Below are 144,179 nucleotides of genomic sequence, written 5' to 3' on the forward strand. Positions count from 1 at the left end.
TATTCATTTTAGCTGCTCTTTGAACTGTCTCCAATTTGTTTATTCTTTTTCAGTAATAAGCTGCCCAGAACTGAATGTTGTATTTAAGGTTAGCTGAAACTAAAGTTTTAGAAGCAAGATGAATTCTACTACCCGCTGTTTGATACAAAACATAATGTGAATGCAATCAAAGGAAAAGGGTAGTCTTAAAATGTTACAGTGCTGAAGCATCCATGATCTCTTGTCTCTGCAATTCCGTCTGTATACAGGCAGTCCTCGACTTATGTTTTGAGTTACAACGTTTCACACTTACAACATTTATAAATTGATACTCTGTTTCAACTTTCTGACATCAGTTTTGACTTAACAACGCTTGATCCGACGCGACGCCATACCAGCAAACAAGTTTGCTGCATTGCCTGTCTCCCTGGAGAACATCTGTCCAAACTTCCTTGGACACTTTCTTTAAGAAAGCAGACAAGACTCCAGAAAAACCTGCAGCCAAGACTCCTGAGAAGACTCCAGCCAAGAACCCTTCAAGAAGTCCAACCACAAGCCCTTCAACAAGTCCAGCAAAGTGACCTCAAAGAAGTCCTTCCAAATCAATATGATTTCTATTTACAATATAAATATATTAATGTAACTATGTTACTCATCTATAATTGACTGAGTACAAAATTCTGGGTTATTTTTGGTGAAAATAGGATATTGAACCTTGGTTCAGGAACCAATCCCCCATTTATAACATTGTTTCCTATGAGAAAATTGGTTCCGAGTTACAACATTTCGACTTAAGACGCGGTTTTCAGGAACCAAATGTGTTGTAAGTCCAAGGACTGCCTATAAATAGAGTACTGATAGAGTTGCACATATTTTTGTGGTTTGCTGCAGTATTCCTTAGCTTGGTGTTATCAGGGCTAAACCCTAGCTGAATTGTCCTGTTTCATTATTCATAAGCCAATGTGTCAAGGAACAATAGGTTTATAGCCCGGTTCTTCTTTGGTGTCGATCATCTGTAGTTCCCACAGGCTTCAGCTGGAGTTGTTACTGCTCAGTACCTCTGAAAATTAGGCTTTGAATCTGTCATCAGAAATAGTTATTTTTATGACATGGATTATAAAGCCAGGAGAGAACAATGTGATCATCTAGTTTTGCCTTGCATAATGGAGACTAGATGACTTCCCTAGATTACTTCCTGTTTGAAACAGGGCCCTTCTTTTTAGAAAAACACCTCTTCCTATTGAGAAATTTCCAGTGACAGAAATTTCCAAGGAGACCAAAGATTACTTGTCCATATTGTTAAAAATAGGCAATGTCTTCCTTGAGTGAATTTGCCTAACTTCATCTTCCAACTATTAGATGTTGTTCTACATTTGTTTAAGAGGCTGAAAATCCCTCTGGTACCAAACCGAGTTGCCCATGTGTGACCTTACTGATTGTGATCAAGTTGCCCCTTAGCCTTCAATAGGTCATGATAACCAACTTGAGCTCCATGTGTTTCCCCCTGTAAGGCATGTTGGCTTATTCCTGAGTCATTCTCATGTCTCTTTTCTGAATTCTCTCCACTTTATCAATGTTCTTCTTGAATCATGGATTGTGATAGTCCTAGGCTTTATATAGATATCTCATTGGAGGCAGTCCGGATTGTCCCAGGATTTAACTCAGATCAAAACACCAGCCATTTACCAATGTAGCCCTTTCAAGCAATGTTGTTGCCCCTCTCCTAGCAAAAGCACACAGCATGAAAGGCTTGTCCTTGGTATGACTCACAATTACCATATTTTCTCACATACAACATGCCCTAGAATATAATACACACCTTGTTTCTGAAAGGCAGAATAAAGAAATAAAAGATCTTTCCAGACCTGACCACAGGCTCCTCTACACATGCAGGGAGCCTGCTCTGATGCGCTGGAAATCCAGCATGTCAGAGCAGATTCAGTTAATTGAGTCTGTTGGAGTGCGGAAATTAATGTGCTCCAGTGGATTCTAGCATTATGTGCTACTAAATGCTCTTTAGATTAATTCTACCATACATTAGTGCATCATGTAAAAACTGTGCTAATGTGCAGTAGGTTTAGTTTAATAGGCATTAAGCGTCACAAAAAAAGTGTTCATCAAGCACATTAAGTTAGTACCTGATATCATGAATGATGCAGCCAGGAGTAGTCCAGACCGCGTCACGAGTGACCGCAGGGCCAGGCTTAGTAAGTCAGGGGCGCAGGTGGCCTTCTCATCCTTCCCTCCAATCAGCAGTCACTGTCAGTATCAGGATGCTTGCATCAGGGAAGTCAACCTGTGGCTCCGGAGTTGGTGCCATCATGTGGGTTTTGGCTTCTACACAAACAATCTGCACTTCCATGAGAGAGGCATCCTGGGATGAGATGGTCATTTCTCTTCTAAAGATAAGAGTCTGTTCTCATGCAGGTTGGCTGATCTCCTCTGAAGGGCTTTAAACTAGGTTCATAGGGGGATGGGTAAGCAGAGGATAAGGAGAACCTAGGATCAGCAAGCCATGAGCAATGCACTGGATCAGCCCAAGTAATCACTAGGGCTGTGAGAAATTTCACTGGCCATTTCATTCTGACACTGTTTTGACCAGTTTCAAGGTCGAAACAGCAAAATCGGAATGAAACAAAGGCCATTGAAATAGCCTTGAAACAAAACAAGGCTGGTTGAAACATTTCAAAAGTTGAAATGTTTTGACCATAGACTGGGGATGGGAAGTCAGTCCAGCTGGGCTGACTTCCCATCTCCAATGCAAGATCTGGCAGGGGGTGGCAGGGCAGCCTAGCTGGGCTGCTTCCCTATCCCCCCTGCTACATCGCGCCAGAGGTCGAAGGCAGCCCACCTAGGCTGCCTCCCGCCCCCGGCACGATGTAGCACGGGGGCCAGGAAACTGCCCAGCTGGGCTGACTTCCCATCCCCAGCAAAACTCAAAACAGTGTCAAAACAGCCTTTCTGTTTCAATGGAATGGAACAGCTGTTTTGACTCAAAATGGAATTTGATACAAAACACTGTTCCATTGAACCGTAGAAACTGAAGGCGAAATGGAACAGTGCCATTTCACACAGCCCTAGTAAGCACTAAGGTAAGTACTAAGGGGCTCGATAGACATCAAGACAGGAGGGTATCAAGGGCACCCATCTACACTAATGCTAGGAGCATGGGGAACAAGTAGGAGGAACTTGCACTCCTGCTTGCAAGCAACAAGTTTGACCTGGTTGGACTAACTGAAACCTGGTGGGACCCTACTTACAATTGGGCAGTAGGCATTGAGGATTACAGGCTGTACAGATGGGATAGAGTGGAGAAAAAAGGTGGGGGGTGTTGCTCTCTATGCTAAGGAATAATATACATCCTCTATAATCAAGATGGGATCAGAGGAGGGCCAAATTGAGGTACTGTGGGTCAGGATACAAGGAGTCGAAGGGAAAGGGACTTGATAGGGGTGGTCTACTACAGACCACCACACCAGGAAAATGAGCTAGACCTGGAATTCTCCAGACAGCTCTCAGAGGCCGTATGGTCAAGAGATCTGGTTGTCACAGGTGACCTAAACTACTCTGACTAGGGGAAACGCCTTGCTGGACTTGTTGTTAACTACAGGGGATGACCTGGTAGGGAATCTGCAGATACAAAGTAACCTAGGGGATAGTGACCACCGATTGATTGAATTCACTATCTGGCGAAGGGTAGGTAAACTAACCAGCAGGGCTGAAGTGCTAGACTTCAGAAAGGCTAACTTCAGTGTGCCCAGGAGATTAGTTAATGAGGTGTTAAAGCTCAAGATCATTGGCAAAAGGTGGACTGGGGCAATCTAACACAGTGGAGGCCCACAAGAGCAAATTAGGGCCTTGCTACACATTAATTTTAGGTGGCTTCTGGAGCTCTAAACCCCTGGATTGTCCATACATTAACACCTGCAACTAGTTTTAAGCACACTTTAGATAGCTTAAAATTAGGCCATTCCAGGGTAGGTTTATCTCTGATCCATGCTACCCAGTTTGTGTTCCATTAATGTGTGGCCACACCCAACAGATGAGCTGCCCAAACTGTAGTCCTCCAATTGCATCCCAGGATGCAGTCTCCCCTCCCCCACCCTCCTGGTCTGTGTAGACAAACTTTCCATTCCCTAGTCTCTACTGCCCAGGGTGCAGTTCTGGTACCAAGCCACCTCCCCCTCCCACCTCTGGGATGCAACCCCATGCAAACAGCCTGTAAAGCACATCCCAGCTAGCCAGGTCCCAGGGCATGGATGGGCCTAGAAGTGGGATCTAGTGTGGGTGGAGGGAACAAGATAGGAGACTGAATCAGGCCCCCATGAGCCAGATCTTACTTCCAAGGGCAGGAGCAGTAGCTTCTCCAACAGCACTTTCCCTCATCACTCACCTCCCAGCCACCCTGTGAAGCATGAGCAACACCCCCCACAGCCCTATCTCAAATCCCAATTTATTAAAACATGAAACCTTCTTTAATTTACTTCCTCTTTATTTCTTTTTTAAATTTTTATTTTTTTCTTCTTATTTCATCCTTCAGTGACTGACTTCCTTCATTTGAGCACCCTTCCCCCATCCGCCTTTCCTTTGCACCTCCCATTTCATTACCCACCCACATCCCATTCATCATCTATGTCTCAGCTTCATGTTCCCACTCCCCAACCCAACCCCATCTATCGCACACCCCTGCCTAGAGCAAGGATAGGAGCCTGTCCTGGCTCACCAGCCCTATAGTGGCAACTCATGGCTGGAACTGCTAGTCAGGTCCCTGTTTGCCAGCTCTCCAGTGGGCAAGTCACAGCTGTGCAGGTGGGGGACAGTATAGAAGGTTTTTAGCCTAAAGGTGTGGCTGCTCCAAACTTGAGCTAGCCCTAACGCTGATCAACATCTGAGCAGCTCAAAGTGCAATGTGTAACAAGACATTCTTTCTTGGCACTATAAAGATACAAGGGACAGCATAGTCTATGGGCCACATGGGTAGAGCCACTGCCTGCTATGGATTTGCACCAGTGCTGATCTGTCCCAAGTTTTCACTTCTGTTGTGTTACTGAATGTCAGGTTCTGTGAAGCCACAAAAGGATCCTTGGTTTTGGGGAGGAGACATAGCTAATGGGTAAGTCAATGATCTGGGAATCAGGGTCAGGTACTACTTTTATTGGTATAAGTGGTTGGAAACTAGTCTATACCCATAACAGAGTGGAAGTTTGGCACACACAAACTGGCTTAGAAAAGGTGGAATTCAGTCTAAGATTTGCCCCCTGCCCCCCCACCAAAGGGCAAATGTGTATTCTGTTTGTTACTGATTCAAACTACACCACTTATAGAAATCTGTGTAATTTTGATTGATTCTGCCTCAGGCATTTTGAATGTCTGTACCTAGCCCAGGAGATTCCTGGCTCTGCCACTGACACATATGGGCTGTTAGGAAAATCACTTGACCTCCATGAGCTTCTTTCAAGTCATGTGCAGAGAAGTATTGAAGGCTGAAGGCTAGATCCTGCTGCCAACAAGTGTAAGGGTGCCCTGAAATAATAAGACTAGGTACTTCACAAAGCCAAGCCCCATTTTGTGGCTGTGTGTTGTCAATTTATTTTAGGAACAAAAATAAAGATCCCTGCTAAGCAGGATTACAAACCCTCCAAAGTTTGGTGTTCAGGTCTGGTCCCTTTAAGAGGACGAGCCTCCTGCTGAAAGCAGCTCCAGGTCTGGCTTTGGATTCAACTATCCTGTAGTTCCTGGGCTCTGTTTCAACCACACATACAGCCAGAGGCCACCTGGAAATGTGGATCTGAATTCTCACTTAGTTTCCAAGCTCTTCAACCCCCCTTCCCTCTCCAAGTGCAGTTGTCTGGTCTCAGGGTTTTGCGCAAGACTAGCTCTCCCAAAGCAGTGATTCTCAACCATGGCACACTGGGGGGTCTTGAGATCCTTTCAAGAATGACATGAGTTACCCCACGATTTGAGCACTGTCAGGAGTGCAAACATGATTCACAAGATAAACCCAGAGTGTTAAAAACATTCCAACCTGTTGTGGCTGTTCTGAGTTGTTTGCAATGGAAGAATCACTCTATTATTTTTCTGTAGTCAAAAATCCAAGTGAACACTAAGAGCTGACATTTCCCAAGAGGTGCCTTGAGTCTAGAGAGGGATGGCTCGAGTCTAGCAGGGGGTGCCTTGAGTCTGAAAAGGTTGAGAACCAGTGACTTAAAGAATGTGTTTATCCATTTTTATGATGCAGCCATCACATAAATATAGCACCAAGTTATCCTTATGACCATCTGGGGAGTTGGTAGCCAGCCTAACAGCCTTGTTATTTCGTTGTTAAATAGAGCAGTAAGAGTAGAGCGAAAACAAAATCAAAATACAAACAAAACAAAGATCCCTCCCCCAATAACAAGATTTCTGGAAATCATTTCCTTCCATTAGCCAATTGTTTTGCAATGTGCCACCGAGCCGAAGACAAAGGCTTAATGCATCTTGCCCTTCCTCACAGTAGTAACTTGGAGACCAGAAATAGATATTAGCAAAGCTGGATCAATACAAATAAATGGCAGGTTTATTTTAAAAGATTTGGCAGGGTGGATATTAAAAATGATACCATATGTGGTATTTCTCCACATCAACAGTATGTGCTGTGGATAATACCAGTCCCACATCAATAACATCTGCTAATTCCACTTTCCGAGCAGAGTAATCAATCCTTCCCAGCAGGCTGCAGGGTACAAAAGTAAGCTTGCAAGCGGAGACTACCATCTGTATTCCACATGCCCCCAACCCCAAATCTGGCAGCGCTTACCCGAAGTGCCAAATCAGCTCATTCCTTAAGGCTCCACGTCTTAGGTGTTCAATACAAAGAACATGCAACAGCATGATCAATAAGCGCAAGCCGTGATGCTAAAATGCCCATTTACATTTTGCAGCCTTTCCATAAGGAATGTAAATATCACATTTGTGTGTGCCGCTTTGTAATTCACTGCTTGATAGATTTGCCTTGCATGTCATTGCAAACTCAAAACACTACTGTGAGTGGGGATGCCAGGAAAGAGTGAAGAATACCAATGACATATGAAGGGGATGTATGATGTGCAGATGATGTTTTGGAAATGCAGTCAGGTCTGGGTAATCCTGCTCTGGTTTGTTTGCAGATCGGAAACAATTAAACAGGTTGTTTGTTAATCCATCTGGGCATTTTAAAACACAGTTTGTTCTAAGAGCCAAATCTTTCAATGATTGCTTGGTTTTTATATGGGTCTTACCCCAACTAAGAAATGGTGCAGGTTTGATAATATCTGATCCGAGAGGAGTAGAAATCAGTGGCTATTTTGCTTCTGCACTGTTTATTAAAAATCAGGGAGACTGTAGGAATAAGCAAAGTATTGGATTCATCTGCACCTGAAAACATATTTTGCTATATACCAATTAGAGCTAGCCTGGCGCAGCTATCTTCTGTGTTGTCATGATACAGTATCTGCATTACAACAGCAGTTGGCAACCTTTTCAGGATGCAGGCTGGAATGACCCAGCTTGGCTCAGAGGTGGGTGGGAGCTATAAACCCCATCACCACCACTGCTTCTCCTCACCAGAACACAGGGGAAGCACCCACTGCCCTGGCTTCTCTCTGCTGCAGCACAAAAGAAAGCCCCACCTCCAAAACCCAATGATGCCTCATATCTGCAAACTGGATCCCGTGACTCCACAAGCCAATTCTGGCCCATGAGCCACAGGCTGCTGACCCCTGCATTGTAATAATGCCCACAGCTCCAGTACATTATTCTTGACATTGTACATAAGACACAGCATAGCAGAAAACAGTCTTTTTCTCACCAAGCTGGCTTACAATCTAAGGCCCAGCCCCTCACACGCAACCATGTATAATTTCCCATGAGAGTCATGCCACTGAGTGCCAGTGATTTCTCACAGAAGCATTAGCAGCATCACAATCTAAACTTATCTTCACAGATGTTTGTGTAAAGTGATATGTTTAAAGAGAACTGGGTGATGTGTGAATTTGGCGCCGAATTTGTGGCAACTGTTTTGTATTCCCATTTCCACTGAGATGATTTACACTGACCTCTTAAAATATCAAATTACCTATTAAAATTCAGGCAGATTTGTAATTGCTAGGAAGGGATTGGAAAGTGAGACCAAAAAAAAAAAATGTAGAAATCGGGATTAAAAATGAAGGGTAGAGGAAATGTGTTTTCCTTTTGGCTCTGCTTGATTTTGCAGTGACTCCAGGTTTGCAAGCTGGGGGGAAATGAGAAAGAAGGCAGTTGCGCAAGTGGAAAGGGACTTTTCCACCCTGTTTAAAAGAAGTGGCCCTTCCTTCAGCCAACAGGCGTGTGAGAGACAAAAAGACGTATGTATTTCTTTTTCTTTTTTAAAGATCCTGAATAAATGGTTTGTCCTCCATTTCTTTGCCCAGCTCCAGAGAAAGCAACCATTCCTTTTCCAAAGCAGAATCCATCTCTTTCAGTGTAAGGGCCAAGCAGTTACTTTACGTGGAGTGTAACAGGGCATTTCTTAGTATTCTGTCCCACTTGAAGAAGTGAGCAGGAAGACGCAGGAAGCGAGGCTTTCTCAGTGCAGCATTGCTATGAGTCATTCCTAATCCCAACACTGACAATTACAGCCCAGCAACTACCGAAGTCCTAGAAACTGATACATGCTCAGGACCCAGAGACCAATTGCTCTATCACAACTGAGTATGCTGAGTGGCAGCAACATAAAATGGAAACTATTCCCATGGGAAGCAATAAATGCAGCAGACAGCAAACTGTTCAAAACATTACAGACTCCTTCTGCATATCTCTAGTAGCAGCTTCTCGGCAGTAATAGCAGTGCAGATTGGGGATTCGGACACACGACAACAATTTCAAAATACGCATGACCTTTAGTGGTCACACTGGACAAGGATGCCCCATTTCAGATTCAAAGGAAGTGGGTGGGGTGGGGGTGCATCCAACTAGATCTAGTATCATTTGTCAAAGAAATGTTGGGGGAAAAGCAGCCTGTGAGCTATGTATTCCACTTCTTTGTGTAGTATATTATAGAAGCAATCTATTTTTGTTCTGCCATTATGCCATGGATAATTCATCTCTCTGCAACACTAGAAGTGATAAAGAAAAGAATTGGACCTTTTCCTGTAAATCAACTCCAGTACTTTTGGGTAGGTGGCACCTACCTTCATCATAGCCTTCTGTTAGCTTATATTCTCCCCGACGAACCAGGCAGCAAGAGCCATGGTGCTGTTGAAGGCAAAATACTAAATGGAACAGACCAAAGACAAGAGAGCATGTCTTGAAAATAATCAGCCTGAACTGAACCACAATGTAAATCCAAGTAAGTTTGGAAAAGAAGCTTTTAAAAAAATATATCTATAAATCAGGTATTTTCCATCTTCTTCTTTGCCTCTTTCAATGTAAAACATTTCTACCTCCAACGTTTATTTTAATGAATTAAGAATATTCCAGGCATGGAATGGCACTATTTCATTCAGAAGAAAAGCCAAAATTCTGACTGCAAGAGGAAAGCATTGAACCCAAGGAGTAGAGGGAATGAGATCTGTGCTAATCAAAGGTGCCTACAATGAAAAGTGTTGTGTCATTGAGGCATCATTACTGATAGGAGAAGCACCATCATCTCCTGTTTACATTGTGATACATGACCTAGTGGTCAAATCAATCAGAGGATCAAAATCTATTCCCTACACTCAAATAACCATGATCTGTATTTTGCACAAGGTCACAAGAGTCAAACTCAGAGCTGAGAATCAAACCAAGATGTGTTGTGGACTTGAGGAATCAGGACTTGAAGAAGCTGATTTATTTGTATTGTGGCATCACTCCCAAGACCTGATCTTAGACTAGGAACTAGTCATACAGAACAAAAAAGGCATCCCTACCTGAGAACAAAATCATAGAATCAGTGAAAATGAGAGATGGAAGGGACCTCAGGAGGTCATCTAGTCCAACCCCCTACTTAAAGAAGGACCATCCCCAACTAGATCATCCCAGCCAAGACTTTGTCTAGCCAGGTCTTGATAACTTCCAAGGATGGAGCTTCCACCACCTCTCTGGGTAACCTGTTCCAGTGCTTCACTACCCTCCCGGTGAGAGAGTTTTTCCTCCATATCTAACCTAAGCTCTCCTTGCTGCAACTTGAGACCATTACTCCTTGTTCTGTCATCTGCCATCACTGACAATCTAGCTCCATCCTCTTTGTAAACCTCCTTCAGGTAGTTGAAGGCTACTATGAAATCCCCCCTCAGTCTTCTCTTCTCCAGGCTAAATAAGCTCAGCTCCCTCTGCCTTCCCCACCCCACCCAAGTCATGTGCCCCAGCTCTTTACTCATTTTTGTTACCCTCCACTGGACTCTCTCTAATTTTTTCCACATCTTTTCTGTAACAGGGGGCCCAAAATTGGACACAGGACTCCAGATGTGGCCTCACCAGTGCTGACTAGAAAGGAACAATCCCTTCCCTCAATCTGCTGGCAGTGTTCCTACTATTGCAGCCCAGTGTGCTGTTAGCCTTCTTTGCAACAAGGGCACGGTGAGCGTGTACACAAGATGCTAAGTTGCCGTAGCAGCTCCCTATGGCGATGTAGCATTGGCAATCACAAACCGTGATGCTGCAGCTATGTCGCCGTAGCAACATGCTCCCTCAGTATAGTGCGTTACTATGGCGATGTAGCAGGAAAAAAATAACTGTGCACCAGCACAGTGCAGCATGGCACAGTAACAAAGGTGCTGCAGGGACACATGTAAACGTGCCCAGAGTTGACTCATATCCAGTTCATTGTCCACTGTAACCCCCAGGTCCTTTTCTGCAGAGCTGCTGCTTAGCCAATGAGCAGCCAGCCTGTCCTGGTGCATGGGATTGTTCCATCTTAAGTGCAGGACTTTGCACTTCTCCTTATTGAACCTCATGAGATTCATTTTGGTCCAATCTGTTGAGGTCTCAAGCTAAGATAAGATACAAGTCAACTGAAGAGAGGGAAATGGAAAGGAACAGCGAGGCAGGATTGGTCAGCATGATATGCAGTGATCTCAGCATGCCAGCTTTTTAAGCTCTGTCAAGTTTTTTTTCTAGACATTACAAGACATTAATAGAACAATGAGAAAATTGCACCCTCAGCAAATCTACAAAAAACCTGCACTTGTGTGTTTTTTTTCGACTGAGAGCAATAATTCAGTGTCTGGCTAGGAAAGGTCTAGCAAAACCAGCATAAAACTCATTCTCACATTCCAACAGCAGAGATGGATCTGAGCCCAAGCCCAAGCAGCAGACAAAGCATCCCTGGATGAGAGGTTTGAAATCCAAGCCATGGCCTCCCCTCAGAGCTGGCCACAGCTATTTCACTGTCATGGGCAAAATAAATCTTGCCACCCTACTTGCCTAGATAAGTTCATGGACCAATCAGCAGCTGCTGACCACTAAGCAGTTGTAGAAATGCTGCCTCTCCAATTTTGGCATGCCAGGCAGAAGTCTGTTTTGTCCATAGGACACGTTGGTCCTGCCTACACCTTAATTCTTTAAATAACTCCCGTCTTCATGATGAGGCAAACAAAAACGTCAGAGGCATCCACACCATCAGGAATCAAAATCCAGATCCAGAGCAGTACCCAGAATTACGGTGATATACCCTGAAAAAGCTTCAGGACAGTTCTTGCTGCCATGCCATTTAGATGTGCTTTAGAACAGTCTCTGTACGGTCACTTTTCGCTCCCTGTGCAGTAGGGTGTCCCTGTCATGCCAAGGAGGATTGCAGAGGCATTCAAGTAAATTTGCCTAAAAAGACCTGCACTTAGTTACTTTGTGCTTCCTAATGTCCTTCTGCCTGGGCCGTTTTCCTGAACGTAGCTGTCCCTTTTGTTGCTAGAGGAGGGGAGATGGTTAGGAGATTGCAACCAAAGAGAGGAGAAATGAAAAGGAAAGATGGGGAAGGGACAATTGAAAATGAGAGGCCAAAATTAGCTAGATGGAGAGATGGAAAGTAAAGATATCCCCCCTCCCCTGCAAGTTCTCTGTGGAGAAGAAAGAACATGAGAAATCAAGTGAAGGGAATGGGAGCAGCAGAAGTAGTTTCTCTCGCTGCCGTGAACTCTCATATAAAGCCCTCAGGGGTTCTCTTCCTTCCTGAGTCAGCAGCAGAGATAAGCACTGCTCCAGGGAAAAAAGAACAAGGGCAGTAGCTGAGATGGGGAAAAGCAGAAAGGTGAGAGAACGAGGGCCCAACTTGGTAGCTGCTTTGGCAGGATGCGGGAAAAGACACACTCATCACAAGCCAGGTCTCTGGATGGCGCATACCAGCTTCCCATGGAGTAGGTCACAGAGACCGTCATCCGAGCCATATGTAGGTTACTGCTGTACAGAATGCAGGGAGCATGGAGTGTGAAAACAAATGGTGCTATTTACATGATTTATAATGAAATAAGACAATTATAATAATTAATGACTCTGAATGTTAACTGGAGCTGCCAGCATAAATTTCCCACAAATAATGGAAAGGTATCTCCTCCCCCACCCTCAGTCATTTGTTCTACAGCACTGCAGGATTGCATTGTATTACTTTGTTTTAATATGTATATAGCAGTAATATCCAGAAGCCCTCATAAGTCTGGAACACTGCTGCGCTTGCTGCTGTGGGTACATACGCCAGAGCTATATATGTGAGGATGTAATATGGCAACATATGATGTACTGTGTTCCCTTCTGGTTGATTGGCCATCACATGCTGCCTCTCCTGTATTCATTTTGCACGTCACACACACAATCTGGCAGTCCCCTTGCTAAGGCTTCTATTTATTGTGTGTTCACGATGTACTCAGCATTGTAGAGGACACACAGTGAGTGAGTTCTTGCTTCTAAGAATTGCTGATATTATCCATCAGATAGATACAGGAAAGCCAGGACATACCTGGAAAGTGGGTCTGGACTTGTCTCTTGATCTTGACCTGCTCCTTGGTCCTCCAAACAGACATCACAGCTGTCCCAGGCAGAAGAGACTGAAATGCTCCCATTGCTACATCCCCTGGCCCTTGCTGCAGACACAGCAGGTAGTTCCCCACCAGTTCGGGGACCCATAAATGAGGAAGTGTAGTGTTGTGAGACTGCCTACATAGGTCAGACCCATCTAGAGAAATGCAGATCATCTCGCTCTGGCACCATGGAAATTCCTCAGTAATGTTAGTATAAGCCTAGCAGATGCCTCATTTGAAGCCTCCTTTAACAGAGTGTTAGGGAATCCATATTGATAGTACTGGCGACCTGGCACAGTAGAAGCTGTTTTGATTTTCCTGCTAAGCTCCTGGGCACTAACTTTAAGTGAACAATTAGAAATCACCCTGGGAAAAACCCTATTCATTCATGAGTTGGTTGGTTTGTTTTTTTCAGCGTTGGATCAGGTCTCCTGGGTATTGCGGAAAAGGGTGAAGCCTTGAAAGGACTTGAACAAGGACAAGAAGGTGAATGGGGATGAGGAGAGCATCCTATCTACAACCCGTGTCTGCTAGAAGCCATTTGCACTTCTGTACCATTGCCAGCTCCTGAATGCATATGCTCCTGAAAGCCTGCGGGATGCTTTCAGTGGTATTTGGTTAACGTTTTGAGTATTTCTCAAGTCTCAGGAGAGAGCTTGCAGCACTTTACCTAATGGCCAAACGTAGGCATCTCCATTTGCAGCCGTGACATTTTCACTTCTTTCCTGCGTGTTCCAGTTTCACTTGCAAACATTTGGTGGAATCAAAATGGGCATTTTTGAGCAGGACTAATTTTAATCTAATTTCAGGCAGGTGGGTGAGGGAAGGTCAGCAGTTTGTCAATGACAAATTTAATGAAAATAAAGGTCCAGACACCAAAACGTTATGGAACTGGATAAGCCTCCTTGACTGCTGTCATTACAATTGATAGTTCTATTCAGTCACTTTAATTTTATTGATTTTTTTTTCCCAAGCACTCCACCTTAAACTTATTTTTCATTTCAGGAAATCAATAGTATGGATCCTTTGACGTAAGGCATACAACATTTTGCCATAATATGTATCGCATGATGGGAAAAGTTGAGATTTTTTTTTTCTACTCGGCTTCTTCCTTGTCAGGCATAAATTTGATGATCTCAGTTACTTAAAAAAAAAAAGAACAATCTGAGACAACTTTCTACACTCTTTGACTCTCTGCCACTATGTCACTTTTGTGGGCCTCTGCCAGTGAGTTTTTGTTCCCAAGGACCCATTTTTTTACAAAAGGCAGAATTATGAATGCACTACTCACTGCTAAATTCATCATGATCCTCTCTGGCAATTTTTTCCCCAGTTCAGCCTCTCTAACCCCAGAATGACAATCTAATTTAGAACGTTGTCAATGGGATGAAGCAACTGCTCTGTATAAGCAAAGGTTTAACGAGTAGAACTACACAAAATCCCAAATGCTATATTTAAAAACCGATCCGAGTCTGCAGAGCTGCTGCAAATACACAAATGTTTTAACACAGAGTGTTTTACATCATCAAAATTTTTGCTGCAAGCTTAGCAAGACATGTTCACTATCAAGACCTTTGTAAATGTTCTCACGAGGCTTCCTGTAGTGTACAGTGCGCTGGTAACGTGATTTGAGACAAATGACTGAAGCAATGAAGTGCTGTCAAAATAAGGTCATTGCCAAACTTGCAGGTGTGACCAGGTGTATACGAGATGAAGACATTTGCTGTTTGCACCTTTTTGGGAGCTCCATGGGTTTCAGTTGTTTGTCCAACCGTTTGCTTGGTTTTGTGCCCGCAGCTCAGGACCTTCTAAGGCACAGAGCTTTTGAGTTTGCTTTTTGTTGAACTCCTTGTTTAACCAGCAGGGGAAAACCAAAGGATATTCTTCAATAACCATGGCATCCACTGCCTTCAGTGAAATCAAACGTTTTGTGCTGATCGACAAACGGAAAGCCTGTAGCATCAAAACATTTCTGGGCTTTCAACTCCAGCGATCAAAGAAGGTGCTGTCCTTCATCACTAACATTTCCCGTCCTTGTAGCCCTGGACCTCAGTCCCTTATCTTTGTGTGGGTGGATGGGGATACAGGCACTGCATTTGGTCCTTCTCAAATCCAGTCAGGAAATCTGTAATCTTTTTAACATTATTTTCAGCAAGTGTACAATTTTTTAAGCTTGGTATTTGCTTGAGTAGTACCCCTTGGCTTCCTCAGTCAGGAAGGCTCAAGAGAATAGCAGCTGCAAAGTTAAATTCCCCTCTCTAACCCTAATGAAGATGATCCTTAAGGTCAGTTGAGGTCATTAGCAAGCACACTTGCACAGTGGTCTCTACAATATATCTGGCAGATAAATAATTTAGCTTCCAGCGCTATGAAATATGAATCCCCAGACCTTTATGACTACAGATATTCATACAAAATCTTGCCTTTATAAATAATTAAAGCTGGTTACACACAATGACTTTTGTGAATGATCTGAAATTTAAGTGATAAACTTGAGTATTTGTTTCTTCTGCTCTGAGGAAAGGAGAGAGAGGGAGAGAGATAACAACATAAGAACAAATATGAGAGGTCAGCAAACTACATTTGTCCTTTGTACATTTTCTTAGACCTAATAGATTAGTGGCTACAGATCTGTGATTTTTCTGGTAAGTGAATTGAATTCAGATAGAAACAGGAAGAAAAAATGTCTGTGTGGAGCATTTGTACAGGTGTAACCATTATAAAAAGACACTCTTCAGCATTCATCTCTTATTAAATCCATCGCTAAAACAGAATGCTATTAGCAGTCATGGCACAACAGAGGACTGTAGGGTAGATAAAAAAAAAAATCAGGATTGATGTTCTCTTCCTGTATTTGTTATCTTACAAAAAGCAGTAGCAGAATACAAATCAACACTTCCCATTTAGTGAAAGGGTGGGATTCTTTGAGACTGTTATTTTATTGATGAAATAAATACAGTCATCAGAAGCTGAAAGGCACTATGAATGTAAAGAAAATCTAACGTCACGTTAAACCCTTTTTTTCAATTAACTTCTTTAGGAACACAGCACTTAATACAAAGGTAAAGCTATTCAACTCTCTTTTCTAGGGAAAGTCATAGCTTTTGTTTGCCAGAAGAGACACTCATACTCATTTCTTGCACTTTTTATAGAAACCCAGCCCATGGCATATAGATACTGGCCAGTAAGAAATATGCTATTCAATATAAATTAAGCCAGCTAAGACTGGAAGGGAATGTATAATAAATGGGCAAAGATATAAAGAACAAATCTTAAAGTTAACTAAAATTTAAAGTTTGTATTGCAATAGAGACTAGAGGCACTGTGTGTGTATGTGTATTATATTATGGTATATTATTTTATTATTAATTAGTTTTATTTTTATCTAATGTATAAAATAAAAATGCCTCCCTTAACCCAATTTACTGAAGACTACTGGAAGAAGACCAGCCAGATCATAAGGGTAGCAAATCAAGGAGGAAAAGGAGTTCACAAAGAAGCCTTCATAAATTGCAGTTGTTAGAGACAGAGAAACCAAGAGGGAGTGACAGGACAACAGACTAAAAAGGATCAGTACTGAATGGCATTCACCCAAGAACTCTGAAGGAATTAGAGAGTGAAGGGGCTGAGCTAGGAACAAAAATATTTATTTCACTCTAACCATAGGTAGTGCACTGGGGTTACATAAGGATAGCCAACACCAAGCATCTTGAAAGCAGTTGTTTCTTGTCCCTTGTTTCATTATTAGTAAGGCCTTGCAAAGTGGGCCCTATTCGATTCGGATTCAGATTCAGCCTGAATCAGGGACAGCGATTCAAATAGTTGATTCAGATCACTGTCCCTGATTCACTTCAGCCGAATCCGAATCTGAAGATCCGATGCTGATTTGGAGAATCAGCGATTCAGCCATAGACACAGCTTTAAATGTTTTTTCTACATATCTTGAGATACCAGGCGGCTCATGAACACTGCAATGCTGGGCTGGATGGAGTGTCCCACAGCAGTATGGGGGGGCCCCCATATGCTTGGTTGCAAACCGGCTAATGGACTGGAAGTACTTCCAGTCCACTTCTAAGTCCACTGCTGAGCATGCAGGGGGCCCCCCTGTGTCCCCCCAGCTCAGCATTTGGCCATGGAGTGACTCTGGGTGCCCCCCCCAGACCCAGGAGGCACCAGTTGCTGAGCCAGGAGGATGTGGGGTGGGGGGGGCGCCCCAGTGCTCTCCCCAGTGGACTCATAAGTGGACCAGAAGTACTTCTGGTCCACTTCTGGGTCTGCTGCCAAGCACGCTGGGGAGCCCCCCAAGCTTCTGTGGGACACTCCATGAGCCCCAGCATCGCAGCATTCACAATCACCTGGTACCCTGAGTTATGAAAAAAAAACATTTAAAGCTGTGTCTATGTCTGAATCACTGAATCTTTCGAAATCTCTCCAAATTGATTCAGAAGGTTCCAATTTGATTCAGAGAGATTAAAGAGTCCTCTGATTCAATTTGGATTCAGAGATTCGGCCACCGAATCGGGCCGAATCTCCACGGAATCAAATCAGGGACTGAAGTTTCGCACTGCCTTAATTACTAGGAATGAGAGCCAGTGCAGACAGAGTTATATAATCCTTAGATACATGTATTGTGATGTGGAAGAGAAAGCATAACTTTTCCCTGAGTAGACTATGCTTCCTGAACCAATCATGCCTTATAATACAGTGGCTAATAAATTTAGCTCTTGAGATGTAACATTAGTTACATTTTCAGAAAAGCTTTTGATAGCCTGCCATAAAGGGGCAAGGTGGGTATGTGACAAATGTGTGGGCACGGTTCTCATAATCTGGGCCTTAATATCATTTTAACAAGAGGGCCACTTGATCTATGATAAAATTTCATGGAAGTCATCAAATAAATGATTACAGCTTAGTGTTTAAATTACTACTTATGGTTTTCAAAGTGTACAGAACACGGTATGTAAAACACCACTCCATTGGAGAAAAATAATCTTCAAGCTCACATATTTTATTATGAGACATGACACCCTATGCCTTATCCAGTTTTCATAAGTATCTGGGTGAAGGACAGCCTAGACTTTACTGTCATAGATGAGATCTGAATCTAGAACCTTGGTCCCAAGGTTATCAGGAGCTGATAATATAATACACATAGGACTTGAACTAAAGCCCAATGAAGTCAAGCTAAGTTTCTTCATTTGACTTCAGTGGGCTTTGTATCAGGCTCTTAAACTGAAGGGTCTGGTTGATACAATAGAAAGCTCTGCAGAAGATGCAGCCCCCTTAAAATGTGTTTTCATTTTGAACTGGAATGAAAATAAAACCTCTCAGACTTACACTACAACAGGATTATATTGAAAGGCCTGTTTTCTAATAAAAACCCTAAGGTTTTCAATTAGGAATGAGGTGATGAAATGTCCAAAAGAGAATGAGCATGCTTTTATTTCATAGTTCAGGATATGTAATTCATGATATTCAGCCCCTGGAGAAGTATAAACATGTAATTTTCAATATGCCAAAGAAATGTGAATCTATGCAGCCCAGCCAGCTATGTGCTTTCATTTTGAGTTCACTTGAACCAGAACTAAACTCTTTCTCTCATTCCAGCTCTGAAAGTAACACTCACAGAATGTGGATGCCTAGCAATAGCTAAGTATGTGACAGTGATGTTTCTCACGTTATAATACATGCCCACCTTGAAAAGCAAGAGATTTGGCATCTAAATATAGACTGAACTAATTAGCAAGAGCTAAAATTTGATTGCAAAGCTACCTAAAACATTCCCTCTTTCAGCATCAACTTGCCACATTAACATACTGTGTGGACAACTTGAATTCTTATGCTGTTTCTAGAGCTGCTTGATCTGTGAAGTGGAAGCAAAAAATAGGCCATTATGGAGGTATCAGTTTTATGACCGCAGTCCCTTCAATACCCAATGTAACAACCACTCCAAGGCAGCTCAGATTCACTATGTTCCCCAAAATGCTATATCTAGAAGATGGCATCTCTGTGAAATGTCATCATGACATATGCAAATAGACATTGTTGGTGATAACATTCTTAACACCAGTAACACAGCCTCAAGAATAGCAGGTCCAGGAAGGACCAGACCAACATACACATGTACAAGGATTAAAACCTTCTGTTTAAAAGATAGTTACCTAGTCTGCTCTGATTTATCTTCCCATCACTAACACGCTGCATCAGGTTATATTTCATAACTAAAATCCTTGTATTCTGAAATCCTTGTATTCTGATGTTACTATCTGTGCCATGCAAGAAACTGGCAAGCAAACTTTACGCTGGTAGATCTAACATTTTTGTGGAGGTGATAGATTGACAGGTGGGTGGAATATAATTTACAACCTCCTTCCCATGCTAACATATTATGGAGTGATAAGGATAGCCACCATGGAACTGGTATAATTTTGATCTCAGCAAAACATAATATGTTTCCAAAGCGCAAAATACAGGGCATGGGATAAGTGTCTGTCTTGGGGCAGTTGATTGTCTGTATTTATTATCTCCTCTCCTTAGTCTGTGGTTTATAGATTCATAGATTCATAGATGTTAGGGTCGGGAGGGACCTCAATAGATCAAAGGTCTAATAGATTTTGTAGGTATTAATCCGTACTTGTTATGTAGTAGCTAGGTATTGTGCATTGAGCTGGTCCCTGAGTGAATCATGATTAATTGGTAACTGGTAACAGTCAGTTGCACAAGCACCCATGTTATGAGTTTTGTCTGTCAGCAGCTAGGGGTGCAGGGCCCCAGAACCCCCCCTCCACCAATCTCCTCGACAGCTGGCAGACTTCGTGGCCTGAGCAGGAGCCACCATCCCTGCAGTTTTCAGCCCACTGCACCTTAACACACACAGGGTCACCTATGTCATGAGTTTTGCCTGTCAGCAGCTTGAGGTGCAGTTCCCCCCAAACCCATCACCAATCTTCTTGAAACTTGGCAGGCTTTGTGGACTCGCAACAATCTTCTTGAAACTTGGCAGGCTTTGTGGCCTCGCAACAATCTTCTTGAAACTTGGCAGGCTTCATGCTCTCAGAAGAGGCTACCACTCCTGCAGGTTTCATCCAAATCAGACAAAAAACAACAAAGTTATAGATATTTCATTGATACCCCTTTATACCCTATGTTCGGATCTCCGAAGCGACTCCGAAGCTTTTTCAAAGCGGTTCGGAAGCTCCAAACTGCTTTGGAAAGCCTAACAAAGCCAGTGCTTCGATCCAGACATGCTGCTTCAGGTGCCGAAGCATCCAAAGCTTCTCCGGATCTGAAGCATGATCCAAAGCCTCGCACAGCCCTACTATTTACATACAAGCCTAAAGGAAGGAAAGCAACACCTAGGAGAATTCTGCATAACGGCTGCTCATCCTTAATGAGGCTGATTCCATGAAGCAATCTATTAAGTTTTACCATGGTAAAGCCAGTGTAACAGACTTGCAGGATCAGGTCTTCTAATGTTTGTGGTTTAAATGAAGCTGAAATGTGAGGGAAGTCATGACTACCCTATAGATTTTGAAAAAGGGAGGAATGGCTTGCAGTAGCTTTAAGACTAAGAAAGAAATGGGTGTTTAAAAAGGAAAGTTATTCCTCAGGGGTCACTATACAAATTGGTTTCACTGTCTAGAACCAATGGAAATAAAGCCAGCATATCATAACATTCATACCACAGTGCTAGATCTAATTGAATCTTTTGCATCTATTTTTAATGAGCAGCTAGTTTGTTTAATGTGATGGCTAAATAATTATGAGTAGGAGTTTGTTCTCTATTTGGGACACATTGGTTCTAATGCAATGATATTTAATTACTCTCTTTCAAGGAATTATGAGAAACACCCAGCCAAGCATATTGAAAATGCAGTGATTTATTCTTTGCCAATTTGACTGAGCAGCCTACTAAGTGTTTTAGGCCTTATGTACCTCTGCAGGAACCAGTCTTTAGTTTTAGTTTATTTTCAGTCAATTGTGGCAGTAAGAAGGAAAACAACCCACCTGTCAGTACGCAGATACATGCAGAATTATTACTGACTGAACATAAAATATGCAACACTGAAATGTAAATCAGTTTAGGGTAACAATAGCTGAGCCATTACAAATAAAATGTAAGCCAGCTGTAGTGAAAGACACAAAAAGGCCCAACGGCAATATACATCTGTTTTCACTACATATGGATGCCACTTATTTCCAATATAACAATGGGCAGGAGAAGCTGTAGGCTCCAGAATGACCAGGAGGTAGATCAGGGTGGGCAAAATGCGGCCCAGGGGCCGGATCTGGCCCCTAAAAATTTTAGAAAATTAATATTTATCTGCCCTGGGCTGCCTGTCATGCAGCCCTCGATGGCTTGCCAAAACTCAGTAAGTGGCCCTCTGCCCAAAATAATTGCCCACCCTGAGGTAGTTTCACAGTTTCATAGTTGGTGGGGTCGGAAGGGACCTAAGCAGATCATCGAGTCTGACCCCCTGCCATGGGCAGGAAAGGATGCTGGGGTCAAACGACCCCAGCTAGGTGGTTATCTAGCCTCCTTTTGAAGACCCCCAGGGTAGAGCCGAGCACCACTTCCCTTAGAAGTTGGTTCCAGCTCCTATCTGCCCTGACTGTGAAGTAGTGCCTCCTGATATCTAGCCTGAATCTACTCTCAGTCAACTTATGGCCATTGTTCCTTGCTACTCCCAGTAGTGCTCGGGGGAACAGGGACTCTCCCATTGCCTGCTAGCCCCCCTTGGCAAGTTTATAGGTGGCCACCAGATCCCCTCTCAGCCTTCTCTTGTGGAGGCTGAACAAATTCAGGTTCCCTAGCCTCTCCTCATTGGGTCTGCCCTGCTGTCCCCAGATCATGTGAGTGGCCCTCCTCTGGACCCTCTCCATGTTGTCCACATCCCTCCTGAAGTGCAGCGCCCAGAACTGGACTGCACCCTGCACCCTGACCAATGTCACATAGAGGGGGAGGATCACCTCCTTGGCCCTGCTTGAGATGCATCTGTGGATGCACGACAAGGTCTAGTTGGCCTCCCTGACTGCGTCCCCACATTGGCGACCCATGTTCATCTTGGAATCAATAGTGATTCCAAGATCCTTTTCTGCCTCTGCTCTGACAAGAAGGGAGTTCCCCAGCCTGTAGGTCTGCTGCTGGTTATTCCTCCCCAGGTGCAGCACCTTGCACTTGTCAGTATTGAAACCCATCCTATTCTCATCCGCCCACCCCTGTAACCTGTCCAGATCTAGTTGTAGCCTGTCCCTCTCTTCTAGCATGCTCACTTCTCCCCACATCTTAGTGTCATCTGTGAACTTGAACAAGGTGCTTTTCACCCTCTAGTCCAAGTCGCCAATGAAGACATTGAACAGTGCGGGCCTGAGGACCGACCCCTGGGGAACCCCACTGCCCACGTCCCTCCATGTCGAAAATGACCCGTCCACCACTACTGTCTGGGTGTGGCCCTCCAGCCAATTTGCTACCTATCTGACTGTGTAGGCATCGACACCACAATTGCCTAATTTTTTAATGAGGATGGGGTGAGAGACAGTGTCTAAGGCCTTGCTAAAGTCCAGAAAGTCTACGTCTACCGTGACACCTGCATCCAAGGCTTTTGTGAGCTGGTCGTAGAAGGCCACCAGGTTGGTCTGACAGGATCTGCCTCTAATGAACCAATTTTGATTGCCCCTAAGCATAATCTTGCCTGCTGGCCCCTCGCAGATATGCTCCTAGATAATTTTCAGAGCAGATAGATGCTCTGGCTTGGGTATCTTGTCCTAGATTCTGCTTCTCAGGCCTGTGACCTGATGTGCTCTCTGCTACACATTGCTATAGTGCTTTTTTCTTAGTACATCTTCTCCTGCAGCTGATTATTAGGGAGAGGTGATAAGGGGTGAAGCTGGGGGAATTATCTGTTGTGACTGATATTTGTTGTGAATCTTGTCCTGTTCCTTCTTTGCATGCTACTTTAACTCATCCTGACTTTTGTAACATAATAATTATCCCTGAATATTCCTATAATAGTTACCACAAACATTTTTGAACCTATGGGTTATTAAAGAAGTATTTAGTTTTGCCCATCTGCAGTTATTCTTGGTCTCTGATCCAGCCACTGAATCATGTAATATTGTTTCTGCACCCGGATTAGATGAATAACAAATTTATGCTAAAGAATAACAAAGCCTCTCACACACAGGTCTTACATAACAAGCAGTAGCAAATAACACTCTTTCAGTGTGAAATTTTTGAGGGAATATATTTCTTTTGCTAAAATCTGCGCAATTTTCAGGATTTGCAATGACTGTGACAAATTCCAACAACCGGAAAGAACGTTCACGAATAACAAATAATATGACTTCATCAGTAATGGTGTGGTAAATAAAGAGCTTTGCTGTAAAAATATTCATGGATTACCATTTTTAATATTTGGCCAACTCTGCTTAACAGAATCAAGATCCTTCTCAAAGCAGAGAGAAATACTGGGGAGAGGGTACAAGGGATTCCCACTGGAAAATGCATTATTTTCGTTAGAGACACATCTGCCTACCCACACCCCCTTCCCTGGGATACTGCAGCGACACAAGCTAATTGCACAACGATCAGGGGAAAACATGATTCTGTTGACATGAGTTACTGTAAAATCACCATTATTTCCAACAGAGTCACCACAGAGTCATCACAAAAAACTATACAACTGACTTGTGTAAAACCCTGCTGTTGTTCTGTTTTGGGGTCTTATCAAACATTTTCCAGATCATGGGATTGCATCACCAGACAAGGTTTCAAAAATCCACCCAATTAAATTAGAGAGGCTATATAGCACAGTAAAACCAAGATCATTCGCATCCAGGTGGTTTGCAACCTGCTTAATTTGTAACAGGTGAAGGACAAACCATGAAGTGATTTGCTGTGGCTTAAATGATGCCATACTAGGAGTGATCCTGCACAGCTATGTTTGCTGAAGTTGTATATGATCCCTTGCTGGTTCACAAACCCTCATCTTCACACGGGCTACAGAACACAATGCTATGACCCATCCAGGTTCTACTACATAACCAAAGTGAGAAAAGTTTTCAACTAGCAATGATCACACCCCAGTTCAACCTCCCAGGCTATGATACTGCCACTGTACTACTAGCATTACAGGACCAAGCCTAACTACTTTATTTGCACAAGTGATCTCATTGAATTCAATGCAGTTGTCTGTGAGAATGCAGCAAGAAGGCTTTGGGCAATGATATAACATTTTTATGTATACAGCCTCCCTTTGCTTACAGGCTGGGCATGAATGTCGCTTTGAAGGAGATCCAAAATGATGCATGACTTTGGATCTGATGGGAGGGCTCATAATTTATTCCATGCAATGCAAAATATGTAGCAAATTATAATCCAGTTTCTAGGGGGATGTTGGATGGTCAACAACAGTTTTAATAGTTCCCATGCTGGCTCCTTTCTGAATGGGATCTTTAAAAATGGTGTATTTTCTATCCTTCCAAGTGCAAGAAAGGCACAGTAATGACAGTCAGTAAGAGGGGAGGGCTAGAGTAAAAGAAAGGAGATAAAACAGTAGCTGAGGCTGGCAGTGAAATATCACACTCAAATGCCTGAGTAACCCACCAGTGAAGAGAAGATTAGACAAATGAACAATAAAACTGACTATTCCATCTTGTCCTCAGTGGATAAGAAAGTAATGAAAATCTCATGAAAGATAAATGGTAAAGTTAGTTGAAAATGGATTTAATGAAAGTATAGGAGGACAAGTGTTCATTCTGGTCTGCTGATTTATACTTTCCATATTTTAGCCTTCATAACTGAGTTCTGTCTTGTTAGCCATTAGAAGTTTAATATAGGGTTACACATTCAGTCAAAATCTAAGCTGTGTTTAATACTTTAAAGGAATATAATGCTGCATTTTGAAAGATTAGCAAGGATGTCCTTGGCTGGGTTCTTGCATATTAAAAAGCGATCTTCAAAACAGTGTTTTTTGAGAGGAAAAAAAAGTAAGTCAAAACTGTTTCTTTTTGGTTTTTTTCCATTCAGTTCAGGATACAGCAAAACTGAAACAAAAATGGAATTGAGGCTTATGCAGAATTAGCTAGAAAACAAGTAGATCTTATAATATTATTCCAAAATTAGCTGTATTTTTTATTCCATATTCTTTGGCTCAGTCTTTCACAGACTCTTCAAAACCAATGGGCTGATTCATTTCCCATTTTCTCCTCTTAATCATTTATTGGTTACAAGTCAGGCTTGTTTGGAGCCAGTGCTTAAGCTCCTGTTTATAAGAATTTCCAGCAAGCTCGTACTTTGGGTAAATTATATAGAAATACTCTATACTGTACTTTACCTGTAACATACTTTTGAGTCTTTGGGAAAGGAGCCATCCTTTTGTTCCGTGCTTCTACAGAACTTAAGCAAAGATATCCTGACATCCAAAGTTGTCCTGGCCTTGTTGGTGCTGTTGTAATACAAGTAACCAATAATCATCAGTCTGGTTTCTGAGCACAAAATGGAACTCATCTGATTCAATATTTGAAAGGAAAGTTAATAATGTGGCTAAGGTCAGATGAAAATGTCTCAAATGTGCACAAATGAGCAAAACTCTTGTACAAAGCCATGGGCACATATAGGTTCAATACAAGCCTGCCCACACCTCACTGCCAGTGACTCAGCACTAAAATGAACTCCTGATACTAGAGCAGAGCAGGTCTCCCATGACTCATCTGACTATAAAATAATGAGGCTGGTTTTAATGACACGGATAACTGTGCGTCAGCAATTAGGCTGAGGCTGACCCACTGAAGTCCTATAAGGAAGGGTAGTTATGTAAAACCACTCCTTTTGATCTGGGCCACATTCACACCTGAAGATGTAAAACCTTTGACCAATGCCCTGAGTTGCCCTTCTCCACCCTGAAAGGAAGAGCCATAACTGGGGTCGGACAGTGTGAAGCTGCTGGAACGCTCAGCTGGGGAATCACTACAGGTGGGGGTAATTTAGAGTAGCCCTCAAGCTGAGACAGAACCTGAACTATCCTTCAGCTAGCTCCAGGAATCAAACGAGGGGCAAATAAGGTATAAAGTATGCAAATACAGCGGTAGCTCAGCCACAGCTAAGGGTTAAAATCAATGTCTCCAATCTATTAAACTGTAAAAAAAAAATTTTTTTTAATCTATTTTTCTTTGGAATCAAACATATTTTCAGACCCAGGGCAAGAAGCATCTTCCTCCTGTGTTTCATTTTCCTCAGATTCCTCTTACTTTTCCTGTTTTCCCAAGTTCACTGTGAAATATATATTCTACTCCTGCTCCAATCTCTACTGCTTTTCTCTAAATTTCCCCTTGTAGATTCTATGGACATTAAAGCAACCGTTCTTGCTAAGTGACTTTCTGCACCAACAATTTTTTGGTGATCAAAACTGATTTTTCTTTTCTTAGCATCTGAAAACGGAGGATCAATTTCAGACAATTGATTTTGATGGAGATTGCTTCCACTTATACAGGAATGAATCTGATGCATCTCTGTACCCAGTCCATGAATGTACCCTTGTACTTATAACCAAGGATGTGATGGCAGCAGATTTTAACCTATCCAAAGCAGCAGTGATAGCTGATTACCTGAAATGACATGATAAAGTAATTCTCCCATTCTGTGTTATAAACGCAGCTTATTCATAGTCACTATGGACTCAAATAAGCTATTTTTCTCTCAATAAAACTCAGTCTTTTGTATTGCCCATGGGAATATGTACCACAGTAACCTTGTATTTCATGGTCAAAAGAAGCTGTTGCTTTGACACACTGGCATTTTAAATCCATGCTTGTCCAGGGTCTCCAGATGCTAGTTCACTGCCTCATAATTTTCTTCAAATGTGTTTTTATTCATGGATCCTTGTAGTGCCCAGAACTCTCAAACAAGACCCTATTAGGGTAAGCACTTCACAAACATGGAATAAGACCATTACCCCAAAGAGCTTTCACAGAAGACCAGACCAGCAAAGGGTGGGACCATAAACAAAGGCAGGGCTGGGTGGGTACCAAATAGTTATGTATTTTTATACAGTCTGTTCCCATTTAAGCTCAAGCAGCTTGGGCCTGGGTGTTCTTTGCTCAGGCTTTTTCCAGTGCTAATGTCCACCAGGCACTGTCTCCAAAGGGAAGCCCTCATTGCTTGCCCGCCACATCTTGTTCTTAGGAGTAGATGCAAGAGGCTCCTGATGGCCTGGACTCACTTGGAGGCACTCCATACAGATATCCCTTGGGGCTCTGCTTCCCCTACACTCCTCCCATGTGCCAACATGATGATCACTGGCTGCAGAGCTGATGACCTAGACTGCTCTGGCATGCAACGTCACCCTGATCGGACTTCTTGTAGGTTCCAACTGGGATTGTCAGCCTGTGCAGTGGCCATGGACTCGCCGGTGAATGACTAATCACTCTCCATCGCACTTGGCTTGCAACACTCAAAGAATGCGGAGAATAGTCTTGCTCCCTGAGACTGTTTCCCTGGGTTGGACAGCCCAGCCAGCCCAGCCAAAATACAGTCTTCTACCCCGGAGTCCCCAACAGCTCCTGACCTCTTGGCTCTGGCATAGGCATCAAAGGAATACAGCCTCTATCCCAGGCCCCAGGAGTAAAAAAACAAACATAGAAAGCAAAAAGCAGGGAGGCAGTGGTTTTCCTCTCACTCGCACATCCCTGACATAGGCTGAGCTCTCAGACCCCCAGCCCCACTCTCTTCTTTGGTCCCGGGTGTCACTCCCCCAGGAGGCAGAATCCTCTTCCAGGCTGTCTCTGGCATCCCTGAGCTGTAACTCTGCTCGCCATCTCTCCCTCTATGGCTGGCTTTTGTAGCCGGTTCCCAGTGCGGGCTGATGATGTCATGCCCTGTCCCAGCTGCACTGAGAGTTTGCTAATGAAGTGCGTGGGCAGTACTGCTTGCAAATCCCCATTTCTTGCTGCTGCGCCTGGTGAGTTTTCCTGGGTCATGGCTTTTTCTGAGCCATCTCCCTGGGTCTTTGGGCTTCCCCTGATGCTTCTCCACCTCCAGGGCAGGGGTCTCTAGTCCCTTAGGCTTGTTGCCATGAGACACAGTCATAGAAAAGTATGGCTGAAAGGGATCTCAAAAGGTCATTTAGTCCAGCCCCCTGCTCATAGCAGGATCATCTCTTCTAAACTATTCTAGACAAGTGTTTGCCAACCAGCTCTTAAACCTATCGGTGATAGAGATTCCACAAATGACCTAGTGAACTGATACTCTGCATGACCACACTCCTCATGACAAAGTTCTTCATAATATTCACCTGAAATTTCCCCTGTTGCAATTTAAGATCATTACTCCTCATTCTGTCCACTGTGGCCACAGAGAATAGTCTATCACCATCCTCTTTATAACCACCATTAAGATATTTGAAGACTGTTATCAAATCCCCACTTAGTCTTCTGTACTCCAAACTGGATAGTTCCAGTTCTTCCAACCTTTCCTAGTAAGTCATGTTTCCCAGGCCTCTAATAATTTTAGTTGCTCTCCACTGGACTCTTTCCAATTTCTCCACATCTTTCTTAAAGAATGGTGCCCAGAACTGGACATAATACCCCGGTGAGGCCTCACCAGTTCTTCTGAAAAGAGCAGAAAAATTGGTTCCCTTTACTTCCCTAACTATCAACAAATGTGCAAAGCTTAATGGCCTAGTACAGCAGCTCTAACTGGCTTCTGGGAATTTTTAAGTCATGGGGTATTTTTAAATGAATCCCACTGCATCATTCTCAACCCACTTATAGATATACTACCCTATTGTTGCATATGGCAGTTAAACAATAGGTAACTGGATTAAATGGATTAAAACAAGACTTTCTGACCTCCAGTCCATTGCCATAACTATGCTATTTCACCAGACAGGAGTCTTCTGCACATATTTAATGACCATCATGGCAAATGCTTGATAAATAAAATTTCACAGATGTTTTCTTGATTCATTGAGAAGAGGATAGCCAATAGCACACTGCTTCCTGGAGAAATCACTGAAAAAATGGTATTATAACAGTGAAAGACAAACAGGAATAAAAAGGGGTGTTTCTAATGTAACAGCACCAGTGAATTATAATGTCTTTGGCCTATGGACTGTCAGTCTTTCCATTAAAGATTCACTATAATCCATAATCCATTTGAAGATTTGTAGACTTGCAGATTTATCTGTTAAACACTGACTTAACTGTTCTTATCTGTCATAGATTCGTAGATGTTAGGGTCGGAAGGGACCTCAATAGATCATCGAGTCCGACCCCCTGCATAGGCAGGAAGGAGTGCTGGGTTTAGATGACCCCAGCTGTCCTCCCTTTTTCCGTGTGTCCTCATGGACCCCTAGAAGACAGGACTCCATTGAAAAACCAGTTTCCGTGTATTGGAGAAGAATAAAGCATTAGTGACATGATAGCATTATAAATAGGACACCCACAACGGTAATAATGCTGATAAGGATTGCAAGGATGATAAGAGGATGGTGACAGGTGCAAAGAAGGAAGGATAAGAAAGGGAATGCTGAGGAACAAAACAAAATAGAAGAGCAGTAATCGAAGACTTAACTCATGTTTAGCAGTCTTTAACTCCATCATGCTCATAATAAATTGCTATTATGTTTATTCCTGTTTAATCATAATCTTATGTAGCATGCCCAAAATGTACAAGTCATTTTGTGCTATAAAGTGTGTTTCATGTCACTGTGTATCCTGTAAAGTATGATCATGTTTTCTGTGTGATTGCTGTAGATTATGCCTCCTCTAGGAGTGGAGAGGACCACCTCCCATCCCCCCTCAGACCATTACCTTAAGATTGCTCAGCAGAACCCGTAGAACCAGTTGAGTGACTGGCCAAATCCTGGGGTGCCGACCCCCTTTGCATTCACTGATCTGCATTAACAGTCTTCCAATGAGGCTCCTTCTTGGCTGGGGCTCTGGATGAGGTCAAAAACATTATTTAAGGTTGAAGCCACCTGAGCTGGGGAGCTCTTTCTTTGTTTTTTTCCCCTTGGTCCCCTGGAGAGGGGAGGGGGAATGCTGGAATCCTGGCTGGACCCTGAGGCCAGGTGGTACAGAGAGCCGGGGTTTTTCAAGTCCAGTAGTCTGGTAGGGTTTGGACTGGTGGTCCAGAGCCGGAGCTGGTAGCGCACCCAACAGCCACTCAGGAAGGAACTGAGATCGGTGCTTTGCAGCAACTCAGTGGAGTCGCATCAACAGGAATCCAGGGTGGGAGCAGAGATCAGCGCTCCTGGAGCTACATCAACTCACCGAAGGGCCCTTCGCAACGCAGAGGGAACCAGCACCTCCGATGGATGGTGACAGCGAGGGAGATGATGCACCCAAATTCCCAGGGACTAACCTCTTTTGGGTCGAGACTCGCCCACTCTCAGACTGCCGAGCCTGAGGTTGATGGCTTCCCAGAAGGTGTACGGGTGCTATAAGGTATACTTTGAACTGGCACAGTGTTTCTTTTTTTCCTTTGTTTTGCTTGATGTTGTGTGCAGGTGTTTGTCTCTCTAATAAATCAGGGGTTTGTGTTCATACTGCTTGCAAGGGAAGGGTTGTTGGTTTTACTGGACACCCTAGTGATTTAGCTAGTGTTTCCCAGGTAGACTGGGTGGAGGCTTGAGCCAAGTTAAAATATATTTAGTACCCCAAACTTGAACCCAGCCCTTGTTGCTGCTGACAGGTGCTCAGCAGAAGGGTTACACTTAAAAAGGAAGCAACAATATCTGTGATGATGGGTATGGACCTGATTCTAATCTACATTAAAGATATGCTACACTGCTCTCAGTAAAAAGAAGACTTAAAATGGAAATATATTTGTATTCACTCAGTTGTTGCCTTACACTGCTGGAGTGACCTCAGCATGATCAAGAAGCGAACCCATGCATATTTTTTTTTATTTTATCCTAACACAGTTGCACTGTGTGGTCCTGTTTTTGTTGGGTATGCACATATGCCAATTCTACCAGCTCAGAAGAGCTAAGGTTTTGCTCCTTAGAACTTGTCTGTCTTGTGCAAATAAGTTTTAGATGGAGAGGCACTGTTAAAAATGTACAATAGCCACAACAAGATAATGGACAACACTTTCAGAAACATTTAAGTCACTTGGGAAGTCAAGTCCTATTACAGTCTTTGAATAGCGCCCTAAAACCAAATAAGTGTTTTTTGCAAATTTTCCCTACTCACTTTCACCACGGTATTTATGGAGTTTGGTGTTGTGGCAAGTATACATACTCTGGGCTGTATACATCCAGCACAAGTCATTGTAAAGGGCAAAAGCACTCCAAAAGTACTCATGGCCAGTTGCCAGAGCAAAAATGCTCAAGCGGTTTCACTCGTGTTTTGCAGCTGCTGAATTCACAAGTACAAATCAGATATTGGCATTGACAAATTTGGTGATTTGCTCATGCAAAACAGGCTTTCAGCTGGCTGCATATTTTGAAAATCCAGTCCCTGTTCTGCAAAATCCTGTTTGTCTTCCCTTAAAAAAAATGGTTATTACATTTCCTATATTAAACCTTACCCAACTGTGATCATATTGTTAGTAATGTGCAAAGGATTAGAAAGTGTATTACATCTGAGAGAGGTATTTATGTTGTCTGTGGTGGAGCCTTTACTGCACTATGGTATTTATGGTACTGAGTACAGTAACAGTGGGAAATTAGCCAAGGACATTTAACCAATAATATTGAATATTGAGCAGAACTCCGTAGTGAAAAATCATTCTCAGTGGTCTAAAAGCTAATGGTACGATACAGCCCACTATTGCTATCATCCATTTGGGTAAGAGTTACTACAGACCAGACATTTCAGGCTGCTGCTTCCCTGGGCTTACAGCAAAGCTGTGAAATACAGGAAGGCTAGTTTCTCCATTTGGTTGTTGAAAATAAATGTAAATACAAGCTTAGTTTTCAATGCTGCCAACAGCTCAACATGTTCATCATCTACACACAGTCCAAGTTAAATAAATACTTAAGCGTTTGCAGACTCTGATCTGTACGCATAGCTCTGATTAGCTTTATTTCTTCAGGGTTTTGGTTTGGTACAGACCTAACAGAACTAAATAATAATAATAATAATAATCCAACCAACCAACCAACCACGTTATGTGATGGATTCCATCCAGGCCAGCATACAAAGTTTGAAATCAGGAGCTCATTATCTAAAAAAAAAAATCAGCTGAACTTCCCAGTTTGCTTGAAAAGGAGTGAGATCTCCAGACTTAGAGCCACAGGTTAGAAGGAATCTCCAGAGTCAGCTACTGCAACCCCCAGAACAGAAGTAGGATGCCCTATTCTCCATCCATTTCAATCCCTGTACGGTTATTTGCTTCTGGATCCTCTCCAGCTTCTTCACAACCACCTTTAATACAGACCTAAGAATTGCACACAACACTCGTACCAGAGCTAAGCAGAGTATTGCTGTCACCTTTCAGGTCCTGCATATAGTGTTCTGTGAAAGCAGCTCCAATGGGCACTTTTAGGGCATAAATCCAAAATTCAACATTATCTGTTAAAAAAAAAAAGGCTCTCTCCTCTATATAACATTTGGATGTTTTCCATCTAAAACCTTAAAAGAAATAGGATAAAATTTCTCAGGCAAACTTTAAAATGTCGAACATCTGATTGCACAGTCTTTAATACAATATTTGTCTGTCATGAGAGTCAAGAAAAAGATCTTTTGACTGTAAGGATATTTTTGTACTTTTAAAAAATGCTTTAACTAATTTTTGATGGATTTCTCAGTAGAATGTGTTAGTATAAATTGATATGGTGCAACAGCAATGGAAGTCCGTGGAGAACACTAGCCAGATACATAAAAAATGAGGCTCCATTCCCAATGCAAATTTTCTTTAAAGAAATGGACTGTAGGATCTGAATGCATAATGCATTCTAATTAGCTCCCTCTTAATCACAGCAATTACCACAGGCTATCGTAATATTGAAAGTTGTGTCCATGCTGATCCTTTATGATGTACTGATGCAAAGGCTGTCAAAATGATTATCAGCACCCATTTCACTTACTGTTCCTATTTTCTAGCTGCACAAGAATAGACGGAAACTTTGGTGGCGGGTTAATCTGCTGGCCTGGGAGGAGAGCAGAGGGAGAACAGAACCCATTTTAATGTTTTCCTGTCCAAAGTCCTCACTGAGTTGTGTTGTGACTTGTAAACTCCAACCACCTGCTTTCTATATTCATGTATTATAGGCAGGAAAGAAAATCACCAAATTGAATCTGTTTATATTCTTCTCCTTGAACTTATAGCTTCCTATGTATGTATCCAGGGCCCATTGCCCTTAATATGCCTTATGTGAAATGTCTTTAGTGCACTCTTACTCCTTTCAGCAGCACTGTTCAATTATAAACCAGGTTGTATATTGCGTAAAATGCTATACATAAAAAGTGTAACATGGCAGCCACTGTGGAAATAAAATTCAGCAAGGCAGAGCACTGTGTGATGGAGGTTTAGCATACACCCTGCCTCACTTAAGGGTTGAGTTGATGTGTATGGTTTTGCTGAAGTCCAGAGAGAGCCCAAAGAACAGCAATTGGGAGGCCTGCAGGGATTCAGGAGAGGCAATTTTTAATGCTTTTCCCCAGAGATTGCTGCAGCTGCTGTGATTTAGAGCAATATTAAGCACCAGACCCAGGGATTTGGCTATCTCTGAGATACTCCTTATGTAGTGGCAGGGGCTTCTGAGTGGCTGAGAACCCGGGATCCTGAGCCCTTTTCCAGTCTGACCGATTTTGAGGATTTGTGGGAAGGTGGGAGTTGCTCTCTATGTATGGGGGCTGGTGCTCCAGTTGTCCTCTCCTTGGAAGCTTAGCTTGGCTTTAGCACAAGTTTTTGGCCATACGAGGAGTCCTTATTCATCTTCTGTGTCCTGGAGAGGACCTAGAGGAGACATCAAAGAGCTCCCAGTTGTATTACTTCCCACTGGGATTTCTGCAGGGAAATGCAGAAAAGAATGGGAAAGTGCTTCTGAGACTGGGACCTCTCCTTCCGGACTCCCCCATGTCCAGATAGCAAGAATGGTTGCTTTAATGTCCCTTGTAAAACACATTTGCAAAGCCAACAACTGCTATTGCCATTTTACAGCCACTTCCCAGCAGCTGCCCTCTTGCTGGAAAGCCGTGCCATGATGTATCTCTGACACTGGCAGGGTGCAGAGTTCAACATTTTCCCTATCCTGCTTTAGTCGCAATCTAGCAATCAGAGGAAAGACTTCACTGTTTAAAGCAGCATGCTTCCTCGTTTGATGGCAGTGTTAAGCTTTGTGCCACCATTGTAGTCAAGCGGGGTGGAAACAAGCCTGCAATCAGACACATCCCCTGTCACAGATTATGGCACATCAGGCCCCCAGGTTCTAATTTTAGTCAAACACTTACTTTGCAATTTAATTTCCATTTATTTCCTACAACTTGCAAATGCCTTTTGTTCCTGCCGGCAGTGAGCAACACAGCCCTGGTGGCACCTGATTCACAGATGATGTGTGTCTGTGATAGCCCCCAGCAACAATGCTTGGCTCCTTACCTTGGTCTCTGGAAAGCCATTCTTTTAGCTCCCCAGGTTTCTGGTTCTATTCCTGGTGTTGGCTAAAATGGTTGCTGTCACGTAAGCAAGTAGCTGGGAGCTTTGACAGAGTCATTTCATTTCAGGAAGCAGGTCTGAGCAAAGCCTCAATTCCAGGCCTTTTCAGAGGCTGTGATCAGGGGATTGAAAAGTATTTCAACAATGAGGCTTTGATGCTGTTTTTGGAGGCAGATCGCCCAGCGGGGAATCTGTGGCAAAATCATTAAATGATTTCTCCAAGTCCACACTGTGAATCAGCAGCCATGACTGTGCAGAAAACCCAGGTCCCCTGCGCCCAGCCCTCTGCCGTAATACTAGCCTGAGCCTGAGGAAGCTTTCTTTAAAGCAAAAGAGTTGCATGCTTCCTCGTTACGTTTTGTCGCTATCCTCCTTTTCTATTCCGTTTCCTAGTAATACTGATCAGCATCAGAGTTGCACGGTGCATGCTGCTGCGCAGTCAGACAAGGTCAGTGCCCCAAAGAGCAAGTAAACCATTTTTAATTAATCAGATTAATAAACTGCTTTTCCTGTGGCAGGGACTTAGCTAACAATCCCCATAACAACAGGCTCCCATCTCCTTTACACATTTTTATTATCTTCATGCAATGGACACCCCTGCAGTTTCCTGGCTTTTAACCTCAGATTTTTGGATAACTTCCAGGCCCTTTCCCTTATTTGGTTCTTAATTTACTGTAACTACAGTATTCATACATTTACATTTCTTTTTATAAAGACAGATCTCCTTCCAGCCCATAAACTAACATCTCTACATGGAGAAAATGAAAATTGCAATCACTTTAGGCATCATAAGTCTCAAGGAAATAAACTTTTCTCTCCCCTAGTAAACTGCAGTAGTGCTTTATAACATTTGCAGAGATGAACATTCATTGTACAACTACAGGAGCAGTTTTGTATCTGTCTGGTAGGTACTTCCAGAAGACTGGGCACTATCTCATATCAGCTTTCCATCTTATGTTGGATTCCTTTAACAACTCCTGATACTTTTGCTATCATTGGCTTGACTCTTTTAAAACAGTCCATGGGTTCAGAGAATAACACCCACTTGAAACCACTGATCCTGCCCCTCATCCCTGGAGAAATGATGTACAGACCCTAAAGAAAAAATTGAAGCAGTAAAGAGCAAATACTCCTGCAGCCTCAGATGACAGTCAGCTTCATTTGCCAGAACCTCAGCGCCGCCTGATTGGACTACAGACTTCTAAAAATGTGATATCAGCTCTAAATCCCTGGAGAGACTAAATGCAGAACGGCTTCCTTGTCTGTTGTTATCATCTCTGCCTGCACTGTCACCTTAGCCACTGTGTTAGATGAGGTAGATGGTCTGCAGCTGCAGCAGGCCTCTGGCATGGAGAACAGGTTCCCACATCTTTCAGGGAGGAATAGAGAGAGTGATTTGTAAATTATGGCCCCAGGTCTGGGAAAACAAAGCCATGGTAGCTGATTAGCCAGATGGAAGGAATCGAGAGGTTGATGACCTTGTTCTCCATAGTCGTAGCATACCCAAAGTCTGTCATCGTTACCCTGTAATTGATTTATAACAGCTCCAAAATGATTTGTTTCTCAGACCAGACTTTCGAACAGGTTCTCATGTATTTTATGTTCAGAGACTCATCTGTTCTCCCTGTTACTGCTGTGTACAGCTATCCTACCAGGGTCTCGGTTGTTTGGTTTCATTCTCCATGGGTGCTGGGGTTTAGAAGCAGGGAATGCTTTCAGACCGCGCTGGGACCTTTTGTTGTTTGTTGCTATCTCTTTTAGTTGTTGATAAACTGGGCATGTCTACACATTCATTAATGTGCCGTAATTGGTGTACTGTGGGCGTGTCTACACGTTCATTAATGTGCCGTAATGACAGGTACTAAATGTGCCGTAACCGGTGCTACTGCACATTGGCACAAACGAATGGTCTTTCTGGGCATCGATACATGTGCTCTGGGGCGGAGGGGGGCGCGTTTTAATTAGAGCACTTGCAACATCACGTGTATTCAGTATCCCGCGCTTGAAAATAATAGCGGAGGCAATTTAACTAAAGCTTGTTCTAATAGCTTTAGTTAAAGCACCCCTGCCACCATTTTGAAACATGGGGACACTGAATACATGTGATGCAGAGGCTGCTGAAGCATACTAATTAGCATGTCCCAGCAGACTCTATTAATTGAGTCTGCTTCGACATGTGTCAATTAGTATGCTTTGGAGCAGAGGTTTGTCACGTGTACAGGTGCCCCTTGTGACGATAATGTGCAGTAGGCTAAATCTACTGTGCATTAGCACATTAGCACAGGTTTTGCCACCAAGCTAAGGTACGGTAGAATTAGTCTTCTGTGCATTGTCTCATGTAGATGCACCCTCTGAGAACACTTTGTTGTGAAATAATTCTTGACATGTGAGATCTGCCTTCGTATTAACAGTACATGGTGTGGATGGCACGGGAATCTGGGATAAAGCCTTTCAGCTTGAGGGGTTCTTTTTAATCCAGCCTCAGCTGTTAGTAACCAAAAATGACAATCTAACAGCTATTTGCAGGCCAGTGCGAGTGTCTCACTTCAGTTCCCAGAGGACAAGTGTGTCCACAAGACAAAGGCAAGACGTAAAGCTAGAAGTGGTTTGGCACTGTCAGCTGATGGAGCAAGGATTGCATTTATTATAGAAACAGGACTTGCATCTCATTTATTAACATTTATTTATCCACATTATCATAACATTGAAGCATGGACACAGACCAACCATGCTGTATACCCATGCGATCACAGTACAAAAGGAAAAGTCCTGATTTAAATAAGCTGACAACCTCTCCTCTTCAGTCATTCCTCTAATTCAGAGGTAAACTATGCCGAAGGCAGTGTGATCCAGTAGATAGGGCTTGGGACTGGAACGCAGAGATCTGGGTTCTGTTTGTGGCTCCGTCACTAACCTGCTGTAAAAGTTCATAGAGGGCACTGATCTGCATTCATCCTTGATGGCTGTAAGTGTCTATGCAGTTTGTAAGGTGTTGGAGAATCAGGCACATAATTTGCAGGGACTGTAGGGAAACTGCCATTGTGCTGTTGACAAAGAGACATGCAACTTCCCTCTATGCATGTACGTGGATATTATTAGGATTTGCTGAAATAGAAGCACTGTACCAAAAGAAAAAAGTGGTGTCATTTGGCCGAAGGAAGAATCTTGAAACTAGTTATAGAAGGCCCCAAAATGTAATTATCAGGGATCCAGGTTTTGTTTTCCATGGAAAAAGGGGAAAAAACACAGATTTTCCCTTTTGACCAAGAAAAATGCAGTTTTTTTTTTCATTTTTTACAGTGAAACACTCAGGTTTTCCATTTTTGCAAAGAGCTGTCTGCAGACCAGCAGAGTTCCAGCCTGCAAGGGTCTGGGGGAAGCAGGAGCAGGCAGTCAGGCAGGGAGCGCCTCACACATGTACATGACCACCAGGCAGCCGGAAGAGCAGCTCCTGCAGGTAAGTGTAGCGGAGGGGAGGGGGAATTGAGGCCCTCCTAGGGAGGGAGAGAGTTGGGCAGAGCTGGGGCTGGGGCTGCTGCCCAGCTGGGGTGGTGCATGGGGTTTGGGACCAGAATGTGCAGCCTCAGGGCCCAGGCAGGGAGCGGGATAGAGCCACAGGTGGCTCATCCTGGGGGGCAGGGGGGGCTGGCTACCCACCACTGTGCACACTTCCAGGAGGAGCAGAGGGGGCACATGCCCCCCAGATCTGTGCACAGAAAAGGTACAGCCTCAGGTTCCCTGCCCTGCTGCCCTACCCATGGGGCCTCTGTAGCCCAGTGGGCAGGACCTGGCATGACAGGGCAGAGCAGGGCTGGGTGGGGAAGCTCCTTGTCATTGCAAGAACCACACTGCCCCTCACTGCTGCTAGGGAGGCAGGGAATACCTCACCAGGCTGGCATGGGGCTCACAGTGGCAAGGAACTTCCCCACCCAGTCCCACCTGCTGGGTTGTGGAGGCCCCAGGAGAGGGCAGCAGGGCAGGGACCCCAAACCTGCAGTGGGCAGCCCGCCCCCGCCTCCACCCCACCCACAAGCTCTGCTCCAGCTGTGCTGCCCATGCAGAAGGGACTGCCAGGCTTTCTGCTCCAACCCAGCAGCCACCACCTCCCACAAGAGGCAGCTGGGGGCTCAGGCACTGTTGTGGGGGGTAAGGGCTGCAGACCTGGATCCCTGACCCCATAGCCTTGGCAGCTGGGGGCCCCCTCCAGCAGGTCTGGGGGGGCTGTGGGTGAAGAGTGAGGGGCACCAGCAGGGCCGTGGGGCTGTGGATGGGAAGTGAGGGACCTGGACCTGCATCCTGGCAAGTGAAGGGGGCAGGAGGAGCTCTGATTTTCAATGATAAACAACCCAGCATCAAATACCTAAATTTATAGGTACTTAAAATTAATTTTATTATAGTGATTGAGGCACTGGTAGGCTTCCAAATTGCTTTAAGATTGTAAATATATCAATAAAACACTGTGTCCAATTGATACCTATATATGTGTGTGTATGTGTAGGTGTTTCATTTTAATCATGGATTTGGGGGGTTTTAATCAGAGAACTTGTGATTTTTAAACAGAGAAAACTAGGATCCCTGGTAATTATATACAAGGAAACAATAAAGATTAAATAAAATCTATCTAAAATCTCCAAGGCCAGGTACACTGATATAAGTGATCGGAAATCAGTTTATACCCATAACAGAACAGAAATTACTTAGCTCAAGAGACAAAAACTCAAGGAAGTAGAAAGAGAATTAAGGAAAGAAGTCTGGTGTCATTTCTGGTGTAGTTTCTAGGCTAGTTGATCTGCAGTCCTTTCCCGGGGTCTCATCAAGTGCACCCCAAAGAAGTTCCTCATCCCTTTACCTTCAGTAATGGAAATTTGCAGTTCACTCATTCTCAGACCAGGGTTACAGTCTCCTGGATACCCAACCATGATCAATTCAACTCATATTTGGACTCCACAAGTTGTTTTTTTTCCCTCCTTTGGGAGCATGTAGCATTAAGTGTATAATGCAACAAAAAGAGTGTCTTCAAAAGAAAGCCTTTATTGTTTCTTTCTGAGCTACAAATTGTGCACAACTAAATTGTAAAACAAGTGTCCTACGTACATATTCTTTTTCTTAATCTACAGCTCTTGGCTTGTGCACCTCTGTGCTACTCAGCCATGCCATTTCTCTGGAAGTCTTGTTCTTCCCTTGCTTTATACTTAGTTCTTTTAGTTTGTGTTTCAAAAGATCTTCCGCACTTCCCTCTCCAACTTTCTGTCATGGTCCCTTTCTCTCCTCTGTCTCCAACATGCAGTTGGATAATATCCTCTCCAAACAAAAATTCAACATCTCACAAATTGACTGCTTTATTCCAGACATGTTTCCTTTTATGCAAATCAAAATCTCAAACTTTTCACCCTGACATCTCTTCTTAGAGGTTTTGCCATCATTTTGGTCTCAAGATGACAAAAGCTTACCCCCAGCCTGCCCTTCTACCTTCTTTTCTCAACCCAGTAAGGAATGCAACCATCTACCCTGTCACTCAGACCCATCACCTGGGTATTTCCTTCAACTCTGACCTCCCTATTTTCTTCAACTCTGACCTCTGAAATCCCTCATATGTGGGATTTCTCTTTCCTATCACATCAAACACTTGTCATGTGTTTGATGCTACCTGTCATCACTTTCAAGGATCATTAGCAACCTAGAATCAGTATCAAGCTTGCAATATCAACGGATTAAAGACCAGCCCATGACTCCAGCCTTCACCATTCACTCCTTAGATTTTCAAACAAGTACCTTTGTCGGGGGGGGTTGGTCAGGACTAGGTTCCCTGGGAACAACAATGGCACCTTCTTACAGGATTTTTCCATAAGAGTTAATATAGAGTTATCATTTATAATAATACAATCTCATGGTTTTCAGCTAGCAACATTCAAGCCACCTAATGCTGTCCATTAAAGATCTATTCTTTGCTTTATATTTGTGTTGTTTTCTCTTTCCCTTTGTCACTTTCCCATGGACGAGCTAAATCACAGAAACTTTGGAAGGTCTCTTTTTCCCTGAGGTGCTATTGAATGTGGTAGAATAAAATGTGAAATAAAATCTTGCAATCAAGGCTATTCTGAAGTTGTCAACATATTTTGTTCCCTAAACATACATCTGAGCCATCTCAGAGGTATTGTAGTCCTCTCCTGGAGTTGATAAGCCATTTAATGCATTGTTCTGGTGACAGACAAAATGGGATTTGCTTCCAGCATCATTCTTTTTATGTTTTGATAGTTTTCAGAGAGGCTGGAAAACAAAGCAGCAAATTTATCCCATCACAAAGTAAACCTAAAGAATTCCTCTGCCTGATGAATGGTTAAAGCAGCTCTCATCTGTGGGTGTTCAGCCAAGAGACGGGTCATTATCTTTGTTATTACAGTGATGCCTAGGGGCCTCGATAGCAACTGGCTTTGTGCGAGGTAGTGGACAAATACAGAGGAGAAGATGGACCCTGGCCCAAAGTGTCTATACTCTTTTTTTTTTATAGCTACAAGGAGGGGCAAGCAAATGCTTGAGGGGAGGGAAGGGCAGGAGAACAAGGATCAGAGTAATCAAATACTCCCTTGCAAAAGTTAATGAATAAGGTAAATATTGGCAGTTTTTACTGGCTGTCTGATCCAGGTGCCAAAGTTTCTTACACGCCTCACAGTGGAAATGGGTCCCAAGGAAGAATCTGAAGAACAGAGATGTGACTCTATTGTCAGCTCAGGAAAACCACTGTGTAGCACCACATGAACAGGCCAGTATTAGCAGCTACTTTGTCCTGAGACACACTGATGCGATATAGGTATTTCATCCTCCTATGCCAAACAGTGTGTCTGTCACTGGCTGAATTGAGTTCTGGTCTCTGAACTTCCCATTCTTCTCTAATCATTGCCTGCTGAACATCTGGGAGCAAATAGGTAAAAAAAGTGTGCTTTACAGAGGTGGGCAGAATACTCAAACATTATCCTTGCAAGAGAGATCAAGGCATCAGAAAGGAGTCTGTCCTTCTACTGGCACCCAACCTATACCCTTTATGTCAGTCTGCAATGACCCCACTGTAGGCAAATATCTACAAAGTCCCAGGGAAGCCAGTGGTGCTTCATGAAGAACCATGTAGAAAGCTCACTGTAAGTCTGGACCCCAAGGTTAGTGATCACGGAGCTCTATGGGAGCACGGAATCCAGCCCTGCATTTGTATAGCATGTATGTTGTTACGCTATCCCAATGGTTTTGAAGTCATAAACCACACAAGTCTTCAAGGATCTTGTCTGCCTGATGAACGGATTTGTTCCTACATTAGTATTTCATTCAAGAGTTTGCACCTTGCTTAGACGTGAATGTGATTTTAACAAAGCCATTTCCAACTTTTTAGTTACTTTGCCTCGTAAGCCTTTCTTTTCCAGAGTGTGTAATTAAACGAAAATAGCTTGGAAAAGCCCCTTACAATAAATAATTTACAAGTCTCGCCCTAGGGACATTTCTTAATTATAATTCCACTGGTCAGATCTTCCTGAATACTTTGAGATACCATTCCCTGCTGGGATACTGAAATGTAATTAACTTATTCCTTTGGTAATTATATTTTTCCTTAAATTATCCATCTCTTATGCAAGACTTGTATATAAACAAAATAGTACTTTAGATAACCTCCTACATGCATTGTGATAAGAATAGCAGTAATGACATTCACTGTATTTGGAAACTGCAACAGACCATGGCATATCCATTTGGGGAAAGACGAAATCATTTAGAGCACATTTTTATAAATCCTAACATGACATTCCAGCACGAATGGATACTATAGAGGAACCAGTCAATTCCAATTTCTTTCAATGTTGGCAGCTTGCCTTGGTCCCCAAGTGTCATTATATGCACCGCAAACTTAAATCATTCTGACCCAGTTACCAGTTCCCTAACCCTGTCTGCTGGAAAGATTGCTATAGATTATCAGGCGGGCAATGGTTTCATGGTATATGGCATAACATTTCGAGTGACAACAGAGAGTTTTGAATGTCAAAATTAAATCTGTTACTTTTATTTAGTGCTGCAATTGTCAAGACAAAACACATTCATGTGCTTTTCTATCACTGTTGATCAGTGGCTGGGTTTATCTCTTGAAGGCTCTGTGCAAATGTTTAGTATGGGGCTTCTACTCTCTATTAGGCCCCTTGCAGATGTTTCACTTAAAATGGGATTAACCAGTAGTAGTAACCTGGCCATACATTCATGCAATTAATGGCACAATAAAAAGGGAATAAGCCACAAAGTTATTGTACAAAATATGTGTAATAAATCTGCGGCTGGGTCCCATCACAGCTTAAATTGAACATGTGGCCAATGTTAATCAGCTGACTGGTGCTCCGAGCCATGGGTGCACTGGGCTTGCTACTTGCAGCATGACAGAAGGCACAATTGTTGGGATTGTGGATCAGAACGGGTTGTGCCTTTATCTGAAGGTCTGCCAGGGTCCGTAAGCTCTCGTACTAATAGCAGGCTTGAAATTGATGGTTGTTAGTCAGCTTCACAGCTGCTAGTGCCAAGGGAGCCTCTGACTGGCTTGGCACCGCATGCTATTGCATTGCTTGCACTGCTCTAACACATCAGCTCTGTCAATGATCCACAGAGAGCTGGCTAAGTGTGTGCTAGCTCCTCTCTGTGTTCCCAAGCTAAAAATACATACACAGCTCCCTAACACTTTCCCTTTCTCCTACAACTGCCACTATGGCTGCAGGGATCCTTTGGTGAGCTGTGAATGGGAGAAGTGTCCACAAGTAAATCTCTGTACTAAAATATGTTCCACAATACAAGAAGTCTGAGAACTCCCTGCTATTTTATGGCTCCAATCTTTCAAAGCCTTGTACATGTACTTAATTATATAGGCTTAATTATAACTATGTACTTATTATATGAGTAATTCATTTGACTCCAGTTACCCTGGATGCATAAAGTTCTGAATATGCTTAGACTTTGCATGATTGGAACCTAAAGTTTTAGTCCAAATTCTTAATTTTATTTCCCCCTCAAATTCCTATATGATAAAATCTCTAACAAAGCCCTCAGTTCCATCCCTGTATTTTATTCTTGTTCAGTAGCTGGTGCTGTCCTTGGATCCTGCAATTCAAATAATAGCCTTTTTGTACATGGCTGCTCACCTATTATCATCTATAGTAGAATCTGGCAGTCAATCCCATCATTATTAATTCATTAAAGTTAACAAATAAAATTTAGGGCTGGCTAGATAAAAATTTATTAGAAAGAAGGGATAGGAGTGATGTGAATTATTGCACTAATTGGCTGAAGTGCAACAATACATCTGTTGTATATAGACTGCTTCAGGACAGCAAAAATATATATGGAAACTATAATTCCACTAGGGCAACAGATATCAGATAAAGTGTTTAGTTCTATAGCAGTCATCTGGCTTCAATGAAATAACTCATTCTAACAGAACAGTGGTTGTCAACATTTTTAGACACAAAGCACCCTTTGTTAGACTCAAGGCACCCCTTGGAAAATGCTAACTCTTAGTTTGTTTTTTGACCACAGAAAAATCATAGAGCAATTTTTCTGTTGCAAAGAGCTCAGAAAGACCACAGCAGGGCAAAATGGTTTTAACAGCTTGGATTCCTATTTGAAATGTCTGGGTTTATCTTGTGAATCATGTTGGCACACCTGATAGTGCTAACATTGTGTGACACCCTACGGCACCCTTGAAAGGATCCCAAGGCACCCCTGGGTGCCTCATTACCCTAGCTGAGAATCACTGTAATACAACATGGTCAAAAAAATCAATCTATCCCACCTTGGAAATATGCCTCCACCTCGATGTAGCAGCAGGATAGTGTTAATCTCTGAAAATGTTCTATTCCACTCATATGATCTCTTTGTTTTATGCATAATATGAAGGAGCAATAGAATCTGTGGGGCTAACAGAGGATGCTCGTCATAGGCGACTCCATCCTGAGAGGTATGGAAGGGCCCATCTGTCGCCAGGACCCCTCAGCATGAGAGGTATACTGCCTCCCTGGAGCAAAGGTTCAGGATGTGACGGAGGTAATCCAGGCCAGGATCAAGCCCACCGATTACTACCCCATAGTCCTAGTCCATGTGGGTACTAATGATGTGGCCAGGAGAACCCCCGATCACCTGATGGCGGACTACAGTGCTCTGGGCGGTGTGCTGAAGGAGTTCGGTGCACAGGTGGTTTTCTCTTCCATCCTACCAGTGACCGGACGAGGAAGACGGCAGGAGAACTGCATCCGAGAAACCAACTGGCGGCTTCGGCAGTGGTATCTCGAGGCAGGCTTCGGCTTCCTGGACAACGACCCGCACATCATGACGAGGGACATGCTCAGCTGGGATGGGCTTCACCTGTCCCCCAAAGGTAAGCGTGTGTTTTCTTCTAGGTTGGCGGATCTCCTCCGGCGGGCTTTAAACTAGGCTTGTCGGAGGGAGGGGAATATGAGGGCGGGGGAAGCTGTGGACCACCAAACCATGTGGCACCAACAAGGACAGCCCAGCCTGAAGAAGGAGAGCATTGGGAACCTGAAAGCCATGGGGAGGCCAGCACTACGGCACAGGTAAGAAACGAGAAGGTAAGAAACAATGGGCCCCTTGGGACTCGGAGCGGGGGGGCAGCAAAGGCACCAGTTGCAGGGCTCAAGTGCCTATATACTAATGCTAGGAGCATGGGGAACAAGCAGGATGAACTAGCGCTCCTGCTTACACTAAACACCTATGACTTAGTGGGGCTAACAGAAACCTGGTGGGATTCATCCCACGACTGGGCAGTACATATTGAGGGCTATAGATTGTACAGAAAGGACAGGGCGGGGAAAAAAGGCGGAGGGGTTGCACTCTATGTCAGTGAGCAATATACATCAACCCTCATCAAGACAGAATCCAGGGATGAGGAAGTAGAAGGATTGTGGGTTAGGCTACATGGGGGGCAAGGAGAAAGGGATTTGGTGGTAGGGGTCTGCTACAGACCCCCACATCAAGGGGAAGAAAGAGATTCGGGGCTCCTGAGGCAACTCTCGGAGACCATAAAAGCTAAAGAGGCGGTAGTCATGGGGGACCTAAACTACCTGGACATCTGCTGGGAGTCACAGACAGCAAAGTCCCACTGCTCACGAAGGTTTCTAATCTGTGTACAGGACCTCCACCTGACACAGGAGGTACACGGTCCCACTAGGGGGAATGCCATACTGGATCTGGTATTGGCAACGGGGGATGACATGGTAGAGGACCTCCAGATCAGTAGTCATATGGGGGACAGTGATCACCTAATAATAGAATTCAACATAAGACGGCGAGTGGGTAAGGTAACTAGTAGGGTGAAAGTGCTAGACTTTAGGAAAGCTGATCTCAATGCACTCAGGCGATTAGTCAAGGACGCACTGCAGAGTAGGAGTTTTGAAGTGATGGGAGCCCAAGAAGGATGGCTGTGCCTTAAGGAAACGATCCTTCGGGCACAAAGCAAGACGATCCCCGTGCAAGGCAAAAGAGGGAAAGGGGCCAGGAGGCTTCCCTGGCTGACCAGAGAAATCCAGGGCAGCCTAAGGGCCAAAAGGGGAGCACATAAAAAGTGGAAACAGGGAGAGATCACCAAAGACGAATATACCTCCTCTGCTCGTGCTTGTAGGGAGGCAGTTAGACGGGCCAAAGCTACCATGGAGCTGAGGATGGCAACCCAAGTAAAGGACAACAAGAAATTGTTTTTTAGATACATAGGGAGTAAAAGGAAGACCCAGGGAGGAATAGGACCCCTGCTAAATGGGCAGAAGCAATTGGTGACAGATAGAGGGGACAAGGCTGAACTCCTCAACGAGTTCTTTGCCTCAGTGTCCCTAAGTGAGGGACACGACAAGTCTCTCACTGGGGTTGTAGAGAGGCAGCAGCAAGGTGCTAGACTTCCATGCGTAGACCCTGAGATGGTGCAGAGTCACTTGGAAGAACTGGATGCCTTTAAGTCAGCAGGCCCGGATGAGCTCCATCCGAGGGTGCTGAAGGCACTGGCCGACATCACTGCAGAGCCACTGGCGGGAATATTCGAACGCTCATGGCTCACGGACCAAGTCCCGGAGGACTGGAAAAGGGCTAACGTGGTCCCTATTTTCAAAAAGGGGAGGAAGGAGGACCCGGGCAACTATAGGCCAGTCAGTCTCACCTCCATCCTTGGCAAAGTCTTTGAAAAAATTATCAAGGCTCACATTTGTGAGAGCCTGGCAGGACAAATTATGCTGAGGGGAAACCAGCACGGGTTCGTGGCAGGCAGATCGTGCCTGACCAATCTAGTCTCTTTTTATGACCAGGTTACGAAACACCTGGACACAGGAGGAGGGGTGGATGTCGTATACTTAGACTTCAGGAAGGCCTTCGATACGGTATCCCACCCCATACTGGTGAACAAGTTAAGAGGCTGTGACTTGGATGACTACACAGTCCGGTGGGTGGCAAATTGGCTGGAGGGTCGCACCCAGAGAGTCGTGGTAGATGGGTCGGTTTCGACCTGGGAGGGTGTGGGCAGTGGGGTCCCGCAGGGCTCGGTCCTTGGACCGATACTCTTTAATGTCTTCATCAGCGACTTGGACGAGGGAGTGAAATGTACTCTGTCCAAGTTTGCAGATGACACAAAGCTATGGGGAGAAGTGGACACACCGGAGGGCAGGGAATAGATGCAGGCAGACCTGGATAGGTTGGACAAGTGGGCAGAAAACAACAGGATGCAGTTCAACAAGGAGAAATGCAAAGTGCTGCACCTAGGGAGGAAAAATGTCCAGCACACCTACAGCCTAGGGAATGACCTGCTGGGTGGCACAGAGGTGGAAAGGGATCTTGGAGTCCTAGTGGACTCCAAGATGAACATGAGCCGGCAGTGTGACGAAGCCATCAGAAAAGCCAATGGCACTTTATCGTGCATCAGCAGATGCATGACGAATAGGTCCAAGGAGGTGATACTTCCCCTCTATAGGGTGCTGGTCAGACCGCAATTGGAGTACTGCGTGCAATTCTGGGTGCCACACTTCAAGAAGGATGCGGATAACCTGGAGAGGGTCCAGAGAAGGGCCACTTGTATGGTTAAGGGCCTGCAGACCAAGCCCTACGAGGAGAGACTAGAGAAACTGGACCTTTTCAGCCTCCCCAAGAGAAGGTTGAGAGGCGACCTTGTGGCTGCCTAGAAGTTCATCACGGGGGCACAGAAGGGAATTGGTGAGTATTTATTCACCAAGGCGCCCCCGGGGGTTACAAGAAACAATGGCCACAAGCTAGCAGAGAGCAGATTTAGATTGGACATTAGGAAGAACTTCTTCACAGTTCGAGTGGCCAGGGTCTGAAACGGGCTCCCAAGGGAGGTGGTGCTCTCCCCTACCCTGGGGGTCTTCAAGAGGAGGTTAGATGAGCATCTAGCTGGGGTCATCTAGACCCAGCACTCTTTCCTGCTTATGCAGGGGGTCGGACTCGATGATCTATTGAGGTCCCTTCCGACCCTAACACCTATGAATCTATGAATCTATGAATTGTCCTTGCTGTCACAGCTGGCACACTGGAGCGACACCGGTGTAATTCAGAATGCAATTTATGGAGTGAAAAGCTTCACTTCCTGCACCATATATGATTCATAGATGTTAGGGTCGGAAGGGACCTCAATAGATCATCGAGTCTGACCCCCTGCATAAGCAGGAAAGAGCACTGGGTCTAGACGACCCCAGCTAGATACTCATCTAACCTCCTCTTGAAAACCACCACCTTCCTTGGGAGCCCGTTCCAGACCTTGGCCACTCGAACTGTGAAGAAGTTCTTCCTAATGTCCAACCTAAATCTGCTCTCTGCTAGCTTGTGGCCATTGTTTCCTGTAACCCCCAGGGGTGCCTTGGTGAATAAATATTCACCAATTCCCTTCTGTGCCCCCGTGATGAACTTATAGGCAGCCACAAGGTCGCCTCTCAACCTTCTCTTGTGGAGGCTGAAAAGGTCCAGTTTCTCTAGTCTCTCCATGTAGGGCTTGGTCTGCAGGCCCTTAACCATATGAGTGGCCCTTCTCTGGACCCTCTCCAGGTTATCCGCATCCTTCTTGAAGTGTGGCACCCAGAATTGCACGCAGTACTCCAACTGCGGTCTGACCAGCGCCCGATAGAGGGGAAGTATCACCTCCTTGGACCTATTCGTCATGCATCTGCTGATGCACGATAAAGTGCCATTGGCTTTTCTGATGGCTTCGTCACACTGCCGACTCATGTTCATCTTGGAGTCCACTCATCTTGGAGTCCACTAGGACTCCAAGATCCCTTTCCACCTCTGTGCCACCCAGCAGGTCATTCCCTAGGCTGTAGGTGTGCTGGACATTTTTCCTCCCTAGGTGCAGCACTTTGCATTTCTCCTTGTTGAACTGCATCCTGTTGTTTTCTGCCCACTTGTCCAACCTGTCCAGGTCTGCCTGCAGCTGTTCCCTGCCCTCCGGTGTGTCCACTTCTCCCCATAGCTTTGTGTCATCTGCAAACTTGGACAGAGTACATTTCACTCCCTCGTCCAAGTCGCTGATGAAGACATTGAAGAGTATCAGTCCAAGGACCGAGCCCTGCGGGACCCCACTGCCCACACCCTCCCAGGTCGAAACCGACCCATCCACCACGACTCTCTGGGTGCGACCCTCCAGCCAATTCGCCACCCACCGGACTGTGTAGTCATCCAAGTCACAGCCTCTTAACTTGTTCACCAGTATGGGGTGGGATACCGTATCGAAGGCCTTCCTGAAGTCTAAGTATACGACATCCACCCCTCCTCCTGTGTCCAGGCGTTTCGTAACCTGGTCATAAAAAGAGACTAGATTGGTCAGGCACGATCTGCCTGCCACGAACCCGTGCTGGTTTCCCCTCAGCATAATTTGTCCTGCCAGGCTCTCACAAATGTGAGCCTTGATAATTTTTTCAAAGACTCTACCAAGGATGGAGGTGAGACTGACTGGCCTATAGTTGCCCGGGTCCTCCTTCCTCCCCTTTTTGAAAATGGGGACCACGTTGGCCCTTTTCCAGTCCTCCGGGACTTGGCCCGTGAGCCACAAGCGTTCGAATATTCCCGCCAGTGGCTCTGCAATGATGTCGGCCAGTGCCTTCAGCACCCTCGGATGGAGCTCATCCGGGCCTGCCGACTTAAAGGCATCCAGTTCTTCCAAGTGACTCTGCACCATCTCAGGGTCTACGCATGGAAGTCTAGCGCCTTGCTGCTGCCTCTCTACAACCCCAGTGAGAGACTTGTCGTGCCCCTCGCTTAGGAACACTGAGGCAAAGAACTCGTTGAGGAGTTCAGCCTTGTCCCCCCTGTCTGTCACCAATTGTTTCTGCCCATTTAGTAGGGGTCCTATTCCTCCCTGGGTCTTCCTTTTACTCCCTATATATCTAAAAAACAATTTCTTGTTGTCCTTTACTTGGGTTGCCATCCTCAGCTCCATGGTAGCTTTGGCCCGTCTAACTGCCTCCCTACAAGCACGAGCAGAGGAGGTATATTCGTCTTTGGTGATCTCTCCCTGTTTCCACTTTTTATGTGCTCCCCTTTTGGCCCTTAGGCTGCCCTGGATTTCTCTGGTCAGCCAGGGAAGCCTCCTGGCCCCTTTCCCTCTTTTACCCCGCATGGGGATCGTCTTGCTTTGTGCCTGAAGGATCGTTTCCTTAAGGCACAGCCACCCTTCCTGGACTCCCATCCCTTCAAAACTCCTACTCTGCAGTGCGTCCTTGACTAATCGCCTGAGTTCATTGAGATCAGCTTTCCTAAAGTCTAGCACTTTCACCCTACTAGTTACCTTACCCACTCGACGTCTTATGGTGAATTCTATTATTAGGTGATCACTGTCCCCCAGATGACTACCGATCTGGAGGTCCCCTACTATGTCATCCCCCGTTGCCAATACCAGATCCAGTATGGCATTCCCCCTAGTGGGACCGTGTACCTCCTGTGTCAGGTGGAGGTCCTGTGCACAGGTTAGAAACCTTCGTGAGCAGTGGGACTTTGCTGTCTGTGACTCCCAGCAGATGTCCAGGTAGTTTAGGTCCAGAGTTAGAGCAGGAAGTTAGCATACTCTTTTGTGTATTAATTGACATTTTGGGGAAAGGTCAAAGATGAAAGTACAGTCAGAATAGAAACTGAGATAAATCTACCCCTTCTCACTCAGCCCACCTGCTCTGTGTGTCTTGAGTCAATGTTTGACTGCCGTAACTAAGACTGTGTACAGCACCCAGCACTGTGTGCTAATACAGCCATAAGAAGCAAGCTAGAGAAACTTGTGGTCCACATATTACTAACAAAAATCTATGCTGCAGTTCTTTATGGTGCAAGACACAGGAAGACCCACCTTGACTTCCAGATCCTAAAGTGTGCCTATAGTGCAGACCATGCAAGTGTGGTGAGCCTGACTGATATTTAAGTGACATAAGACAAACTTTATAGGTAGTGGTTTTACCTGAACCTGTGATCTATTGAACTGAGAAACAGTTAAACTTACTTCCCAATGTGATCACCAACCCCATCAGGACATAGACTGTTACATAAAGTAAGGAGCAAAGGGAATTAAACCTGCTTAGGTTATCCCTCTTGCTACAGATGGCACTGTAGGAAGAGGGAGGAAACGACAGGTACTAACCTAGCAAAGGAACACATAACCACACTACTGGCTGGAATGATGGGCTGTTAAAGCTATAACCAAACCCACCGCTGGGATCAATACAAAGAGCAACTGGGTAAAATGTTACCACCTAAATTCCATGGCCTGGGACTTGATGATGCAATGGCTGGTCCTTCTTGGCTTTTACGTTTATGGATGTGTGTGTTTATATGTGGAAGGAGGACAAGATTGACAGATATTTAGACAGATAGACACATGTCCCTCTTCCCACACCCCTATGTAAAGCTAAAGGCTTTAAGTAGCCCCTCTATGAGACAATGTGTGTTGGAAACACTGGAATTGGAAATTTGCTGTTTATATCAAGGCAATAATGGTGTAACTTTCTCCACCAATATGTAATGTCTCTATTCTGGTGGGACTGCCTCCAGGTGGCCTGATTAGTATTCCTGTCCCTCTGCCCATTCTGTTATTTGCCCCTTCGTTAACCAGCATGAATTCTCAACTAGAGAACTGATTTTGTAAAAGGATCATGGCTTTGATTCAGAACTAGCTGAGACCACAGACTTATTTTCCCTAAGTCACCACACAGGAGTCACAAGGTAACCTTCAGTTTACTGGCATTTGCTTGCAATGATCTGCAAAGCTCAGTCATTGATTCAGCATTTGAGGGGCGGAAAACCCATGTCAATAGACCCTTATATTGCACCTTCATGTTTCCTCTGTGCCTGTGTGTATAGGTACAATCCAATTTCAATTAACAATCCTAGGAGCTTTCTTCACATGGCAATATATTACTTCTGATTATTTCTTCGTCATAGGTATAGACAAACAATGTGGAACATTTTCTCTGGAGGAAATCCTGTTCTTTGGAAAAAGTTACTTGCAGCCACTACCACTGTCATTTCCACTCTGTGGTACCCATTTGTTCAATGCAAATGAGTCCCACTCCCATCAAGTAGCCAGCTGAGGCAACAGCACCCCCTTTGAGCACCCAGCTTGTCCTGTGTCTACTCCTTACTCCAGACTAAATACATTGCTGAGCAAAATCTGCCTTAAATTATTGTGGAGCAAATGTGTTGCATGTCCACACTCTAACATGAATTTGCCCTGTGCTAAATTCAAGAGGGACCAGGTCTTTAGCCTTTTCTTGCATGAGGAATTTGATGGAAGGCCTTGCATCATCAAGCTTTATATGAATGATCAACTGATACTGCCATTATTGGGGGAAATCTTCCTACTCTTGCTGGTACTGAACACAATAATTTGACATTTTGTTTTTTTCAGGAAAAAAATTACCAGTTATTTCCAAATAGAACAGCAGCAACACATCTGAATTGGGATGTTTCAAATGCAAATATCCTGTGGGATGTTTTGAAACATAGGGCTTTGTTAGATCTCATTGTGGCTTCTAACATACTATGGATGCGTTCATTATATTATGGAAATGGGTACTATGGTAGAATTTAACCTCATGCTGAAACAAATCCTTGGCTCTGTTGAATTTACAATGACAGAAGGATTTTTTTTTAAATTAGTTATAAAGTTACTGTGATAGCAAAGATGGAAGTAAAACTGAATACAATAGCTCCCAGATTAAAAAGCCCACATACACGGTAGGCATCATTTTGTTCACAAAAATAGCTATCACCTGGGAAGTCTGAAGGGCTTTCTGTTCTGTAGTCAGTGCTTGAGAATTCATAGAATTTTTAATGAGGAAACAGAGAGGATTGGTTAAAATGAATGAACTGATATGCAGGTTGAGAAAGAAATTACACATGTTCAGAAAAATTGAAGTTGCATTGAGGATGACAAGTATGTTATTAACAGAACACAGAACAACAAGAAGAGAAAATGAATATTTTGTTCCCTTTCTTATTACCAACTGTATCTCTTTAATTCCCAGATTTCACTGTTACCTTAAAATGCTGCCACCACATTGCTCTATGGGTAGCACCGTTTTCAGTGATCTTATAATTATTGTGGATGGTACACAGTCCACAGTACTGGGGTTGTTTTGGTTCCATTTCATACTGGCAGTATGCACAAAAACATGCTATAGTTTTACAAAACAACTAATGAAAACAATGTATCTCTATAATTTCCCCTCTACATAAATTATTATGCACATGACAAATATTTCCTTATGCAATCTCCAAAAATTTCTCTTTCACTTGGTTGAATGGAATAGCTTTCATCTTTCTCAGAGGCCATCGCCTCCAAAACCTTTATCCTTCAATAATAGTAGCTCTCTACTGTAATTGTTAGCTTCTCTCTATCCTTTAATATTGTGCGGACATCTTAAGCACTACTCCACTTCATTATGGATTAACGACCTGGAACACTGTAGGTTTTAAATCAAAGTCATATTGAGTTATAGTTGAAAACAATCCCAGCTTGAGAACCCATCTACCAAGGTTCAGCCCAAGGCACATTTTTATGGTCAAGTCAAAAAATTGGGTTTACATTAAAAACATTAACTATCCTGTTCCCAGCTCTTCTACAGTTATAAAACGCTTTAACGATAAAGCATGTAATCTAAATTATTGTATAAAATTGTGAAATCAGTCTATAGCCCTTTATTATCAATTCCTTTATGCCATGTTATTTTGTATCTTAACTACTGATTTCTTGGCTACTGTTTCGTTAATGGTCATGGTCACATATAATTTGTGACTGCCATGGCCATACTTCAAACTTTTGTCACAACAAATACAAACTTCCAGATACAATCATGAAACCTCACAGTAGCTGAAATCAATGTTCAATAAGGGTAATAAAATTGTCATGTTAAATATCAACAAACAGAGATAGGATTAGATTAAATGATCTTTATTTTAATGAAAACATAGTCACACATTCATGTTTCTATTGATTCCAGAATAAGACTTTTCACTAGATATTACCTAATTAGGATGAGATCAATACAGTCCTTATTAGCAAGAATGTTGTTTTGCTGACTTTTCTTTTGGTCAGAAAAAAAATAATGTATTGTACCCTCACAAAAGTCATGTATGATGATGACAAAGATGTGCCAATAGGACATGAAGTCTTTGGTTGGCCGTTCCGCGATCAGTCGGTTTCAAAAGCCACTTAGCTGTCTTCATATAGGACTTCATCTATTTGGATATCATTTTCTGACACTGGTACTGACTCACAGATCTGCTCCTTGAAAGCTAAGGCAATGGTGTAAGGTTTCCCTCTGGGGTGTTTCATACATCGTTCAAGGTAGGTGTCATAGTATCCCTTTCCTCTTCCCAGTCTGTTGCCATTTTTGTCGAACCCAAGGCCTGGCATGAGGATGAGGTCAAGACCCCCTGTAGAAAAAGAATACGTCAGATGAAATGAACTAAGCAAACCCATGGTAGGGGTTTCCTTATTGTCTGAACAGCACCACAAACACTAAGTTAAAACTGTAGTTCGCTATTTTGCTAAATGCCTGCTTTTCCTGGAACAAATGAAAAATACCTTGAACAGTAAATCCAACATTTACATTTTGATCTTACCAAGTGCATACTAGATCAGCTGCAGAATAATTAGACCTTGAAAAAGCCAGAAGAGAAAAACACCCGCCTTCAAACAAAGAAATGTGCTTTGTCGTTTGAAGTCACCCCTCCCTTCCAATAGTAATGCTTATGGCTGTAAACCTAGGCTAAAATTGAAGTGGAAGGAAAGTAAGTGGAAGGAAAATCAGAAAAAGCAAAGCAACCCTCACTAACTGACACGGAAAAAGGGGAGCACAGTAAAAATGATGAGAAGATCTATAAATGGAGGAATCCTTTCTTAACTGCTGTAAAATATCCTGAATCTCCCCCTTCCCATAGACAAGAGAAGTGGTATTCTCTGAAGATGCACCAACTATGGTGTATTTACTCCTTTATGTTGAGAACATACTATCTACCCTTGCTGACTAGTTGGGATTTAGGTAACCCCACAGTTGTCAGGCTAGGGGAAAGAACGGCACTATTAACAGTCTTATTTGCACCATATCAACTCCTCTCATAACAGCCCATGCCCAAGTCCATCCAAGTCTCTTTGCGTAACTTTAGCTCCTGAGCTTTGACTGTCTCTAAAACTGCTCAGAGCTTCTGATCATACTCCTCTGCCATTTCTCCTCAAATCAAACCATCATCAGTGAAGACCTGAATACCCTCTATGCAGTCATAGATGTGTTGCATTTCCCGGGGAGCTCCAGTCTGTGCTATGCTGGGAAACTAAGGTTAGACTTGGGCTGAGTGTTTTGGAAAAGGGGTGCAAGCTTCCTTCTTCCCAAACAAGATGCCTATACTTGTAGCATGGGAAACAAGTGGAGTGGGGGAACAGTCACCCTAGCTGGTATAGTCCCTGGAAAACTGTAAAGCCAGCAGCATTTATTTCTCTTTGGCCTCTCCCTTTTCAGAGATGGAAGGGAATAATGAACAGCTGCTAAGGGAGGGAACTGCCCTGTCAGGGTTCCTGGCAGCTTCTCAGAGAGATTGACTCTTTCATGTTGTCTCCAGAGCAGCTGGCTTAGGTCTGGAGTTCCCAGAGCCCAGGAATCCCTGGGCTTTCAAGGCCACGTCCGTGCTCCTCTGTAACACTCAGATGCTCATATTTTCCTCCAAACAGGGGGAGCATTTATTCTGCAACAGTTGAATTTCAAACCCCAAGTGGATTAATATTTAGCTTGACTAGAATTCAGAGTAGGAGAGAGATTGAATTGTGGCTGCTTGACAAGCGGTTCTCCTACACAAAATGTATGGATGATGGGAGCTTTATAGATGATCCAACTGTGAGAAACACAACGCTATAGATTCAGATCAACCTTTTTTTTTCCTCAGCTTCATTAACACTTCTTGGAAACTGACAGGATACGGGGTCTTGAATTTTGAGGCTACTTCCCACATTGTTCTGGATGTTGATTCATGTCTCTGCCAGGCAGAAAAAGGAAACAGATTGCTATGCTGAACCCACTGCCAAGTGTAGACCCAGCCAGTGTGTAGATCACTCTTGTCATTTGAGGATGAAAAGCCCTGCAATGGGATCTTCTAAACAAATGAGTGTGGCTGAGCTGGTGCAGCAATCTGGAACCACCATGATCGTGTTTACTAGCTTCACAGCATAAGGAAGCTTTCTTCCTTTAAATGCTGCTGCGGCAGAGAGAAAGGAGCTGAAAGTGAGGAAGACAGAAAATATATAATGAATTCCAGAATTGGACCAAATGAAATGAAATGACAGCCTGCAAGGGGCATACGTTTAGCATCCTGGTTGCTGTTCCTTATTTTTATGACATAAGTTTTATTGTTTTACCAGCACTGTTTGATTAAAATCTCTTCAGTTCCTTCATTAGTGTCATGTTAGCGGGGAGGGTATTTTTACAGCATGACCTAGCTCGAAGCCAGTATCTGCCACCACCTTGGACTGCACTGTACTGAAGGCAGAAGCCAGCGTCAGAACCAAATGTCTAGCAGACAGCCATTACACTGTGCTTCCACATCAGACGAGGGGTGAGGCTCTGCTGACAGAGGCATAAGGAAGTTTACATTAGATGGGCTACTGCTGAGTAGTGTTTTTCCACTTTCCCAGGGTGTCCCCCCGACACCATGCATAAGCACTAAACTCAGTTTAGAAAGTATGTTAAAAATACACTTAGGCCAACTCATTTGCACATAAGCAGCAGGCTGTCAGAGATTTCCTTCCGCTGCTCATCATTCTTAAAAGGAGAATTACCGGTGTGAACACCCAGCTATTGTACCCTGCTGACTAATTAGAATATAAATATGAAAAATGCAATGCAAGGCAGTGTGAGCTGCTTGGAGAAGATGCCTCTCACCCGTCTGGCTTGGTCCAGCTAAGCCAATGTATCTGCTCAGAAAAGTCAAGGAAGATTAAGGAGGGAACTGGCCAAAGGGGAGATCATGAAAGACAAGACCTCCCACCTCAAGTAAGAGGATAAGGTGAGTGAACTAGGGAGGCATGGTACATATTTGTTTCTGAAGAAAGACAAATGGCAAATGGGAGTGGGACAGGAAAGGAGGACATCTGGGCAGGTGGTCTTACTGTGAGTCATTTCTATCCTGAAAAATGACTCCCTAAAAAATGGCTCCTCTGAGACACACATGTTGATGGCTTCTAAGCCTCTCTAAATCATATGTATTCTGTTTAGAAGTAAGACTGTATTTGCTGACAGGTGTGCAAACTCAACCTGGTATCCAAGAACCAAGCTAACCTCTCTCCTCTGTTACCATTATCTTCAGTCATGAATCTGAGGGTCAAATTCTCCCCCCAGTTACTCTTATACAGCTATATTCCCGCCAAACTGTGCCCTCAGTGGCTCTAGGTTTCCACTGGGGTTGTGCGAGTTTTGCTGATTGGCCATGTAATTGGAATTTAGCAAACATTTGTGTTGATGATGCCCAAGGACCCGAAAGCAGCTCGTTTGCTTGTACCTGTGCTGGCTCCATGGAGCTCAGCGCCTAAAAGGCAGTAAAATCTTGTTTTAGTCACTGAAGTCAGCAGATACGAATATACATACACAAGGGGCAGATCTGCCAAGGAAGAAGGTGCCATTTTTACACAGTCACTTTCATTTTACTTTACATTTATATTACAGACAGGAAGAAGGTGAGTAAATGGGAAAGCTGAGGAAAGGGGGAATTGACAAGGACAGTGCTGGGAAGAAATACATTTTCTGTATCGTTTAACTGATAGTACAAGCCACACTTCAATGAATTCAGATGTATTAGTTTAAGAAACCAAGTTTTTTCTGGGTTCTCTGGAGAACCGGAGCCTATTCTAATGAGTGCAGTCCCTTTGCAATCCTGGGTTTTATGCTGAGTTACTCAAAGCTAGTGCAGTCCTCCAAAGTGAAAAACAATGCTGTAAATATTGTAATGGGCACCCTCTTGTTTTTGAATATGAAAATGGCTGGAGAATGGCTTTGCTCTGTTTCACAGCATCTTGTCCCATTTCAATCCCAGTCACGCAGCACAAGAGTAAAGTAAAATGCCAAACCAGATTCCAGGGCAAAATGCAACATGCTCTCCTGTAAGGCAGTTCAAGGCCCTAGCCCCAGACTCTGCCCCCAGATTCCAGTTTCAGGAACTCAAAGGCATGCCACTCATCTCCCTGGGAACACTCCTCTTTTCTGCTGGCATCAGGGGAGGAGCAAGGCCCCCGGCTGCCCTGGTTGCAGACAGAGTGGGAAAGGGCAGTTAGAAACTGAGTGAGACAGAGGGACCAAGACTGACAGTACATCAAACTGGTCCTTGTACCGAGTAGCACATCAACAGGATGGTACAATATCATAGCACGAAAGTCCTTCCAGTCCCCACAGGAAATACCACCCCTGTGCACAGGATCCTCATGATCATAGTAACACCTCCAGGCCTGGGCTGGAGATGGAGTGGCTTTGTGCCCCATTTGTTCAACTCTCTGCACCAGCTTTTACCCTCCTCTCTACTACCCATGGCATCCTTAAAGAAAAATAGATTGCACTGGGCTAGCTCCCTCCAACCAGGGCACTCAGAGTACTTCACAACTGCCCAAGGGGTGGTAACTATGATGTCCATACCCTACACGGGCCAAGTGAGGCACACAGAGATGAAGTGATTTTCCCAAGAGCCAATGAAACAACGGCAAAGCCAGATACAGAAACCAGGTTTGCAGCTTTCCCGGTCCCCTCCCCTACCTGCTTACACCCAGAAGCAGGTTGAAATGTTTGAGACCAAGCTCTGTGCCGAGTCCAATGAGGAGGTTGTGTTTCCTCTAACCATTGTAATAAATTTGCCCTCATTAGCTGGTGAGGGTCTCATTACACATTATTATTATTTCAAGGCTGATTTGTTCTCTAGGAAAGGAGTTTCTCCATGTACCTCATTGCTTTTCCTCCCTTTAATCTGACCCTCCTGTGTTAAGTGCCAGTCAGAGTTTTCTTAAAGGGCCTCAACAAAGATCATGTAGTGCAGGGCCATTAGGAACAGTTCAGAGTTGAGTGGTGTGGAGCTGGGACTTCAGTGACTTTGGCTAAGTAAAGATAGTCAAAAAGCCCAAGGCTGAATCGATTCAGTCTTTGCAGGTTAGTCTAATTTGCACAGACTGAACGGATAAACAAGTGAACTGACGTTCAATTTGGATTCCATAAATGCAGCCGCATGCCTGCAGTGGCCCAGGCCATATGCCAGGAGGCGCTAAAACAAGGCTCCCTGCTGAGCTGGAGCAGAACTCTTGGGCCAAGCCTAGCCTGCCCACCCTTTGAGGGGGTGGGATTTACAGGGGAGGCACAAAGCATCTTGGGAGGCTGGGGGACTGTGAGTTAACTTGAATCTGGAGGGGATCTGGTACCTGAGTTCAGTAATTCAACCTAAATCAGTTCAGTCTGATACTACATCCATCCAGATTTATCTTAAACCAGTTTCAGCCATTTTGAAAGTGGCTTGTGAACACTGAATTTCTGTTGTTACAGATTTGAACCCATTTCCAATCACTTATACTGGTATATATGGAACGTCTGTCCCTAGCCCTTCAACTTAAGTCCAGCTCTCATGTGTCAAAGGCTTTTCTATGTGGGAAAGTCCCCACAAAGTGAGGGTGCATGGGAACTCTCCAGTGCTCCCAGGCAAGCAGAAGCCACATGCCCTATTGTGCCCCTACGTATAACACAGCTTCTTTCCCCTCTGCAGGCAGTCCAGTATATGGAGAACAAAGCTGTTATAACTCTTCCTGTCTTTCCCTGACCTCCTTGGGGCTTCATATATCCCTAGAGGTGTTGGAACAGAAAAATACCTCCACTCCTAAGGTGCTGCAGGTCTGACCTACACCTAGCCCATGGGGCATGGGAGGGAGCAAACACTCCATGAACCCACCTAAAGAGTCCTGTAGAGGTGGAGTTGCAGCATCTCCTGCAGCCCTATGTGTGAACTGCTAACATTCATGCTCACTACACACAAATCTTCTTAGCTCAGGATCACCAGAGGGCAGGCAGCAATCAGGGTCCAGGGAGAAACCTTTGCTTCTGTGGTTAAGCCTCTTCCTGAAAAAGAATCCCCTTGCCATGTAATGAACACTGCCAGCAACACCAAACCAGCTGATGCCTTTACAATCAGCCTTTACAAAGCTGCCTCGTGCTTACTGCCTTTTGGAAGCTGTCCACCAGCAGGGAAAGGTTACTCCCGTCTCTGAGCTAAACAGCTTAGCTGGGTGGCTAGGCTCACAGAAAAAGAATCCACATGCTACTTCTAAAACTTCACTCCTCAGAAGAAAAAAAAAGAAGTGAAAACTGCTTGATTCCTACATGGCTTGCAGAGAAAGACATATGAATTTAACCAATTGCCCTTAACATTAAAAGCATCCATCTTTGTGGCATGTAGCGTGTGTTAATGGCTGCAGACGAGGCTGGAGAAGGTTCTAACATTGAAGGCTGGGAGCTGGCTGAGCCCTGGCATTCTCTGTTGAAGGCTGAAAATCTTTCTTTTTTATCATTTATTTTCTCCCTCAACTTTGGCAAAAGATTCACATGGTGACATTTTAAAGCATGCTTAAATTGCTCATGGGCCTGAATGTGGACTCTTAAAGTAAGAAACTTAACTGGAGTTTGGCACCTTACTTGCTTAGCACATCCTAAGACTCATTTTCAGAAATAGCTTGCAGTCAAATTTCTAAAGAGAGTTAGGTGCACCAGCACCTTTTAAGAGTCTGGTCCTTAGACACATCAATGACTTTCAGGCTAAGTACAGACAGTTACAAAGCCCGAGGCTGAATCGATTCAGTCTTTGCAGGTTAGTCTAAGCTGCAGAGATTAAACTAAGAAACAACTGGACAGACATTCGCTTCTGATTCCAGAAATGTAGCTGCATGCCTGCAGTCCCTCAGGCCAAAAGCTGTGAAGTGCTAGAGCAGGAGTCAGCAACCCCCAGCACGTGCGCCGAGCATGGCACACAAAGCCGTTTTGCTCGGCACACCACCGAGCTGGCTCTAAGCAGCTGCTGCCAGCCACAAAGCCCACGCTGCTCCCAGCAGGCAGCTGGGAGGCTGCAAGCCCTGCTGCAGGCAGACCATGCTCTGTGGGCTGGCTGCAGCCAGGAGACTGCAAACAACTGCTCCAGGGTCCAGCATGTCGGCTCTCCGGCACCTTCCAAGGCAGACATTGTGGTATTTTCGGCACTCCAGCCAAAAAATGTTGTCTGCCCCTGCGCTACAGCACAGCTCTCTAGCACATAGCCAGCATGGGCTGTGTGCTTGCTTCCTCTTCCTCCTGCCCCCAAGGTCTCTGGGATTGGCAGTCCAGGATCACATCAGCAGGACTCTGCAGGGTTGGTCATCACTTCCTCTTCCTGCTTCCAGGTGCCTCTGGGACTTGTAGTCCACAGTCACAGCCAGCAGTAAGATTTTAGCAGGGCAGCCCAGGCAGCTCTGTACTTGGGAGAAGGGACGTTTAACCACACTTCCTGGCCCCAGACCCCAGCCGGGATTTGCCAGGGGAGGGGGTGCAATCCCTGTCTCCCACCCCCACACCCCAACCCTTCATTGCTGGAGTAGACAGCACAGCCCAGCCCAGGGCTGGAAAGCATGCTAGGATGCTGGGGGACTCTGATTTAACTAAAACTAGGAAGGGGTTCTGGGACAGAAGTTTCATAAACCAGTTTGACCCAAATCAGTTAAGTCTGATACTACATTCAACCAGGTTTATCTTAAACCACTTTCAGTCATTTTTAAACTAGTTTATGTGCATTGAGCTTCTGTTCTGTTACAGGTTTAAACCAGTTTCTCATGATTTAAAACATTTTATGTGTAACTTATGTCCCTAGCCCCAATGCAAGTCCAGCTCTCATATGCCAAAGGCTTTTCTATGTGGGAAAGTCCCCACAAAGTAAGCTGTGATAGTCAAGTCTGCCACTTTGCACTTCGCAACTACACAAGAGAATGAACTCTCACAGAAAATATAAACGGTAGACACATACACTCACCATTAGGAGTACACTACTCACAGAACAACCATTCTGTCTCTGACCTCACTATCCTTGTGCTCAAGGGAAATCTACCCAATACCTTTAAAAGGCAAACTTGGGAACAAAAAATCAAAAGCTTGCTAGATACTAAGAACCAAGGACTAAAAATTGATCTTGGATTTATGGCCCATTATAATGTATCCAACTCCTGAATACTTCCCACACAAGGAAGGTGAGACTGACTCCCCAATTCTCCCTTTTGATAGGCCTTGATCTCCCAGTACTCAGTGTGTTTTCTTTTGTTAATTGTGTGTCTGCTACACTTGAGAATTTCTCTCAGCCCCTCACCTATGCCATGCTTAACTTGCTGGGTCTAGCTTCCTATAATCAGAGACCTGAGAGAGAATGCCTGAAATTTGAAATCTCATCTAATTTTATCCCAACTACATAGTTGGTCCAATAAAAGATATCACCCTAAGAAATCCTTGCCTCTCACATAGATTGTCTAGATCTGGAAACCTAGGGTTAGAAAATCATGCCCTGGCTTATTCTGTAATAGCTTCTGCATGTAGACCAGCTCAAAGTCATTTCTGAAAATGAGACAAAGGTCTGTAAGTCCCTTAGGCATTTTTGAAAAATTTACCTAAGATCAAGCTATCAACGGCATCCCCATTTCTAACAAATAAATGGAGGTGTTAAATTAGGGTTACCATATTTCCAGTTCCAAAAAAAGAGCACACCTGTCAGGGGAGGGGCTTATATGATTGGGGGGTGGGGGCAGTGATATGCCAGTGCCCTGCCTCTGCCCATTCCATTGCCCCTCACTCCCAAGCCACAGCCCCTCCTGGCCCTGCCAGTGTCCCTCACTCCGAACCCATAGCACCCTGCCCCCCGGGCCATGCTGGTGCCCCTCACTCCCAACCTGCAGCCCCCTCCATCTCTGCTGATGCCTGTCACTCCTGACCCACACCCCACTGATGCTGCCAGTACCCTGTGCTCCCAACCAAACTTTGTACACATGCTCTTTTTTATTAATTCCATCTCCTTATAATGTAGGTATCATCATTTTGTTCTACTTTTGTTCAGCATCTGTCACAAAGGAATCCTGGTTCTTGATTGAGGAGTCAAGGCTGCAACACCCATAAATGTATAAATAATATACTTAACTAAATATCTATTACCTTATTTGACAAGTAACAACGGTGCTTGGCTAAGGGGCCTTTTTCGTGCAATGGGCCATTCACCATCAGCATGGCTGCTGCAGTTATTAATAACTCTAAGGCTCCAGCTTTCAATTTCAGATAAAGTCTTTGTTCCTGGGCTCTGGTGGAAATCTTTAAACATGCAGAGTCTCTGGTACTGCAGAGTTAGCTCTTTCCCTTCTTTGAGTTTGAACTAACTGAGCCTACAAAGTAAAGGAAATATCTGCTCGTTACAGGACCAAATTCTGTGCCCGTTGAAATCAACGGTGAAAAAGCAGCCTCACCATCCTGACCAGGAAACTGCTCCAGGGATGGTATGGATCACTTTCAGAGGAAACCATCTGTCTGCTCTCCAGGCTAAATGATGGGCAGGAAATGCAAACAGTTAAAGCAATCAATACTGATGACAAGCTGAAGGACCCACAGGTAGGAAGCCCTGTGCTACACTCTTACAGGGCATTGTGTCTGGGACTCATGTCCTATAATGTATATTTTTACCCGTGAGAGAGGTGTTGTTTATGAACACCAGCATCCCAGGTATTGTTGTCTCCTGAATCTAATGAGCAAGGAGACAAAAAACATTACCCTTTGCTGCAATTGATAAGCAATTTGAAAAAAAGCCATTCATTCAGAACCAATTACCCTGACTTCTTCCAGTAACGCAAGTGATTACACAGACATAAACAATTATGTTTCTCAACTTTCCCCCAGCCAGTCTGCTGAAAAGCAGAAACCATCCCCTAAACAGAAAGAAAATTCTTCTCCAATAACTCATGTGAGCTCTTGTGGTACAGCGCTAAAAAATCAATACCAGAATCTCAGCATGAATCCTTGCTGCCCTGGAAATGGCAAGCAGTAAAATACAAAGGGGCAGGTCCTCAACTGCGCTAAATCAGCCCCAGCTCCACTGATTCTACTTGGCTGAAGCGACATAACAAACCACGGGTGAAATATAACAAACAAGTTACTTACACAGTTTCCGGAAAAAAATCAATTGGGTCTTTTATCTTCTATCATAGGTTTGTTTGTTTTTTTAAGCAACTTTCCTTACCAACTTTTCTAGAGCGCTTCCTAGCACGGTACCCTTATGGCCGTAAATACATTCATGTGATGGGATTAAAACTCATATTTGATTGCACAGAAAAAACCCAAGCTCATTTTAAACGATGGTTATTTAATTTCCTTTCCCTGCAGATGAGTGATATTGTAATTGTTTTTAATTGTGCAGGATTCAAAGCACCTTGGCAGGGGTTATTTATTGTGTTAATAATCATGGTAATTATTCCAGCTATGAATGCACATTTGTTTCTTAGGTATGAAGTCCCAAGAGACACCTATGTTTTACCCAGCACGTGCCAATAAGGAACATAAGCTCAAAATCAGAACTGTTAAATATCAAAACCTTGACTGAGCTCACTAAAGCTGTGTGGGAACCCATTTAATAAAGGCATCCATCCAATGCCCATTGAAGTCAATAGGAGTCTTCCATTGAACTCAGTTGGCTTTAGATCAGGTCTTTAAGCACCTGCTGAAGTCCCATTTTCTTTAATAGGACATAAGCATATGTTTAGATGCTTTGTTGAATTGGGGCCTAACTGAGCAAGAAGTGCTAGATGACCTAATGCCTCCTGCTGCTCTTTGTAAGGCCCAACTGTTGTGCATGCTGTTCTGGTCTGTGTTCTCCCCATCAGTTCATTGGCATTTTATTTATTGACAAAGCTAAGCAGCATATTGGGTTCCAGAGTCCTGAAAGTTGTAATCACTCCAGCTCCACATCTCCCTAAAGCCCACTGCACTGTAGGTGGGAGAGTTTCTTGGAGGTGGGGTGGGGAAGAACAGCTTGGGTCTTGGGTGCAGAACCACTGTATTACTGCTTACTGATGCTAGTACAACTTCAGACCAGAGTTACTACCATGACGCTCAGGCCCCACTCCTTGCGCAGCTAGGGATGGCAGGGGTTCATATCATATGGGATCTATAGTCCTTTACCCCAGCTCTCTTTTTTTTATTGGACCAATTGTGCCCCTGAGATCTCTGAAACAGCTGGGCTCCAAATCATACAAGGCATGCTCCCTGGAGGCCCTACCTATCTCCTTCCCCCACAATGGAATTACATTGATTCCAATACAGGCAAGACCCTGCCCAAGAGCTGGTGAAGTCATGCATTTACATTGTCACTAAGCAGTAGTATTCAATAAGAACCCAATGGAATATTATGCCTTTATACATTCAGGTCCCCCAAGGGTTTAGTCATCCAATGCAATGACTTGGAGTGAGTTAAATATCTTTTGTTATTACTTCAATAAAATATTTTGCAGAAAGCGGGATACTCAGCAGAATCTACAAACTGGCACTGAGCAACTCAGCTTTTATCCGTCTACTCATCCATGTCAATGCTTTGTGTCAGCATGAAACATTTGTCTTCACAACTCATGCTTGCCCTTCTGAACTATGGCTTAATAAAATATTTATTCCTCTCCCGGCGATGCTGCGTGATCACCATCAGTCATTCAGATTTAAAGCAAATAAGTGGCAATACTCTGCCTGTTAATAAAGCCTCAACTAATAATAACACACTTTGTTCAGCTTCTGTTCCATTATGCTAAGATCAAGTTAACATCCTCACTCCATTTTGTATTCTGTTTAAAAAAAAATCTTGTTAATTTTGTGCTGATAGAGGTGAGAGATTTGCAGCCCTGATTGGAGAAAAGCACAATACATGTCAGCACTGCTCAGACATTCCTAATCAACCCTACCAGTAAATGCCCTTTTATTCAGGATAGGGAATTTTGGTGGTGTCAGGTTCAGACCGGGTGTTAAAACTCTCATTCTTTCATGTGTGAAAAGACTGCATTAGGGGTTTGGCTTAAACTATCATGCTCATTTCACTTATGATTTCAGCTATGTGAGAATTCAGGTCCAATGTTTCTCGTGTCTCACTGTGAACCTGCAGAATGTTGAGGCTGGTAGAAATATAAACTGGAAGATTATTTTTTTATCCTTCTAGCATTATTAATACAGTGCACCATGGAAGACCAGCCTTCCTCACTCACTGCCAACCAGAACATAACAGAAAGTGTTGCTTAGGAATGTTCTGCTTATTTGCCTTAATATTTCTTTCTTCCTCTGACAGGTGAGTTATTTGTTCCTGCAGTCTATAATCCTGAGCAGAGATGTTAGAACAGCTTGATCAGGAAAACATTGGTAGTGACAGCTTTCTGGCTCCAAGGGTTTACACCTGGGGCAAAATGCAGTGCTAAACCAGCAAAGTACCTTGAAGGGTAACTCCAAAGCAGGCACGTCTACACAAGATGCTTAATGCACAGTAGACTGATTGACTGTGCATTACAGAGTCACGGCAAAAACTGTGCTGTTACACTAACGTGCAGTAGTATTAGTCTGTTGTGCATTAACTGTCACTAAAAAAGCATGTGTTCACACTAATGTGGAGTAGGGCAGCCTACTGTGCATTTATTTAGTACTTCCTTTTGCAAGTACTAAATGTAATGCACAGTAGGCACGGCACATTAAGGAACATGTCGATGTGCCTGGGGTGGAGGACAAACCTATGTAACCACAACCCTACAGCACATTGATACATTTTGTTAGATCAGCAAATGCTGACTGCTAAATTTTCTGCTTTACAAGAACTTTTGCCTGGACATTTTGAAGGGCTGATGCTGGGATTGTTATGACAAGCAGTTTAGGACCTTGTGCATGGGCTTTGTTAAGGCTTGATTAGTTATATTTGTAGTTCTGGTTAATCAAATTCTTATTTGAAAATTTACACCTTATGTGTGTGAGCATGCACCTTTATTGTTTCACCACCATTTTCTGTCTCTGCATTATTATTTGTTCATTTTTAAATCAATTAAAAGGATTCAATCAGAAGGTGGCAGATCTATGTAGCTTTGGGGATCATGCAGTGTTACTGTCAATATGTCTATTACGGCTGAGCCAGCCCTCCCTGACAATAGGTACCCAATAATAAAAATACAGCTGAATTGCCCATAAAATATAAACGAGTATGATGTAAGGCATTAATTGCTCCTCAAACTCCTAAACATAACTGCTGTGAAAGAGCTAGTTCACAGGATGGAAAAAAGTGAGGGATATTTACATGCCAGGGTTTATTATGCATGTACAGTTGGCTTGTTTGCAGGTGACAGCACTGCTGCTGTACATGTCAGACATGTTTTATCATCACTATGGCTCTGAGAATTGCTGCTGCTTTGAGCACAATGGTTTCTTACAAACAAACCTTTTACAGGGGAGCCGCTTCAGAAAAGTTATCATCTTTGGACTTGCTACCCACATTCCCCTGATGGATGATTTTTTTGAGACATTAGGCTGGAACATTTGATCTCTGTGTGTGATTGCAATGCCTAAGCGAGATTTTAATTACAGGACACAGCAAAAATGACACCAGTTCACACTAGTAAATCTATAGCATACTGACACCTGCCGGTGAAATCTCTTCTCAGCACCTCAGAGAACAAATATTCTAGTTTGGAAAATCTCACTGTCATCCCCAGGGAACACGTTTGCATCACACATACACAAAGAAACTGCAGTCCGCACAAGCTGGAATAACTGAGCCATGCCAAAACTGAGTGATAACCTTACATGGTGCAGCAGCTGCACTGCCATTCTGTGCTTGGGAGGTAAGGAGTCCTCCTCCAAGAGTCAAGGACTCTCCTAGCACCTAGGATAGATGAATAGAGATGTGCTGCAAATTAACAGGATCGCCACATGGCCTACCTCTCAGCAGAGAGAATGAGATTAAATGGGCTGAGAAAAAAGATCTTATCGCACTAGATATGGTCTAGTGCAACGGTCTCAAGTTGCAGCAAGGGAAGTTTAGGTTAGATATTAGGAAGAATTTTCTCACTAGGAGAGTAGTAAAACACCGGAACAGGTTACCCAGAGAGGTCGTGCAATCTCCATCCTTGGGGGTTTTCAAAACCTGGCTAGACAAAGCTTTGGCTGGGATGATCTAGTTGGGGCTGGTCCTGCTTTGAGCAGGAGATTAGACTAGATGACCTCCTGAGATCCCTTCCAACCCTAATTTTCTATGATTCTATGATTTAATGGTCTGTCTGTGTCCAGGTTAGGATATGCCAGTGGCCAGAGTGGGCAAACATCCACTATTGTTACATGTATCATCCTCTTCTGGGGACAAAGAAGGATACAAGCTCTGCTCTCTGCTCCCTTTCCAAACTTTACATTTCCTCCAAAACCCACAATCAAAAGCAATATTTCATCAGAAAAGGGGTAAAGGGCAAATAACTCTGTTTAAATTGGCCTGATGAATAGCAGTACTGGCATGTTCACATTTCTCCTCTCTACTTTGACATAGGTCCCAGGCCATATTCTGGAACAGAAGCTAAAGTGCTATTTTCTTTTGAAAGACTCCAGTATTTAGGAAGCAGCACCAAGAAAATAACAGAGTTTCTGTTCACAATATTGTAAAATAATCCTTGGGAATAAAACATTTCAGTGCCACTTGCAGTGAATCTGAAGCCTTTTACTATGCTCTTTTCACTTTCTTTAAACTTCAATTGATTGAGGAAGAAGTATTTTTTTTTAGCTGTCCTAACAAAGACATATGCCAGTGAAACACTTCAGAATGGTTACAAAATAAAGCAACCTTTTAAAGTCTTAAGGAACTTTAGGGCTAGGGACAGAAACAACACATAAACCAGTATAAGTGATCAGAAGCCAGTTCAAATCTGCAACACAAAAGAAGTTCAGCGCACATAAATTGGTTTTGGACATTTTGAAAGTGGTTTAAAATAAACCTGGATGGATGTAGCATCAGATTTAACGCATTTACGTTAAATCGGTTTACTGAACTTCTGTCCCAGATCCCCTCTAGATTCAAGTTAACCCACAGTCCTCAGCATGCTTTGCACCTCTCCCACAAACCCCACTTCGCAAGATGGGCAGCCTAGCTTTGATCCAAGCTGTCTGCTCCAGCCCAGCAGGGAACTGTGCTCTAGCACTCCCCTGCTTCTGGCCTGGGCCACTTCAGGCATGTGGCTGCATTTCCAGAATCGAAGGTAAATGTCTGTTCACTTGCTTATCAGTTCCGTCTGTGCAGCTCAGACTAACCTGAGAAGACTGAACCGATTCAGCCTCGGGCTTTTCGACTGTCTGTACTTAGGTCTAACTTCTTTCATAGGCTAATATTCCAGAGGTATTTACTACATCAGTCTCACTGCAAAATACTTTTGGCTCAATTCAGTGTTATAATTAAGTGATATGTAATTCACATTTTCACAGAAAGAATTCAGAAGATGAAGTTTGAAAACATTACAAAAATAATTCCAGCAGGGAAAAAATTAGAGACTCAAGAAAATGTCCATATTGGAGGAAGAGGAGGAAAATATTGAAGGTTTAGTTTGCACAGGATACAACATGATAGCAGCATATGATGAAATGATATTATCATAAAGGAATAATGAGCGCTTTAGAGAAGGTCAACCAGATCATCATATTTGCCCTCTTGGAATGGAACATGGGATGATACTCTAAGGCAGCAAATTTAAAACTATCAAGTAAAATATACGTTTGCTATAAAGCATACCAAATCAAGCCATGGAACTCTTTGCCACCAGGTGATATTAACACAAGAGCTTAGTACAATTAAATATAACTAAATTAAGCGTTTAAAGGAATGATAAGCATAGGCAACGCATAGGGGGGAGGTATGGGAGGGCATGTGCCCCCCCGCCCCCCGAGAGTGCTGGTGCTCCCCCTAAGAGCGAGTGCTCCAGCTGGTAGGGGGGCACAGAGAGCGCTCATGCCTCCCCTGAAATTGGTCCAACTGGCTGCTGGGGGACCCCCCCACCCCAGTGGTGTCCTGCTGATGCCCCCCAGACTCAGGAGGCACCAGTCACCCATGATGGTAAGAGCACTCATGGTTACTTAAAGCAAGAAAGGAAGAGCTTTGTCTTTCAGGGAATAAGCCACTTGTTGACTGATGAAGAGTTAGGAACAATTTTCCCCTGTGGCTGCATTATTGCAGAGGTATGCTCTGTGCAACTTCTTGGCAGGAAGTTCTGTGAGTGAGTCTCTGAAGCAGGAATTAGATGGACCACTAGCTCCACTCAGGGTGGCACTTCCTCTGGTATGAAGGAAACAGTATCTCTCCACCAGAGGACTCACACTGGAATGTTAATGCCTCACTAGCACTGAATTTGCTCTTCTTATGCATATCACAATCCTACGGCTCATTGTCTTCAAGTAGAAGTTCATTCCAAACTTTAAATCATTTCATTAAAAAATAAATTACATTAAGAGCTAAGCCTTGATTTTCAATTTTGTTTCATGGCGTGGTCTCAGCTTTGCTTTTTTATGACCAGTGCAAAGAGATTTTAAATTATAATCTATTCCTTGACATATATTATACTGTAAGTTTTAATCAAGTCTCCCAGAGGGGAAGAAAATCTAATAGTGCCTTCAATCATTTTACAGTCTTGTTTGGAGCATTTTCTGTTTTTCCACTCTGCAGTGATATTTAATATCATTGCTTCCAACATATGTACGTTCCATTTCTCTGGCAATCTGAACACATCTTATTTAAATCTGTTCCAGTAACCTCCAAGGTACTCTAACTATGCATCTTATCTCAAAATTATTCATATCATTCTATAAATCACTTTTCTACCTTCATATATTGATATAAAACAATTAATGGATCTGAAGTGACATATTAAGACATTTACTTTGCTCCCAGTTACAGTGCTTTCCCCCTTTTTATCATTTTCTATTTTTAAACCCCGTTATGTGCTTCGTATTTCAAAATCCTTGCATTTCCGGTGCATAGGTTGTTTGTTTTTTAAATTCAACATCTTACACTTTAGAAAAATGCCACTTTTCATTTTCAACCTCAGCATAGTACAGTCAGGATAGATAACCATTCCACGTGTCCCAGTGCTAAAAGGTCTCTATAATTTTAAGCTGCTAAAAATTCTCAGCTGATCTTAGCCCTCAAAGTTGTGAAAGTGGTGAGTGTGGCATCTTTAAAGTATAAATAAGTAGCAGGAGTGTAAAGGTGACTAGAATAGAGCATTTGTGGCTAAAAATATTTCTGCAGGGCAGTTCCCAGTGGCAAAGTTTAGAATGGGGCTAATGATCCCTCAGCAATAATTTCAAAGTAGTTACAAATGGGTTGGTGCAATTGTAAATGAGAAGTATCCAGTCATTTTCCTTTCAACCGGGTCACAGTAACTAGTGTGCATAGCCCCAATATACCACCAATAAACTAAGTTTCCTGTGTCCTTCCAGCACAAATACATTATATATGTTACACAATTGCCCAAGCTGTTCTAGGACTTCTAAAGATAAAGGTGCAGCCCAACCCTGAAGGTCTTAAAAGAAAAATAAAACAAAAACAAAGGACTGGCACAAGACAGGATGACAAAAATGCAATGTAAAAGGCAAGAATGTATCTTGGTACTTTCATAGTCTGTCTGCTTTTTGTATGTTGTTGTATATTTATTAGCTAGCAAATTGCTTGTAAGCATTTTGTGGATACAATATTAATTTTGCAATTATTAGGTATAGAGGTGTACTGATGCATTGGTCCAGTATCGGATTGGCACTTATATAAAGAAAATTGGCTGTATTGGAAATCAGCCCCATGCAACCAATAATTTGGCCAATAAATGCTTGTGCATACGCGCAGGCACAGTGCAGCACACAGGCAGTGAGGAGCACAGCCAGGCAGCATGGAGAGCTGCCTGCAGCTGGGAAGTCCATTGTGCTGGAAGGGGAGGGAGAAGGGAAGGGGTATGGCAGGGCAGATCAACGCCCCCCATGGTGAGGAAGTGGATCAGGGGCAGACACTGCCTTGCCGAGGCAGGGTGCGGGATGGAGTCATCACTCATCCAGGGAGTTCAGGGGGTGTTGATCTGCCTCCCCATGTCCCTTCCCTCCACCCTCCCCTTCCACCACAATGGACTTACCAGCTTCTTGCAGCTGTATCAGAAATCGGATCGGTATCGGCCAATATGCCTCCTTAAATATCAGCTATCTGTATCGGCCCCCAAAATCACTATCGGTGCACCCCTAATTAGGTAATGAGTCATTCAAGTTGCCAGTACAAAGAATTCTGCAATTTTTGGACCTAATTATTGAATAATAATATGCATTTATGATTAAGAATCCATTCTTAATTTACTAAATAACTATTACGATAAAGTATGTATTAAAATAGATACACATCCCTATGTATATATACACAGGTATTTACAGGAATATAGTTATAGTATGTTATAATGGGATATTGATAGCTGTATATGCTATGCACATCTGTCTGTCTTTCTGTCTACTGCAGTGATTCTCAACCAGGGTGCCACAGTGGATAACCCAGATAAACCCAGAGACTGCAAACAGGAATCCATAGTGTTAAACACATTCTGACCTGTTGTGGTCTTTCTGAGTTCTTTGCAACAGAAGAATTGTGCTAGTATTTTTGGCATTCAAAAAATGAGAAAGAAAAAGTTAAAAGCTGATATTTTCCGAGGGGTGCTTGGAGTCTAACATGGTTGAGAACTACTGGTCAAGAGACACAGTGTGTAAAGTATAGAGAAGGCTGATGATACTGACTATTCTTCACACTGCTCAGCACTTCTCATCAGCAGACCCTATGGATTTCTAGTTGCTTCTAAGTTTGCCAACTTTATCTGAATTGTTATTGGACAATTTTATCTGAATAGGCTGAAATTTTTCATGCCAGGTGTCTGCCTCAGGCTGACTTTTTATTTTTTTTGGTGGAGTTCACTTGTTTCCCAGAATAAGAATAGGAGGGGGATTTTTTTTTTTCCTTTGGAAAGATCTAGTGCCTCAGTGCTTTGGAGCAGAGACTTAATACGACAAGAGGGTGGCCTTTGTGTCAGGGATGTGCCTTTGCCATCTTCATTAAAACCGACCTAAAATTGGCCAAGTTATAAAGCTTGGAAAAACTGTAGTTTGCATAGACTCAATAGACACTTGTTCATATTTAATTATGAAAATCTCTGAAGATCCCAGTGATCACGCTTGAGCTTTTCACAGCTTCCAGCACCCCACCCAGGCTCTGAAGGTGCTGTTCCTAACAGAACAACCGAGCACCCAGACCAGACTACCGAGCTTAAAAGGGCTCTCCGCAATGGCTGTTCCTAAATCCTATGGGATAGTGATCTCAACAACAGGGGATTTGGCTTGCCTAGGCAAGGAGACAGAGTGTAATGAGGAATGAAACCCAAGATTCCCAAATCTCACCATTCCTCTGCTCCAGCAAACACCTGTTCACATTTGTGGAAAGCTCATACACTGGAGATGAATAGCACAGAAAAGCCCATAAGGATTAGTGTGCACTGAATACAGCCTTGGGCTGCACACTGAACAATGAGGAGAAAAAACCAACTGAATAGCTGCTACTAAAGTAAACATCAGCCAACCTAGGTGATGAATGAGGCAGAGGTCCTATGGACAAAAGTGTACATGATCACATCAACAGACATGCAAACACACAAGGTGGCTACACTTGAATGCTGGCATCTCTTAGCTTGAATGTTTTATACATACACACAGAAATCCAGGGTCCACAAATGCCTTAGGCGCCCACAATTCCCATTGATTTTCAGTGGGAGCCAAATGCCTAATTGTCCTTTGTATATTTAAACTCTCCCTCAAGTGAATCATTTAAAACATATCTATAATGTATGACGCCTACCTCAACTATCAGTCTGTCTTTGTTTGTTAATGACCATTCAAGATTAATGTCTAGGAACCAAGATATTGAAGTAACATCCGTAAGTCCATATTCAGCCACAAGCCTGACTTTGAAGAGCGTAAAGAAGCCACAGGCTCCCATTGAGATCAATGGAAAAATATTGAAAATAAAACACCATAAGACACAAGCTTAAGATGAAATAAAATGCACATGGTTTATGACATACCAAATCCCAGGTTCAAATTAAATGCAGGCTAATGTATGTGTGTATATATATATATCTATCTGATGTGCAAGTCTTGAAAAAAAGGTGCATACAAATTTAAACACATCCAGTGATATCAACACTGATAAGGGTTCTTAAGTCATACTGGATGCATCTACATGTTCATTAATGAGCCGTAATTAAGGTACATTTGGTACCCATAATTACATGTACTACCTAAATGTGCCGTTATCAGTGTTACTACACATTAACACCAGTACATGCTTTTTTGGTGATGCTAATGCACAGTAGACTAACACTGCTGTGCATTAGCACAGCTTTTGCCCACTGCATTAATACATCGTAGAATTAGTCTACTACGCTCGAAGCATCTCATGTAGATGCACCCACTGACAATAATAATAACTTATCTTTTATCTAGCAATTTTCATCCTTAAATCTCACAGCACATTTACAATGGCAGGTGTAACAGGGAACCCAAACCCTGTTACCTTTGCACAGCAGAGGGAGACAAGAAAGGAGAAGACCCCTCCCGAGAGTCAAACTTTTGAGACTTGTAGGGAAAAAAGGATGCTCCCAGGTGGGGGAAGACAGCAGATTATAGGCTAGCTGTATGCAAGACCCATAAACTGCAAGTGCATATGGTGAAGCTAGCTGCCTAGTAACTGGACAATAGGGCAGAGCCCTGGTTAGGCAGCAAAGACACTACTACAGTTTAGCCTGAGAAATAACAGTAAGCTTCTCTGGAGGCTAAAGGGATATATCTGTGGCCAATCAGGAGAACACCTGGCTAGAAGGGGAGGAGCCCAGGGAATATAAGCCTGGGCCCCTGAGGCAGAGAGGCAGTACAGCCCCGAACTCTGCAGGGAGAAGAGCTCCTGACAGCTCAGGCCGGTGGGGAGTGGGAGCTGCAGGCTGTGGCAGGTACTCCAAGGGCTGAGAGAGTCAGAGAGCTGGGAGGTGGCTTGGCAGTGGTATGACAACTCAGAGGAGGGACTTTGACAGTTGGAGTTTAAAGCAGTTGCTTGCATTTTTTGTTTTAGTTTTATACCAGAGAACTGGAAGTGGCTGTAGAGGTGGAGAAGGCCACAAGCAGGGTACTGGGCAGGCACCTTCCATGGAGGCCTAGAGATCCAGGGCCCGAAATAATGGACCTGAGCCGTAGGGTCTCAGCCAGAGAAAGAGGGGCTGAACTTGAAAAGGCTGAAGCTCAAACACGGGGTGGGGCCTGAGGGGCCCCGTGTTGATTCTGGGTAGAGAATGAGAAAAAGAGTCCCTACAAAGGGGCAAATGGGGAACCACCTGCGAGGTGTGGGCTAGCTAGGGACTGGCTAGGAGGCCATGATAATAGTTCTAGGGTACCCAGAAAAGGACTATCCTTTTCTCAAGGGCAGCCTCCCTCTAAACACACACTGGTTACCATCAAAATTATGGCAGGCGAGAAGTAGGAGGTGGAATAGACTGGGTAGTACCAACAAAAAAAAGGCATGGACGGAAGTCTAGCCCCATCACAGTGGGTAACTAACATTATGCCAATTTACAGAGAAGGAAAAACAAAGCAGAGGAATCAAGTCACATTCCCTAGTTTCCACAGAATATCAGTGGCAAAATGGAATATAATTGTGTCTCATCACTCCCAGTCCAGGGCTTAATTCACTGGACTACACTAAAACACAAGGACATGAAACTGATAAGGAAACATTCTTTTGTCCTTTGCCTCCTGAATGTCTATATTCAAGAGCTTTTGCTTTATCCAGTTTATTCCTTCCAAAGACATGAAATGGATTTCTACCATGGGCTGCTGTTCAGCCAGTCGCTGTAATCCAGATGAACTTTAAGCAAAATTAATAGTTACAGCAAGTAACACATAGAGTAATGTCTCCCTTCAGTGCATATTTTACACATGGTGGTTAGAGATTTGCACATATAAATTGGGATGTATTGGGAAGAGATTATACTCCTGGATTGTTCCAAAAAAGAGCATGGAAAATGTCAGTGCAGATACAGCTCAAAGTCTTTGTACTAACATGGAATAGGTCTGACTGGAAATGAACCGAGTCACACATTGTACGCATGTCCTTACCACAAAGAATGAGCTTTTTCACATGTCCTCATTATGTTGCTTAGTATTTACAATGGCCAAGACAGCAACACTTCAAGTGACAAATAGATAGTGTCATTCATACGTGGTAAAGAGGATGAAAGACTTCCACCAGAGAAACTGCTATGATCTATGTCAATAATGTGTGTAATACATTGTGCTGTCAAGATGCAAATAGAACAATACTGATTTTACAACGGGCCTTAACAACGGAAGTATCTCTATCTACAATATATAACCTGTAAACTATACCCAAGAACTATGAACACTGCACACAGAATAGATATGAAGCCATCCTTCACAGGAACCAGACTTGTAAGAAGGAAAATTTTTTTATAGATCATCTAGACCTGAGTTTTTGGACATGTAAAATGGATGTAGTCAGTGGTAACATAACTTATTTATGTACCTGCAGGGTATTTCTTGGAAATTACATCACAATGTATGCAAGCAATGGGAACATTGCTACTATAACATCATGTTAGCTATCCATAACAATGTAAATGCCTTGGATCACCACAGTATTTGATAAAATTATGGAAATAAATGATTCATACATGCATAATTCCAACAAGGAGGATATGGGTGGCAGTAAAGCAGCCTGTGTTCTAGCCAATGTACTGAAGATCAAAAAATATGGCAACAGCATTTTACAGAAGCACTGTCCTTGTTTCTGCTGGGAGTGGTCTGTCTGGTTTGTGTTTCATCAGCATCAGAGTCTAAATGCCCTTACCAGACTTCCAAAAGTTATTCAGAGAAAGAGGAAGGGTGTATGTCCTTCCAGCCTATGAATAGGAGAACCACTGAATCATCTGAAGATGTCACACACGCATAGAAATATAGTGCCATGGAGGTCAAGTTTAAGAAGGTTGAGGAAAAAGTCCCCTGCCAGGAGCAGTGTGTATATCCGTTGCTATTAAAGTTAGTTGGAAAATGAGGAACAATTTCTTTCAGTTCAATTCATCAAAATACTGAAACTTGAAAAAACAAGTGCCCAGCTCCATTCTACTACCTCAGTGTTACTTTAAATGTGAGGCAGGAGATTCATGTGAAAAAACATCTTGGATCTCTGCCCCTGCCATATTGCAAGTCTTCCTTGACAGGCTCCTTCTACAAGGGCTGCAGTGGTTATTGTGTAGCCCCCTTTCTAGCTAAATTTCACCCAAGATTTTCCTGTCTTCCCTTTCTGTTGTCTGATAGAGGCCTGTTAAATGCCGCTAACTGTATCTCATCATGCATCGTGTAGCTTGTCCCAAGTGGCTGAACTATGCTGAATTAATAGAACTTTGGCAATTTTAAGGGTCACTATCAGAAGTCCCTAAATCTGCTGATGTATAAAATGGTAATTCATTAGACACACTTTAGGGAAGCAAGTAACAGTTGAATAGTTCCATGTAGATTTCAGGCTTCAGCATGCAAACTATTGTTTGAGATAGCATATAGGCTGATCCATTGTACCCATTTCATCTGTCCACTCCTATCCCACAGTAACAGCAACTACGCTACTGTGACTTAACCCTGAGTGGGGACATATATAACACACTTATACCAGCACAACTGAGTTCACAGGGGGAAAAAAGTAGCAGACAGATGATAAAAAACCACAAACCACAAGGTTACTTCTCCCAAACGGATGAAGAATTGCCCCTGAAAGAATCAGGAGTAAAACTTGACTGGTTCAGGTTACATTGATTCTAGAGGCCTGTTAAATACCATTAGCTATATTGTGTGCAGCTACCACAAAATGGCTACATTCCTGTCTGTGTATCATCCCATTGTAATTCATACTAGCATAGAAAACTTATGTAAAGCACGCTGGGGTATGTGTTCATTCAAGATAAGCAACACTGGTTTAAACTTTACTTAGTGCGGACCATGAGCAGACAAAGGATTCAGATAGAATCATAAAAAATTAGGGTTGAAAGTGACCTCAGGGGGTCAGCTAGTCCAAACCCCTGGCCAAAGTAGGACCATCCCCAACTAGATCATCCCAGCCACGGCTTTGTTGAGCCAGGTCTTAAAAACCTCCAAGGATGGAGATTCCACCTCTCTAGGTAATCCATTCCAGTGCTTCACCACCCTCCTAGTGAGAAAGTTTTTACTAGTATCTAACCTAAACTTCCCCTGCTGCAACTTGAGACCATTGCTCCTTGTTCTGCTATCTGTCAGCACTAACAACAGTGTAGCTCCATCTGTTGGAACCACCCTTCAGGTAGTTAGAGGCTGCTATCAAATCCCCCCTCAGTCTTCTCTTCTGCAGATTAAATAAGCCCAGTTCCCTCAGCCTCTCCTCATAAATCATGTGCCCCAGCCCTCTAACCATTTTTGTTGCCCTCCGTTGGACTCTCTCCAACTTGTCCACATCCTTTCTGTAGTGAAGGACCCAAAACTGGACATATTTCTCCAGATGTGGCCTCACCAGTGCTGAATAGAGGGGAATAATTACTTCCACCCAATCTGCTGGCAACTTTCATAGTTTCTAGGGTCAGAAGGGACCTGAATGTCACAACCCAAAGTTGTGATTTTTCGTTTGTGTGTGTGCTTCGGCACCACTAAATTATTTCCCGCCAAATTTGTTGCTTTCTTTGCACGGTAGAACTCTCTGCTGCTAGAGAAAGCTCTGGTGCAACGGGGGATTTCCCGCCAAATTGCAGCTTCTTTTCAGGGTGCATCTCTTTTGCATCGTAGTGATGCACCCTGCAAAGAAGTTCCCGCCATTTGTATTAGGATCCGCGCCATGTTATTGGCCGATTCCTAATTTAGGCACACGTGGCAGCTAGCGATTGGCTTGCTAGCCGTACATAAGGCTTGGGTAGTTTCCGCCCAAGCTGGAGGAGGGAGGACGAGAGAGATTCTGTGTGAAGATCTCCAAGCGCTGTGGACCCTCGCGGACCCGACGCACCTCCCCTAAGCAGGCAAGAGAGGCAATAGAACCGAGCCTACGGAGCTTTCACTTCTCGCCTCTCCCCGTCGCCGAGCGCAATCCTAGACGTATCCCTTTCCTGTAATTTCGGACCCCGCAGAGCCTAGCAAACTCCGGGGAGAACTTATCGAACCCGCGGAGCCTGAATAACTCCAGGGAAACTTTTCGAACCCAACTTAACCAGACCCGCGGAGCCTAGCAAACTCCGTGGGAGCAATCGTTTTGTCAGAGTCCTCCAACGAGGGTTCAAGCAGGAACTGTGCCTGGAAACTTATCCAGCCTACACCAATACCATCTTTGGGTGTAAGTAAACAATCTTTTCAATCAACCGTTACGCCTCCGTGACTCATTCTAACTCGCATGCGCAAAACCGCCCTGCAGGTCTCTCCCACCCTGCGTGCCCGGGCTGCCGGCCACAGCCCGCGCACGCTGGAGACGGGTCCGGTACGACCCCGGTTCGCCCCTGGCTTGCCCATGGCGGCCAGAATGGGATCGGAATCACTGCTGCGCATGGCGACGAGGGCGGGATCGGGGCCCGGCCCGCACACTGAACAGATCATAAAGTCTGGCCCCCTGCCCTGGGCAGGAACGAGTGCTGGGATCATAATACCCCAGCCAGATATGTATCCAACCTCCTCTTGAAGACCCTCAAGCTAGGGGAAAGGACCACCTTCCTTGGGAGCCCATTTCAGAGCCTGGCAGCCCTAAATGTAAAGTAATGCCTTCTGATATCAAGCCTGAACTTACTCTCAACCAATCTGTGGCCATTATTCCTTGTTATCCCAGGTGGTGCTCGGGGGAACAGAGCCTCGCCTATTTTCTGCTGGTCCCTCCTGATGAGTTTATAGATGGCCACCAGATCCCCTCTCAGTCTTCTCTTGTGGAGGCTGAATAGATTCAGGCCCTTTAGTCTATCTTTGTAGGGCTTGCCCTGCTGCCCCCTGATCATGCGAGTGGCCCTCCTCTGGACCCTCTCAAGGTTAGCCACATCCCTCTTGAAGTGCGGCACCTGGAACTGGACACAGTACTCCAAATGTGGCCTGACCAGCGCCACATAGAGGGGAAGGATCACCTCCCTGGACCTGCTTGTGATGCATTTGTAGATGCACAATAAGGTGCGGTTAGCCTTACTGACCACTTCCTCGCATTGGCGGCTCATGTCCATCCTGGAGTCAACAATGTCTCCAAGATCCCTTTCACCCAGCCTCTAGGTATGTTGCAGGTTCCTTCTCCCTAGATGCAGCACCTTGTACTTGTCTGTGTTGAATTCCATCCTATTCTCATCCACCCACCTCTGTAACCTGTCTAGATCTAGTTAGATTCTGCCCCGCCACTCCAGTGTGCCCACTTCTCCCCACATCTTTGTGTCATCAGCGAATTTGGACAGCGTACTTTCCACACCAACCTCCAAGTCTCTGATAAAGATCTTGAATAGCACAGGCCCGAGGACCGAGACCTGGGGAACTCCACTGCCCACATCCCTCCAGGTCAAAAACGACCCATTTACCACCACTCTCTGGGTGCAACCATTGAACCAATTTGCTACCCATCTGACTGTGTAGGCATCAATGCCGCAGTCACCTAGTTTTTTTACAAGCGTGGGGTGAGAAACAGTATCAAAGGCCTTCTTGAATTCCAGATAGACTACATCCACCTCAACACCCACACCCAAGGACTTTGTGACCTGGTTGTAAAAGGAAATAAAGTTAGTCAGGCAGGACCTGTCCGCAATGAACCCACATTGGTTGCCCCTGAGCATTACCTCCCGTGCTGGGCCCCCGCAGATGTGCTCCTTGATAATTTTCTCAAAGATCTTCCCAAGGACTGAGGTAAGACTAACTGGCCTACAGTTACCCAGGTCCTCCTTTTTCCCCTTCTTGTAAATGACCCTTTTCCTCTGGGACCTGGCCAGGGCATCACAAGCGCTCATACAGCCGTGCCAGGGGCCCTGCTACGACCTCCACCAATTCCCTCAGTACCCTTGAATAAAGAGCATCCGGATCTGCTGATTTAAACACTCTAGCCGCTCCAGAAGTTCCCCAACTAGATTGTCCCTGACCCTAGGCATGGCACTGTGTCCCCTGAGCCTGTCTGTAATTCTAGTGGGGGAGCTGTCCTGGCCCCTGCTCAGAAATATGGAGGCAAAGAACTCGTTGAAGAGATCCGCTTTTTCCTTTGCTGCGATCACCAGATTGCCAAGCCTGTCCTTAGGGGCCCCACGTTACCTGGTGCCTTCTTCTTACTCCCTATATATTTGAAAAAGGACTTCATTAACCCTAATTCTGCTCACCAGCCCTAGTTCCATCTCTGCCTTGGCCTTCCCAACCGCCTCCCTACAATCACGAGCAACAAAGGTGTAATCCTTCTTGGTGATAGCCCCTTGTTTCCACTGATTGTATGCCACCTTTTTTGCCTATAGGCCCTCCTGGATGCCTCTACTGAGCCAAGGGGGCCTTTTAGCACTCTTGCCCCCTTTGGTTCGTGTTGGGACTGACTCCCTCTGAGCTCGGAGGATTGTCTCCTTAAGGAACAACCACCCATCCTAGACTCCCATCTCACTGAGTCTCCGAGTCCCCAATGTCTCTCTTACTAATTTCCTTAGCTTATCTTAGTTTCCTACTAACGCAACCCAGTATGCTGTTAGTCTTCTTGGCAATAAGGTCACACTGTTAACTCATATCCAGCTTATTGTCCACTGTAACTCCAAGTGGACCCCCAGCCTAGCCATTCTGTCCCCAACCTGTACCAGTGCATGGGATTCTTCTGTCTTAAGAGCAGGACTTTGCACTTGTCCTTGTTGAACCTCATGAGATTTCTTCAATCTAATTTTTTCAAATCCTCCAATTTGCTAAGACACTCTGAATCCTAGCCCTACCTTCCAGCATACGTCAATAAATGAACATCAGTAAAACAACATAGTTTTTCATGTGTCCAGTCCCTAGATGAGCATAGCTCAAACTCAGATTCTGAGCATGAGTTGAGCGGTTTTTTTTAATGAATATTCATTAAAAAATCTGTGAATACTCTGTGAAGATGTCCACTAGAATAGTTAAAGAAAACAAACACAGAAGGAACATGAACACAAGAAAAGCAGGTATGTTTAGATTTATAAGCAAGCAGAGATCAGGTTGAGGAGCTGGTTTTGATTTAGAAGGATAAATGAGAGTAAAATTAGCACTGGCTAGAATTGTATATTGACATCTAAAACTGACTTTAACACCTTCTTATGAAAAGCCAGAAGCATAAGACTGGTGTTTTAATCACTGAGATTTATCCATGGAGAACAATTTGTAGGATCTAGGATTCTAAAATCACTCTTATTTATACCTATGGACACCACCCTGAAAGTCCTACAACTTTCAGAACCAGAAACCAGTTTGCCTTTGCCTTTAGCTATCCTCCACTGATCACCAAATTACTCTTGCTCAATGAGATTAATTGTTGGACTAAGGTTAGCAAGAAGAAAACACTCACCCCTGGACAAAGCTTCTTCCCGTATGTCATCATCACTGGGTTGGAGGATATTCCAGGATGTCACAGGAAGTGAAGAAATTTCTTCAACTGATACCAACTTTAGCATATCCATGTGGTTGCTCTGTGGCTTGTACTGTGGAATGAAACACTCTTTGCCTTGCTTAAAAATGTCCTTAATGATGTCTTCTGTCTGGATTTCATCTTGCATGCTCAGGAAGACTGCAATTCTTTGGGACTCTTTGTACTTGGGATGGCCAATCACCTACACAAAAAAAATTACTGCAGTCAGTTTATGAAAACTGGATGAATACCTCAATCTCAATGAAAGGCTTGGAAATCTAAACTCTGTCTAACGTTTCACCCCTGGTAAATTTGTGCTATTGTGTTCCACTAGCAGTAAAATCAACGTAGATGATACTGTGTACTCTTGTTTATAAACCGTATTAGTATCATTGAGGATATAGCAACATAGCTCTGGAGCAGCATTTAAGAGTTAACTCTCGGGTGGAACATTCCTCTCTGCTTGAGATTCCTTACACACTTACAAGCATTCTCAGAGGACCAACACTGCTGTAGAAAGGGGGCTGAAAGTGAGAAACTGCTAGTCCTGGAAAGTCCTTATTCATCTTTATCGGCTTTTCTCAACCTGTAGGTCACGACCCAAAAGTGGGTAGCAAGAATATATGAAAGGGTCAGGAACAAACTTGAAAAATGGATCAACAAACTTGAAAAATGGATTCTCCTTTAAAGGAGAAAAATGTGGGAAATCATAACTTTTCCCTTGCAGACTGGCAGAGTTCCAGCCTGCAAGGGGTTGCTTGGGGCTGCCCATGCCCTACACACACCCCACCCTGCCCCACTCACCCACCCCCTGCAATGGGGACCTGGGGGCAGGGACCAGCAGGTTGGGAGTAAGGGGCACTGGGTCAGGACTGGCCATTGATGTTTACAAATGGGTCTTGGTACAAAAAAGGTTGAGAACCACTGTTTATCACACCCTGCATCACACACCTGGGCCTTGGCAGGTGGAGAAGTATGTCAATTATTATAACTCAAGAAGGAAAAAAAGCTAGCTAAAGCTTTACTTTAGGAACAGAATTTGAAGCTTGAAGCCCTTTTCAAGGACCTGTGCTTCCTTAGCCTGACCTGACCTTTCTGTAAGAATCTGAGGTCCCAAGTTTTCTCTCTCCCTTTCTGCTGATAAGAAAGTCTTATTGCTGCCCTCTCCAAGCTAACCTAGGGACTTGCCTTGTTCTTTTTTTGGCATCTTAGAGGCCCTGTGCCTCTTACCAGTCCTCTGCCCACGTACATACAGATTATTCATAACAGGCGTACAAAATTTCCTGCACAAAGAAGGAAAGTACCTCATTATGTTTTTACAGAAGTACTGACTATTCCTCACTCCAGCCCTCAGCACCCTCAAATGCACAGGCCTTTTGATGTGTTATTCCAAAACGTGGGCTAAAGCCCACCAAGTAGAGCTATAAGCCGCCTTGATCGGGGGGCCACTAAGGGCATATCACTGATTACTTGGGATAACTAAAAGACAACATAGGGACAGACCCCCAAATGCAGTCTGAAGGATGCATCTGTGACTCAGGACAAACAGGACCCACAGAATAGATCTTTCTCACGGGTTTGGTGGGAAGATAGAATTGAAACTTGAAGCTTACATCCCATTTTCTCCATGGTGTTCTCAGGTTGGGGCATAAGTATCTGACTACTGGAACTTGTCCTGGTATATCCAAAAATAAAATGACTGTATGGCCTGTAAGCATTCTAAACTCGAAATGTAAGAGCAAGGTTCACTAAAAAATATTTGGAAACTTGTGAAATAATGCAGTCCTTGTGATTCAGAACAGTTCCTGAAAACTATACAGAAATTTCCAAAGAGGAAAAACGTTGGCTTTTGTCATAGCTATTATTGCAGAATCAAGGCGTGCAAATAGCATGACTTCAGTCATGAGCACAGACATTGAGCCATCCAGAAGCTAATTAAATACTAGTAGGGAGGTAAACCCAGTGCAGCTACTCCAAGTTGAATTAAGATGTTTTCAAGATAGGAATTTACCAGTAAAGTTCCTCTCGTCTCAGTTACAACTGTTTATAACTGTTGGGCAATCAAGTTTTCATCCTTTAATTACTTAACATGTTTTCTTGACACTTTCAAGCATTTCTCTGAGGCTTGCTATGCTATCTCCTAACAATATTATTATTTATTTTTTACATTTATATCCTGCCCTATCCAAAAGGCTGAGAGTATCTTACAATAAATCAGCAATCCACAGATAAGAAATAACAGATTTCCCAAAGCTTCAGAATTCAAACCTGAACTCCTACTCCTCTGCCTAACTGCCCACATAAGCAAACCCTCCAGCAACTCTCAACTAGGCTTGTGCGAGTCGGTAGCAATCCAATCCAGCTGCTTCAGATGGCCACGATCCAACCCGTAGCTCTGGACTGAGTTTCTGCCTCAATTTAGCACAAGTGGCTCCGAAGCTTCAGAACCGCCTCGGAGATCCCGGCCATAGGGTATAATGGGGAATCAATCAAATATCAATAACTTTGTTTTTTGTCCAATTTAGATGAAACTTGCAGGGATGGTAGCCTCTGCTGAGAATATGAAACCTGCCAAGTTTCAAGAAGATCAGTGCAGGGGTTTGGGGGAAACTGCACCTTAGGCTGCAGACAAGCAAAACTCGTGCCATGGGTGACACTGTGTGTGTTAAGGTGCAGCGGGATGACAGCTGCAGGGATGGTGGCCCCTGCTGAGGCCACGACGCCTGCCAGCTGTGGAGGAGATCGGTGCAGGGGGTTGTGGGGCCCTGCACCCCTAGCTGCTGACAGGCAAAATTGTGCCAAGACTGTGTCTGTTGGGGCAGATGATTGTCTGTATTGATGCTTTCCTCTCCTTAGCCTGGTTTTGTAGGTGCTAATTGATACTCATTAAGTCATTATATAGTAGCTAGGTCCTGTGTATTGAGCAGGTCCCTGAGTCCCTGAGTGAATCATGATTGATTGGTAACTGGTAACACAGTAGCTTAGCAGCCCAGTGGTTTTGCTCGGTCCGCAGCTTGAGGGGCAGTTTCCTCCAAACACCTGCACCAATCTTCTTGAAATGTGGCAGGCTTTGTGGCCTCAGCAAGAGCTACCACCCCTGCAGTTTTCACCCCACTATGTTGTAACGCCTAGATGTGACAGGAGTTTTGCTTTCAAGAATGTGGGGTGCTGTTCCCCCCAAACCTCTGCACTGATCTTCTTGAAACGTGGCAGGCTTCATCCTCTCTGCAGAGTCTACCACTCCTGAAAAATTCATCCAAATCGGACACAAAACAAAGTTATAGATATTTTATTGTTTCCCCATTATACTCTATGGCCGGATCTCCAAGGCGGCTCTGAAGCTCTTCGGAAGTCCGAACCGCTTCAGGAAGCCGAACAAGGCCAGCGATTCAACCCGGATATGATGCTTTGGACCCCAAAGCTTCCAAAGCTTCTCCGGATCCAAAGCCTCACACAGCCCTACTCTCAACCATCCTTCCCAACCACTATTTACAGCCAGATAGAAGAAAACTCTTCCTATTTCTGCAGGGGTTTGGGTTGAGTTTCTCCCACTCCTGCCCACCTACTACTCTTCTACCTCACTCCCACAGGAGATCCCTCCACCCTCCCCCAATGTCCCTTTCAAGCATGTATATCCAGCTCCTATAGAGAGGATCTGGCTGTCCCAAAAGAACATATAATACAATGTAGTTAGTTATTTCTGCCCCAGTCTAGAGAGGTCTGAATTCAATTAACTGCTATCACATTTTTTTGCAAATATTTAGGCCCCTGATCTCACAAACACTCAGCCACATACATAGCCTTGGGTTACTCAGAGAAATAAAAAGATGGCTAGTTATGTTAGTGTAAAGACTGGAAAGAAGGCATGGTAGGGTGACACAGTCAAAACTAACTGATTCAGAGGCATGAGCTTTTGTAGCCAAGAACCTATTTTGTCAGATGTCAGGGCTAAATCCATTCCTGGTAAGTCCATTCCTAGCATCTGATGAAACAAGCTGTTGCCTACAAAGCTCTGAACCAGTGAGTTTAAGGTGCCACTCTGCCCTACTTTCTGTCTCTTAGAAGTAAAATTAAATGCTTACATGCTTGCAGGATTGGAACTTCAATCAATGTCCATAGTACGCTGTGAACTAGCCAATTGTTCCCTATCTTCCTTATATAGCTTTTTTGCTTTTTTTTTTTTTTTTTTAAAAGGTGGCAATGTTCAAAAGCATTCAGTGTTGGCTTAAATCTGCTTCCACTGACAACAACGGGTATTTTACTAATGAGTTCAACAGAAGCAAAGATAGGTCAGTGCCGAGTGCTTCTGAAGACTTCATCCTGCATGAGAGTGCTCTTCACTGAACTGGCAAGGAATAACGTCTGTGTCTGCAGAGGATAGAGGACACTATACTACTCCAAGATTCAAAGGTTGTGTGCTCAATTCCTGAGGTTCACAAAAAATGTATATTTCCATTAAATATTAGAAGAATAGTATGTCAATAGAGGAAGATTTACTTCCATTGTGCCTGCTTGGACATGGTAGACATCTACAATCCCTTAAGATTGTGAACATCCCATCCCAGAAATGGCTACACCAAGATGCTGAACAAATTCTCTAAAGTGCTTTGAGATCTTTTGCAAAGTAAGCTATAAAACAATGTAAATCATCCAGAAGTCCCTAGCATAAAGAGGGAGACAGTTCTATTACAGGCAGGGACTTGAAAAGTTTATTAAAACAAAAAAAAAATACATTAAAGTTTATTAAAACAAAAAAAAATACAACTCTGTAATTCATACATGCACTGGGCATTTGAAAAGTATGTTTTATTAGCACGCTGTGTCTTATATAGTTAAATGCTGCAAGACGTGCTTTCAAATTATAAGAACAATGTGAGAAATATAATTGGGAAATGAAAATATGCTAAAATACATGGAAATATATGACAAATGACACAAGCCCTTTCAGTACAATTCAGCATTGCTAAATAAATATCCTTAGAGACAGCCAGTGAGGCGACAGCTTTATAAAATGTTCACACTGGAACCTGCAACCACGTGCATTCTGGCCTACTGCATTTCCTTTCAACCTTGGACCCTGCTCTTGTTTACAAAGTCACTCCTGCTTTGGTTTTCCCCATTCCCCCACCATTGACAGAACTACTCAAAGGAGTCGTGTCAGGTATATTTGCAGTATCAAAGGACTTTAAACCCACCCCTAGTTTATATGTAACAGTTCAGAGGCTGATGACAGGCCTGTCTCAGCAGGAATTAAATGTGTACATTTAGAACGTGTTCCGAGGAGATAAAATGCTCCACTTTAATTCCTCCAGCAGCCCAGAATGCACAGTGCTCAGCCCTTCCCATTCCTCTGCTCTGTGGAAACCCTCCTAAACTCTGCTGCCCAAAGCAGCAAGGCAACACCCCCTCCCATCCTCGGGGATGTAACCCTGACCACCCAGGTTCAGCTCACCAGTTTGCTGCTTGCTCTAGCACCTCCGTGCAAACAGCAGCAGCAATCAATCCTACTACCGCCACTGCGCTGGGTCTCTGCTCTGCACCGGCATGGCATGCAGTGAGCCCACTGGATCTCAACCCTGCCTCAGTGTGATATATGAGCTCGCTGGGTCTCAGCTCTGCCCTGGTGTGACATACAATGAGCCTGCTGGGTCTCAGCTCTGCCTGGACACTAACCACCCCCCACCCCATCCCAATCCATATTCAGTGAAATGCGTACAAGGTTCTTAATTTTTTTTTTATTTTTCCATTCCTTTCTCTACTCTTCCCCCACCCACTTCAGCTTCAAACAGGCTTTTTCTCAAGGCTTTTCCCCTCCCAAGCACAGCTCCTACGCTGGTTTCGTTCCACCTCTGAGCCACATGCCACCCCTTCCTCCACGTCCCAGCTACACGCCACCCCTCCTGCGCCTTTGAGCTACAGGCCACCCCCGGCTCTGCCTCAGAGCTGCATGCCCCTTTCCGCACATCCTGGCTACATGCCCCCTCCTGCACCTCAGAGCTACATGGAGTTGGACCATTCTCAGTGGTGGCTGACGACAGGACAAGGAGCAATGGTCTTGAGCTGCAGCAAAGGATGCTTCGGTTAGATATTAGGAAACACTTTCTCAGGAGGAGGGCAGTAAAACTCAGGAGCAGGTTACCCATAGGGCTACCAACTCTGAATGTACTCTGGGAGGTTGCAGCACACAACACAGCATCACAACGTGCAAGCACACAGGCACGTTCGTGTTGTGCATCTCAGTTACGGATTACGGTGCGTCGTCTTTCCGTCACAAAGGCAAACGCACGTTACTGTGACATTTTAAAAATCCGCAGGACAACTGCATAAGTCGGAGACAACGTTTAATATGTATTTGAATGAATGAGCCCTAGCCCAGCAGTTCCCAAACTCCGACAGACTGTGCGCCACCACGTTAAAATGACACAACCTTAAGTTTACCACCAGCATGTTCTTCAGCTCAACCTTAAAGACCACCCACACATTTCTGTCATATAAAGTAATCAGGGCCGTCCCTGCGGGGGGGCAAATCGGGGCGGCCGCCCCCCACCCCGTGGAGCCGCTCGCTACCCTCCCACCCGGCGGCAGCAGCTTCTTGGGGTGCGGGGCCCGGATCAGAGCAGGGCCGAGGCCCCGCGCGGGCCGATCCGCCCTGGGCCCCGCACCCTGCTCGGGTCGGCTCTGAAAGTAATTGTAACAAACCTTTCGGGCAGGCTGTCTGTGTAGCAGTGGTGGGGCGCCGAGCGAGGAGGGCCGTCCTCGAGGACGGCCCGGTTTTCTGCTACTCTGTCGATATGAAACCAGACGCCTTTATGTTCTCTGTTTTTCTCTTCAGGAGACATAAAGGTGTGCGGTTTCTCTTGAAGAGAAAACCAGGGGACATAAAGACATCCGGTTTGTCTTCAAGGGAAAAACAGAGGAGATGAGGTGTCTAATATCTCTTGAAGAGAGAGAGGACAAAGGCGTGGGGCTTTGTATGCATAGAGGTCATCTGGACCATCCTGTACGATGGCTGCCCCACGGGTTGGGCACCGCTGCCCACCCCTCGCCCAGAGATGTCCCCCTGGACATGTGTACCCGCTGGACCCCCCGGGCAGTGCTGCAGGCGGGGCCGGGAGGTTGAACCCCCAAGCCCCGGCTGGGCTGACGATTCACGCCCGCCCGCCCCGGGTGACACAGGCCCGCGGCCCCCCCACGCCGGGTGACACAGGGCGGCGGTGGCGGGGCCCGGCCCGGCCCGGCCCGGCCCGGCGGGGCTGGAGGCGGGCAAGGCCGAGGCAGGCCGCGCGTCCCGGGGAAGCCCCCGCGGCGCCACCCACCTGGCGGCCGAGCAGGCGGGACTGGCGCCGCTTCTCCACCTCGCTCAGCGCGCGCAGCCGCCGCCGCAGCTCGGCCCGCAGCGCTCGCTTCGCCTCCCACAGCGCCGCCGCCGCCGCCATCGCGCCGCCTCCGCCTCGGCTGCCCCCGGGGCTGGAGGGGGCCTCGCCTGGCCCGGCCCCTGCTCGGCGCCGCGCCAGCCCCAGCGACATCATCCCAGCCTGGGCTTGGTTTTAACCCCCCGCCCCGAGGATGGCGTTTCTTACAGGCCTTCCCGGTGCTTCCTTGTGAAAAAGGCCTTCCTAGTGTCCAACCTCAACTCCCTGGACACCGCCGCTCCTTCTTCACCACCGGCTCCACGCCACACGGGGTGGACACGAGCATCAGGCCCCGCGCGCCCCAACCGGGGTGGACGACGCGCCACGACGTGCCGTTGTCCGCCCCCGAGAGAGACACCGCTCCCTCCCCGTCCAGGTTGTGGGAGTGGAGGGGAGGGTTGGCACTCGACCCCCCAAACATTGCCCACCCTGGTCTAGCTTGTAAGCACCCTGCTGCTAAATCCCCTCTCGGTCTTCTCTTCTCCGGACCAAATAAGCCCAGTCCCCTCAGCCCCCTCACCGTTTTCGTTGCTTTCCGCTGGACTCTAATTTTTTCCACGTCCTTTCTGCAGTGGGAGGGGGCAAAACTGGACTCGATGCTCCAGACGTGGCCTCGGCGGTTCCGAATCGCCTCCCTCGGTCTGCTGGCAGCGCTCCGACTGCTGCAGGCCAGGATGCTGTTAGCCCTCTTTCCGAGGAGCGCACGCGGTCGGTAGGTTGGCAGATGGGAAACAGTCACGTGCATGGGCAGATCCCGCATTTTGAGGGTGGGGGGCGGCATGCAGAGGGTGAGGTGTCTCATCGGACTGAAGACAACAGGTGTTTTTCCCCAGTTCAAAATAAACTAGAAGTTTTACTCCTCTGCTAGGGGCCTTGGGCGGTGATGTTCAGTTGAAGATCAAAGCAAAAATATATATAACTACACTGTAGTGAGTTAACAACAATTTGCCTGGCTGTGAAATAGGTGCTTCGTGACCAGGAGCAGCAAACAGATGGGTGAATTGTAGAAGAGGAGCTGAATAGGTGAACATCAAGACCGTTCAAAAGAAGAGCGGGACATTGAGGCCTGTGGGATGAAGAGTTTAGAAGGCGTAAGGTAGAGTTTAATGAGCCATGAAGTCAGTGGATTCCCTCAGCACTGCCTGATTAGCAATGCTGCTGCCATTGCCAAGCAAGCGATTTTTAACTTTGGGCGGGCCAGGAATCCAAGGAGGTGCAAATGCCCTGATGCACCTCCCACCCCCCCCCCCCCCCACCCCCGTCCATCCCTTCCACGTCTTGTTTAGAAATGTCATGGCTTTTAAAGCCATGCTGCAGACTTTGGGCTTATGGTTGGTGAGATATGAATGCCAGGCATAACTATGTTAAAAACACTTCGGGGTTTGTTATTTTTCCTCCACTTGTTGGTACGCTAGAAATGTTGTCCTAGATCACAGAGTTGACTTGCCCAGGAACTGAGGTGGTAAAGGTGGCTTGGTTTGTACCTTTGTGTTGCCTCAGTCCTCAGACCAGTCTAGAACTAGGCTGGCTTTTCCCATAATTTAAGGCAGCCTGAAGCTAACTGCTATGTGTATGCACAGCATTACACAAGCCCTACAAGTGCAAGACTTTTCAACCCACAGCAGGGTTAATTTTGGGGGCCCAGTGCCAAGGTCTGGTTTCAGGATCCTACTCTTTCCTAGACAACCACTCTAAGCCACAGGTATAATGCACTGGGGGCCCCTGACCAGCATAGTGCCCCTTGCAATTGCAGAACCATCACTTAACGCATTTATACTTAGCACTGATCAGACTACAGAGAAACCACCCTTGTCCCAGTTCTGCAAAGAAAGGGGAAGTACATTTGAATATAATTTTAACACTCGTCACTCAAGTGATTTCCTACCTGCATAATAGCCAGTTGTGGCAAGATAACAAAAGTTATCTGGAAAGTTTGGGGAATTCTTTACAGAACAGGAAAGAGACAAGGACTTTCTTTCAATTTTTTTTTGGCCTTGTCTCCTCCTTTTCAGACTGTCTTCCGCCGTACATACTAGGAAAGTATGTTTGGTTTGCATATCTGTCTCCCAGTGAAAAAGATAGGAACTCAGTCATTTAGCTTATGTGATCTGACAAAACACAAGCAAGCATGCAGCAAAAGAACAATCCTCCAGGTAGGGAGATGGCATGAGACGGTCTGATGGATCTCTGCCTGTGGTGTTCTCTGATATCCTGAAACCACCTGCTAGCTACTGCTCTTTCCTGCTGCTGTTTGATTTTCTTATAGTTTCATAATAGGTAGGGTCGGAAGGGACCTGAGCAGATCATCAAGTCCAACCCCCTGCCATGGACAGGAAAGAATGCTGGGGTCAAACTACCCTGGCTAGGTGGTTATCTAGCCTTCTTTTAAAGACCCCCAGGGTAGAAGCGAGCACCACTTCCCTTGGAAGTTGGTTCCAGCTCCTGGCCGCCCTGACTGTGAAGTAGTGCCTCCTGATATCTAGTCTGAATCTACTCTCTGTCAACTTATGGCCGTTATTTCTTGTTACTCCCAGTAGTGCTCGGGGGAACAGGGACTCTCCCATTGCCTGCTGGTCTCCCTTGGCCAGCTTATAGACGGCCACCAGATCCCCTCTCAGCCTTCTCTTCTCTAAAAACAAGGTATGACCATTTCACCAATAATTTGTGACAGCTGTTGTAATGTCTTAAACAGCTGTGTCTGTGGGGTTTTGGTGTGTATATATATACACACACATGTGTGTACATACAGGTCTGCAGCGGATGTGGCAGGGTAAAATTTTATATCAGTAGCAAAACCAGTGCCAGCAGCATTAATACACTATGACTATTAATATACTATCTGATTTCCAAGTATTGTAGTACAGCTAGTACCCGTTGACATTAGTCTAGTCTTTTCCTTAAATACAGGACAGATAAAGATTTTGCTCCTGGCAAAGATAGATCATAGTCCTACCATCCTTTGCTTACATCCAGGTCCCAGCAACAGAAGGCAAGTGCTAGAACTTTTGCACCTTCTATCTTTAATTCTATGCTTAAAGGGGAAAAAAGACCATGTCTGGCTTTTTGTGTTTTAATTAAAATTCTTTAGTCTCATAATTTAAAATATATTATTTGATGAAAGAAAATAAAGTTGTACAGTAAGTACTGTCTGAAAGTGAATAAGATTTTTGATCTCTAGGGACTACTATACAAATAAATATATTTCAGCATTTATTTAGAAAACCATTCCTCAAGGTCCTCAGTCCATCTTGTCTGGTATCTTTCTTTCAGTGCTGCTCATCGCCAGATGTGTCAGAGGAAAATGAAAAATCCACATCCTGTACAATGATCCTCCATTACATATATTTTCCATCTAATATATTCTTAATGCACTCATACTGATGATGTTGTTATTTGTAGCCATGTTGGTCTAAGGACACTGGCAGACATGGTTCTTTGGGTAGATGGTAGATTTTATTAGTCCAACTAAATAGTTGGAAAAATTGTTGTTTGTAAGCTTTCTGGCACAAACTCCCTTCTTCAGGCTTAGGGAGAGTTTACTGGTAATTTGTGTGCTTTCCTGGGTCTAATAAAAGATATCGCATTGAGCTATCGCATTTAGTTGGTCTAATAAAAGACATTACATCTACCCAAAGAACCTTGTCCACATATTGGTGATACATAGGCACAAATATTGGCTAAGCAACCTGAATTTATGCCTTTGAGGGTCCAGATTTTCCCTTATTTTCCTTACACTGCCTTGGGTCAACAACTACCTGTACTGCTTCAGGTCTTGATCATCATAGCTCCAATATGTCTACAAGAAAGATATAAACAGTGTTCTCAACCTTTTTAGACTCAAGGGTCACCCTTTAGTGGACTCAAGGCACCCCTCCATAACTTTTGCAAATTGACTGGCACCCAATTTCAATAATTAATTTATACATTACAGAGCTCACCTCCCTACACAGGGGCTGGGCAGTAAGAGGTAGGAGATTGTTCAGGCAGGGACAAGTCTGAGCCTGGCTTATCTGCTTATCTCCTCATACCTCAAGGCACCCTTCAAAAGGTACCCCAGGGTGCCCTAGCACCCTAACTGAGAATCACTTCTCTATGAGATTCATCCCATGAACCTGGGCCTGCAAATCCCAGATGCCAAGAAGCCATATGGGACAAATGTCTCATTGAATCCTGAAGTATGGCCAGATGTGGCCTTCTTCCATATGCTCCAAGGGTCCTTTTCCTCAAAAGCCCTAAATTACACCCAAGACCTCTACTGTAAATGAACGTTCCCCCGGCACTGTGCAGTATCCCATCTTTAAGTAAAGGAGAAACTGAAGGAAAAGATGGTTCTAGCAGTTTTTAATACTTTAACACTCCAAAACCCCTCCAGTTCATTTGGAAAACATGCCACCTGCAAGAGCACATCTTCCCAACACTATAAAACTCCACAGGAGAGAGTCTTGGAAAAAAAGTGGTGTCCACAGGATCACTGATCCCCACGCACACCTGCACATACTCCTTGTCCTGGTTTATCTCTCTCCAACCCTGTAGGAAAGAAAGTCTTGACTCCCATCACCTGTTACCACAGAAACAGTCCTGGCCACTATAGAAATACCTAGAATTTCCCTCCTTAAGTGCAACAAGTACTGTTTGAAGCAAGTGAAAAGCCTGATTCAGTTCAAACAAACCCACTACAGACTGTAAAAGCTTGCAACAGGTACAGGGTGTTCCCCTGACATTGGAGAGACTTTTGCCTCCAAATATAGTGTCTCTTACATCATTTCTTCAGGAAAAGTATCTGTTTGTATGAATGACCAGACAGTGCTACAAAAATCATACAGATTGGCTTGTAAATTAGTTTCTTTTCAGATCAGGCCTGGATTTTCACTTTAGCCCAGGCTGGCTTTTGCAAGAGCATGCAATCCAGTGATTCTCAACCATGGTGCCTGTAACAGGTCACCCTTCCCAGCACCATCTTCCTGGTCATCCGCGCCTTACCTGGGGCACCTTTGGAGCCTTCTTTGGAATTCTTCTGTCCCACCCTAATCTCTCCTGCCACGTCTTGATAGAAATTATGATGCGAGCAGGAGACTACCTATTATATTGGGTATGTTGGGGTCTCTCCTAGGATGGCCTGACCCCCTTCTTTTTTTCCTCTAGCTAGGCCTCCCCATCCAAACCCACTAAACAGGGTTTGACTCCGAGGCTCTAGCTTTTTCTTCCCGTGCCTGGCAGCTCATGGCCCCCTTTTCTGCTCCCTTCTGAAGCCTGGTACTCCCTGACCCAGAGGCATGGGCACTGGCCCCACAGCTAGGGGGCAAGTTTGAAACCAGGGTGCAACCCCAAACCTGCACCCTGACAGTCAAAACAAAATATAGTTGTACCCCAGGTGCACCAGGCCTCCCTGTCCTTTTTAAGATCGTTCTTTGAGTGCTGGTGTTTGTGTCACCCCAAAACTGCGCCCTTACTGGCACTCAGGCTCTGCACAGCCCTGTGTCGCTCTGCACCTCACTGGCGCCAGGGTGTGTGCCCCCAAAAGCTGCGCCCTCACTGGTGCCGGGGTCCCCACTCCATAGTGGGTCCCCATAATGAGGCCTCTTCCATCCCCTAATAGCCTCTCCCAAACCACCGGTCTTATACAATAATCACAACAAAAAAAAATAACTCCGTGATAGATCGAGCAAAGCAGCAGGTCAGCTTACATGAACCTGTTTCATGCTTCAGCTCTGCAACATAGGCTACAGTCCGGGCTGCGGTGCAGCCGCCACCTCTCAGGGGCTTCTGTAGCTTCCCCCTTCCTGCCGTGGACCGCTCCCCAAGCTTCTTCGTGGAGATCTCAGAGACCACTACTTCCCCTTCAGCTGCTACCCCTCTACTGCCATTGAGCCCAGGGTTCTTATAGTCCTGCCTCTTCCGGTCAGCTGACTGGCCATCCAGGTTCTGCGTTTAACCCCTTCCCCACCAGCCCTCTGTGCCCAGAAAGTTCTGGCCTTAAAGGGGCGAACCTGCTTCCTCGTTACAGGGCTAGGATTCCCTGTTACAGTGCCACAGCCCCCTGGGGTGCTCTGAGGACCTTTCAAGGGTGTTATGTGGTTCCACATAATGTTAGCACTGTTAAGCATGCAAACATTATTCACAAGATAAACACAGACATTCAAACAGGAATCCATTGTGCTAAACACATTCTGACCCACTGTGCTCTTTCTCAGTTCTTTGCAACAGAAGAATGGTTCTGTTACTTTTCTGTGGTCAAAAAACCAAGCAAAAATGAAGAACTGGCATTTTCCAAGGGGTGCCCTGAGTTTAACATGGTTGAGAACTACTTATCTAGCACACGTGATGAAACTTAGTAAAAATAAGCTTCAATTCTAACTCCATATATTCTTTAAAATATATTTTTTTCAAAACTCATTGTCCTAAAGAAAGAGGGGATACCAAAAGTTTATTAATTTCAAATATTTTTATTGCACTTCACCATGTAAAAAACATCTCTTTAAAAAGAAATTAAATGGCTACCTTACTGCAGTTTATAAAGTAGCAACTGTACATACAAAGAACCTTTTTTTAAAAAAGAAATTATTAAACAAATGCCATTGAACTGTCAGTAAACAGGAATACACATTTCGTGTAACTGGCCAATATTTTAAGTTACTGGTTCTATTATAAGTATTCAATCTATTCATAAACTCTGATGCACTTACATAAAGGATGTTTATCTAGTTTTCCTTTAGTGAAAAAATATATTTTGTTTATAATAAAGTTGCAATAAAATAAAATAAGCAGTTGTTCCCATCCCATAGTTTCAGGCCATGTGTTGCCTGTGAGACCCTCCAATATTATTTCTAGCTGTAAGAACTGAAAATATTAAAACTAAAATTGACAGGGAAAGCAAATGATGATGCAAATAACGGTGCATTAATTGTTTGGTATTGTTGCCTATGGACCAATGAAGAGTTGGGACCATAGCAATAAAGCAAGATGCATTTACAAAACAATTACAATTCACGCTGCCCACCCCCAACTAGATCATGCTTATAACTCTCCTTGACTGCTCTCTTTGACTTATATTGGTGGGCTGGTACTCTTCCTCTTCCATACTGGAGGACTCCAGTTTCTTCTGTGGTTAAAGAAGCCACATTGGGCATATTGATTATGTATGTTCATAAATTAACAAAGTAAAAACAAAAAACCCCCTCCTTTATTTTAGCCTTGGTGAAGTTATTGAAAGGAAATCAGTGCAATGAGTCATGCCTTGACCCCAGTCGGAACAATAGCTGCTAGTGCATCACAGGATGTGTGAAGCCTACCGGACCAAACAATGTATACCTGCTGGCTGGCATTGCTCTGCCTGACATCAGAAGAGCTGTGGCTAGCAGGATAGAATGATCAAGCCAAACTGAAGGTATGAGATGCCCACTGTATAACCATCCCGCAGCACACAAATGTCTAAAGTCACGCAGGAGCTCCTCACCAGCACCCAACCTCTTGATGCCACACCCAAGAGGACACCTACAGATGAGGAACGAGCGGCTGAAGAAAATACTTGACAGCGGAAAAATGGACAGTCCAGCAGCTGAGTCCTTACCACCAGGGGCTGATGAGCCATGGCAAAGGTGGTGCTGTCTCAACCTCCACTCAAAGGAACTAATGAAGAAGTGAGGCTATACCATTGGTTCAACCACCCATGACTGCAGCACAAGAGCCTCAGACTATGCAACACCTGCTGCAAGGCCCACTGCTTGAAGGTACACGTACAGTGAAAGACCTCACAAAGTAAAACCAATGAACACAAGCATGTGTAATGAAATGGTCAAATGTATAGAGACACATGAAAAAGGAGAAGAATATCCAGTTCATGCATGCAGGAAGACAGGTCCATTTTTTATCAATAATATTGACTGAAGAAGGAGAAAACAGCCATGATTCTTGCCTTCACATCAAATAAGGACAGCCACGATTTCTGATCCTCAAACTTCACAAGGAAGCCTTTTTCCTATAGGAAAAAAACAAAACAAAAACATGGTTATTGCTTTAAAATAACAAGCTTATGTGCAAAGTGCATTGTTGTCTTCTGACTGCAGTTCAACAGAGGGTGACATAACCTGGTGCCTACAATTCCAGTCAACTAACTTAGAAATAAGTGAACTGTGCTCTAAAAACAATAGTTGAAAATATCCACACTTCATTCAATGTCTGCCTTATCTCTGGATCAGATCATGGTCAAGAATATGTCCTTCCTGCCTGCTCTCTCTGGGGGCAGGATCACATGTAGGATGGAAATACATTTCTTGTTTTAGGCCAGTCTCTGCAAATAACATGCCCCAGCCTCTGTTTCAGGTTTAATACGTTTCTAAAGAATTTCCTTTCAACCTCATTGTTCTGAGGTGATGAGGTGCTTCTTGGAAATCCCTAATACTGCTAGACACAGGGTTACTAGGAACTGCTGTTGACCTTATATAGATTACTTCACTTCAAAGAAATTGAGAGATGAACCTCTGAAAATAGACAAGGAAGCAGCAGTAATTCTTCTTACCAAAAAGAGGTGGCTAAAGGGAAATGGGAGAGAGAAAGAGAAAAAGAGAAAGAAAAGGAAAAAATAATGGGAGAAGACAGAAAAAGAAAATCAGAGAAAAAGAAAATCCAAATTTCACCATTGTAGATGACATTACAATTTAAAAATAACTCCATTCACAATAGAATCAGGACCAGAGAGGATGGATGAAGAAAAAGCTATATTTGTAAATAAGAAAAAAGAAACTAGAAAAAGAGAAGAATCAGGGGAATACCGGGCTCAGATGTCATTTGCTTGCTACTTCCCCTAAACTCCTACAGAAACCCACGTTTGCATGCTGAAACCTGCAAAGCAGGGGAGTAAAATTTTAAGCAGGCCTCCATCTGTATAGAGGTGTTCCACTGAAAGGTCATGATGCAGAGGACGAAGCAACATACTACTTTTCCATATGTTTTACTCATATTTGACAAACACATGGAGATCCAGAGAATATCTTGGCCAGTTTCCATTCAAACAAATAGTCTCAGTGCATGAAGAGAGCAAGCAGGATTTGATTCCAATTTTACCTGACTATCAGATTGTACAAGTAAATTGACATGGGATGAAATCTTGGTCTCACTGAAGTCATGGCAAAACTTCTATTGATTGCGCAGGGTCAGGATTTCAATGCTGAAGTGTTCCCATTCCCATGCCATTGGCTGGCCATTAAGTTCTGGATCAGGTTCTATAAATAAGCATTACTACTGTACCATTTCACTAGGGGCTCAGTTTTAGCTTTGGCTTTAACAAAGTGTGGTACAAATGACCTGAGTCTTACTTCAGTGGTTTATGCTGCAGCAAGTACTCTAAAGAAGAGTTTTGTCTTTCTACATTTTAAATCTGAAGAAAGATATTTGCTCTATGAGGAATTCAAGGTATGCGAAAAATGAATTAAACTGGCAAATTCTAGTAAATCCCTGAACAAGCTTGATATGTTGTTGACAAAGGCTTTAAAGACATATTTTTTTAATTCAATTTTGATTTATTCTGTGATGAAAATGCTAAAATACTGGACTACTCAAAAGAACCCTGCCTGTCTATGTCCTTAGACCAACACGGCTACAACCAAAAACCCAGCAAAATACTGGACTCAGACTTACCCAACCTCCATTTGCCTCTATCCATTCAGCCTTGTTGTTCATGATGTATTCTGTGATGAAATATGAAATCTGCTCTTTATTTTCTCCTGTAAGCTGAGCTCCATGCTCTTGAAGCCTCTTAGTGACAATTCCTCCAAACATAAATATTGTCAAAATCCGTCCCCAGTTGGTATTGCCATCAGCAAATTCTTGCTCCATGACTTGAGTGAAAATTCTTCTGGCAACATCTATAGATGAAAATTCAAGTCTGTCCAAGAATGGCTTTAGATTCTCTTCAGTTTCCTTTTGCAAAGAAGATGCAATGTTTCGTAAGACATGAGCCACTCTGCTTGGGGCTGGTCCAGGCTGTGATTCCTGAAGAACGTATTTCAGATAATCTTGGACTAAGCAGCAAACATAGCAGAACTCAGTGCTTTCCATTGAGAAACAAACTGGGAGAGAAAATTGCAAAGCTGAATCAAGGAGGAACTAAGCCACTGCAAGTCTGACACTCAGTTTTAAGTATCGTCTAAGAGGGTGTTGGAATTTCTGCTTGCATTACAGAGGTTCCTGTAAAATCTGCTGACTTAAAAAGAACGTGTGGGTTGTGGAAGAAGTGAGAACTCGGAAATGAAAGAAAACCCTATCTAGCAGCCCACTGAGAGGCAGAACATCCTCCTAAATGATTTGTTACTTCTCTTAATGCAGGAAATGAGACTTTTCAGTCACAATACATGAGCAGAGGCCACATTCTCAGCTAGTGTAAAGTGAAAGAGTATCTGCGGGTCTGTGTAGACAGAAACCTGCTGGGATCTGACATGTAGCTTATAAAAGCAAAGCCAACGTTAAAATACAGCCTTTAGGAAACATGCAACCAGAAAAATCCTCCTTCCTTGCTTTATTCTGCACTGCAGGTAGATGGTGCCTCTGTCTTCTTCACAACTAGGGGAAGAAGCTAAGAGAGTCTCTAACAAGGACAAAGAATGGTTACTGCAGAAAAGCCACAGGGTTTACCGGGGCTACCAGGGATCTTCTGAGTTATCACTCACTGGGGACTGTGCAACTGAGAGGAGGAAACTCCTAGCTGGTACATATTTCCTGTGGGCCATAGAAGAAGGGGAATCCAATATCCCTTTGGATAACATTATACCTCTGTGGATATCCCTTGATGGGTCCTCTTGAAAGCCCTGAAGATTGGAAAGGAGAGGCTCTTGGTCTGGCAGAATTTTTCAAATCCCACACAGCTCCTCCAGCCCCAAGGGAGTTCACATGCAGGACAAAATCAGTGGAGTCCACATTGCCTTATGTAGTATGGATAGTACAGCACCAGCTATCCTTCTAGCCCAGCAAGCACTGCCTTTCTCCTTTCCTGGCTAGACAATTAAGCAGAAGCTCAGAGAGTGGAAAATTGCACTTCTCTGTTCCCTACTGGGAATTTTCTTTCATATGTGACAATCTGGCTCAGAGTGGAGATGGGGCAGCTGACAGAAGTTAGATAATCTTTCTCTTGCCCTCATATCGGTGCTGTCAAACTGACAAATACTCACTTCCCTAAGTAACCAGTGAAGCTGCTTGAAAAAGAGGATTTTTCATTAAACTCGGTGTGAAAAACATGTCCCTTTTGTATAGAAGAATTGTGAAATGAGAGCGTTTTTGCCCATTTCTAATAAGCCAATGATTTACGGGGGCAGAGAAACCACAGATGGCTTAGACCCGAGCACTCATAAACACTGTGTTGTTTATATAGCTGACTAATGTTCTGCAAATATAGATAGATACAGGGTAGAGGGGAACTCACCTCTCTGGCCTGGGAAGTTACTGAACTAACAGTTGAGAGAAGAGGAATTTCCCAGCTTCCCCCCTGCAATTAAATGTTTGTATATAACCACTGACCGTTAGCACCTGGCATGATTTTCTTAATTTTCTCTGTCTCTTCCCCCACCCACCTCTTATGGCTCAAAGACCAGATTAATTTGTTTATCTGTTACATGCAAAAAATGTATTAAAGGACAATGATTTGGGTTTCAAAGTCAACTGATCAAAAGTTAGAAAATGCCAGGTTTACAATTGGTTGCCATACTACCTTTATTTGCTTCTGTCATGTTACATGAATGAGGTCAGTTGGAAAAAAATAGTATATGATCATGCAATTCAAGGCTATCTTCCAATAAATACATACAAGTGATTTGACTTATGGTTATAAAGGCGATCAAACAAAAAATTGCACTTCCTTTGCACCTTGCAACTTGAATAACGTTCTCTAATATGTTTCATGTATGACATTACCTTTTAAAAACAAACAAATGAAAAAAGAACAACGTTAAAAAACAGTTTGATTAGTTTCTCCACCCCACCACCCAAATATACTGGCTGGATTTGAAACCTGAATCATTAGCAATGCAAAACAGTACCTACTACAGTTACAGTTGCAGGACTCACTACAGTAACTGGCAACCGAAGACAGTTATCTCAGATGCAAGGATGTGTTGTTAGGACCATTTAGTAGGTCCAGAGGGTGATTGGGAATAGCTGAATATGGCTTTCTTTCTCTGCCCCACATTGTGTACCCAGGAAAGCACAAAATGCAGAGGCCAGGGCAGGGGCAAGGAGTGTTTGTGGCAGGAAGCCTGGCTTTTCCCCCCGCTCCTGCTATCACTACCATAGCAAATCTCAGGTGCTCTCTGTGCAGTACCTGCTGCTGCTGTTGTGGCAGAAGCATTTGGGTATTTCCTGTTCATTTCTCCCTAACTTGATCCTGGCAGGGGAAATACTGTGACCACTAAGGCATTTTACCTAGGGACAGGGGCTAACTGCTTTTCTGGCACCACGTAGTAACTCAGGTGGAGGTAATGTATAGTAACCCTCCTACTTTGATTTCCAGTGGGAAGATCTTGGCCTTACGCCCACTTTCTGGTCCTGGGATACTTCTCCCTAGCTTGCTCCTACAGCCATACGGCTGAGGGCAAGCGAAACTCAGGGGCATCTGAACCCCAAGCTTCCAGGTTTGGGCCTGCATGGAGGATGCCCTGAAGCCCCAGGTGGGGGTGAAGGATGTTTGCCAGTAGTAGGGCCACAATTGGTTCTTGAATGACTCACGGATTTGGAATTGATTTTAGCCAATTTGACTTGGGACATGAAAAATTTTCCTTAAAAAAAAAAGAACAATGTAATCACCCATAGATTTACTACCTGGTGAGAGCTGCCAGGCCCCGTGGGAGCGAATCTTGCACAAGGACCTGCAGAAGAAGCACAGAGACCTGAACTGGCAGGCAGCCCACTGGGCACTCCCTGTGCGGGCATGGGAAAACAGCGCATGGCAGAGAGGTCCATCAAATTGCCCAAGGCAGACCTGCCACTGGCAGGCAGAAACAATTTACCACCTTTTCTGGGACTGCCCATATGCTAAAGAGATGTGGAAGAAAATCCGTGTGCTCCTCCTGGTGGTGACAGGTTTCAGAAACCTGACCAGGGAAGTAGTTCTCTATGGGCACATGACCAGACAGTAAGGGACTCCACCAGCCCACTTCAACCAGTTCAAATCCTGATCCTGCTTCAGGTATGCACTATGGAAAGCCAGGAACCTGCTGATAAACAGACACTCAGCCCTGACAGTTGAGGACTGCATTAAAATGGGGCAGAGTGAAATGTAATGGTACTACAGAAAGACAGAAGAGACAATGGGAAAGAAATGACAGCCCTCATATGGTGGAGTGGGGACTGGCACAGACGTTTGAGAGGAAAACCCTCTGAAAAGAACAATGAGTGAAAGCACTGGGATGGTGATGGGTGCACGGTGCGAACTGTGTAACGGGACTAAAATAGTTTAACCGTCAAAGTATGCTTTCGTCTACCAAGTGAACCACAGTGGTCACTTGACAGGTTGTTATATATATATATATATATATATATATATGTGCGTGTGTGTGTAACTCTGTGTGTGTGTGTATATGTATATATAACTCTGTGTGTATATATATGTGTGTGTGTGTGTGTGTGCGTGTATGTATATATAACTGTGTATGTGTATATATATGTGTGTGTGTGTATATATATATATAAAATTTGTGCAAAAAAAAAAAAAAGAGATCTGGACAAGCCTCCACAGTTTTTCTGAGGAACAGAAATGAGAGAGAAAATGTCAATTCTTAAGTCTTTACAACTCACCTAAAATCTGAGCAGAAGTGTATGGGGCTTTCCTCCTGCCCATGGCAAACAACAAAGGTGTGAGAGCCTCTCAGAGAAAAGGTTGCAAGGATTTTTCAGAAGTATTAGGCAAGGTGAAGAGATGGTCACTCTCAGCTCCCCCTTTTTTGATTAATAAAGCTCTTCTCTCATAGTATCAGGGCACGGATGGATTGAGCACTCAGTTGAGGAGAAAGTTTTCCCTTCCTTCACCTAATACAGGAAGAGGGAGCTGCCTGGAGCATAGTTTTTTCTTTGTTAATGGAGCCCTAAGGTCTCGGGGGGGGGGGGGGGGGACATGAACTAACACTGTAAAAATGTCACCAGTGGAGAAGGAAATCGATACCAATGTCTTGGCCCTTTGGGAGCAAGTGCTGCCACTCCTCCAAACACCTGTGTTGCACAGCCTCTCTCTCTAGACTGCTGCAAGGTGAAATCCAGTGCCTGGTCCTCAGAAGGGAGAAGGTGACTCAAAAAAGATATCAAAGATTACATCAGATACATAGGAAAGCAGATACGAGACTAAGGACCATCTCCTGAACAAGCAGTGGAACTATATTCAAGCTACACTGTAGAGGGTTAATTCATCCTGCCCCTCCTCACTGCTCCCTTTATCTATTATTCTTAGATTTGCTGGTTAAGCTCTACACTGTGCCAACGATTTCTTAATAAAGGTTTTGAACTCAAGGTGGACTGTAAATGGAACCTCAGATGCTGCATTTCTCTTGGTATCCGTGATGGGGAGGGGACTCAAGTACCTCGATTTAAACCCACCTCCAGGGTTTGGAATCTATATCAGGTCCAAAATTGGAAGGGGCCTGTTTTTCTAGCTGAGATTTGGACTGACCCTCCCCAAATCAGCTCCCTTGACTGTGTAGCCACAGAATCCAAAATCTATTCCCGTTTTACCTTTTCGTCTAATCACGATCTAAACTTAATGTACACTTAGATCTAAACAAAACCTCCTTTGCCCAAGCTGACATGATGGGGCCAAAAATCAAGCCAGTGAGTTTTGTTTGCATTGCACCTGGCCTAGTAAGGGGCTGTTCCATGACAGAGACCTTTACGGATGCAGCAACTGACTTTGGACGGTACATTATGAGACCAGAATGGAAGTATGATACGTGGGCTCCTTAATGGTAAAAAAAAAATGTTTCTCTTTGTACTTTTATGAAAGGTTTGCAGGCCGGGAAGCAGGTCACCTGGAACTCATCTGGTTTAATTTCTTTTCTTACACCTAAAAGAGCATAACTTTGTACAGCAAAGATCCATGAAGTATTGGTCATTGCTTTCCAGCAATCCTACCTACCTGTCTTTGTCCTGTAAGAGGCATCAGTGATTAATTCTTCAGATCTAGTTGTTCTGGGAGCATACATAGCTGTATGCAAGTATCAAAGTATGGGCGGGTTAGCTCAGTGGAGTGCTGCCACCTAGCCGTAGGTAGCATTTCTGCATGTACAAATGTGTTCTGGCAGCGTAAGAAATCATGTCCCTACAATTATGCCTGTGTGTATTCAAAGGTGCTGTGTTTTCCATAGTAAACACAGTGAAGAGCTAGAAATCAAGAGTATTTGTGCTCAATCCCTGCTTCACTCTGTAAATGATTAGGTGATAATGTTTCTGCAGCTGTCAAGGAATTCTATCAGCCTAGACACACCACAAGCCCATTTCCAAAACTTTGTGATGCTCATCATCTTAAGTACACATGTCCAGTTCATTTTAAATGGTTTATCCTCTTCCAACCTTTCTGTAATGGAGAAGAAGAGGAAATAGATGAAGGAGGATATTGGTTCTCTACTTCTTAAGGTGACTGAGCCAGTTTACCAGGCTATGGTCTGGAATCAGATTCTGGACTTCTTTACAGGAGATACAGATGCAGCAAAGGTGACACAGGAACAAATGTCACAAGCATAAGACAAAGCAACCGAAGTCAGGCTTTAGCTTACACTAGCTTCCATACAGCTGCCATTGTTCTGCTGTGCAGCCCACAGTTCCTGGAGTTTTGACCACACTCCCTCCTGTTACCATGCGCTGAAAGGGTTAGTAGTGTCAGGCTATTTACACTGGTCCCATACTGTCCTTGACCTGTAGGAGAATTTGTACAAGCAATAAAGCAGTTTTAAAGAGTTTCCTGTCCACCACAGCATGACTGTAAGTGAAGTCCTGTTAGAATCCTGCAGCTCTGCCACAAAGACCTCACATACTGTATCTCTTCTACAACTCTTCAGATTACAGACAGTCGAGACACCGCATGGCAGAAGTATTACAGGAGCCAGCATCATTATAAGACAACACAGGCTCATGTCTCCATATTTGGATCCAGTGCTGTGTTCAAACATCTGAAAGCTCATAGCATGGTCTTTGCTCCAGTCTGTTTCACCCCCAGCATGAAATTTATTCCTCCCATGTAAAGTCTGAGATTTCCATCTGTATGCATAAAGGTGATATCCACCAACCAGTTCATGGTTTGGGTTGGTTTCAGTGCATAAAAACTGTATGTATATGAGGCAGAACAGCTACAGTGCATTCTCAATTGCTTCCAGTGCACTATAGAAATGGTCACTGCCCTGCTCCTGTATCAGCTTACACTGGGGAAGCCCATACCCTTTCTGATGATTGGGGAGGGACATCTCTTCCAGCTTGTGTTTCAGATCCTTGCCTCTTGCATTGTTTCAACTCATTCTTCTGTTGCTGACACCATGTAGTATTTTGAAACATACAGTGATGATGTGTAAATTGCTTCAAATTATAGCAAGAAATTGGCTGTAACTCCCATGACATACTTTTATCCTGGTGTTTATTACAGTTTTCTGATCCTCCAAGCAGCAAGCTGTGAGGGGGCCTTTTTCTCTAGAACACAGCCAACATATATACAATCTCTTCTTCCTCCCCCATTATTTATACTGCATTCATTGTGGTGGTAGCTGAGCATGTAATACTGCACTCTCAGTCTTTTAAAATTAAATGATGTGCTCTTAAACAAGAGTGAATCCAAGCTGGTGCTTGATGCTCTGTAACTACTCATACAAGCTGACTGACATTCCTTAACCATGGCAAAAGGAATTGTGCTTCTGAGAAAACCCACGTCTTCACTGCACTTCTTTTTGTAATACCTAATTTTGTTATGCTTTCAACTACCTGTGTATTTGCTATCACTTCATTTTTCATGTTTGTTATATTTAGACCCCAATTCAGCTAAGTGGCTTCAGCACACACCTCACTTCAACCATTCACTGAGGCTTCATAAGTCATAATTAATGGTATATTTTATGTATTGTGGCAGGAACTGCAGGGCCTAGTTGTTAACTGAGACATGCTAGTGTTAGATGCTCCACAAATACATATCAAACAGTTGGTCTCTGCCCTAAAGAGTTATGATTGAATTCAATGCATGTGGGTGGATTCCTGAACCCTACTTATTCCCCCTGACATCACCAACTGCAGGCACAGAGCCTTTGTGGTCTCTCTTAGGGCAGCAATTTGGGATATCCACATTCTACCATGATTCCTCTTCCAAATTGTTTTCCAAAGTTACCTGTACTAGAGAAGCTCTGCATCAATGTTATTTATGATCATTTTGCATCATTACAGTAATCCAATGGCAACAAGTAACCCTTTGTCTATCTGCCTTTGCATTAGGATGGGATCTTTGCCTATTTCAGAGTCATGATTTTGATTGACTTAAGGGCCACGTCCACACATGCAAGCACATACACTTGCAGCAGCTCACATAGAAGTGGTGCTAATTTGAGCCGGGGCTTTTTGCCTCAGAGCACATGCTCAGACATGCTCTTTGATGTGGAGCAAATTGTGCCACTTGGGGCAAAATAACCCTGCCTGGCTCCTCTCGGATCTGCAGCCAGGGGGATCTAGAGCCTGGGGCCAGCACCTGTGCTGTCCCCAGCAGTATAAAAAGCTGCCCTGTCCTGGCTCCGTCCATACAAAAAGCTACCCTGGCAAGCAGCTCAGGGCTACTTGCTCTCAGGAGCTTCTGGGGCCCTGCCAATTGGTACCTGGGGACACTACCCCTTGTGCCAGCTGGACTGCTGCAGCAGCATCCCAAATCCATTTTTAAAAATACCCCAAAAGCCATGTTCTTCCACAGTTAAAACAAAAAAACCACTCTACATACACACACACACATATATCTAGAGAGAGAGACAGAGACAGAGAGACAGTGATCAGTTGAGTAATGCTTTATTGGTATATTTACAATGTTAAAGCAATTTGGAAGCCTACCAATGTCTCTATCATCATGACAAAATAAATTCTAAATACCTATATGTGTTGATGTGTACTTCTTGTTTTCTTCACACATGATGGGTGTGTGATAGGGGGGATGTGGTGTTTGCAGGAAGGGGGTGAGAAGGGGTGTCAGAGAAGGCGGGTGGGTATGTGTGGAGGGATGTGGGTTGTTGGTCTGTGAGTAGGTGTGGGGCAATTGCTGGGGGACTGTGGGTGACCTTGTGAGGGGGCTACTCAGGAGGGGTGGGTCCCCTGGCCCCCACAGGGTGCAGACCCCCCCACCCCCTGCCCAGGGTCCCAGCTCACCCCTGGAGACCCACAGCCCGTATCCCCTACAGGGCCCAGCCCTCCTGCCCAGGGTCCCAGGCACCCTAGGCACCCCCCACCCAGGATCCCAGCTCCACCCTGGAGGGCCCCAGCCCCCCTGACCAGGGCCCATAACTGACCTTTCACAGCAGCAGTGGGGGGACCATGTGCCAAGCCCACCTGGGTCCTGCCGGCCCCGGGGCTCCTCCTGCCACCCAGCTGGGCTGGTGTCATAGTGGGGACCATGTGCCAGATCAGTCAGGTCCTGGGGCCACTCTGCCACTCAGCTGGGCCGAGCCCATAGCACCAAGACCTGGTGTGGTATGCGGTCCCCGTGTGCCTGGGCCCCGTGTGCCTGGGCCCCGTGTGCCAGGCCCAGGCAGCATGAGCAGCCCCAGGGCCGGCAGGACCTGACTCGGCTCTGCTCAGTCCCTGCACGCCAGGCCAGGCAACACGTGCAGCCCCAGAGCCAGCAGGATCCGGCTCAACTCCACACAGTCCCCACGTGCTGGGCCAGGCCGGGCAGCACGAGCAATCCAGGAACCATGCGGAGCCGAGCCGGCTCCTACCGGCCCTGGGCTGCTTGTGATGCCCTATAGCGGTAGGACCTGGCCCAGCGTGTGGCACGAGCAGCCCCAGGGCCGGCAGGACCTGACTCGGCTCTGCTCAGTCCCTGCACGCCAGGCCAGGCAGCACATGCAGCCCCAGAGCCAGCAGGATCCGGCTCAACTCCACACAGTCCCCGCGTGCTGGGCCAGGCTGGGCAGCACGAGCAACCCAGGGACCACGCGGAGCCGAGCCAGCTCCTACCGGCCCTGGGCTGCTTGTGATGCCCTATAGCGGTAGGACCTGGCCCAGCGTGTGGCACAAGCAGCCCCAGGGCCGGCAAGACTCGGCTTGGCTCCGCGCGGTCCCCGTGTGCCGGGCCAGGTCCTACCGCTATAGGAAGGGCCCAGCCAGGTGGCAGGACCCGGCGCAGCATGGCATGTGGGGACCATGTGCTGCACCGGGTCCTGTCACCATAGGCTGGGCCCGGATAGGCTGGGCCCCAGGGCTGGCTCCTGCCTCCCGGAGCCATGCGACCTGCTCCTGTGCAAAGCCGGACTAGCGAGCTGCAGGGATCTGGGCCAGGTCCTCGTCCCCTGCAGCCCTGGGGACATCCCCTCCGGCACTCCCCACCCCCCACCATAGCCTGTCTATCTAGCCTCCTTTTGAAGATCACCAGGGTAGGAGCGAGCACCACTTCCCTTGGAAGTTGGTTCCAGATCCTAGCCGCCCTGACAGTGAAGTAGTGCCTCCTGATATCTAGTCTGAATCAACTCTCAGTCAACATGTGGCTGTTATTCCTCGTTACTCCCAGTAGTGCTCAGAGGAACAGGGACTCTCCCATTGCCTGCTGGTCCCCCTTGGCCACTTTACAAATGGTCACCAGATCCCCTCTCAGCCTTCTCTTGTGGAGGCTGAACACGTTCAGGTCCCGTAGCCTCTCCTCGTAGGGCCTGCCCTGCTGGCCCCTGATCATGCAAGTGGTCATCCTCTGGACCCTCTCGATGCTATCCACATCCCTCCTCAAGTGCGGCATCCAGAACTGGACACAGTACTCCAACTGCAGCCTGACCAGTGTTGCAAAGAGGGGGAGGATCACCTCCTTGGACCTGCTCGTGATGCATCTGTGGATGCGTGACAAGGTGTGGTTAGCCTTACTGACCGTGTCTTCACATTGGTGGCCTATGTTCATCTTGGAATCAATAATGACTCCAAGATCCTTTTCTGCCTCTCTGCTGACAAGAAGGGAGTTCCCCAGCCTGTAGGTATGCTGCTGGTTCTTCCTCCCTAGGTGCAGTACCTTGCACTTGTCAGTATTGAATCCCATCCTATTCTCATCTGCCCACCCCTGTAACCTATCCAGATCTAATTGTAGCCTGTCCCTCTCCTCTAGCGTGCCCACTTCTCTCCACATCTTAGTGTCATCTGTGAATTTGAACAAGGTGCTTTTCACCCCTCGTCCAAGTTGCTGATCAGCTTTAGGTGCTTTAGGTGCTTTAGGTGCTTTTCACCCCCTCGTCCAAGTCACTGATCAGCTTTAGGAAAGCTGATTTCAATGAACTCAGGCAATTAGTCAAGGACGCACTGCAGAGTAGGAGTTTTGAAGAGATGGGAGCCCAGGAAGGGTGGCTGTGCCTTAAGGAAATGATCCTTCGGGCACAGAGGGAGACAATCCCGACGTGAGGAAAAAGAGGGAAAGGGGCCAGGAGGCTTCTTTGGCTGACCAGAGAAATCCAGGGCAGCCTGCAGACTAAAAGGGGAGCATATAAAAAGTGGAAACTGGAAGAGATTACCGAAGAGGAGTATGCCTCCCCTGCTCACACTTGTAGGGAGGCAGTTAGATGGGCCAAAGCTACCATGGAGCTGAGGATGGTATCCCAAGTAAAGGATAACAAAAAATTGTTTTTTAGATTTATAGGGAGTAAAAGGAAGACCCAGGGAGCAATAGGACCCCTACTAAATGGGCAGAAACAATTGGTGACGGACAGGGGGGACAAGGCTGAACTCCTCAATGAGTTCTTTGCCTCAGCGTTCCTAAGTGAGGGGCAGGACAAGGCTCTCACTGGGATTGTAGAGAGGCAGCAGCAGGGCGCTAGACTGCCATGCGTAGACCCTGAAATGGTGCAGGATCACTTGGAGGAACTGGATGCCTTTAAGTCAGCAGGCCCGGATGAGCTCCATCCGAGGGTACTGAAGGTACTGCCTGACGTCATTGCACAGCTGCTGGCGGTAATATTTGAACACTCGTGGCACACGGGCCAGGTCCCGGAGGACTGGAAAAGGGCCCATGTGATCCCCATTTTCAAGAAGGGAAGGAAGGAGGACCCGGGCAACTATAGGCCAGTCAGTCTCACCTCCATCCTAGGCAAAGTTTTTGAAAAAATTATCAAGGCTCACATTTGCGAGAGCCCGGCAGGACAAATTATGCTGAGGGGAAACCAGCACGGGTTCGTAGCAGATAGATCATGCCTGACTAATCTAGTCTTTTTTTATGACCAGGTTACGAAACGCCTGGACGCAGTTTATGTCGTATACTTAGACTTCAGGAAGGCCTTCGATATGGTATCCCACAACATACTGATAAACAAGTTAAAAGGCTGTGACTTGGATGACTACACGGTCCGGTGGGTGGCGAATTGGCTAGAGGGTCGCACCCAGAGAGTCGTAGTGGATGGGTCGGTATCGACCTAAAAGCGTGTGGGCAGTGGGGTCCCGCAGGGCTCGGTCCTTGGACCGATACTCTTCAATATCTTCATCAGCAACTTGGACGAGGGAGTGAAGTGTACTCTGTCCAAGTTTGTGGATGACACAAAACTGTGGGGAGAAGTGGACACGCCGGAGGGCAGGGAACAGCTGCAAGCAGACCTGGACAGGTTGGACATATGGGCGGAAAACAACAGAATGCAATTCAACAAGGAGAAATGCAAAGTGCTGCACCTAGGGAGGAAAAATGTCCAGCACACCTACTGCCTAGGGAATGACCTGCTGGGTGGAACGGAAGCAGAAAGGGATCTTGGAGTCCTAGTGGACTCCAAGATGAACATGAGTCGGCAGTGTGACGAAGCCATCAGAAAAGCCAATGGCACTTTATCGTGCATCAGCAGATGCATGACAAACAGATCCAAGGAGGTGATACTTCCCCTCTATAGGGCGCTGGTCAGACCGCAGTTGGAGTACTGCGTTCAGTTTTGGGTGCCACATTTCAAGAGAGATGTGGATAACCTGGAGAGGGTCCAGAGAAGGGCCACTCGTATGGTTAAGGGCTTGCAGGCCTTAACCTATGAGAAGAGACTGGGGCACCTGAACCTCTTCAGCCTCAGCAAGAGAAGGTTGAGAGGCGACCTTGTGGTTGTCTATAAGTTCATCATGGGGGCACAGAAGGGAATTGGTGAGGTTTTATTCACCAAGGCGCCCCCAGGGGTTACAAGAAATAATGGCCACAAGCTAGCAGAGAGCAGATTTAGACTAGACATTAGAAAGAACTTCTTCACAGTTCGAGTGGCCAAGGTCTGGAACGGGCTCCCAAGGGAGGTGGTGCTCTCCCCTACCCTGGGGGTCTTCAAGAGGAGGTTAGAGAAGCATCTAGCTGGGGTCATCTGAACCCAGCACTCTTTCCTGCCTATGCAGAGGGTCGGACTCGATGATCTATTGAGGTTCCTTCCGACCCTAACATCTATGAATCTATGAATCTGTGTTGAACAGTGCAGGCCCGAGGACCAAGCCCTGGGGAACCCCACTGCCCACATCCCTCCAGGTCGAAAATGCCCCTTCCACCACCACTCTCTGGGTCCGAGCCTCCAGCCAATTTGCGACCCATCTGACTGTGTAGGCATCCGCACCACAGTGCCTAATTTTTTAATGAGAATGGGGTGAGAGACAGTGTCGAAGGCCCTCCTAATGTCCAGAAAGACTATGTCCACCGCGACACCTGCGTCCAAGGATTTTGTGACCTGGTTGTAGAATGTAACCAGGTTGGTCTGACAGGACCTGCCTCTAATGAACCCAAGTTGGTTGCCCCTAAGCATAATCTCCCCTGCTGGACCCTCACAGATGTGCTCCTGGATAATTTTCTCAAAGAGCTTTCCCAGGACTGAGGTAAAACTAAGGGGCCTGTAGTTTTCTGGGTCCTCCTTCCTCTCTTTTTTGAAAATGGGGACCACATTGGCCCTTTTCTAGTCCTTTGGCACCTCACTAGATCACCACTCTTATATCTTAATCAAATAAAAAAATGCATATTTGCTATGCAACTACCAATAAAATGACAACATATTTGTTTGTCCTCTAGACTCAATTTCCTTTTGGATGTTTTACAGTAAAGGATAATTCCTAGTTTGTTTTGAAACAGCAAACTCTGATCCAATAAAACTCTACCAAACTCCTTAATTAGCTGGCTTTCCCATTCATCCTCATATTCCTGAGTTAAGAAATGATAAGAGAAGTTTAGGAGGGGGTTCTTTTTTCTAGCTGCCTAGAGAGAATTGAGAATCTTGTTATCTATTCCAGCTCAGTGGTTTGGCTGAAGATATTGCAAGGGGTAGAATGAACAAAGGACTCAGGGAGCCAGGAAGTCTTCAGATACAATACACTGTGCCAAACTAATTCATTTTGCTTTGTTTGGCAAATCATTTCTCTTCTATGAGTTTTGGTTCCCCATTTGTGAAACGAGGGAAATAAGTGAAAGGCTTGTTCACTGACTTGGAAAATATGGGTTCATTTTCCAGTGATGCCCCCAGTTTCCTGCCTGACCTTGAGCAGAACACTGAATCACTGGACAAGTCAGTCCCCATCTGTAAAATGGGGATTCTAATATTTTCTTACCCATCCATCTTTTTGTCTGAAGTCAGTGGAGCTGTGTATTTGTACAGTATGCAGCAAAATAGCAGCAGAATCTCAGCCTGAGCCTCTAGATTCGTATGATTGCACATATTACAACAAAGATGAAAGTTATATATTATTTCGAATACTTTTTTTATATGTATATCTCAAATCTTGAGGTTCACCTCCTTGCCGCTGAGTGGATTAAAACTGATTTGCCCCAGTAGATTTCACCCAGGTTTCTTAGATCATGTGCTTTGGATAAGTCACAAAAGAAGACTGAGTTTCTGGGAGGTGCTCTGAAAGACAATCCTACCAAGTCCATCTTCCTGAATTACTTTTCCTTTGCAGTATGGTTTACCAGCTGTAAAATTATTCTATTAAACTGTGATACAGCAGTTTGAGGTGATTCATTCTCCCATTTATTGATTTTTAGTCCAAGAACCGTCTTCTTATATTAGAACTGAAAATATTCTCTTTTTTTAACCATTTATGGAGAAATCAATTTTGTGCAATCTGGAAAACTTTATGGGGAAAAATTTCCTGTAGTGCATCTTCTTCTGATGTGACTTCTTAATCACTTTTCTGAGCTAGTAATGGTTCATAATCATTTATGGATTGGGCTATTTAATGGATTATTCAAGTGCTCATTCTTATCAAATTAATTTCATGTGCAGCCTTCGAAATCCAATGAAAAATGCCAGGTTTAATAAATGACAAGAATCTTGGCAAAAAACAGTTCTTGGAATGTCACTGTTAAAGTGTACTTAACTCACTGGAAATGGAAACAGAAGCATTTCTAACAGAGGTAGATTAAATAACAATGGTTAGAACGTAATATAACTATAAATCTATTAAAACTATCAATCTTCCCTCGGAAAGTTAATCACACTAAGGATGCGCATGATGTATTCAAGGGGGCAATTAGTAATATGCACCTTGTTCTCCCTGCAAACAAAACACCATGCTTTTGATTGTGATCCATTCATTCTCTGCCAAGTATGGTACTGTACATTAAGTGACGCAGAACCTTCATGAAATCAGTGGGCTCTTAAGACAGTTACATACTTTTAGGATCTGGGAACAAATGTGTCTGTTCTAACCCACTTCTGCTTAATCAGATCAGCTCAGGAACCCACATTTTTTTCTCTGTAGTTTCCACTTCTCCTCCTACCCTAGGAGTCCCATATACACATGTGCATGTGTGTGCACGCGAGGATGTCTGTGTTAATATAATATTAAATCTGTATACACACACATGCGTGTGTGTGTGTGTAGTATAGTACAAGTTGTATACACACATGTGTATATATAATTATAATAATATTATATTCACACAGACACACACAGTCCTTGCTCACATAATGATTACCATTGATATCCAGTATGCTGCTTGTGGAAGTTAGGGATGATATAATATCATGCCCTTATGACATCCTCTGGATTTTAAATGCATATTCCAAGTAGAGAGAAGCTGGGGACCAAAATTTGTAGTCCAGAGGCCCATACCCCAGAGCAATATTCCAGGATTTTTAGGTAATTGTTGTTAAAACTCTTCTGTTATCTAGCAACACAGGAAAGCAATCTGGTAGGTAAACATTTATAAACCCAGTAAGATATTGACAGCATGGTTCTGCTATGAAAAGTGACGCTATAAAAATGTCATTTTCAGGCAGAAAGTTTATTGCTTCTCAGATCACAGCTCAGATTTCAAGGAAAAATAATATAAATATGAATTGTTTATTTCTAACTGCCAGTCCTGAAAATGGCCTGTTCCTTGAGACCTTATTTTTCATTGCTTCATACCCTGTTTTCTCCTATACAAAGTATAGGCTGGTGTAAAACACTACGTATCTGATTTGGCAGCATTTTACATACACTTTGGGTGTGTCTACTAGGGGTGTGCTAGGCGAGCCCTATTCAATTTGGATTCAGCCCGAATCAGGGACAGTGATTCAATTTGTTGATTTGGATCGCTGTCCCTGATTTGATTCGGCCAAATCCGAATCTGAAATTTCAATGCTGGTTCAGTGATTCAGCCATAGACACAGATTCAATGCTGAATCAGTGATTCAGCCATAGCCCAGCTTTAAAAGTTTTTTTCTACATACCTTGAGGTACCAGTGCATCTTATGCGTGCTGCGATGCTGGGGCAGATGGAGAGTCCCACAGGAGTACGGCGGGGACCTCCATGTGCTCGGCAGCAAACCTGGAAGTGACCAGAACTACTTCCAGTCCACTTCCAGGTCCACCGGGGAGAGCGCTGGGGGCCCCCCCACACACCTCGCCAGCTCGGCGAGTGGCCACAGGGGCACCCTAGGTGCCACCCCCCACCCAGAAGGCACCAGTTGCCAAGCCAGGGGGCCACAGGGATACCCTTTAGCGCACTCCCTGGTAGACCTGGAAGCGGACAGGAAGTGCTTCTGGTCCACTTCTAGGTCTGCTGCCGAGCATGTTAGGGAGCCCCCCCGCACTCCTGTAGGACACTCCATCTGCCCCAGCATCACAGCATTCATGAGCCGCCTGGTACCTAGAGGTACATAGAAAAAACATTTAAAGCTGTGTCTATGTCCTAACTGCCAAATCTTTCCGAATCTCTCCAAATCAATTCGGAGGGTTCTGATTCGATTCAAAGAGATTAAAGCATCCTCTGATTTGATTAAGAGATTCAGCCACTGAATCGGGCCAAATCTCCACTGAATTGAACCAGGGACCAAAGCTTCGCACAGCCCTAGTGTCTACATGTGCCCATTATGGCACCATTGTTACTGTGTCGTGCTGGCGGTGCATGGTTATTCTTACCTGCTACGTTGCCAGAGCAAAGCACTATGGCGAGGGAGCACATCGCTACAGAGATGTAGCTGCAGTGTCACAGTTTGTGCCCACCAATGCTACATTGCCATAGCACATTGCTACAGTGATGTAGCATCTCATGTAGGTGCACCCTCTGCATACACATCGCCCAGGTAAATATCTACCCAGGGTGCAAGGCAGTAGGAATCAAACCTTGAAACTCAAGCTGAGTTCTTTCTTTCTCATGCATCTTAACCAAAAATAGATGCTTAAATTTAAGACCATATGAGCTAGTACGACCTCCTCATCATCACCTTGAAAATGTGTACTAGCTTTATAGCTGGTTGCTATCGTGTTTTAATTTGTACATGTAGCATGGCCTCCCCTGAGGCTGGTCAAGCTGATGGGGCTCCAAGCTGCAGGGGTGCACCATGCCCAACCAGGGCTGTGGGAGTCCTGCAACTGAGGGGGGACTTAGCCTCAGCAGCTGTCGACTCTGGGCCCAGAAGCACCCCACAGCTGCCAGAGCTGAGTTAGAATCATAGAAAATTAGAGTTGTAAGGGACCGCAGGAGGTCATCTAGTCCAACCCCTGCTCAAAGTAGGACCAGCAACAACTAGATCATCCCAGCCAAAGTTTTGTCTAGCCAGGTCTTATAAACCCCCAAGGATGGAGCTTCCACCACCTCTCTGGGTAACCTGTTCCAGTGTTTTACTGCCCTCCTGGTGAGAAAATTCTTTCTAATATCTAATCTAAATTTCCCTTGCTGAAACTTGAGACCATTGCTGCCTGTTCTGTCATCTGCCACCACTGAGAACAGTCCAGCTCCATCCTCTTTGGAACCCCCTTCAGGTAGTTGAAGGCTGCTGTCAAATCCCCTCTCAGTCTTCTCTTCTCTAAACTAAGTAAGCCCAGTTCCCTCAGCCTCTCCTCAGAAGTCATGTGCCTCAGCCCCCTCACCATTTTTGTAGCCCTTCACTGGACTCTCTCTATTTTTTTTTCACATCCTTTCTGTAGTGGGGGACCCAAAACTGAACACAGTACTCCAGATGTGGACTCACCAGTGCTGAATAGAGCGGAAGAATCACTTCCCTGGACCTACTGGCAACAAGGGCTACCGATGCAGCCCAGTATGCCGTTAGCCTTCTTGGCAATAAGGGCACGCTGCTGGCTTATATTCAGCTTATTCTCCACTGTAACCCCTAGGTCCTTTTATGCAGAGCTGCTACCCAGCCAGTCAGCCCCCAGCCTGTACTGGTGCATGGGATTGTTCCACTCTAAGTGCAGGACTTTGCACTCGTCCTTGTTGAACCTCATGAGATTTCTTTTGGCTCAATCCTCCAATTTGTTTGGCTTACTCTGAATCCTAGTACTGCCCTCCAGTGTATCTACTACTCCCCCCAGCTTGGTGTCATTTGCAAACTTGCTGAAGGTGCACTCTATGCCATCTTCCAGGTCATTGATGAAGACATTGAACAAAACTGGCCCCAGGACCAACCCCAGGGGCATTGGCAACACGTAGGGAGCGCACATGAGTGCACATGCACTCCCTGAGCTTGGCAGTGTACCCACCGCAAAAAGGCACCACCGATACTGCTGGTGGTGCCTGCAGGTGGTTGCACCCCCCACCGTTGACACCACTGGCAGGGTCTGTGGGCAATCCATGATTGCTGCTGACACTGCCAGAAATGTCTGCAAGTGGTCGCCAACCACTGGTCGGTGCTCACCACCCCCTCCTAAGCCCCCTGCCACCTACAGTGCTGCAGCCGCTTGCAGAAACTCCCCACTTGCCACCACCACACTCCCACCACCAACAGCGCCGCCACCTGCAGGAGCTCGCCGTGCCCACCCCCCACCCCCCCAGCCTCTGGTGTTACGTGGCATTCATGCCCTGGGGCACTTGATACCGGCTGCCAATTAGACTTTGGGCCATTGATTATTACCCTCTGAGCCCAGTAGTCCAGCCAGTTTACTATCCACCTTACGATCCATTCATTCAACCCATACTTTCTTAGCTTGCCTGCGAGAACTTTGTGGGAAACTGTATTAAAAGCCTTACTAAAATCAACCTATATCACATCCACTGGTCTCTCCACATCCACAGAGCCAGTCATCTTACCATAGAGGGAAATCAGGTTGATTAGGCATGACTTGCCCTTGGTGAACCCATGCTGACTGTTCCTACTCACCTTTTTCTCTACCAAGTGTTTAGAAATGGATTCTTTGAGGATCTGCTCCATGATTTTTCCAGGGACTGAGGTGAGGCTGACTGGTCTGTAGTTCCCTGGATCCTCCTTTTTCTCTTTCTTAAATATGGGCACTATATTTGCCTTTTTCCAGTCATCTGGGCCTTTTCCTGATCATCATGAGTTTTCAAAGATGATGGCTAGTGGCTCTGCAATCACATCAGCCAACTTCCTCAGCATCCTTGGCTGTATCCCATCCGGCCCCGTGGACTTGTATGTTTCCAGCTTTTCTAAATAGTCCCTAATCTGTTCTTTTGCCACTGTTGGGTGCTCCCCTCCTTCCCAAACTGTGCCTGGTGCAGTAGTCTGGGAGCTGACCTTGCCTGTGAAGACTGAGGTGAAATAAGCATTGAGCACTTCAGCCTTTTCTGCATCATCTGTCATGAGGTTGCCTCCCCCATTCAGTAAGGGACCCACACCTTCCCTGTTCAATAGCTGTGGATGCTGGGTCCCTGCAGTGTCCTCCCATTGCCAGGATCCACCTGAGTCATGGCAGCCACGGGGTGCAGCTGCAATCTCCCAGCCCTAAGGGGTGCATTGGGTTCCCCCACAGTCAGGAACCCCTCATCTGAGGGGGCTCCCAGTCACAGGAGCTTGTTTCTTGCTGGTGCAGAGAGAGCCCAGGATTGGGCTCCCCTTGAACCAGCAATAAGGCATGATGGGTTCTAACGCATGATCCCACAATCACTGCTCTCACCACGCACATGTTTCATGGCAGGAGGCACGATTGTGTGCATTGTGCATTAGATCCCATCACACCTTTACCTGCACATGTAGAAGGGGCCCTGTTCACACATACTCTCGTTTGCAACTTCTAGCTAAGGCAGGTTCCATGAGCCAAATGAGGTCTTCAAAACTGCACAGTAGATCTGCACTCAGCAATCCATCCTTGTGATCTAATTATTGCATCTATCAGCTGCTAGAATTCAGGGAGAGGAGGAAAATCACACAGCACTTTTGCACGCTCCAGAGATAAGTATCTGATTCATTAAGGGATTAATCTGTGCTATTGAAGTCAATGAGAGTTTTGCACATGGCTTCAGTGGTGTAACATCAAGCACAAAATCCAGCCTTAACAATGTCCTTCATTCATGATGTTGTACCTCCATGTTTACCTACATGTATGAGTAGAGTTTTGGTGACACGCTCTTGTACATCCTCTGGCTCTGAATAATTTAGTTCTGAGGCATTTAATCAGACATATCATGCAACTTTAATATAATCTGGGGGTCTAGGCTATTTTTATATGGTGGGGGGGTGTCTCTGGACTACAGATTTTTGTACGTGTGTATAATTACATTACAATTACATGTGAAAAAAAGAAGGCTGGGATCAGCTCAGGATCAGCTCAAGAAGTCAAAAAAATTTCAGAAAATTGCTGGAATCTATACAGGCAACAACTTTTAATCATGGATAACCTGATGCTATTGGGCAGCTTTTGACTCCCAAGGAATTTATACAAACTTGAAGCAAACAACAGCAGTATCATCCTGGGAATCATTGATCAATAACAGTTTATTTTATCTGCTACTAGGCTGTTAATTTGATTCTATTTCCCATCACTGTCAGGTTTTTCTGGCTCAAAACAAATGCATTTTACTTAGAGCCAACAATGGGAGTTGGGACCAGAGCTTCAGGTAATAAGACCAGACAGCTTTGCATTTAGTTTTGTTATAACAATTCTACACAGATTAAAAAAACTACTGAGACACAAAAGAAAATCCATTAAGGGAATATTAAGAGGTAAAATTTTAGTGCAGAGATTTATCCACATGCATCCTGGTAATATTAATGAGAATCCCACTGTTAAATCCCTGTGCACATTCTTAAACATTTTGCCTAATGATCTTAGTTAAGCACAGAAAAGCAAACACAATTTAAAGCTGAATCTGTGTTTGACATTTCCTGATTCAATTATAAAACAAAACTGGGTTAATCATCTAGGGCTATATCCCTGGCACAGGCCGCACAGCACAAATCAGGATGGGGGTAGGGGGTAAGGTCATAATTGTAATATAAAGCCTGCTTTCATAGAGCTAAAGAATATTTCATGCTTCCAACCTTTATGCTGATTCCCTGGACACGTACCCTTATTAGAGTTTGGCCCTGGATTTCCATTTTTTGGCAAAGAAAATCCCCATGGCTCCATAATTCTGATGGCCTAGTCATAAAACACATTTACACAAATTTTAAAAGGAGCATACATATAATGTATAGCACTCCTCTGGTGTACTGGAATCTGGTGTAGAGTTACCCTGGGCAAAATAAGGGGGAAAATTACTCCAGCATAAATTACATTGATGTAGGTGTGCGTCTCTGTTCAATGAAAGAAGACTATCACGGGCTCTCCTACTACCTGGTGCTAGACATTGTGCCAGTAATAGTGCTTGTTGTGACAGCTATGCTGTGGAGAGCTAGTTGACTGTCCACTGTGAACACTGGAGTAACCCACTGGACAAAATCAATACAAGGTAAGCTGGTTTTAAAGTATCATGTAACCTGGCCCAGAAATGGAGTCCCTGTCTTCACCACTCCTGTTACCTGTTGTGGGTCATTTCAGGAAGTCCCAAAGAGCTCAAACTGCCTGTGGGACACTTATGCTGTTGGGAACCACACAACCAGCAGAGGTTTGCAGCAGCACAGGACACCCATTTCAACCAAAAATGAATCCAACAACCTTTACTAGGCACCTGGAATATGACATTTAGAGGCATGAGGTTAGAAAGTAAAGCAAGCAGAGGACTGGAAAAGGGCCAATGTTGTTTCCATTTTCAGAAGAGGGAGGAAGGAGGACCCAGGAAACTACAGGCCTGTTAATCTTACCTCAGTCCTGGAAAAGCTCTTTGAGAAAATTATCCAGGAGCACATCTGCGAGGGACCAGCAGGGGAGATCATGCTTAGGGGCAACCAACATGGGTTCATTAGAGGCAGGTCCTGTCAGACCAACTTGGTCACCTTCTACGACCAGGTCACAAAATCTTTGGACGCAGATGTTGTGGTGGACGTAGTCTTTCTGGACTTTAGGAAGGCCTTCGACACTGTCTCTCACCCCATTCTCATTAAAAAATTAGGTGGTGTCAGTGCCTGCACAGTCAGATGGGTGGCAAATTGGCTGGAGGCTCAGACCCAGAGAGTGGTGGTGGATGGGTCATTTTCGACCTGGAGGGATGTGGGCAGTGGGGTTCCCCAGGGCTCGGTCCTTGGGCCTGCACTGTTCAATATCATCAGTGACTTGGATGAGGGGGTGAAAAGCACCTTGTTCAAACTCATGGATGACACTAAGATGTGGAGAGAAGTGGACACGCTAGAGGAGAGGGACAGGCTACAATTAGATCTGGACAAGTTACAGGGGTGGGTGGATGAGAATAGGATGGGATTCAATACTAACAAGTGCAAGGTACTGCACCTGGGGAGGAAGAACCAGCAGCAGACCTACAGGCTGGGCAACTCCCTCCTCATCAGCACAGAGGCAGAAAAGGATCTTGGAGTCATTACTGATGCCAAAACGAACATGGGCTGCCAATGTGGGGACGCGGTCAGTAAGGCTAACCACACCTTGTCATGCATCCACAGATGCATCACAAGCAGGTCCAAGGAGGTGATCCTCCCCCTCTATGCAACATTGGTCAGGGTGCAGTTGGAGTACTGCGTCCATTTCTGAGTGCTGCACTTGAGGAGGGATGTGGATAGCATCGAGAGGGTCCAGAGGATGACCACTTGCATGATCAGGGGGCAGCAGGGCAGGCCCTACGAGGAGAGGCTACGGGACCTGAACGTGTTCAGCCTCCACAAGAGAAGGCTGAGAGGGGATCTGGTGACTATTTGTAAAGTGGCCAAGGGGGACCAGCAGGCAATGGGAGAGTCCCTGTTCCCCCAAGCACTACTGACAGTAACAAGGAATAATGGCCATAAGTTGACTGAGAGTAGATTCAGGCTAGACATCAGGAGGCACTACTTCACAGTCAGGGCGGCTAGGATCTGGAACCAACTTCCAAGGGAAGTGGTGCTTGCCCCTACCCTGGGGATCTTCAAAAGGAGGCTAGATAATCACCTAGCCGGGGTCATCTGACCCCAGCACTCTTTCCTGCCCATGGCAGGGGGTCGGACTTGATGATCTGCTCAGGTCCCTTCCGACCCTACCAACTATGAAACTATGAAGCCCTCCACTCATGTGCATCTCTGAAGCCCAACCTTCCCCTCTTGCCCGACAGTCCTGGATTCCATACTACTGGACGGGCAACAAGATTCTTCTTGCAGTGCTTCTCAAAGTGGTGGTCCGTGGACCAGTGCAGTTCCGTGAGCCACCGGTCCCTGGTCCGCAGCACGTTGCCAGGAAAGAAAGAAATATATTTTCAGAAGCATAACATTGGTATGTCATAGTGCCACAGTTCGTACGTTCCAACACTCCAGATCACTCCAGGTGACATCACGTTGTGCAAGGTGAGGAAAGAGAAAGAAACAGCCGGTCGTGCATTTGTGTAGCGCTGTTACATGCAGTTGCTGCCATCGGTTGAACCGGGCACCAGTCCCTGGCCCACTGGAAAAAAAATTGCCAGTCCGCCACATCAGATAGTTTGAGAAGCACTGTCTTACAGAGGTCTATCCTCTTAGCTCTATTTCTTCAGTGATCAGAAATATTCCAGAAAAAATATTTTGTTGTTGGAAAATGTCAGTTTATTGAGCCAGAGGCACCTGGTCCCCACCCTGGAATATTCTGCCAAGAAACTCATGTGGTTTCAAACCAACTTGGGACCATGGCCCTGGGATTCCAGAGTTTGTGGCTCTGTGGTAAATAGTAAACCCAGGCTTTCTGCCATTGCCGAAAGGCCCCAGAAAACAGGATTATCACTCAGTTTTGGCTTCTGGTTCTGAAGCTGGAAGCTTGGAAGTCCTAAGAACCCTGTCTGGAGCCTGTGGCTCAGAGCTTCCTGCTGTGGACCCAGCACCTAAAACCTGGCAGTTCTCAGACTGGCTCCAACATCTGAGATTCAGGGGGAGTCTATGTGCTAGGGTGGTCTGTAGGTCTTTATGTCAGGGAGGTACCCTGTTACTCTGAGCTGGGGTGAAGCTAACCCGAATATCAGTGTTACTCTGCAGCTGCCAGGCAGGGATTCTAGTTTGTGGGAAATTTCAAAAGTTTTGAGTTCAATCCCATTCAGACTGAAACCAAACTTTGAAAAAAAAAATCCCAGTACCTCAATGCTGCTTTCTGGCCAGCTATATTCTCAAGCTTCTACTGTTTCCATGTGTTCTGGCAACTTTGTCTAGCAGTCATTAGAAGTTAATGGCCCAATTGATGGTTTTCCATTGTAATTCCCAAGCATTTAATTCATCTATGATAGTTCTCGATGACAGAGCATTCACAGCTATTGGCATATTCCTGTCACTTAATTTCTTTCCTGGGACAGAGGGTAACTCCTTCACTCCACTAGATAACAACACAAACTGAGTGGAGGAACCATTTCATAAATACTTTTCACAAAAATAATACCAACATTTCCCATGTTCTCCACGCTCACCTTCATTCTTCCCTGCACCTGGGAGGGTTGTGCATAAAGTCAGTCCCAAGGCAGAAGTTATATCAGAGGTTGTATCAGCCTGAGTAATAAACTAATGATGTATCTCACTACTGGGAGCATTACAGTACTGTATTGTCTCCTATTATATTTAGAGAAGATTTGCTAATGTATGATATTATTTGCATGATATTATGATACCTATGTATGATATAATGTGAGTTGCTAAATGGGGTTGGATGTCATCTGGGCTGGAATGGAGTCTTCCCAAAGGAAACCCAGGTGGTGCAGGAAGTGAAGCTTTTCACTCCATAAATTGCATTCTGAATTACACCGGTGTTGCTCCAGTGTGCCAGCTGTGACAGCAAGGACAATTAAGCCAATGGAAGTCCCATCTCTCAAATGAGCTATGAAACTTGGGTAATAAATGCTTTGTGGGTTTCTGTTTTCAAATGAATAAGCATGTCAGCTTTCATGTCCCAGCCAGATTTCAATTCAGGCAGTTATAGTGTGCTCTAAAATTCCTCTAGAGTTTCAAATGACAGCATTGTCCTTTGCCTTCCTTCCTAACAACACTTGTGCAACATTGCCAGTGTAGAATAGTCACCATCTTGCCAACCCAGTTGTGGGGATGTTAGGGAGGTGGATAAAAGATTCCATTATCAGTCTATACAGCACTGTCAGGATAAATGGTGCTATATAAATATAAAGGATTGTTTAAAAACCCATTCCAAACACTTCTAACATGTTAGCCATAATAATAGCCTGACTGTTTTATTTGGCAATAATCCAATTCCTTTGTCAGGATACACTACTTGGCTTTTGTCCTCCTAGACTAACCATTGAAGAGGTGGATTATTGGGTCATAAAATAGCATGATGGCAAAATTATCAAGAAAAACAATGATGTGCTTTTCTGTCAGTCTAAGTTATGGATATATAATAAAAAGGGAAAACAAAATTCTGTAGCTAGCAAGTACAAAGGTGAGAGTTTTATTGTGGCTGTAAGTTCTGAAATGTGCATTTAATACAGTATGATCTTTACCCGCCTGACTTGCTTTTTTTGTGCGCTGTCGTAATGAAAATAAATGTGAACTAGATGTTAGTGGTGTTAAAAAAGTATAGCCAGCTAACATTTTCTTTAAGGTCACTAGGCAAAGAAAAGCAATACCAAACAGCCATGGCTGAAAGCAAAAATCTTAGGGCACTAAGAATAGTATGAGTGCAAAGAACAAGTCCATCCTTAGCCTAAGTCAAAGGAATTGGCCTAGAGATTCATTTGGTTCATTGTACTTAAAGGAAAGCTGCCAAGATTAGAATTACAAGCCTAATATGTAGCCCTCATGGAGTGCTCTTTCATCAATAGATCTCAATAGATTTTACAGAGGATACGTATAAAAGTAAGTACCATTGTCTCTGGCTTATAGAACTGAGGCTCAGAGAAGTGAAGAAGCAAAGGCACTTGACCAAAAATGCTTTAATATATCACACTAGTTACATCTGGCTGAAGTAAAAAATATTGATAATAGTCACCAGAGTTCGCCAAATAATTTCCTGAATGAATAGTGTTCAGCAACCTACTGAGCCTATTCAATGTTAAGTGTGTATATATATATATATATATATATATATATATATGTTTTTAATCAAGTGTTTGAATCCAATGGAAACATCTGCAGAATGATGTACTTGTGGAAGAGCTTTCTATCTGTTACAACAATTATCAATGACACTTGATGCTTATATCCTGGATAGTTTTATCTAAAGGTCTCAGAAAGCTTTATAAACATGCAGGGTTAGACTGACCCCTTCAGCTTAGCCCTAAATAGCAGGCCCAGTAAAGAACTGTGATTTTTAGGGTAATCCTCTTCTTCTCTACACTAGATCTTGGGGGAAGTAGTTTAGGACCAGGCTGCTGCTTGTTTCCAGTTACCCCAAGCAGCGAGTACATGAGGTTGTGTGTGGGTAAATCCCGGACCAGGAAATTAATTCCCACAGTATAAAGGGCCATCTTCCACCCCTTCCCCTTTTTCAACCCTGCCTTTTCTGATACAAATAGACTGCAACCTGTGCATTCAAAAACAATCCTACCAAAAGAAAACACTCACCACACAGGTGACTTTCTTCTTGGGGAGAGGATAAGAGAATAAACATTAGTCCTTTGGCAAGGACTAATCATAGTACTGACTGCATGACTGGCAGGGGCTCAGATACCAATGGGACAAGTGTGAATTAAATGGACAAGTCTCACTATTCACAGGTTGTGAGATTTTGGGGGTGTTTTTCTCAAAGTCCCTGAATCTGGAATCAAGCTATCACTCAAGAATCTCAACTTTAAAAAAAAGTTTCCAGCTTCCACATTTGTAACATGAAGTTGGTAAATATGATTCCCTAAAGGCTGAGAAAACTCAGGTGACAAATAAGATGCCCTCAAATTATATTAGATTTTAAGTAATTTGTAAGCTAGTTACCTGATTTTATGGGCCTGACAATGTATTACTGAACACCAGCTTTGGCAATACTGAAGTTTCCTTTTAATTTCTGTATGTGCTTGTGTAGCTTGGCTTACACCTCCTTCTGCAGTTATTCATGTGTATATTGTGTTTGCTTTATTTTTCCTTCCAGTTCTTGAGTCTCTAACTAGAGAGATAATGCTATGCAAGGCAATTACTCAGATAGTACAAGATTAAAACATGCAACACATTTCTAGGAGGAAAAAGTTTTCTACATTTTATCTCCTCCACATATGGAAAAGAGATGAAAGATTAAATGCAGCCTGCTTTAATTCCTTGCTACTCACAGAAGAGGGTTTGTCTTTCCTCCCTTGAAAGCTGAAAGATTGGTAGAAGACAAAAATTCAGAACACAAAGAGGAGGGGGAAAAAAAACACTGAACTGATATGAGTTGTGAGAGAAATGTTTGTCAGCCATCAACTGTATGTAGTATCTTGCTTCTATGAGGCTGTTTTACTGCAGACAAAACACAACAATATGGCAATGAATAAATATTAAATATTTAATACTGCTGAGGCTTTTATAAGGGTTTTTTTTTTATAGTTCCGTTAGGTGCAGCGGCATTCTTCTAATTACCCTGACACTGAGACAGCCACATGCTAAAGCATCAATTCCACAGCATGTGGTTTTTGCAATAAAAAGATCACATAGTCACCTAGAGTAACTCAGCAACAAGTAAGAACTATTAGAGCCTGCAGACTCTCCTCTCTGTACATGAATGTTCATTCAGTTGTCCATTCAGATGTGTCCCCAGTTATTACCTTGCCAACTTACTAGAATACATTTTCAAGGTGATACCATCTGGTCAAAAGAAGTATCAATTTACTGAGCAATCAAACTGAACACAAAATACTAGTGTTTTCCCTAGTACTGGCACACTCCTTTATGTACCCCCCCCCCTTCCAATATATGGCATAACAAGAGAAGCTGATGTCTCCTGAAACACTCACTCTTGCATTTCACTACCTCTGGGACCTGATCCTGCAGAACTACCTCTGCTTAAATTTCATAAGGAATTTATGCCCCAGGCAGCAGAGCAGGTGCAAACCCCATTGAAACATTTCTCACAAATGGTGAGAATTAAAAGGCTCATTTTTTCCCATATGCCCACCAGTGCTTGATCTAAGAACAGCAGCCCCTGAATAGTTAAGCTTTGTGAAGCAGTCAAGCACGTTCAGATCTAGATTTCTGAAGCAAGGAATGGGCCCATACACAGCCACCAAAGAAGACTTTACGGACATGGAAGCAAGCGCATCTGGATCTTTTTGGAAGCCTCCCTTGAGATCTGAGATAATCTCCCAGCATGCAGAACACCACCCACGTTGGCTCTCAGGAGCTATAAAAATCCTGGCTATCTCCCTGGTTTTGTCTTTATTGTCAGTCCATCTGATTCTTATTCCTCCTTGGGATCAGTGTTTTCATCCTTATTTGGAAAGGGAAGGTTGATCTGGACATTAAAAGAAAAAATATATAATTACCTTCTCCCATACCTTACTGTCAACAGCAAAACTCTCATTGGCTTTGGGACAGGATAATATAAGGATAGTCCTGGCTAGGGAATCTCCTGCTAGATAATGCAGGCAGCAGGGTGGCATTCAGAACTGGGGTTTTCAATGGAGTTTTGCATGAATGAGGACAGCGGTGCCATAACTTAGTGGCAGCACTCTGGCAAGCGCTAAAAATCATTCTTCTATAACCAGAGAGATACAAGACAGGATAAATAACAGAAGGAAAGGAGGCAGGAAACCATGATCGTCATTTGTTTTCTCAGTCAGTATTCAGACAAGTATTTTATGCCAGCTGAACCTCTCTTCATGCGCCTCTTCCTGTTCACGCCATTGTCACTTGAGTTTAGAGTAGTGCTGTGTGTTCCTCAAGGGGTGATATCCTGAATCAGCCTGGACATAACATTAGCAGAGGACAGTGCCAGTGCCCTGTGATCTGTAACAATGGCCTGTCATCTCCAAGGTAATGCTCAAGGTGTTTTTTTGCCTCTGGGTCTCAGATTGCTTGGGGCTTGAGACCACTTCTATCCTTGTGTGACTACCACAGCTGAGGTTACAGAAAGGTAAATCTTAGCAAGGCATTTTCTTAGGGGGTCTTGACGCTTTAGAACTTTCCTCCCTCTTGATATGAAAAAACTTAACTCTGTTAATATCTGTGCACAGACTCCAAGTACCCTGGTACAATGCGGGGAGCTGGAGGGATCTGTATTTAGGCAAATGCAGTGCTTAGGATCCCAGACAGCAGGCACAGGTAGGTAGACAGTAGCACTCTAACCCTTCACCTGAAATGGCTTCTCTAATAAAGGGCCATGGGAAGGCTGTGTGGTGGAGCTTGTTTCCTGCACCTCACCTGTCACTCAGAAAAGTCATAGAGAATCAATTGCTGGGACTCTGTTTACACTTGTTTTGGGAATTTTGCCCTTAAAAAGTCATGCCCTCTAAAAGTGGTGGAACAAAAGCTCTTATCTAAGTTTATTTTAAGGCGTGCCTTTCCAGTTTTGTCTGCCTTTTTGTGCATTCACTTTTTCAGGGCCCAACATGACCTATTTAATGTACAGGCCTGTCTGCCGCTCAGCACCTTATAACACGCCTGTGAAGTAGGGATGTATTATTGACTCTGTAACAAAGAGAACCTAAGTGGCTTTCCCCAGTCACACAGAAAACCTGTGGCAGAGCTGGGGGGAGGCGGGGATCAGAATTTCTACATTCCAGTCCATTGCCTGATATGTGAGAACATCAATTCCTACATTCCAGTCCATTGCCTTACTTGCAAGACCATCAGATTTCTGTTTCAGTAAATAATAGCTACTGTCAGTTGTTCTGTGCATATATTTCTTGTGTTTCCTGGAAACATTAGTATATATTCTATATTGAGGGGGCCTAATTCTTCTTAATTCTAATTATACTCTGACATAGAGTTGCACAAGGACCTTCTGTTTATGGTCTTCTCTGACATATTACTACTAAATATTGATTTTTAAGTACAGAAAACCATACTGTTAATTTACAACTTGCTACTTTATATTACTCCCCACATTTCTCTTCTAAGGGTATGTCTACATCATAGCCTTTGCTGTGAATGCAGTGTAGTGTGAAGAAACACCTGCATTAGCTTTAAATTATCTACTGTGGATACCAGCGCAGCAGCACAGAGCTTAGTGAAGTTTAGTGCAGCCTGGGCAAAGTTCTGTTTGGTCTTGGGTAGCCTGCTCCCATTATCAGGGCTAACTAGTTTAAAACAAGCTCAGGTACGTCTACATTGCCCAGTTGAGACTGCAGTGTAGATTTACTGGGTGCATCTACATGTGCAATTAATTTGAAGCAATAAACTCCAAACCAGTTTAAACCGAAGTAAACTACACCCAGGTTCAGCATCTACATGTGTGCTTGGGACAGCAGCAATTTGGGCCAGGGCGGAGCAGTTTATGCCAGGGCCATTGGTATGGGGAGTCAACCCTGGTCTCTGGGTGGCACCACTGGGTGGCAGAAGGGCTGGCTGGGGCACAAGGGTGCTGAAAGTACAGAGTCATGTAGCTAGGCAGGAGTCTGGCTCCCTGCTAGCTGGGCTGACTGGGCATAATTTATGCCTGCAGTCAGTGTCTACACGTGTTTAATTGCAGTTAATTAGCCCACCTTAAGATAGGTACTGTCCCCGACTGTACTGTCTTATGGCATCATTAATTAGTTTACTGCAGCCTAATAGCACCACATGTGTAAACGATGATGCTTTATTGTGCAGCCAATTAGTCTACTCCACAGTTAAGCGCACATGTAGACACAGCCACTGAGTGTTAACTTAGTAAGTGCAACTATACAATTTAGTTTGTCAAAAAATTAGCAGCAATCATATCAATCATTAACAGAGTTAATTAGTTTTTTCACATTCTCGTAGCGTGCGTGTGCCTGTATGTGCATGTTCATGTTTATGTTATTTTGCACAAACTGAACAGAAATGATTGCAGAAAAGAATGCATACCACAAAGTAAATTTTATGAAGCAGTACTAGGACTGCAATATTTCCAAGGAACGTGATGTACTGTACATCCTAAATTTCTTCACAAGTGACTGAGATGCAATGAAATCTGTGATCTGTTTTCATGATACTCTAACTTCTACCAACAAACAGATGTAGTTTTTAGAAAAGTTGGAGTTATAGTAGCCAAGAAAACTTCAACTCCAGCATGTAGATATGTGTAAAAATGACGTACCTTGGTATTCTGGAGAATTTGCTGCCTCCATTTGCAAATCTACTCATTAGCAATTTCCAAAAGGACAGAAGCATTCATAATCCCTTACAATGCACCCATGCTTAAATCAAATGGCTACTACTGTGCAAATCATGAAACCCTACAACAGTAAACTCATTTTGATGACTGCTAGCCACATGAAGATTTGGGAGGACATTGTTATGTATCCACAGGCTCCAGAGATTGTAAAATAAAAGAATAAAAATGTGGCCTTAATATTAGTAAGGACAAACCTAATAAAGAAAGAAAAATAGCAAGAAAAAGAAAAATATTAGCCCTAAACTCAGTGTAAACTGGGGGGGGGGACAAATAATCACTTGCATTTGTGTATAGAAAAACTACTTCAGATCGAGTACATCTTTGCAGGATGTGTGTAAGAGAGAGCAAGTGAGCAGGAGAGCATTTTATGTGTGTTCTTTTGCTGATTTATCTGACAGACATCTCCACTAAGATCTGTAGAGTGCAAAGAGAAGGAGATTAACAGGAAGGAGCAGTAGGTGGGATGTAAAGGGCTGCTTATTTCGAATGTTACAATCCCCTCCTCCTTCTGAGTTGAGAAGGAAAAAAGGCTGAAAACAAGGCAGAGGAAGAAGTTGGGAGGGAGGGGTGATTTCTGTCTGATGTCATAATCCTCCTACTGATCAATTATGTCACAGTACTACAGCTCAAGAGTAAGTTGTTCGCAGGGCAAGAAATGAATTGAGAGGGATGTGAAAAGTGGAGAGGAAGGAAAGATGAAGAGGGGGAGGGCCAGGGAAGAAGAGAGGAGAAGCCAGAAATGTCTGAAGTTCTAAGATGACTGATGCACAGTATGAATTACTAGCTGTACTGTTTACTGATGGATCTTAACATTTGCAGTGAATGAGATGTCAGGAGAAGTCTGTTTTCAAGTATAGAGTCTTGAAAACCCCCAGCTTTACTCTTCCCATGTATGTACTCATGACGTCCAGTTCAGCATTTATTGTGATGTAAGATGGGTAAGTGTTGCTAACATATAGCATATTTCTCTATATGGGGTGGTAAGGAAAAGGGGATTTTCAAAAGTATGGAGAGGAGCTGGGTAAGCAGTTCTCATGGAAGTGCAATGAAATTAACCCTATATTTGAATGTGCTTAGCATCCAAGCTGAGCCAGATACCCTGCTGTGCCAAGCTTCTACAAAACATAGCAGAGACAGGATGGGAAGGAGAAGGTGTGTGGAATCATTTATTGCCCCATGTGAGTCTTTGTCCAGCCATAATCCTCATACAGTGTAGAGCAGCCTGGGAGGTCCTCTTATGTGTGCTGGGTAGCCATGGTCCCAAAGTGACTTCCTTCCAGCAGAGAATAACTGGAGCACAATGTGCATCAGTCACTTCTCTTCCCTCTCTGGATTTCCCTAGTCATCCACAACAAGAACGGCCAACAAGAGAGAGAAAACCAGATTTTGTTCTTTTTGCACAGCAGCTAGAGCACAAAGGTGATGGAGGGGAACTATACATCAAGCCTATTCTTGCCACGTTACTTATAAAGAGTTAATGAAGCCAGAGAGCTCCTTGAGAGCCATGGATGAAAGGTGCTATCCAAGTGCAGATATTATTAATAATCATCAAAAGCCATGAAATTGTGTCCTTAGGCAGAGAACAAGAGTAGCAACCCCTTCCATCAGCTCAATTATACATTTAAGATATTTGTGGGAAAACCCAAAGCAAGAATGTGGCAAAACAGATGGTGATTGATGAGAGAATATATGGGATCTAAGCATATTCAAAGTCCCACCTCCAAGCTTCCTAGGAAGCATAGAGAAAATCTCAAAAGTATTGTAAATATCTGTGAAACTATAAATACATCTTAGTTTATTACTTCCTCCGGTAAATCATTAAAAAAAAACAAACTGACAAAATTTTGATAGTGAAGATTAATTGGACCACTTCCCAAGAGGTTGGTCAGATCTATTTTGCTGTAAAACTTTTTATCGGTTGTTAATTTCAAGTTATTTCAACCATCTAAGACTTTATTATAGGGAAGGAATTCAGACAGTATAATTTACAAGAACTAGATAACTGCCTAGAGATTTTTGGAAAACAAATGGTTTACTTTCTGAGCAATCAGATGGAGACTTTAGCCAGTGTAATGATCTCATTCCACCGTAAAGACGGAAGATTCTGACACAAGATATTCCCTTTGTAACTGCAACAGACTCTTCTGGCACTGACAAATAGTGCTTCTGAGACAGCAAGTTTAGATGGATGGTCACAGAACTTAGCAGTTTAGTGCTTTTGCCTTTGCTAAATATACACCGAGACAGCCAGAGAGGTGGAGAAACACCTTTACTTAAGATGCAGAATTTTCCTTTACATGCTAGGAGTGAACTTGTTACTCAGAATAGATGCCAGAAGGTTGATAAGACTTCATTTGGCCCCCTTGACACTTCTGAGCTGATGGAAAGATGTATGCCAAATTGACAGTCCCACCAAATGACATCCTCCATCTGCAGAGCAGGGACGGTGGCATGGGCAGCATCTGTGCAACACCGCACCCCCAACCCATTAGTCCTACTAATGTCATTTTAACCTAACTAGTAGTTGAACTACTTCCACTGAAGTCAATGAGAGTCTTTCCATTGACTTGGAAGTTGGAAATGGGCCCCTAATGAGACATTAGTTCAGCCTTTCTTCCCATGTAATCCTTGGACTCTCTGGCCCAGACTCTGCATATGCTGAAAGATGTAGAAAGTATTTTTGTGAGGCAAACTTGATGATGAATTGCTCACAGATAGTCTTCCACATTCTTCTGTTGGCAATGCAGTTTTCACCTTGCCCCTGTGCAAAACCTGCCCCTAATCCTCAGATCCCCCAGAATCCACAAGAAGCCAAAATTTTTCTTGAGAAGGCCCTGTACCATTCATTATAACTCTGACCCCTCCTGGCTTCCATCCATCATCCTGCCAGAGCTGTTCCCTTATTGCACACACACTTAGGGATCCTGACAGGAGACCATGAAATCTTCGGGAAAGTTATAGTCAGAAGCTGTATTCAATTCTTCCACTATGCCCTTCCTGCCTCAGGCCCACCACAGCTCCACCCTTCCTTCTTACACAGACTCTCAATTGTGCACAGAGAGCTCAGTGTGGTACGAAAGGATGAACAGTGCTGTGGGGAACCCAAAACCCTTTCAGCACATGAAGATCTCAGTGAAAGACCCCTCCACATGCCAGTCTACAGGGCACAATCCAGACCCCTGCTCTGACTGCCAAGGGGAGTGCTAATTAAGGACAATTGTGCTGAGTCTAGTGGTTTCCGTGCTATAGATATGTGACTGCAAATGAGTGATCAGACCACCATCTCACTACACATCACAGGACAGCCAAAGAACATCAATTGTTTTGATGGCTGCTGGCTACTTGTAATTTTGAATGAGTGACTTGAAAGGGAAAGGCTCCATCCTTGCATGTAGTTTCCCTAGGAAATAAAATGAATCCTTATTAGTGGTCATAAAAACATTCTGTATTTTCTTTTCTGGGTATCTTGAGGGAATATCATGACAGTACTTCTGAAGAATTCTCCTTTCATTTAGCCTGTCATATACAGCAATGACCACAGCAATGAACACTGTTAGATTTCAGATGTACCAGTAGATCAACTGGGTTGCCTAGAGCATTAGGACATGGAAGATTTATGCTGGCCAATTTCCTTTCTTAATCAGAATATGATGAACAAATAACACATTTCATCTGCTCATGTGGTTTTCTTTTTAATATACCATAACTATGTTGGGCAGACCCTCAACTGATTTGTGCCCCTTGAGGACCTGGACCATAAACTTGCACTTCACTTATAAGGGCTTCATGTAATTTTCTTCTTCAAGAATTTTTCATGCCGCTGCAGTATTCCTAAAAAGTGGCACAATGACAGACCTTGAGATTGAAATCCTCTCTTTAATCATCAAAGGACAGTGTAGCTGGTTCCTCTGCCTTGCCCTGTCAGTGTGTATGGGCATGCATAACTGATTTGTTATTTAGTAAATAGTTGATAGCTGCTGGAGCAACTGCACTCTGGGTCAGACAGTCTGCCTGACAGCGACAAGTGAAACCAGCAATATATTTACCTGCTATCACAAACAATGAAGCCACACAAAGCATCTGCGCATTACTCAAGCAGTCACAATGCTCACTCTTAAATGCCTCATGCACTATATAAGCATTTCTTTTGTACTGAAATTTCCCAAGTCTGATGTTGCATGGAATCAAGGAACCACAAGCACTAGGCTGTGGTTAGACACAGGGACCGGTCCAGCCATTTCCCTGTGTCCAACTTGAAAATTTAGAAGCAGATTGTTAGCGTTGACAAGGCTCTGCTGAGTATACTGCCTGGTGGAAGCTGTTAAAGCAAAGGCCCGGAGCAGCCTTTGGGTTACTCTCAAATTCTTTTGACTTGGAAAGGCCCAGTAAAGAATATGGGGCTGACCAAGGGTCACCAAAAGCTACTGCTCTGTGCCAGGAACCCTTCCCGTTCATAAGCTGCATGAGCCAGAAAGCTGGTGGTGGGCAGAGGGGGCATAAAACCAGCTTTTCTGTCTCTGGAATATCTCATAATTCCCCTCCCCTCCTCATCGTTCTTTCTCTGTGTGAAAAAAGGGCTTGCATAAGGTCTGAGGATTGGTATGTTACTATTGTAATATTTCAGCAGAGCCAGCCTTGGGGGTGGGCACTGCCCAGGGTGGGTGCCATGGTCAGGGGGCACCAAACACACACACACATACACATGCACATGTGTGTGCAGTCCACGCTCAGAGCAGTGCTCTCTCCCACTGCTTCACCTTACCCTAGCCAATCCCTGCCTTAGGAAGGAGGACCAGTGCCCAGCCCAATTCAGCCCAGCCCCTGCCCTTGCCTCCAGCTGCTGCTCAGGAGGAGCCAGGCTGGTCACATGCAGGCAGGGTGGCACCCACTCCAGTCTACCCACCTTGCTCCCACACAGCAGAGCGGTGCCTGCCTGCCTGCCTGCCTGGCACATCATGACACTCTGCCTCCCCACTGGCCTGTGCCCCATGTCCTTGCCTACCTGCCTCTGCCTGCAGCAATGCCACTGACTTGGGGAGGCGGGGGACTGGGGTGCCAAAATACTAATCCTCCCAGGGTGCCGTTTTCCCTAAGGCCGGCTCTGTATTTCAGGCTTCCAGTTCTTAATTTAAAGCAATCATTCCCTCCGGATTCAAGTTAACTCAGTCCCCCAGCACCCCAGGATACTTTGCCCCCCTCAGAGGGTGGGTGAGCTAACTTTGGCCCAAGCTGTCTGCTTCAACTGAGCAGGGAGGCATGCTCTAGCACCCCTCGGCTTCTGGCCGGGGCCACTGCAGGCATGTGGCTGCATTTTCAGAATCAAAAGTGAACGTCTGTTCACTTGCTTTTTGGTTCAATCTACGCAGCTTAGAATAACCTGTGAAGATTGAATTGATTCAACCTCTGGCTTTTTAACTGCCTGTACTTAACCTAAGAGTAAAACTTGTTTCAACATGATGGAAAAATTCAAACAGGGGGTCCACAATTTGAGTTTATATAATATATGGGGTTCAAGTAGCACCTAATAGCTTGCCCTGAGAACAGGGCTCTACTGTGAAAAGTATTGTACAAGCCCGTAGCAAGAGACACTCCCTGCCCCAAGGAGTTTACTACCTAAACAGACAAGGTAAACAAAGGGAAGGGAAGGGAGGGCACAGAAATGCCAAGTGATTAATTTACCCGAAGTTGCTCAACATCCAAAGGCGGAAATCAGGTCTCCTGATTAGTAGGTCAGTGCCTAACTCATATAAACTACTTGACACACATATGAAGAAATTAAATAGACATTCACTGGGTGTCTGCACAAGACATTTACTACGGAGTAGACTAATTAGCTCCGCCATAGTCTTCTGATGTCTACAGGTGCAGGGCTATTAGGCTGGAGTAAATTAATAAACTCTTCAGCAGGATAGTACTTCTAAATATAAGTACTACCTTGCTGTGGAGTTTTTCACTCTGCACACATAAACACTGACAGGACTAACTGGGGCACAAAGGTGCTTCAGTGCAGGGGCTGCCTGCTGTCTAGCCCTATGCTGAAGCACTGTTGTGCCCCAGCCAGTCCCTCCGCAGCATGTTGAGGTGAGTCAAAGCAGCCCTGGACTGGCAGGATGAGCTCCTGGGTTCTGTGCCAGCCAGGGCTGCTCCAACCCAGCTCAACATGCTGTGATCCCAGGTGCATGCGTAAACATGGACCCCAAGAGCAATAAACTCAGGTGCAATAAATGCCAGAATATGCCCATTAGTGCTCAGGACTAGTTTTCCAAATCGGGCTCCCAAATTTTCATATCTAGACAACTAAATCATGAGCCTGATTTCCAAAAGTATAGAGTCCCCAGCAGTTCTGATTAAAACTTGATGGATGGACAATTAAAAACACCCAGAATTTTTAAAAATCAATCTAATTAGGTGCCTAATAAGGATTTGGGAACTTTCAGGCACTGAATTTTATAAATACTGGCTACAATATTATGGTAACACAAGCTAGAGACAGATAAATAGACAGATTCATGCTGAGGAATAACAAGAAAAGTCAATGTCATGATGGAGATTTGCTGACTGTTCATGAAATCACTGTTAACTAATTTCAAACCAATAGCAGTTATAGGACACAGCTAAAACTCCTATTCCTCCATTAATGCAGAGGTGGTTGGGATGGTTGATTCAGGCCTGTTCACATGATAGAATTGAGATTAAAAAAACTTAAATCAAGTAAATTGTTTAATTCTGTTTTGTAAGAAAGTCCTGCACTTACAGCTTTTGGGTGAATACAGTATGTTTCTGTGTAAACAAAATATCAAGGGCTTCATTCTGTTCTTACTAAAATTCAAGGCAAAACTCCCATTGGCTTCAATGGTATTGTATCAGGCCCCAAACCAATTAGGGTAAAAGAGCTGGAAGTCATACTGTGCATTAAAGACATCATCGAAAGCCCATTGACATCAACTAGAATCTATCTGTTTACTTAAATGGGTGCTAGATCAATCCTCAAACAAATTCTTTTTCAAGGTTATAGAAATGAATTCTAAATCTGGTTTTAATAAGAACAGGAATTAGCAAGATTCTGCAGCAGAAACAAAAATAGTGGGATCCAGAAAGAAAATCCTAGTTTAACTAGAGGTTAAAGTATGGATTAGAAGTATCTTCTTTCATAGAATGGTATACCAATCTTTTCTAAAAAGCTGTATGAGCAGATGGCACTTAAGATAAGAATGTGAGAATATGTTACAGTGAGATACCAAGGTGATGATAGAAGCCTTAAAATATAGATGAAGATAAAGAGGTTTGGATAATATCTTTCAGGAAGATTATCTGTTGTTTAAATTGCTGTATTAGAAACACACTGTCACCTTTCACTAACTGTCCCATTTCTCCAGGATACTATCAGTCCACCAACAGACACATAAAATATTCTTCCCTCTTCAGCACCGTACCTAGACTCCTGGTGGCCCCAGGCAAACTTTTAGTATCGCCCCACCCCACCTCCTCCCTTTGCCAGAGATAATGATAATAATAATCACTATTTCCACCATTTTGGGGCCCTCTTTCTGTCCGGGCCCCGGGCGGCCACGCAGTTCACCCATGCCTGTGTCTGGCCTTGCTCCTCTTCCTTGGTTTGAATTTTCATTCACACTGGCTCATAGTAGGCTGAACCTTTTATTTAGCTACTCTAATGCCTTAGGTAGGCTGAAATGATGTGTAAGCATAGCTAACCCAATGAGTACACCAATTTCCAACTCTTCCTGTTGATCTTCTGTGTCTAAAGTCCCAGTCCTACATACATTGTAAACAACTTAATATATCCAGCAAGCACTGACCAGATAATGACATGCTTGCACACGCTAATTGCAGTATTATACAAAGGATGTTACGCAGAAGAGAAGGTTGCTGGGACTGCTCCATTTCATGGGCACTTTAGTCAGTGACACGAGGGAAGTGTGATATAAGCTAAATAAATAAACGGACTAGCATTTTCAGGGGGAGAAAAAGCAATGAATTTCCCTTCTCTGACTAACAACAGTTTTGAAACTATAAACCTGTCTGGGAAAAGAAAAGAACAGAAATAAAGAGGCAAACTGGCAAGATGATAGCAACAGGCTGAGACTGCAAATGAGCTTAACAGAAAAGCAAAGCAGAAAGATCACTGGGTTGGAACCAGTGAATGACAAGGACAGAAGAGTGCGACAAGGAAGTCATACAGCAGTGACTCAGGGAATTTAGACAGGAAGTTACCAGGTAATGATGCCGAGAAAATGAATTACATCAGCTGGAGGGAGGAAGGGAGTATTAGGTGTGCCACAGCATTAAGTCTCACCTACATGGTCAATCCATCCACATTCAAGGGCCTGTTTAAAGTAGTCCTCTAATAAAACTGAAATTCAATGTCTTCCACGGGAGATGTGACTGCAATATATTTTAGCATGTTTCCAAAACAGAGCTACAGACAAAATCTATAGCTGCTTGAAGTTTGGAATTTCAGTCCAACATGTCTGGATTCCAAGATCCATTTGTATTTTAACCATCCTGAGGAACTACTGGTTTATCGCCAGTTTGACTCTATAAAATAAGAAACAGTTGACTTTTTAGGACCAGATCCTGTTCTAAGCCTCTGCCAAGGATTGATCTTTTTCTTCCCATTGAAATTAATGGGATGGAATGCATTCATCATCTGGCATCTTGCTGAAGTACCCTGCAGAACCATGAGACCTTATCCTAATTTTCTAATGGCATGACATATCCATGGTACTTGCTTCAAAACGTATCTTCATAGTTCTCTGTCTTTGCTTTTCTCCAAAAAGCTCTTCGCGGAATATGCTTGATATCTTGTGAGTTCAGCAACAACACTCTGGACACTCCTATGTTGAACTACAATTATTGATTATTATAACTCTCTGGAATCATATGCAGGGTGGATCTTAACAATTGCCTTCAGTATATGTATGCAGAACTTATACTTGCTTTGACTTGACCCTGTCCTGTGGGGGGAGAGGAACCAAGAAATGCCTCTGGCTCCTCGTGGCAGAGAACAAGGAGTCCCCAGTGCTGCAAAACTGCCACAAGCAAACTGAACCCTACAGGGCTGAACATGAGGGTTTTGGCCTTCAAGGGACAGTACAAGGAAAACACAATAAGACACAACACCCCTTCCCCCTTGACAGAATAGTTAACTATTTGGGTGGACTCCGCTTCCGCTGTGGTCTTCCTATACAACCGGACTCAGTGAGGGATTCAGCAGATGATGGCCCTGTCAGCCTATCTGGAGACTCAACAGCAATACTTTCCTTCTGACAGTGATGGAAAAGGATTCACATTGGTGGGAACATGTAGGCACTTCCCCCTCTATGTCTGTCAGTGGTGGATTGATGCTTGGAGATTGCTCAGGTGTAGGGTTATCAAGAGGAGAATGCCCACGCAACTGGTCCACATGACGTCTCCAAACTTGTCTGTCATCAGTCTGGACTGTATATTATACGGGTCCTGTGGCACTTACAATTTTAGATTGAACCCACTGTGGACCTGTCCTGTATTTCCAAGCAAACACAGTCTCTTGTGGAACAAAAAGACATAAGGTACCAGATGCCAATGCGGAGTCCAACTCCTTTTCTTTCCTGAACTGCATGTCTCTCACAAGGTCTGGGTTAACACGGTCAAGGCATGTCTTGAGACGACGACCCATAAGAAGCTCTGATGGGCTGGACCCTGTTGTAGGGCAAGGAATTACATGTCGAGCAAACAGAAATCTGGCCAATCTGGTAGGCCAGTCTCCTACAAGAATCCTTTTCAGTGCATCTTTTGCAGTCTGCATCATTTGCTCAGTTTGCCCATTGGCCTGTGGCCTGCGAGGTGCAATGGTAACAGTTTGAATGAGGCTGTGGCTGGAAAATCTTGGAACTCTGCTGAGGTGATCGCACTGCCATCATCAAAAACAATAGTGTTGGGCACCCCATGGGTTGCAAACAGCTGACGGAGAGCTGTTATAGTGGCAGTTGATGTAAGAGTTGAGACAGTAATCACTTCAAGTCATTTTGAATACGAGTCAACAACAATTAAGAAGTTCTTACCTTGAAAAGGCCCGGCAAAATCAATGTGGATGCATGACAAGGGTTCCTTTGTCATTTCCCAAGGGAATACTGGTGCCTTCGGTGGATTATGAAGCGTTACTTGACAAATGCTGCACTCCCTCACAACCCTTTCTATGTCATTGTCCATACCTGGCCACCATACATAACTTCTAGCCAGCACTTTCATCCTCACAATACCTGGGTGTGCTGCATGCAGTGTTGTCAATATGATTTGGCGTCCTGCTTCTGGAATTACAACATGATTTCCCCGCAAGAGGCAACCCTTGTCAGCAGACAACTCATGCTGATGTGATGAAAATGGCCTGAATTCCTCAGCCAATTTGTCTGCAGGCCTCCACACCCAGTTGAGGACATGGGTAAGGATAGGGTCTTTTACAGCCATCCTTGCAATCTGATCAGCCTGAAGAGGGGCTTCTGACATGGATTCCAGCATGAACGGCATGTGCCCCCAGTGGCTGGGGGGACATGGCTGCACTGGTGGTGGTGGGAGCACTGGGGTGGCGAGTGCCAACCAGGGGTTGGCAACCACCTGCAGGCACTGCCAGCAGTGTCGGCAGTGGCCAGCGGCAATAGTGGACCACCCGCAGGGGCCGCCGACACTGTTGGCCGCGCCTTTTTGCAGAGTGTGCACCACCACGCTTAGGAGGTGCACGTTGTACCCATGTGCACCCTCTATGCATTGCCCCTGGATTCCAGCATGAGGACTTCCGCTGGTGGAGGAGTAGCACGATCAAGTATTTGTAGTGGTATTTGTAGTGCTCAATGCATTAGCAATTGCAATCATTTTCCCAAGCTTGTACATGGGTGTATAGACATATGCAGTTAGCATGATGCTCCAGCATTGCATACGGGGAGACAAAATAGGAGGAGTTGGTTTGTCCATAGTAAAAATGCCAAGATGGGGTTTGTGGTCCATTCAGTTTTCGAATTTGAGGCCATAAACGTAATTGTGAAATTTTTTAGCTGCTGCAATGCTTGCCAGTGCTTCTTTATCAATCTGTGTGTAGTTTCTCTCAGTTAAAGTCATTGTTCCCAAGTAAAAAGCAATGGATGTGTCCATGCCATCAGGTAATGTGTGACTGAGGACAGCACCAACACCAAACGGTAAGACATCACAAGTAATGGTTAGTGGCTTCTGCTCATCATAGTGAACAAGGACGGAGTCTGATGTCAGCAATTTCTTGACGCCCCGAAAGGCTCCATTGTGCTGACAAGTCCACTTCCACTGAGCTCCTTTATCCATTAAATGATGAAGGGACTCTCTATGCTGGCTTTTGTCTTTCAAGATGTGATAAAAATTGAGAAGCCCTAAGAATGCTTGAGAATCCTGTCTGTATTTTGATATAGGAGCATCATGTATTGCTTTTACCTTGTCTTCAACTGGGTGAATGCCAGAAGCATCAATTTGATATCCCAGAAAGTTGATACTGGAAGTTCCCAGTTGACGTTTCTCTCTTTTTACTCTGATACCTGCTTTATCAAATCTCTGTAAAACTTCTCTGATAACTTGGGGAGAGGGTGCTGAAACAACTGGAAGAATGTGTTTTCATCTATAAGGGATACTCCTGAACCTGAGTCCACTTCCATTTTGCACTTCTTTCTATTTATTACTACAGTTGCAATCATCTCAGAACCTTGAGTTTCAACAACACCAACATTTTGAATCAAATATAGTTTTTGTACCTCACATTTTGGGAGGACTCTAACCTGTGCGTGGTTTGGGAGTGAAAACATTTGCCACAGTCTTTTTGTCTCCCAGAACTGGCCTTCGAGCAGCAAATCCTCTCTGTGTGGCCCTTCTTCTTGCAGGCATGACACTCTGCCTTCCTAAACCTGCACTTCCTTCATCTATGTTGGCCGTCAAAACTCAAATATATCTGTAGATTAATTGGCTTACGTGGTGCTGTTGGTGAGGGTACAATCCACTGAATTTGCTAGTGGTGATCTGATTCTTGATCTTTTTGGAGTAAGTGGACATTGCTGGAGAACGCCTGGTGAATTTCTCTCACATTATGGGATACTGCTTCAGCTGGCAAGGCTTTTTCTTGAGCAGTAGCCACGGTCAAATTTGGTTCAGAGAGCAGGCAATGTTGGATTGCTTCATCTTGAACCCCACAGAAGAGACGGTTGTGAAGCAGGCCATTCAGGAGATCCACAAACTCACAAAATTTGGCAAGGTAATGGAGCTCAGCCAGGTAATCTGCTATTGGCCTTTTGGTCCCATTTAAAAAAATGAAATCTCTGTAGGGTAACAGATGGCCTTGGGCAAAAATGTGCCTTTAGCAGGGCAATTAGTTCAGCATAAGACTTAGTGTTTGGTAAGGCAGGTTCTGTGAGCGAATGAACAATGGCAAATGTTTTGGCACCACAGACTGTCAGGAGGATCGCGTGCGTCTGTTCTGGGTTTTCCACTTTGTTGGCTTCCAGGTAATAGGATAGCCTTTCCTCATAAGAGTCCCAAGAAGCTGGCTGGCCCATGTCAAATTCTTCTATATGCCCCAACATGGCCATTCTAACTAACATCAGCCATAATAGAGAGAAAAGTAGAAGAAAAAAAAACTTCCTTCTGATCACAAAACTTACCCGGGTCTCAGAATAGTGTCCCACAATCTAGGGGCGGTCTTTTCAGCAAAGCATCCCATCCTCATTGCCAGATGATAAGTTGTGAGTTCAGCAACAACACTCTGGACACTCCTGGGTTGAACTAACAGGTATTTATTATTATAATTCTCTGGAATCATATCCAGGTCGGATCTTAACAATGGCCCTCAGTATATGTATTCAGAACCGATACTTGTTCTGCCTC

General features: G+C 44.5%; 2 protein-coding genes and 1 long non-coding RNA gene across 4 annotated transcripts; 1 reads left to right on the plus strand and 2 right to left on the minus strand.

Moving 5' to 3' along the window:
• Positions 1 to 53,997: 53,997 nt before the first annotated feature.
• MTHFS (methenyltetrahydrofolate synthetase) lies at positions 53,998 to 90,483 on the minus strand. Of its 2 annotated transcripts, none has more exons than XM_006272150.4 (3): positions 90,396 to 90,483; positions 82,756 to 83,017; positions 53,998 to 54,498 (listed from the first exon to the last, which is right to left on the minus strand). In XM_006272150.4, the coding sequence occupies exons 2-3, from the start codon at positions 82,961 to 82,963 to the stop codon at positions 54,275 to 54,277; spliced, it is 432 nt and encodes a 143-aa protein (XP_006272212.1). In that variant the 5' UTR covers positions 82,964 to 83,017; positions 90,396 to 90,483; the 3' UTR covers positions 53,998 to 54,274. The 2 variants fall into 2 exon arrangements, with proteins under 2 accessions (XP_006272212.1, XP_059570583.1); XM_059714600.1 differs by lacking the exon at positions 90,396 to 90,483 and adding an exon at positions 90,132 to 90,281.
• A 39-nt stretch (positions 90,484 to 90,522) lies between these two features.
• LOC132243979 (uncharacterized) lies at positions 90,523 to 91,485 on the plus strand. The gene is made up of 3 exons (XR_009455558.1): positions 90,523 to 90,603; positions 90,800 to 90,939; positions 91,192 to 91,485. It is a non-coding gene; the product is annotated as an uncharacterized LOC132243979 (long non-coding RNA).
• Positions 91,486 to 96,656: 5,171 nt separating this feature from the next.
• On the minus strand, positions 96,657 to 100,535 carry BCL2A1 (BCL2 related protein A1). Its single transcript, XM_059714601.1, has 2 exons — positions 99,861 to 100,535; positions 96,657 to 98,202 (listed from the first exon to the last, which is right to left on the minus strand). The coding sequence occupies exons 1-2, from the start codon at positions 100,278 to 100,280 to the stop codon at positions 98,095 to 98,097; spliced, it is 528 nt and encodes a 175-aa protein (XP_059570584.1). The 5' UTR covers positions 100,281 to 100,535; the 3' UTR covers positions 96,657 to 98,094.
• Between the last annotated feature and the right edge of the window lie 43,644 nt (positions 100,536 to 144,179).

This window comes from Alligator mississippiensis, chromosome 11 (assembly GCF_030867095.1).
Source record: "Alligator mississippiensis isolate rAllMis1 chromosome 11, rAllMis1, whole genome shotgun sequence".
Classification (NCBI taxonomy): Eukaryota; Metazoa; Chordata; order Crocodylia; family Alligatoridae; genus Alligator; species Alligator mississippiensis.

Coding starts and splice junctions, on each gene's coding strand:
- MTHFS (XM_059714600.1), bottom strand. CDS start 90,251: ATGGCGGCGGCGGCGGCGCTGTGGGAGGCGAAGCGAGCGCTGCGGGCC. Junction 83,018..90,131: donor CCCGCCTGCTCGGCCGCCAG/GTGGGTGGCGCC, acceptor TTTTTTGTGTAG/GTGATTGGCCATCCCAAGTA. Junction 54,499..82,755: donor GGAAGAAGCTTTGTCCAGGG/GTGAGTGTTTTC, acceptor CTTTTTCTACAG/GGGGTCTTGACCTCATCCTC.
- BCL2A1 (XM_059714601.1), bottom strand. CDS start 100,280: ATGGAAAGCACTGAGTTCTGCTATGTTTGCTGCTTAGTCCAAGATTAT. Junction 98,203..99,860: donor TAGAGGCAAATGGAGGTTGG/GTAAGTCTGAGT, acceptor TTTTTCCTATAG/GAAAAAGGCTTCCTTGTGAA.